Raw genomic sequence first — 112051 nt, 5'->3', positions numbered from 1 at the left:
AGGTCCTGTTTCCCCGAGCCTTCCTAGGGTGTCCCCCTCAGAGCTGGTATCTCCAACAACAGGCAGCCGCCTTCATTACCACCCTCAATGACCGTGATCCCTTTTGAACTTCCGGTGACAAAAGCAGAGATACACTTGGCTGTGACTAGATGCCGGCAGCACCCAGCTGGCTGAGCTTCACTTGGGAAATGTGGAGCCTTCTGGGGAGTTGGGTAGGGGATCAGAGTCACATGTGACTGACCTCCCTGGCACCCAGGGAGGAGAAGCCATGAGCCATCTGCACTTAGAGTTTCTGGTTGGAGGCCAATGCATTTACACTTGCTCTGAAGTTGTTTTCAGCTTGCTTCCCTGGTGGCAATGAAGAATTGCCTGATGAAGAATCTGTCTGCCAATGCAGGAGACATGGGTTTGATCCCTGGTCCAGGAAGATCCCCTGGAGAAGGAAATGGCAACCCACTCCAATATTCTTGCCTGGAGAATTCCAAGGACAGAGGAACCTGGCAGTCTACAGTCCATTGGGCTGCAAAGAGTCAGACACAACTTAGTGACTGAACAACAAGATGCGAGTGCTTCTCTGAGAGGCGTAGCAGAGATGCTGTGTCCCCGAGGTCACTCCTCAACTCACCAATCTGCCTCTCACTTGCAAAGGGGCTGGTTAAACCAGACTTGAGGACTCTTTTTAAGAGACACCTGTGTGGAACACTGGAGATGGACTAAAATTTTTCTTTTAAAATAATTTTAGTCAATTAGGAGTTTATATTTGTGACTTTTAAAAATTGTTTAATTTTTATTGGAATATAATTGCTCTGCAATGTTGTGTTCGTTTCTGCTGTACAAGAAAGTGAATTGGCTGTATGAATACATATATCCCCTCCTTCTGGAACTTCTCTCCCACCCTCCTCCAACCTACCCCTCTAGGTCATCACAGAGCACTGAGCTGAGCTCCCTGTGCTATACAGCAGCTTCCCACTGGCTGTCTATTTTATATGTGGTTGTGTTTTGAAGGGGGTTGTATCAGTTAGATTGCCAATCTGGAGTCAAGGAAGATACAGCTTTTGAATCCAAGGCCACTCGACTATAAAGCCCCAGTTATTTTCTCCATATCCCAATACCCACCTCACCATTAACTTTCTAACTGGGCATCATTCGAATCCTCCATTTTGCAGAGTAGAGAATTGAGGTTTGAGGGGTTCAGCGACAAATTTACATTTTAAGGCCAGAATTTGATTGCTGGTCTGGGGGCTCTGAAGGCCATACCCTTTACCCTGTGGCGTGTTGCCTTTAGCCTGGCTTAATATTAATATCTGAGCCAAATTTGATGGCTTTTTGAATCTGATGTTTTTTGGAGGTAACAATACAAGAATCTTTTTATTTTCCTGAATCTTTTAGGACAAGTTTTCAACCCGACATCCTATTACCCAGGAATACTATGACATATCTTTCTTATGCAGAAGGACCTTTTCCTATACAACTATAATGCAACCATTGAAATCAAGAAATTATCACCAAAGCATCACCAATATTGAATCTTCAGACCCCATTTAAACTTCACCCACTGTCCTCATAATGACATTTATAACAAAAGGATCCAGCTTAGAATCACAGCATACATTTAGTTGTCAAAATTTACTGGCTTATAAGTGACTTACAATATTGAGAATCTGTGGTTTTGTCAATCTAATTTTATATAAAACACATAATCATGACTCATGAACTCGTTGTGGAGAGATCACCCACTCGGCCAGGCTTCATCTATAATCTAGCCATTGCGTGAGGTTTGAAAGGACTGTTCTGCAGCAATGCTGAGGACCAGGAGACAGGTGTGGGGCTGGCAGGTGTGACAGCCGTCAAGTGTTCACGGTGGGTTTGAGTAATGAAGTGGGCTTCGTGCAGGATGTTCAGCCAGGAGGGGGTATGAGTCAGTGGTTAGTCCATTTCCCCCCAGAGGGAGCTTTTCACTTGGAATCTATTGACCTGGCCTGGCTCCACGTCCCTTCAGTTTGCTGAGTGCCAACTCTGCTTCAGCGAGTCTGAATGTCTGGCTCTTGCAGTGAGGTTCACAGCCTCCTCACTGGGACAAGTGGGCTTGGGGGCAGTTCCTGCCTGGGGCATGGGCACTGCAGAGAGTGAAAATTCCCCAAGTTTTGATAGCTCATGTGATCCAGGCACAACCTGATTTGAAACAAAGAAAAGCTGGAAAGGCAATCACGACAACGGCGCAAAACCAAAAACGTAAGCAAAGGCACAAACAAAAAATGCAAGACCTGCAGCTCAGGTTAGGGATGGAATAATAGTCATGTCAGGTCCCAGACCCTAAAGATTATCTGCCTGAAGTGCAGGAGACCCAGGTTTAATACTTGGGTCTGGAAGATGCCCTGGAGAAGGAAATGGCTACCCACTTCAGTATTGTTGATTGGAGAATTCCATGGACAGAGGAGCCTGGCAGACTACAGTCCATGGGGTCTCAAGAGTCAGACGTGACTGAGTGACTAATACCTTCACTTTTCTCAACACATCCAGAGGGGTGAACCGGGACAGGTGGATATAGCAGAGGGTAGCCATAGCAAGAGCCATGGGGAACAGCACTTTCTAGACACAGGTAATTCCGAGGTGGAGGAGAAGGCAGGATGGCTGCCTGAAACTGGAAGGGGTCTCCAAGCAGAAATGTCCATAGAGTCCAACTCCTAACTGTGAGATGGAAGGTGAAACCATGGGATCTGATAGTCAGAATCAATGTCTGCAAGAGATGGGCACCCACTGGATGATGTTTGAATCTGGTTTGCCATTAGCTTGCTGCCCCAAGACTGCAGGGCTGACAGTCTGCAATGGAAAATGTCTGATGCCGGCTGCCTGGTTCCGGCTGTCTGGTGCTGGCCCAGGTGAGTCAAGAATTGACAACATCCACTTAGAAACTATGTCCAGCCAGGCTCAAGGATCACGGTGATCACAGTTTCCTGAATATACTTCCTGATTTCTGCTTCATTCTTCAGCTGAGATTTAGGTTCATGCTCTTACATACCCTGTTTCCATTAAGTCTCCAAGCCACCCAGGTAGTAGCTCTGACCCCACAGCTCTGAGACGTTGTCTCTGAGTCCCTCAGGGTTGATTTGGACATCCCTGAAGTAACTATGGAGAATTCATGATTGATTGGTGGCTGAGGTGGCCCTAGACAGCATTTCTTAATTAATGATATGATTGAACTGGTGAACTAGAGTCTAATCCATGGTAGAAATGTTCCCATGTGCTTCTGCTACTAAGATTGCTTAAATACTGCCAACCCTTCAATTAACAATAAAAAGTATACTGCAGACTCAGTGGAAATTGTAGGCCAAAGGCCAGTATATTTTTGCTGTTTTGTCACAGGCAGAGACCAATTTGTAGAAAAGTCTGGATTTTTAGGCTCAAATTCCTCAGTGTTTAATAGCAAAGATATCTCTTCCTATTAGAAATGCCAGACCACAAAGAATTGTTCCCTGGGAATCTCATACATCTGGACTGGAAATAAAATCATCAATTGCTTCTACATAGTTGGAGGGATCACATAATACATGTATAAGTACCACCATTCCCCCTCCTGATACACCTGTAGAAAAATTTTTAAACACTACTACAAGGGGCTTCCCACGCAACTCAGAGGTAAAGAATCCATCTGCCAAAGTGGAAGATGTGGATTAGATCCCTGGGTGGGGAAGATCCCCTGGAGGAGGAAATGACAACCCACTCCAGTATTCTTGCCTAGAGAATCCCATGGGCAGAGGAGTACCGAGGGCTACAGTCCATGGTATTGCAAAGAGTTGGACATGACAGAGTGACTGAACATGAGCTCTACAAGGTAGAGACTCCACTGGTGAAGATGAACTCTGAGCACCTAAGCCTTTCAGACTCTATTTTCTCAGGGTCAATGGTGGGGAGTTTGAGTGGTAAAACAATGATTTTTAATCACATGGGGAGAATAAGAAAGATCCCATTGTGCAGGTGGTGTGCATGCTAAGTCGCTTCAGTGTCCGAGTCTTTGTGACCCTATGGACTGTAGCTCACCAGGCTCCTCTGTCCATAGGATTCTCCAGTCAAGAATACTGGAGTGGGTTGCTATACCCTTTTCCAGCGGATCTTCCCTACCCAGGGATCGAACCTGCATCTCTTATGTCTCTCGCATTGGCAGGCGGGTTCTTTACCACTAGTATCACCTGGGAAGACTGGAACCCAAGATTAATTAAATGGAGTCTGGGGGAGACTTTTGCCTCTGTAATTTTGTGAAACTTCTCTAGCGGATCCAAATATCCAACCAGGGCCGAGACCCACTGCTGTAGCAGAGATCATGCTCAGGCCAGGCCACTTTCTGAATCTAAACCACCTTGTTCGTATGATGGGTTATTGCTCTTCTCAGTTCTTAGTGTGACCAGGGCTCCTGGACAGGGCAGGCCACCTCTGGCCTTAAACCTCCCCCAACTAGGTTGCTGAGAAATAGAATCATTTTCTGTGTGAAACAGGCTGAGAGCACCTGGTGGTTTATAAATCAGTCCTTTCATTTACAGGAAGTTGGCATGAAGGTCATCACGCCGCAGCAGTGAATGTCGTCAGCCATTTGGGTCAACCCTGCAAACTGGCAGCTTCCAACAGGGCGCCTGCCATGTCTGTGCTGTTTCTCTCTCACCCAATTGGCTGTGTCTCTGTCTGCCTGCCTGCCTGTCATTCAACTTCCTTGTTTAAATTATTTTCCCAACAGTTTTAAAGGGGCGCCCTAAGAAAGTATTATCATACATCTTTGTAAATAGAAGACATGAAGGATAGGCTGCTTAGGTTCCTGTTCCTCTGGGTTCACTTACCTGATCCCTTATTCTGGAATTTCCTTACTTGTGCACTTTAATAATAATAATAAAGTAGATTTACAATGTTGTGTGTTTCAGGTGCATAGCAAAGTGAATCGGTTATATACACATACATATACATATTTGTCCCTAAATCGTGTGTGACTCTTTTGACCACATGGACCATAACCGGCTAGATTCCTCTGTCCATGGGATTTCCCAGGCAAGCATACTGGAGTAGATTGACATTTCCTTCTACAGGGGATCTTGCTGACCCAGGGATCAAACCTGTGTCTCCAGCTTGGCAGGTGGATTCTTTACCACTGAGCCACCTGAGAAGCCCATATTTACACATGCGCGTGCGCACACACACACACACACGGATAGATATAGATATTGTTTTTCAGATTCTTTTCTCTTACAGGTTATTACAAAATACTGAGTATGGGTCCCTGTGCTGTACGGTAGGTCCATGTTGGCTTTTGTACTTTCCTGTGTCTCAGGACTTACTGTTCTTTCACTGGAACCCCCTTGCCCACATCTTCCTATTTACCTACCATTCCCATTCTTCATGGTCCACTACTAGTGATGCTTATTTGGCACATCCTGCCATCAGAAATGTAGTCTTGTGCATTTGAACTGCTGTGGCGCTTGCCCGCTTTGTCTGAAATCACAATCCCTTTCACAGCAAGCAAGTGAATGTCCGAGGGTATGACAGATCTCCTGGTGGTGGCTGTAATTGGTGGCCTAGTTCCCATTCACTTTGTAGCTGACTGCATTCTCCAAAATAAGTCACAACAATCATTCCAGCCTCGTATAGTCTTCCAGAGTCTAGCCATGGAACCATCGAGATGTGGAATTTATGTTCCTTCCTCTTGAACCTGAGTGGGCCTTTGTGACTTCTTGTGCAAATAGAATGAGACAAAAGTGAGGTTAAGTTAGAAAGGGGGACACAGCATCTCCTTTCTTGGGACATGTATCTCTATCTTGGGACATGTGTCTTCAGAGCCTGGAGCTGCTCTGAAGAGATCCAGTGACTTGGAAGCTGCCCTGCCAGGGAGACCACACAGCGACTATATGGAGACAGAGAGAGGTGCTGAGGACCCTGTAGTGATCTGTAAGCAGCCCCCTCCCCTGGATGATGCCACAGGGAGCAGAGAAGTGTCCTCCCTGGCCCCAAGTCCTGCCCAAATTGCAGACTTGTAAGCTAAATAAGATTGCTAGTCAAGATTGTTTTAGACATAAGTTTTGGGTGGTTTGCTAGAGCCATAAGTAGCCAGAACATTGCTTTTCCTCTGTCCTAACCCAGTTTCAGCTTTGTTCGGCTCTCTCTCACCTGTTCCTGCACCCAGCCTGGAGGAAGCTTGGCACACCCCCAGTTCTGGGGGCAGGTGGCTCTATTTGGTCTAAGTGTATAGGAATCTTTGGCCAATTTCCAGGGATTGTTTTAGGATTCAGTTCAGGCCAAAGTACAAGAGGAGCCTTCCCTGGTGGCTCAGATGGTGAAGAATCTACCTGCAATGCAGAAGACCAGAGTTTGATCCCTGGGTAGGGAAGATCCCCTGGAGGAGGGCATGACAACCCACTCCAGTATTCTTGCCTGGAGAATCCATGAACAGGGGAGCCTGGTGGGATACAGTCCATGGGGTGGCAAGGAGTCAGACACTACTGAGTGACTAACACTTTAGCTTTCACAAGAGGAGAGGTCTGTTAGGGACTTCTTGGTATATTCTTTTTCTCTCTTTTGGGAAAACTTCTAGAAACTACTTTATCCCTCCCTAGATTTTCATCATGTGCCTATGTGAGGTCCAGAACCACTGCACCTATATCATTACCAGCTTGAGATGAATCTCCATCATGGAGGAGAGTAGAGGCCAAGGGTATTACAGAGGAACAGCGCTAGAACCACTAGATCACACCATTCCTGAAGCCTACCCTACTGCAAGACTTCCCATTATAGGAGTGTATCATTAGGGTCAAGTTTTACTGTGTCATGCAGATCTAAAGTAACAATAATTTAAACAGGATAGATATTTCTTTGTCACAGAAAAGTGTAGTAAAGCAGGTCAGGGCTGGTGTGGAAACCACCATTCTCTGAAGTCCTCAGTGGCTCAGGTCCTTCCAGGTCATCAGTCCTCTATCTCCAGGATATGGACCTTGCCCTTAAGGTCTAAGACAGAGGCATCCATTTTCCAGGAGGCTAGGAGAAGGAAGGCATAAGAAGGCTAAGTATCTGTCTCTTGGGGAAGATTCTTAGAGGCTGCCAAAAACACTTTGGCTTATATCTTGCTGGCTAAAACTTAGTGTGTGGGAAGCTGGGAAAGTAGTTTTTATTCTGGGTGGCCAGATGCTCAAGCAATCATGGGATTATATGGCTGTGAAATATTGGGAGACAGCTCAGTCTCTGACATAGTGAGGCAATGAACTTCTTTACTGTTTAAAATGAGTTTATGTCAGATGTTCTGTTAACTCATAGCCAAAAAGATCTTGACTAATACATCCTCTTTCTAGTGTATCAGTATAATCTAGAATACTCTTTTTTCATCAGTCTGTTTTACCCTGAAGTTCAAGTCCTGGGGACCTTGAGTCAACAGAGGAAGAATATTTGTGTCTGTTTCCCTTCTCTTATATCTTAAAAAACACACACACACAAGACTATTTATTTATTTGGCTGCACCGGGTCTTTGTTGTGGCATACAGGTTCTTTTAGTTGCAGCATCCAACTCTTACTTGTGGGATACAGGATCTTGTTCCCTGACCAGGGATTGAACCTGGGCCCCCTGCGTTGGGAGCACAGAGCCTTAGCCTCTGGACCGCCAGGGAAATTGTCTTATCTTTTCAAGGGAGAAGGTATAACAGTGTGTGGGTAGTCTAAGTCAAGAATGGAAAAATCTTTGGTATTGAATGCCAGCCTCATCACACTGGCCTTGCAGGAGGGCAGGGACCATATCCTGTATTGTTCACCGTTGTAGCCTAGCACCCATTACAATGTCTGGCACCTAGGAGGTACTTGACAAATATTTGTTGAATACATGAATGACTAGTTGAGTTCTGATAGATCAATATAAATTGGCCGTGTTGAAGAGGATTCCTGGGCTTCATCTTGGCTGAAAGTGAAAATGAAAGTGTTAGTCGCTCAGTCATGTCTGACTCTTTGCGACCCCACGGACTGTAGCCTGCCAGGCTCCTTTGTCCATGAGATTCTCCAGGCAAGGATACTGGAGTGGGTTGCCATTCCCTTCTCCAAGGGATCTTCCCAACCCAGGGATCCAACCTGAGTCTCCTGTGTCTCCTGCATTGGCAGGCAGGTTCTTTACAGTCTGAGCCACCAGGGAAGGCCCTCATCTTGGTTGAGCCATGATCAATTACTGATATCTGCTGTGAACTTATGATAGGGATGTTTGCCATTGTTGGTGATTGATGGAGAAATACCTCAGATGATTCTTTATAGCAAATATCTGTTATTATGCACCTTAAATATATTTATTTTCAATAAAAAAACATCTTTCCCTATACAATTACATTTCTTTTCCTCATAAGAAAACCTCCCCCCAGTAACTTGCCCATGGCAGGAATCAATCAATATTTGTTACGTATCAGTCGTGTTTTCCCACAACAGTGCTGTGCACTCAGCATGCAATCAATCACCTGCCACTGATGGATACATTCGAATTCAATATTTCTACATATGCCTTCATGCGTATTTACCCCAACAAACACCTTTTGAACCTAAAAAAAAGGATATAGCCAGTACCTCACAAATTTGAGGTTATGCTAAATTGAAGAAGTAACAAATACCAGCAAAGGACTTGAACCAATAAATAAAACCTATGTGAAGATGGTTTTTTTTTATTTTCATGGCAAATAATTCAAAATATAAATATCAGGTTCTAGGGACAATGACTAAATCACAAATGTCAAAGTAGTCACTGTGATAAGAAGCCAATGAGGGGCTTCCCTGGTGGTCCAGTGGTTAAGAATCTCCCTGCCAATGCAGGGCACGTTAGTTTGATGCCTGACCCAGGAAGATTTCACATGCCATGGTGCAACGAAGCGCCTCTGCCACAACTACTGAGCTGCGCTCTAGAGCCCGAGAGCCACAACTACTGAAGGCCATGTGCCTAGAGCCTGTGCTCATCAACAAGAAAATGATCACAATTACAAGCCTGTGCATTGCAACTAGAGAGCGGCCCCCGCTCACTGCAACTAGAAAAAGCCTGAGCACAGCAACAGAGACTCAGCACAACCAAAAAAAAAAAAAAAAAACAAAGCCAGTGAGACCCATGTGTGTCACATGACCTCCCCATGGGAAGGAGCAGGATTCTTTTGAATGCAGTGCCTCATGGAGGAGAAAGGGCCAGTCCTCCTCTCAGCATCATTTAGGTACCAGTGCATTTCGAATTTCAGGGTCAGATTTTACATCCATATTCCCCATCTTCAAAAGAGACTCATGTGAGTGGAATAAAAAGAGAAATGTCTGTGAATAATAATGTTCATAATAGCTGATATTGATCAAGGTCTTTGTATGTACTGGGCAGTACTATAGTGATACTATGCTTATGTTTAATTTAGTGGGGTTTTTTTTTGATGTGGATCATTTAAAAGTCTTTCTTGAATTTGTTGCAGCATTCTTCTGCTTTATGTTTGTTTGTTTGTTTGTTTTTTGGTTATGAGGCATGTGGGATCTTAGCTCCTAGACCAGGGATCAAACCCATACCTCCTGCATTGGGAAGCAAAGTCTTAACCACTGGACTACCAGGTAAGTCCTTTAACTTAGTTCTTATAAAAAGTCCATGAGGTGGCTACCAATACTTTAAGGAACTAGGGATTGTGTTATGAGTAGAAATATAAAGAGAGCATCATGCATAACTCAGTTGAGAAAGATCAAGAAAGAAGTCAGAGTTGTTGATTCAGGAATACAGTGCAATAATTTAAGACAAACCAGGGTCACTTGTACTTGCCTTAGAAGATGGGGAAGTGATGTGCTTCATAAAAGGAGCTCAGGCTGCAGCCTGAAGATCGCATTATACCACTAGTGGGAAAGTCCAAATGGGTCCTCGGGGTCATGCTGTTGTGAAATGTTGGACTGTATTAGCATGGATGGAATGGGCAGCATCTGAAAGTGTTGTTTCCCTTCAGTGGCATCACTCAGGGGCTTCCCAGGTGGTGCTAGTTGTAAAGAATCCATCTGCCAATGCAGGAGACAAGAGACTCAGTTTCGATCCCTGGGTTGGAAAAATCCCCTGGAGAAAGGCACGACAACCCACTCCACTATTCTTGCCTGGATAATCCCATGGACAGAGGAAACTGGTGAGCTATAGTCCATGGGATCACAAAGAGTCAGATACAACTGAAATGACTTAGCACGCAGCACTGCATCACACATAGGCTATGCCCCCCACACCCCCAGCCCTCTGCCAGAAAAATGGTAGGGGAGACATATGTGCAAGAGAAATTTCTTTGAGGTGATATTTTATGATCTTCCTAACCCTTAAAAGTTATACATTAGAATATCTCCAACTTCGGACATTTTACTTAAACATTTCCATTTCTTCCTCTTTCTCTCCCTTCCTTCTATGCTTTCTTCCTTAAAAAGAACTAGGTTACAGTGCTGAGAAGAGAACTGGGTGCATATTAGGCAAATGTACTCTTGCCATCTCTCCCATCTTTATAATTTTTGTGACTATGAGTTACTGGAAAGAGACAGAATTTGTGACTATGAGTTACTGGAAAGAGAAAGTTACAGAAAAGTTGACAGAATTATCTTAGTGATGGTGATAAAGGGGAGACAGCAAGTAACAGAAAGTCTCTTATAAACCCTCTTGCTACTAGCAACTCTTCCATCAGACCACATTCCCACGTGCCTAATCCTCCTTCTGCCTAGAAACTTCAGGAGGAACCCAGACGGTATTTTAAACAAAGCTCTGACACTGAACTCTGATGGAATATTTCTGCCCAACAGTCTGGGAAAACTCCCGGATGAGGGCAAGACTGGTGGAATTTGTGTCATCTGGTTTGATTAAAGGCAAGGCCAGGATGGTCCTTGAAGCCCAGTTCCCTTTCCTCGAGGGAGCTCTGGGTTACTCCAGGCCAGTGTCTGAAAGTCCTTGGAGAATGTCTAGGTCACTGCGGTCCATGAGATGTTAGGTTGTGGAGGAGACGCTAAAGAGTGATTTCAATGATGGACAAAAAGAAGACACACATGATCAGGAGCAGAGGAAGTCACTTAACCCTTATGAGGTAGAATGCGGGCTGAGTTTCAGTCTGGCTCTTACTCTTGAACAGTTCCTTTCCACTGTCCCAGCATCTGCTAATTAACTGACTAAATAAGGGCTGGGGTTCCTTCTCATGATTAGAACTCTCGATATTCTCTGGTGAAGATATAGAGAAACTAACATAAGGTGGTATTGGTACCACAGGTTCATGGGCCTTTGAACTCAAATTTCTATAAAATGAAAGAGTTTGAACAAATATATGAGATTCTTAAATGACTAAGGGGATAGATTTGATACTAACAGGAACTGAGAAACACAGAAGGGACAGTTGTGGAAGCAGAGACTTGCCTCCTGCCAAGTGACGTGAAATCAGGAATTCAGTATGAAGACAATGGGCTACTGAAATTATTTTGGAAACAGCTTACCAGCAGCCGAGCACGTACTGGGATCTCTTCTCTTTTGCTGTTTGGACCGCTAATCATTTGAGATCAGTATCTCCAAAGAAAGTTGTAAAATGTTGACTCACTTTTAGGACTCTGACTCTCTGACCCCTAGTGGAGAGAGGAAGGGGTGACCTTGGGCTATTTAGCAAGGCTTTGATGTCTTATATGCTCAAGTGGCAACTGCAAAGCTTGGTGCTCTGAATGAGAGCTTTCTGTAAGAAGAGTCAGAATAGCTAGGGGATTCAATTTTGGCACTAAAAGTGCTTCCATTCCTGCAGGTTTTCTACTGGAGATCTTGTGCATTTCAGGAGCGCTCTAAGGACTTGAACATTGGCAATAAAATCAGATCTTCTTGAGATCAGTGTTTCCCCCACTGATCTCAGTTCTACGCCTGAGTCTTTTGCTTTTTCCTTTCTTTTTCTACAGGCTTAATGTGACTTGGACATTTTCATTTTAGGAAAACTGAGCCTGTGTCAACCAGGGGATATGCACGTTTTCAGGGATCCTGGGGGCAGAGTGAAGTGCTGATTGATGGCCCATCTGTGGCCTGAGCCAGGACTGGCCCAGGGACAGTTGAATTTTAACAAAAGTTGTTTGAAGAGCTTGCTATGCTCATTTCCAGATTGTTCTTTAGGCCCAGCTCCGGTTTTTCAGGTTTCCCCTGGTGGTTCAGTGGTGAAGATTCCACCTGCCAATACAGGAGACTCAGGTTAGATCCCTGGATTGAGAAGATTCCCCTGGAGAAGGAAATGGCAACCCATTGCAGTATTCTTGCCTGGAGAATCCATGAACAGAGGAACCTGGTGGGCTACAGTCCATGGGGTTGCAAAGAGTCAGACATGACTTAGCAACTGAACAACACCAACACCAACATGGTTCTTCAAATTTTAAATGCAACGCCCCAGGGCAGCTCCTCATTTTCCCCAGCTCTGTTTTGTCTTTGACACTAGGAATGCCCCAAGGCCTCCATTCAACCAAGAATCTAGATTCACTGATTCTTTTTCTTCCCTCCTTCCTTCCCTGTCCCCTCTTTCCCTCTCTTCCTTCCTTCCCTCTCTTTCTCTCTTTCTTTCCTATAGTCAGCATGCCTCAAACTTTATTTATCTTAGAGATGAAAATCTGTAACCTTTTACCAATGTCTTCCTACTTTCCCCTGATGTAGTTTCTTATTTTTAATTAAGTGGGTAAGTTTCAAACTGGTTTAAGGACTCTTATAGCCTCTAACTTTGGTCAGGTTTCCAAGTTGAAACCTGACACTGAGTCTATAATATAGGTAGTTAAAGTGAAAGTGTTTGTCGCTCAGTCCTCAGACATGTCCAACTCTTTGGGATCCTCTGAAGTGTAGCCTGCCAGGTTCCTCAGTCCTTGGAATTCTCCAGGCAAGGATACTGGAGTGAGTTGTCATTCCCTTCTCCAGGGAATCTTCCTGACCCAGGGGTCGAACTTGGGTCTCTTGCATTGCAGGCAGATTCTTTACCACTGCTGCTGCTGCTGCTAAGTCACTTCAGTCGTGTCCGACTCTGTGTGACCCCATAGATGGCAGCCCACCAGGCTCCCCCGTCCCTGGGATTCTCCAGGCAAGAACACTGGAGTGGGTCACCATTTTCTTCTCCCATGCATGAAAGTGAAAAGCGAAAGGGAAGTTGCTCAGTCATGTCCGACTCTTTGCAACCCCATGGACTGCAGCCCACCAGGCTCCTCCGTCCATGGGATTTTCCAGGCAAGTGTACTGGAGTGGGGTGCCATCGAGCTACCACAAAAAGCCAATGATACGGGTAACTAAGAGGTAATGGGTAGGAGTGGGAAGCGACTTCTGTGGAGAATTCAGAGGTTGAGAAGAATAATTGTGAATCTGACACCTGGGGCTCCTCTGAACTGAGGAAGGAGCTTGTGATTCTTGTCCTGGCACGATGCATTTAGACTTTGAAACCATTGGTTCTGCCCCACCACCTCCCAAATCAGAGGGATGATCCAGTGATGTCATTTCTGCCGGGAATCTGTACAGTTGTTGTTTTTTTTTTTAAAGAATTTATTCAATTTTCAAAAAAGTGTAAAGATTTCTTTTTGTTTCTTTTCTTTTTTCTTTCATCTTCCTTTCTTCTTCTTTTTTCCCTCCCTCCCTTCTTTATTTTTTTTCTCTTGCCAATATTTCCCAGTGTAAAGAATCCAAGAAAGTTATTTCTTCATTGAAAAGTGGAGGATCTGCCCAAATTATCCATTACATTTTATGATGCCCCGGGTGCTCTAGTTAAACCATATTGCTGTGTTATGATGCCTACCAAAGATTATGGGTGCAGGCATTAAGAAAAATTGCCTTTTATGTTTATTCATTTCATAGTTCTGCCATCTACTGCCTCGGCTTCCAAATTTAATAGGCAAGAAATAGAACCTGGGAAGATGTGGTGGAACCAAGCATCTAAAACTCAATGTAACCATTCAGGGAGACTGTAAGTCTGTCTCTGGAAGCGGAGGCCTTGCCTTTGACACTCTTGCCCTGGGGAATCCAGGTTACTGTCTCACGTAAGTGACTTTCATTCAACTTTGTGGAAACTGGGGCTATTAGTCTCAACTGGCTGTCTCCCTCACTCTACTTGGACTTTTCAGAAGGAAGGAACTGTGCCTTAAAAAAATCTCCAAACCAAAACTTTAAGTCCCCCACACTAGATACGACATAATGCAATAATTAAACTATAGCATGGCTTATGCTCAGTAAGTGAGGAGAGAGCTGATCTGGGTGGGGTGGTGCTGTGCCGAGTCTTCATTGCAGTGCGGTCTTCTTCCTATTTGTGGTTTAGTTGCCCCGTGGCATGTGGGATCTTAGTTTCCCGACAGGAATCGAACCCGTGTACCCGACATTGGGAGGAGGATTCTTAACCATTGGACCACCAGGGAAGTCCCCAAGAATTGATTTTTAGCTGTATGAGGACCTCTGGGTGCTTTTGAGAACACACACACAGTGTTAGATAATCTGTTTATTTTGCTATAATTTTAGAAAAATGACAAAAGGACACCAAGATAGTTACAGGTTGGGCTGTAAGCGTCTAAATGGGTGTGACTAGTGTGGGTAATATTTTAGTTATAATCTTATGTTTTAGAATTCACTGATGGCTGCTTATTGGCATTTCCCTGTAGAATCTCCCAGAAATCTTCCAGCCATGGAAAGCTAGCGTGGAGCTTCAGCAATGAGCGAGCTCTGTGTGCAGCCCTGCTCGGATGCCGTGTGTGAAGGGTGACCAGGGCAGGAGGAAGAGCAGACACCAGATAGACCGTCACAAGACAGCTCTTTGGCTTCTAGAACTTACCATCTTGCTGGGTGAATATAAAATGCATGCAAATCCATCCCTGCTCACCACCTGCCTGTGCATATATGGCTGTTGACTCATTCTTAGCTCGTCAATAACCCCAAGAAGCTGTGTTGAGGGTTTTAGAACGTGTTTTCTCAAAGTAGTGAAAGGCAAACTCAGTTTTTCCAAGTGGAACTGGATTCCTATCTGTGTGGCTGAATTTTACACGTGCACACACACTCATGGTTTTCTTGGGTTAGGGTGGGTCCCCTTTGGCCTTGCCTGAGGTTTGTCGCATTCTTTCACACAAACAGTGACCACTAAAGATATCGGGTTTTCCTCACAGCTCCTGGCAGCCCTGCAGCTTTCAGCAGATGTGGTTTCAATTTATATTTAGTCCCTTAGACACACTTAGCAGGCTCATTCTCACCTTGAGGTGAGTGAGGGTGGAAGGCCATACTATAAATCTCCTTCCTGAGCGAGTTCTCTGGGAACCACTTCTAAGAAAGTGGGTAATGGTAACGCACGCAGTAATTCCTACCAACAAGTTCAAAGCAATTGCAGACAAAGCCCCATTGATCTCAGCATGCCTTTTCTTGGGAGGAGGGTGGGGTATCCTATTTAAAAGGAGGGAAACTGAGACACAGGAGTGAAGTTACTTTCTCAAGGTTGTGGAGAGCTTGTGACAAGAATAGACACTTCCAACAGGCTGCCTTCTTGGTTCTGGCCTCCTGTCTCCAGCTTGGGTCCAGCAAGACAGATTTTGATGTGGACTGGATTTCCCTCTTATTTTCCATCTGGCAAGGAGAGTAAGCTCTCCTTAGCCAGCCTACTTCCCTTGGAATCCAGGAAGAACCTTTAAATTTGGGGCTTTTGCTGAATAAAATAAAAGGATTTGATCCAGGAGATCTGATTGCCCAGCTAGTGGGGCCTCTTAATAGCTGTGTGATCCTGGAAAAGTCTCTTAGCTATCTGAGATTCAGCTCTTCTGTGTCAAATGGAGACGCAATATTTATGCAGGACAGGATTTCTGTGAATGCCAAATGGGATAATACACTAGAAAGTGCTTTCATTAAAAAAAAAAAAGACTGTTTATTTTTAAAATGGAAAACGTCATATGAACAGAAAGTGAAAGTGAAAGTGAAATTGCTCAGTCGTGTCCAACTCTTTGCAACCCCCATGGACTGTAGCTTATCAGGCTCCTTTTCTATGGGATTTTCCAGGCAAGAGTGCTGGAGTGGATTGCCATTTCCTTCTCCAGGGGATCTTCCCAACCCAGGAATCGAACCTGGGTCTCCCTCATTGCAGGCAGACGCTTTACCGTCTGAGCCACCAGAGAAGCCCGCAAACAGAAACATATACTTATTAGTCACTCCCTTGGGAGCATGAACATTCTGTAGGAATTTATTTATTTACTACTCACCTCCTTCGCATTTCTTGGAATCAGGATTCTTCCAGATTCTTCTGAGTCACCCACTGACCTTCACTCTCCTGAGTGAAGTGTTTTTGAAAAGAACTTGTCCAGTGGCTTTGTCTCCATGTTCAGTCTTCTAGAAGAATGTGGCTTCTGTTATTTTCAGGTCTTCATGGTTACAATTATTCATTTGTATTTTACAAAAAGAACAACCCCCAAACCCTTAAGATACATGTACATTGTAACAGATCAAACTCTACCCAGAAATCATATAAAGAAAAAGTTAATTAATTTCCCTTCCCTCTGCTCTCATCCCATTCCAGTAACCAAAAATTAACAAAGTTATTGTTTATGCTTCCCCTCCAATCACTGTGCATATGCAAATACATTCAACTGTATATGCATAAATATAGGTTTACCACCTTTATACAGAAAGGGGATCACACAATAAATATTGCTCTGCAACTTGCATTTTGCTTTAATATATAGCATATTCTTTTTAATGGAATATGGGATATACAATACTTCATGGTCTGAATATGCCATAATTTATTCAGTTATTTTCCTGTTTACCTGGATTCAATTTTTCAAGTCTCTCCCCTCACCAAAAATGATGCAAAAAAACACAATCAAATTCAAGGATCTTTAAATATATCAATGCTTTCACTTTTTTGTGATAGGTTTTCAAAAGGGGCGTCATGGGGTCAAAATGATAAATGACAAATTTTCAAATGCCTTTGAAAATTTATTAATGGCGTCAGATGTTTGTCAAAAAGATTGTATTAGTTCACACCTCCACCTGCAATAAGTGATAAAGCGTGACTCCATGGTGAACTCCTGGCCAGTATGGATGCCATCAACATTTCTTTTTTTTAATTTTTGATTTTGTTTTTTTTTGTTCACGCTTCGCAGCTTGTGGGCTCTTAGTTTGTTGACCAGCAATCAAACCTGCACCATCAGTGGTGAAAGCACGGAGTCCCAACCACTGGAGCATCAGGGAATTTCTACAATCAACATTTCTGATGGGCTTTCCTGTGCATTTTCTTGGTTATGAAGGAATCAGTTCAGTTCAGCCGCTCAGTTGTGTCTGCCTCTTTTCGACCCCATGGACTGTAACATGCCAGGTGTCCTTGTCCGGGCTGAATATATACTTCATCCATCCAGTATATTGATGAATATACTGTTTCATATGTAAACTGGACACTTTCAGTTACATTTCTGTGAAATTGCCATTCATGTATTTGCACTTTTTCTATGGAAGATTCCTTTTGTATTGAAGTTAACTCATCTGCCATATGTAGTTCAGATGTTTTCTCATAGTCTGTTGTTTTCCTTCTGCTCTTATTATGGTGTCTCTTACCACAGACAATTTTAAAGTAATCACTCTGTTTTCAGAAAACTTTCTCTTATCTGGGGTAAAGAATCTCCCTGGTGGCTCAGATGGTGAAGAATTTGCCTGCAATGCAGGAGACCCTGGTTCGATTCCTGGGTCAGGAAGGCCCCCTGGAGGAGGAAATGACAACCCACTCCAGTATTCTTGCCTGGAGAATCCCATAGACAGAGGAGCCTGGCTGACTCCAGTCCATGGGGTCGAAAAGAGTTGGACATGACAGTGACTAACACTTTCACTTTCTTTTATCTACTGTGGTTCTATGATCCTGCACTATCTCTGTTTTTCTCCCCTTTTTCTGGAATGATTCCTTTTCCACTTATTTCCTTCTTCTTTCTTCCTCTTCCTCCTCCTTCTTCATTTTGCCCCTAGCTATGAATTCTGCCCCCTTGGGTAGAATCTCAGGTCAGGAGATTCTGAAAGTCTCTTCTTCAGAATTTGGAACATCTATTAATTCTTTGTTTCTCACCTTCACACTGTTGACATCCTTCTCTCTATCTCTGGCCTTAGGCGTTCAGTTGCGCATCAAACATCCATACTTGGATTGCTCTCCCTCACCTCCCAGACAACTTGGGTAAGAACACATTCTTTGTTTTAACTCCCCAAACCAGTTCTTCACACCAACTTCCCTGAATGTCTCAGTACAATTAGTTCTCTGTCATCTGGACTTGAACCCTGGGGTTCAGCTTCAAGTCTTATAGCAAAGCACCGATCTTAGCCCTGTCGAGGCCAATCTTTCCCTCTGTATGCCCCAAATCCCCACTCCCCCCATCTAACACCTGTCACTTTGTGAGGAAGTACTGTTTTACAGCAGGTTATTCTTCCCATTTGGACACAATGTTTGGTGTCATGTGTCAGAAAATGATCTTGGAAGACTGAAGACAGACTTCAGGGTGAAGGTTGTGGGCACAGGGGTTGCGGGCAAGAAATCTTACTGGTTGAATGAAGTCTCATGTGATGTCAATTACCTGGGGAGCAAGTGGACCACATCAATCTGTGGAAATGAGGAAGGAGCTCCTCTAACAGAGAACTCTGAGTTAATGTCTTGGTAGTTGCTCTGTATCATGTGTTTTAAAGACGCTTTTACCACATCAGTTCAGTTCAGTTCAGTTTAGTCGCTCAGTCGTGTCCGACTCTTTGCGACCCCATAGAGCAAGTAAAAAGGTGCGGATCTCAGATGAGTGGTACGCAGAGCTATCAGCCCTTGGAGTGAGTGTGGTGTTCAGAGAAAATCATGAAGATGAGGGCAAGCTAGTTAGAAAAGGATTGGAGATTTGTGTTTCACAAGTGAGATTACTTTTCTGAGTACTTGTTCTGCATTTCCACTCTCGTTTCCCTTCTTATTTAGTTAAGACTTTTATAGGGGTCGGCTTGCGTGAGCACTGCAAGGGGATAGAGCCCAGCTCCCCTGGAATCAGCATGCCAGTTGTAGTGGGTGGGCTCAAGGCAAGGGCCTAAGTCAGATCACCTAGAATACTTGGGAGGTGATGTAGTGAAAAGGCTGTGTAGCCAGACCCCTGTTCCACCACTAGCTGGCTGTATGAACTTTATCAAATTACTAGAAACTTCTATGTCTGTTTCCTCATCCATAATATGACAATAATGATAAACACTCAATATGGTTGCTGGGAAGATGAAATATATTGATATATGTAATGTGCTTAGAACAGTGCCTAGCATATAGTAAGTATTATATCAACCTCTCTTTTCCACCAGGAAACTCTACTTTGGGTACTCAATTTTGGAGGTTCTACATTTTACTTTCTTAGGGTAAATGACATGCTCTCATATTCTTCATGCATTGAAAAATTTCCTAACCTGCCATTTGCCACTTTGATCCAGATTCTCTAAACCATGTATTGCACCTTATCACCAGGATACTCTTCCTCATGGCTCAATTTTAACATGACCTTGTTCCAGTACTCTTGCCTGGAAAATCCCATGGACGGAGGAGCCTGGAAGGCTGCAGTCCATGGGGTTGCTAAAGTCGGACACGACTGAGCGACTTCACTTTCACTTTTCACTTTCATGCATTGGAGAAGGAAATGGCAACCCACTCCAGTGTTCTTGCCTGGAGAATCCCAGGGACGGGGACCCTGGTAGGTAGGACCCCCATCTATGGGGTCACACAGAGTCGGACACGACTGAAGCGACTTAGCAGCAGTGGATTCTTTCTATCTGTGAAGCATCAGCTTTGTTCTCCCCTTTGCTTTGTTCAGGGTGGTCTCATATACTGTCTTGTTCCTACTGCTTTGTTCTCCTTAAGAATATTTCTTTGCCTGGAAGGTCTTTCATTCCCTTTCAACTCCTTCCCTCTTCCCTACCTCTCTTCCACAGAATCTACTGATTCTTTTGGATATAAATTAATCTAGTACGTTTCCCAGGACGTATCCTATGGCCACCTTAGCTTTCAATTTATGGGGCATCTCCACGAGCTGGTTCACATGTACCTTGAACTCAACATACTTAGACCTGAAATCTTTATCCTCCACTCCTCCCATTCATTTTCTTACAGTTTTTCTTTTATGGCTGCAAGCCATGATTTCTATTGTGTAAAACCAACTCTCCTTCCCTTCTGCCCCCTCTACCATTCTCACATCCCATCATTGCTCAGTTTTACCTTGATCTCAGTCCATTAAGTCTATTTCCTAAGTCTGTGCCTTTGTACACTTACTTCCTTCTACCTGGAAGACCCTTCATTCATGAGTCTATTTGGAAAACACTTTCAAGACTCTCCTGAGATGCCACCTTTTTGGTGATGTTTCTTCTAGTTCTCACACTTATCTTAAGCATTATTTATTTGTCTAATCTATCTACAATTTATCTTTTTATTTATCAATAATTATAGGTATGTGTAGATGCTTATCTATCTACAAGTAATTCAATCTTCAAAGTAATAACAAATACATTTATTACTGCTGCTGCTGCTAAGTCGCTTGTCGTGTCCGACTCTGTGCGACCCCATAGACGGCAGCCCACCAGGCTCCACTGTCCCTGGGATTCTCCAGGCAAAGAACACTGGAGTGGGTTGCCATTTCCTTCTCCAACATTTATTACTACACAGACACATACACTACACTGAAAGTAAACCATGCATTCCCAGGTCTACATCCCCAACCAGCCTGAGTTCCTCATGAGTGGGACTGTGGGTTATTCATATTCCTCTTGTTTAACACAATGCTTCATATGTTATAGGTGGTCCATTAATCTTCATTAAATAAATTAATAAACAGAGGGACTTCCCTGGTGGTCCAGTGGCTAAGACTCTACGCTCCCAATGCAGGGGGTCTAAGTTCAGTCACTGGTTAGGGAACTAGATCTCTCAAGCCGCAACTAAGACCTGGCACCACCAGATAAATAAATAAAAATATTTTTAAAAAGAATGGTGAATGGGACTCCTCACTCCCACTTTTTAAGAATCTGCATGCCATAACTAAAGATCCCACATGCTGCAATGAAGATTGAAGAGCTGGCACAGCCAAAAAAATATTTTTTAAATTAATAAATAGAATGAATCATACTCTTTACACCTAGAGTGAAAAGTCTGCAAGGGCAAGCACAGTGCCTTTTATATACACTCCTGTACCTCATTCATGTTTGGATCTTAGCTGGTGACCAATAAACATGTACTGACTATCTTCTTTGAACCTCACCATACAGAAATGGAATCCTTTATATTGTTATTAACAAATGTTTTTATGCATATGTGCCATGCTCTTATAATTAGATCAAGTTCCTTCAGGGTAAGGACCATATTTTACACATTGCTATCCCCACAGTGATCCATGCAGTGCTGTTTAATGTACATATATGCAAACGTGCTCAGTAGCTAAGTCGTGTCCAGCTCTTTGCAACCCTATGGACTGTAGCCCACCAGGCTCCTCTGTCCATGGGATTCTCCAGGCAAGACTACTGGCGTGGGTTGCCATTTCCTTCTCCAGGGGATCGTCCCAATTCAGGGATCAAACCAGGGTCTCCTACATTGCAGGTGGATTCTTTACTGCTGAGCCACCAGGGAAGCCCTGCTGTTTAATGGGTGTCCATTAATTGAATAACCAGGTAGCAAAGCCTGGATTATTTCTTTCCAACTCTTATGGCTTTTTATTTCCTGGAACGGTATGTGGTCTTTCCCATGAATGCTGTCTAGTGAAGAAGTTGCTAAGACTTCTGGGACAACCTTCACTGGGCCAAGCAGGGGCTGTAAGCTCTTTATAAGGGTTCTGATGTGCTCTGACAGGAAAAACATCTCTAGGTGTCTCAGACAACACACTCTTGAAAGCACCTGGCCATTGACTTCTGCCAGGAGATGGCAGGGCTCCAGGGCCTGTTCATTCTGGCTGGCAGTGAGTGGAGTGAATTCTGGGCAGCCTGTCAGACTTGGGTGGCCATTTTCTATTCTGCCTCAACCAGAAGAGCACTCCTCTGCGCCTCCTTATCTGCCAAGCAAAAATGATAATTGCTTCTCCTCTACCTCAATGAGTTATGATGAAGCTAAACCAGACTATTCAGTGTGAAGGACGCATGCCTTGGAAGTGCTTGAACAACATCAATGTGGAATAGAAACCGGAACATTCCTTCTCACCTGATATTAATACCTGCTGTGACCTAGTATGGAGTGATGAAAATTATAAATGATTAGGAAGTAGAGATTTGTTCCATTAGATAAGGATAATTATAGAATTATGAATATGAAATGCCTCTTTTTTTCCTTCTGTTTTAATGCATTTAATCCAATTACAATATTTGTCATCTTTGATGATTATATGTTTTATTAGTAATGTGAAAGGAATGAATAGCATTTTATGTCCACTCCCTCTATTTTTTGATACATGAGACAGCAGCAGGTCCCATACAAAATGAGTGTCTGGGTCAGAAGAGTTGTTGTCCCACGTGGTCACATACTGCCCTCTGGTGGTCTAAAATGATCTCACATTTTCTCCAGAAAGCGAAATATACACCCTGAAGGGAAACATGTAATACATCCTAGCCTGAGGGATCTGAGGGCCCCCCTCTGTCTCTCCTCCCCGTCACACACTTGCAACTTCTTTCTCTATTGTTCTCCCTACTACACCATGTTATCTACACCATCATAACTGCCATATTGTAGTTTTTATTTTTATATATAAACATTTATAACTTTTCTAATTCCAATGTAACTTTGCCAAACACAGGTTTAAAGGTTAAGGAAACATTTATTAAGTGTCTACTACATGTCAGGCATTTGTTATCCTCTGATAAGAATCTTTGGACAACTTTATCTTACGTATCCCTTTATTCTAACAGAATATGAATCTCATCCTTTTCATGGCCATTTCCCCAAGTTGTATGATTTTATATATGTACATTTTTACTTTTTTGTTGTCAGTTTCCCCTAACAATCATGTAAGATCAATGGAAACAAGAATCCCATCTGTTTTACTCAATATTGTGCAGTTAGCAGCTAGCCGAGTATCTGGCATCAATAGTCCATCAATAGTGAAGTGAATGGATAAAACTGGAACAAATAATTTTAGTTGCAATGTGTTGTTTTTATTTGTTTGTCTTTCTGGCTACATGGCGCAGAATGTGGGATCTTAGTTCCCCTACCAAGGATAGAACCAGGTCCCCTGCAGTGGAAATGCAGAGTTTTAACCACTGGACTGTCAAGGAAGTCCTGATAATTGTTGATAGAAGCAAACATAGGGAGTTACAGAAGCTGAGAGGAGAGCCAGCCAATGTGGGGAAGTGGGAAAGGATGAAGATGTGTTCAAGATAGGTTCCTAAGGAAACAGTGGACATGTGAGCTGCAGAGGGAGGAAGTTAAGCAAGCAGAAGACCTACCTAAGCAAAAGCCCAAGGCTGAAGAACCACAGCTCTATGAGCTGTGATTATCAGTTCAGTCATTTCAGAGGCACCATGGATAGGACCAACAGGGATGGGGGGCAACTGACAGCCATTGTCAGATCATGAGATAGCTACATCTGTTTTTACTTTTTAAAATAACTTTTATTATTATTATTTTGGCCAGATCACAAGGCGTGTGGAATCTTTGTTCCCCACAGGGATCAAACCTAGAGCCCCTGCAATGAAAATGTGGAGTCTTAACCACTGGATCACCAGGGAAGCCTCTACATTTGTTTTTTAGGCAGATTAGCATCTGGATGGCCTTACAGCTGAGGACCAGGTTCTATTCAATTATATACACAGGGCTTGGTGTGCAGGAATCACTCTCTAAATATTGAATGCAGACATGAATCAGTAAGAACAAGGAGTAAGAGAAGGACAATCCTGAGGATGATTAAAGCAAGTAGGAAATAACCGAAGAGAATGGGCACAGGTCCGTGCGTAGAAGAAAGAGCAAAAGCGGGAGAATGTAAGTGACAGTTTTCTCAGAATGTGTAAACTCCATGCTGGATCCTCAACGAACGTTTGCTGAATGAATCAGTGAACTGTCGTGCTCATTACCAGAGAAACAGTGAGCTGAATCTGTTACAGTGAAGTTCTACAGATTGTGCAGTTTCATTCCACGTTTATCATGTGCCAGGCACCAGGCCAGTTGAACTGATCACATTCTACCTTAGTTCTCAGTTTGGTGTTGTTCTGCTCATTCTGTAGTGCCTTTGTTGTATATGCCATTTAAAGACTGAGACTATTGATTTGCTTAAGGCAATCCACTCCAATATTCTTGCCTGGGAAATCCCATGGACAGAGGAGCCTGGCAGGCTACAGTCCTTGGGATCACAAGAATCGGACATGACTTAGTGACTAAAGCACCACCAACCTACATTTCGTAAGGTTTCAACTGTGAGATGACTGAGGAGAACCCTCTGAAATCTGGGTTTAACTTCTAGAAGTCGACCCCTACTTTAAAGTTTTGAAGCTTTGCTCTGGATGTGTCACCATGAAAATTGTGGTTTGGGTTATTCATAGTGTAGGATATTACCTTACACTTATAAACAGAACAAAATTCATTTTGTAGAAGTTTTCTTTCAATGTTTTTCCCTTTGCAGAAACTAACTGAAATTCATGGGTCTTCTAATAAATATATTACTTGAGAGTGAATTCCATTGCATGGCAAGACCTTTCTAGAATTTATTGCAGTTTCTGGAAGACCTGAAAATTTAAGAGTCAAGTGAAACAATTTATAAGAGTTTTAGATTTTGTAAAATTTTAAAGACTCATCTGTTCTTATTGAGGTTTCCTGTATTCTTAAACTTAGTGAATTCTTTAATGATATGGAAGGAGTCCTTTACGTGTGGAAGGAGTCTGATAAGAGGCTTGGAAAGAAGCTTGATTTGAACTCCAGAGAGTTTCTCTTTTTAAATAATACTTTTTTTTGGATAGCATTTTCTGAAAAGTTCCAAATGGTTATTACTTTTGAAAAGGGCATTTTTGGTAAAAATTCAATCAGAAACCATTTTAATTATGTCAAACAGAAAGAGATTTAAGGGAATTTGGTGTTTTCCAGAACTTTGGAAGTGCTGAAAGAGTGAAAGTCAGAGGCACTTTAGCTGTGTGGAGCAGAAAATTAGGAAGTAGTTGGCATCACCCAGGAGCCGGAAGATGGCTGGAACCGGAAAGGCCAGTGTCCATGGTCACGGTAGTTCTGAAGTAAGGCGTCGTCAGAGAAATGTGACTGCTGTTAGAAGTCACAGGTGTGACTGCTACAAAAACGCGATGACTACACACTTGCTTAAGCTCACATGTGCGTGCTTGCTAAGTCGCTCAGTCATGTCCAGCTCTTTGTGACCCCATGGACTGTAGCCTGCCAGTCTCCTCTGTCCGTGGGATTCTCCAGGCAAGAATACTGGGGTGGGTTGCCATTTCCTCCTCCAGGGGATCTTCTTGACCCAGGAAATGAACCCACGTGTCTTAAGTCTCCTTCATTGGCAGGCAAGTTCTTTATCACTGAGCTGCCAGGGAAGCGCACGCATCCACTGCCAATTCCAGGGGGAAAGGATGACTTCTACTTCCCTTTCACCTTCCAAATCTAATGCAAGGACTTATTGGCAGAGTCTATAGTGTACCAGGAATTCTGTGGGCAAAGAAGATAGGAAGTGTAGTTCACAGGCTTTCAGTTCCTGGGGAAAGCACAGGGGGTGAGAAGGATGCTAAACGATGTTAGACAATACCAAACATATTCATCAACAATAATCTAGAAGAGCTAAATCTTACGGGCTCCTTATATTGATTTTCTCAAAAATTGGGCAGTACCTTTTATGAGTTCTTATATGAATGAAAATATCTTTAGATTGCCTTTGCATTTGGTTGATCATTTGATAGATATAGAACCCTACATTATTTCCCCAAGACGTTATAGATATTTCTCTTTTATCTTTTAGCATTCAGAGTTGCCAACAGGGAGTCAGAGGCAATCTGATTTTCATTCCTCTGTAGGTAAGTTATTTTTAACTCTGTTGGCAATTTAAAAGAGTGGATGTTTACAAATATCAGCATTTGTGTGAGTGTGGTCTTTTTGCATTTACTGTTCAGCACTTAGTTCTTTCCATCTTTTGACTCATGTTGCTCTATGCTCAGTTGTTCAGTTGCATCCAACTCTTTTGCAACCCCATGGACTGTAGCCCGCCAGGCTCCTCTGCCCATGGAATTTCCCAGGTAAGAATATTGGAGTGGGTTGCCATTTTCTCCCTGAGGGGAATCTTCCTGACCTAGGGATAGAACCTATGTCTCTTACATCTCTTGCATCGGCAGGCAGATTCTTTACCACCAGTGCCGTGTGGGAAGCCCTGTAGTGCTGGGAAATTTTCTTCTATTTTTTCTTTTCTTATTTCCTATACAAACTGCTCATCACTCATCCAAGTAATCCAGAAGAGCTCTGAGATGAATTTTGGAGTCTTCAATCCATTTTCCAAGAATGGTTTGGAACAGACTGGCTCCAAATAGGAAAAGGAGTACGTCAAGGTTGTATATTGTCACCCTGCTTATTTAACTTATATGCAGAGTACATCATGAGAAATGCTGGGCTGGAAGAAGCACAAGCTGGAATCAAGATTGCTGGGAGAAACATCAATAACCTCAGATATGCAGATGACACCACCCTTATGGCAGAAAGTGAAGAGGAACTAAAGAGCCTCTTGATGAAAGTGAAAGTGGAGAGTGAAAAAGTTGGCTTAAAGCTCAACATTCAGAAAACGAAGATCATGGCATCTGGTCCCATCACTTCATGGGAAATAGATGGGGAAACAGTGGAAACAGTGTCAGACTTTATTTTTTGGGGCTCCAAAATCACTGCAGATGGTGATTGCAGCCATGAAATTAAAAGACACTTACTTCCTGGAAGGAAAGTTATGACCACCCTAGGTAGCATATTCAAAAGCAGAGACATTACTTTGCCAACAAAGGTCTGTCTAGTCAAGGCTATGGTTTTTCCAGTGGTCATGTATGGATGCGAGAGTTGGACTGTGAAGAAAGCTGAGCTCTGAAGAACTGATGCTTTTGAACTGTGATGTTGGAGAAGACTCTTGAGAGTCCCATGGACTGCCACGAGATCCAGTCAGTCCATTCTAAAGGAGATCAGCCCTGGGTGTTCTTTGGAGGGAATGATGCTAAAGCTGAAACTCCAGTACTTTGGGCACCTCATGTGAAGAGTTGACTCGTTGGAAAAGACTGATGCTGGGAGGAATTGGGGGCAGGAGGAGAAGGGGATGACAGAGGATGAGATGGCTGGATGGCATCACTGACTTGATGGACATGAGTTTGAGTAAACTCTGGGAGATGGTGATGGACAGGGAGGCCTGGTGTGCTGTGATTCACAGGATCGCAAAGAGTCGGACACGACTAAGCAACTGAACTGAACTGAATCTATTTTCCTTCTGTCCTTTCTTTTGTTGTCAAATTAAAAAAAAAAAACAAAACATTGCCAATGCTGATGCCAACGAGCTTACCTTCAATATTTTCTTCTAGTAGTTTTATGTTCAAGTCTTTAATCTATTTTGAGTTGATTTTTGGTGTAAGTTAGGGGTCCGTTTTCACCTTTTGAATGTGGTTGTCCAGTTTCCCCAGTATCTATTGTTGAAAAGACTGTGCTTTCCTCATTTTATGTTATTGACTCCTTTGTCATAAGTTAACTGACCATATGTACATGGGGTTGTTTCTGGACTCTTGTTCTGTTCTGCTGATTTGTTTTTATGCCAGTAGCATATTGTTTTGATTATTGTAGCTTTGTGATATAACTTGAAATCAGGAAATATGATGCCTCCAGCTTTGTTACTTTTTCCATGATTACTTTGGCTATTCAGGGTCTTTTGTGGTTCCATACAAATTTTAGGGGTATTTGTTCTCTTTCTGGGAAAATGTCATTGGAATATTGTCATTAGAATATTGAAAATGTCATTGGAACTGTATTGAATTGGTAAATTGCTTTAGATAGTAAGATGAGTGTGTTTCCTCCTCTTTAATTTTTTTGGGGGGAAGAGCTTGAGTAGAATTCTTATTAATTCTGCTTTAGATGTTTGGTAGAATTTGCTAGCGAAGCCATCTGCTCCCGGGCTTTTCTTTGTTGGAAGGTTTTGATTACTGAGTCTATCCTTACTTGTTATTGATCTGCTCAGATTTTCTTTTTCTTCATGATTCAGACTTGGTAGGTGGTATGTTTCTCAAAATTTATCCATTTTTTCTAGGTTGTCCAATTTGTTAGGATATAAATTATTCATAGTAGTCTCTTATGATCTGTCATGTTTATTGTGTATCAGTTGTAATGGTTTCTCTTTTGTTTATAATTTTATTTAGTTGAATCCTCCCCCCTTTTTTCTTGGTAAGTCTAGGTAAAGTTTTGTCAATTTTGTAAATTTCTTAGAAATGTTTTTGCTTCATTTGATAAGTTTTGGTATGCTGTATTTCCACTTTCACCTATATAAAAAATTTTTTTTGCCTCTATGTCCTTAGGGCTTACACTCATTGCTGTCATTTGAATACACAGTTGACTTGCTGCCTAAAGCTTACTAAAGCCTGGAAAGGAGAAAGAAATCAGCTGGTCTAGATGAAAGAGAAAGTGAAAGTGTTAGTCACTCAGTCATGTCCGACTCTTTGCAACTGTAGCCTGCCAGGCTCCTCTGTCCATGGAATTCTCCAGGCAAGAATACTGAGTGGGTAATCATTCATTCTCCACAGAATCTTCCCAACCCAGATATTGAACCTGGGTCCTCTGCATTGCAGGCAGATTCTTTACCATCTGAGCCACCTGGGAAGCTCCTCCCTACACTCTGAATTAAACACCCTGATGCCTGGTTGCCTGGCATCTGTTACCTCTTGACTTTGGACTTAGTGCTCCCCTCAGCTGCACCTATTTTTAAAATACATGCCTTCCTCTAGCTGGATTTCTGTACAGATCTGAGTCCAACTAACCACTGTTTTTCAAAGGTTGCTCAAAATTTCTGATCCATTTATAACACTTCTATTTTCCATATTGCAATGGAATTACTTTTATCTTAATTATCTTTTATGCCATTTCACAAATTTTGGGCAAAAACAATGAGAAATGAGTTCATGCAAGCCTCCATCTTTCTCTAACTGGAGACTTCTTAATTATGTTTTCTTAAAAAATATTATTCCTTAAACCATTTATGGTGTTGCTCAAATTAGAGGAAGCCACCCTTTGCTTTTAGAATTTTAATTAAAATATAATTTTTGAAATATATCTATTCAGAATTATTGCCCTCGATTTATAAGACAACAATCTATTCCTATACATTATGTGCAGATCTGCTCAATGTCTGAAAAATAAGTTTGTTAATCCCTTGAGATTACTTTGAGCTTCCCTGGTGGCTCAGATGGTAAAGCGTCTGCCTGCAATGCAGGAGACCCGGGTTCGATCCCTGGGTTGAGAAGATCTCCTGGAGAAGGAAACGGTGACCCACTCCAGTATTCTTGCCTGGAGAATCCCATGGATGGAGGAACACGGTGGGCTGCAGCCCATGGACATAACATCGACCAACAACAACAAGAACAGCAACAAATTTCCCACTCCTTTTGCGATAATATATAACTAGGCTTCATTTATAGCTCTGGACTAGAAATGATTTTTTTTCTCCTGTAACCATTAATTTCATATTGAATGCAGCAACATTAAAAGTTTCCCAGAGAGGTATTACTTAAAGGTTAAACTCTAGGGGAAATCTTTGAGGCGTTTGTTGCTCCTCATTATTTTTAATAGTGTATAATTTAGTAAGTAACTGTTCACCTCCCAGTATATAATAAAAAAGGTATATAGGCAAAATATTGTGGTGACATGAGTGCTTGTTAATGAATAAACAAATAAATTACAGATAGAAAATTGTTGACAACTGCTTAAATTTATAAGTGGTTCTTATTGTTGAGTTAAATGCTGTATTCCTTCAGCCGAATATCTATTTTTGCTAACATATTTGGGCTTTATGGTCACAATAATTGGGAGTGGAAATATATTTATTTATACCCTATTCTATACAATGGACTGGTTCAAAATTGGGAAAGGAGTACGTCAAGGCTGTATATTGTCATTCTGCTTATGTAACTTATATGCAGAGTACATCATGAGAAATGCTGGGCTGGATGAAATACAAGCTGGAATCAAAATTTCCAGGAGAAATATCGATAACCTCATATATGCAGTTGACATCACCCCTGTGGCAGAAATCGAAGAGAAACTAAAGAGCTTTTTGATGAAGGTGAAAGAGGAGAGTGAAAAAGCTGGTTTGAAACTCAACATTCAAAAAACTAAGATCATGGCATCTGGTTTCATTCAGTCAGTTCAGTTCAGTTCAGTCGCTCAGTCGTGTCCGACTCGTTGCGACCCCATGAATCGCAGCACACCAGGGCTCCCTGTCCATCACCAACTCCAGGAGTTCATCCAGACTCACATCCATAGAGCCAGTGATGCCATCCAGCCATCTCATCCTCTGTCATCCCCTTCTCCTCCTGCCCCCAATCCCTCCCAGCATCAGAGTCTTTTCCAGTGAGTCAACTCTTCGCATGAGGTGCCCAAAGTACTGGAGTTTCAGCTTTAGCATCATTCCTTCCAAAGAAATCCCAGGGCTGATCTCCTTCAGAATGGACTGGTTGGATCTCCTTGCAGTCCAAGGGACTCTCAAGAGTCTTCTCCAACTCCACAGTTCAAAAGCATCAAATCTTCGGTGCTCAGCTTTCTTCACAGTCCAACTCTCGCATCCATACATGACCACTGGAAAAACCATAGCCTTGACTAGATGGACCTTTGTTGGCAAAATAATGTCTCTGCTTTTGAATATGCTATCTAGGTTGGTCATAACTTTCCTTCCAAGGAGTAAGCGTCTTTTAATTTCATGGCTGCAGTCACCATCTGCAGTGATTTTGGAGCCCAGAAAAATAAAGTCTGACACTGTTTCCACTGTTTCCCCATCTATTTCCCATGAAATGATGGGACCGGATGCCATGATCTTCGTTACTTCATGGCAAATAGATGGGGAAACAGTGGCTGACTTTATTTTTCTGGGCTCCAAAATCACTGCAGATGGTGATTGTAGCCATGAAATTAAGACACTTGCTCCTTAGAAGGGAAGTTATGACCAACTTAGACGACATATTAAAAAGCAGAGACATTACTTTGTCAACAAAGGTCCGTCTAGTCAAGGCTATGGTTTTTCCAGTGATCATGTGTGGATGTGAGAGTTGGACTATAAAGAAAGCTGAGTGCTGAAGAATTGATGCTTTTGAACTGTGGTGTTGGAGAAGACTCTTGAGAGTCCCTTGGACTGCAAGGAGATCCAACCTGTCCATCCTAAAGGAGATCAGCCCTGGGTGTTCTTTGGAAGGACTGATGTTGAAGCTGAAACTCCAATACTTTGGCCACCCGATGCGAAAAGCTGACTCATTGGAAAAGACTCTGATGCTGGGAAAGATTGAGGGCAGGAGGAGAAGAGGATGACAGAGGATGAGATGGTTGGATGGCATCACCGACTCAATGGACATGGGTTTGGGTGGACTCTTGGAGTTGGTGATGGACAGGGAGGCCTGGTGTGCTTCAGTTCATGGGGTCACAAAGAGTCAGACACAGCTGAGTAACTGAACTGAACTGAACTGATACCTTTATGAGGTTGGTACTATTATCATTCTACAAATTTATCTGAATAAACAGAGGGAGAGGGGTTAAGCTACTTGCTGTAGGTTGTAGGTTTTGAGACTGGTACAGAACACCAAGGGAGTAAGAGTGAGAGTTGATCGGTCCAGGGACTGATCCCTGAGGGGCTCCAACACCTAGAGGTTGGGTAGAAGCAGAGGATTCTGCAAAGGAGATGGAGAAGCAGCAACACTGAGATGAAAGGAAAGCCAAAATAACTTAGGGTAGTGAGTGCCAAGTGAAGAAAGGTGTCATGGAGGAGAGAGTCATCAATTATGTCAAATAATAGATCAGATGAGGGTTGAGTATTTACCGTTTTGCATCTGGCACCTGGAAATCACTGATAACCTGAACAGAACAGTGTAGATGTAGAGAATGGCGGTAAAAGCCTTATTGGAGAGGGTTCATGAGAAAAGAGGAGACACAGGGTAGTGAGGGGACCCTTAGGAATTTTGCTGCAAGAGGGAAATGTCAATAGCTAGTGGGAAAAATCAATAAAAACTGTTTTATAGTGGGAGAAATAATAGGCCGTTTGAATGTTGAAACTGTAGAAAAGAAAAACATGATGAACTGGAAGGGAGAGGAGAGAATACCTGGAGCAATCTCTCTGAGCTGGTGAGAGGAGGTGGGATCTAGGGCACAGATGGAAGGGCTGCCTTTGAACAGCCCACCTGTAGTAATAGACAGGACGGCCTAGCGGAAGTGTGGAAGGTGGAGCGAGGTGTTAGTGGGAGTGTGTGGAAATGATCATACAATTATTTCATCTGCTGGATGAAAGAGACTCATAAGCTAAGTGTGAGGACAGGTAAGAGGAGGTATTTGAATTTTCAGGTAGTTTGAGAGAGTATAAGAATAATAAACTACTGTGCTTAAAACAGATAGTTAGTAGGAACTTGGTGTATAGCACAGGTTGCTCATCTTGGTGCTCTGTGTTGACCTAGATGGGTGGGATGGTGGGGGGATGGGTAGGAGGGAGGTCCAAGAGGGAGGGGATATATATATATATATATATATATATATATATATGCGTGTGTGCATGCAAAGTAGCTTCAAGTCATGTCTTACTCTTTGTGACCCCAACAACTGCAGCCTGGCAGGCCCCTCTGTCCATGGAATTCTCCAGGCAAGAATACTAGAGTGGGTTGCCATGTCCTTTTCCAGGGGATCTTCCCAACCCAGGGATTGAACCTGACTTTCCTGTGTCTCTTGTATTGGCAGGCAGATTCTTTACCACTAAATGAAGATCATGGCATCTGGTCCCATCACTTTATGGGAAATAGATGGGAAAACAGTGGAAACAGTGTCAGGCTTTATTTTTTGGGGCTCCAAAATCACTGCAGATGGTGATTGCAGCCATGAAATTAAAAGACGCTTACTCCTTGGAAGAAAAGTTATGACCAACCTAGATAGCATATTCAAAAGCAGAGACATTACTTTGCCCCAAAGGTCCGCCTAGTCAAGGCTATGGTTTTTCCAGTGATTATGTAAGAATGTGAGAGTTGGACTGTGAAGAAAGCTGAGCGCCGAAGAATTGATGCTTTTGAACTGTGGTGTTGGAGAAGACTCTTGAGAGTCCCTTGGACTGCAAGGAGATCCAACCAGTCCATTCTGAAGGAGATCAGCCCTGGGATTTCTTTGGAAGGAATGATGCTAAAGCTGAAACTCCAGTACTTTGGGCACCTCATGCGAAGAGTTGACTCACTGGAAAAGACTCTGATGCTGGGAGGGATTGGGGGCAGGAGGAGAAGGGGATGACAGAGGATGAGATGGCTGGATGGCATCACTGACTCGATGGACATGAGTCTCAATGAACTCCGGGAGTTGGTGATGGACAGGGAGGCCTGGCATACTGCAATTCATGGGGTTGCAAAAAGTTGGACACGACTGAGCAACTGAACTGAACTGAGGGCCACCTTGAAAGCCGAGATATATATATAGTTGATTCAGTTTGTTGTAAGGCAGAAACTAACACGACATTGTAAAGCAATTATATTTCAATTAAAAAAAAAAAGAATAAAGCAGGAGAAATAAAGTGTGATTTCTGGGGAAAATTAAGGGCTCACTTGGGGTTCGTGTTCATGAATTTAAAGAAAGACCAGTGAGAGTAGCTCTGTGGTATCTACAGCTGTGTTCATCTTCGTTGGTCCAAGCATGGACTAGATAGAATTAATTTAGCTGGCATGTGAGTCTGGCCAACTGAGAACAACATATTAAGGGAGGGAGTTGTAGGGAGGTATAAGGTAGAGATTGCAGTTGTCCATGGAAAATAAGCTGGTAAGGAGGGAAGGGATGACTGAGGAAAGTAAGGAACATGGAATGGTTCTATCAAGGAGCTGAAGTCTCAGAGTGAGTGAAAGATAGGAGTTCAGGTACCAAAGGGATTAGACTGGAAAGACAGGAGGTGGTGATCAAAGAGTAGTTTGGTAGAATGGAAATAATGGGGGGAATATTATTATTGATAACAACTGATAATAATATGATTATTGATGAGGTCTAGGAAATAACCTGTAGACTGAATGATTGAGGAGCAAGATCACTAGAGGAGGGGAGGTCAAGGAACTCAGCAGAATGTGGGAACTTCATCTGGAAGGATATTACCATTAACGCAGAAGTAGAGTTGAAGAGAGCAACAGTGATCCAGGAAATGAGGGAAACGCCCCTGGGGGGTTAGTAGTGAACCCTAGCAATGAAGATAAGAGGTTGAATAGTCTGGTGACATGAGATGCAAGGGGGCTGCCCAGGTGGCGCTAGTGGTAAAGAACCTGCCTGGCAGTGCAGGAGACATAAGAGACCAGGGTTTGATCCCTGGGTAGAGGGCATGGAAACCTTCTCCAATATTCTTGCCTGGAGAATTCCATGGACAAAGGAGTCTGGCAGGCCACAGTCCATGGGGTCTCAGAGAGTCGCACACGACTGAAGTGACTTAGTACGCATGTACATGAGGCGCAAGTGTGGGTGTTTAGGGAGGAGTGAGAATGATCTGAAAGTGGAAAATAAGAGTGCAGTCCTTGAGAAGCCTACAGGGGAAGCAGAATCCTCAGGGGAGAGAGGGAAAGACATTGTTTCTACTGGGACTTTCCACTAGGAAAGACATTGTTTACATGGGGAATTTAAGGCTTAAGAGAGACAATGCTTATACAGTATTCAGCACAGAAATGCCAGGGATTTTTTTTCTTTTTCTTTTTGTTACCAAACCCTGAGAACTGTGCCGGTGCTGGACTTTCCCATTTTGGAAGAGAGCTCAGTTCATTTAGACTCCATTTCCTCAGGAACAAATGATAGCTTCAGGCTTCAGAGCCCTGGATGAGCTGCTGACTGAAGTGGCATGACTAGCAAACAGAATCAACAGCCTACGTGGTGTGATCTGTTGGGACCAGTGTTGGTTTCATTGGTGCCAGTTGCTCAAAGTGTTACCATTAAACTCCTATCAAGGAGTTGCCTCAGAGTAATTTTATTCTGTTTTTCCTCTATGTGCGTGCTAAGTCTCTTCAGTGGAGTCCGACTCTTTGTGACCCTATGGACTACAGTCCACCAGGTTCCTCTGTCTATGGGGATTCTCCAGGCAAGAATACTGGAGTGGGTTGCCATGCCCTCCTTCAAGGGATCTTCCAGACCCAGGGATCAAACCCAAGTCTCTTATGCCTCCTGCATTGGCAGGTGGGTTCTTTACCTCTAGTGCCACCTGATGTTAAAAAGTTTTCCCTTGTCTGCAGAGGTTTAATTTTCTGATCACCTAAAATGGTCTTTTGTATAAGATGGCCACCCACTCCAGTACTCTTGCCTGGAAAATCCCATGGATGGAGGAGCCTGGTGGGCTGCAGTCCATGGGGTCACAAAGAGTCGGACACGACTGAGCGACTTCACTTTCACCTTTCAGTTTCATGCATTGGAGAAGGAAATGGCAACCCACTCCAGTGTTCTTGCCTGGAGAATCCCAGGGATGGCGGAGCCTGGTGGGCTGCTGTCTATGGGGTCGCACAGAGTCGGACACGACTGAAGTGACTTAGCAGCAGCAGCAGCAAAGATTAATTTCATGCTCAAATAATTTGAAATCAAGAAGAAACTGTTAGACCATGGAGGAAGGAAATAAGATGGAAACTCATATTAAGTGCTGACATATGCCAAGCATTGTGGTAAATATTTTCCTCATTTGAATGATTCATTTGTTCATTCATTCATTAACTTACCAAAAGTGTGAGTGTGTGTTTGTGTGTATGTGTATAGAATCCTTGCTAAATACTAGGGATTCAGCAATAAAATAGACAGAGATTTTCCTCCTTGGAGGAACTTATGGTTAAATGAGAGAAACAGCTAAGCAAATAGAAATTATAATATAATGGGACATATGTTAATAGTTTAAAATTCAAAAATATTTAGTAAGCACTAGGTACTCTGTAAAGATCCTTTACATTGGTTCATTTAATCTTGTCAGCAGTCTTCTCAGACACTATGTTAATTATCTCATAATAAAGCTGTGTTACAAACCATTTCAAACCTCAGTGGCTTGTGACCATAAATATTTACTTCTCTTGCATTTTTTTTTTTTTCTGCTTTAGACTATTGGTCATCTGGACTTGGCTCCAGGCTTCTGACTGGATTCAGGTCTGCTCATGTGTCCCCATGTTCTCCCTTATATAGCAGTTCTCCAGGACATATTAAAGCCCTCACTCATGGCAAGTCCATTAGTACTGCACTGGTCAAGGTCTGATGCATGGTCAAGCCCAACACCAGTGGGTGGGGGACGTCCTCTGCCTCCTCCAGTGAGAGTTCCTGCAGTCACAAGATGAGAGTGAAGAGTTGAGAACAGTGATTCAACCAAGCGTAGGTGCTGACTATTGTGTCATCTCCAGCTTGCCGGTGAGGACATTTAAAGTAAAGAAGGTCAGCAACTTGCCCAGGGTGAGAGAGCTAGGAACCTTAATCCCTGGATCCCATGCCCTTGACCACTACACTATTTTGCACAGGCTACTTGGGAAGGACATAGGGGAGGTGGCTTACCAGCCTATAAGGATATAAAGGGTTTAAGCAGGATCTGTAGGTAAGGAAGGGCCTGGAGTTGATCCTGAGTAAGATTTGGCCAGATTGGGAGTTTCTATCTAGTTTAGCAGCGAGGGGGGCATAGGTAGTGGTAAAAGCAGTTTCACTAGAGAGGTGAGAGCAGAAGGGAGGTGGGTGGGTTAAATGGTGCATGGGAGGTGTAGAAAGAGAAACAGGCTCTGGAAGCTTGACTAAGGTGGGTAGGGAAAAAATAAAACAACAGGATGGGAATAAGATAGAAGATTAGCACTGGGGATTTTTTCTTCAGAGACCTGAAAGTTAGTAGCGAGGTCCTGTTGCCTTAAGGTTTGATCTCTAGAATATCCATCACATCCTTGCCCTTCTGTACAAGATGGTCCTGCTGGATGGTGGGAAGTGAGGAGAGAGAAGAGTTGCTGCTGCTGCTGCTACTAAGTCACCTCAGTCGTGTCCAACTCTGTGTGACCCCATAGACGGCAGCCCACCAGGCTGCCCCGTCCCTGGGATTCTCCAGGCAAGAACACTGGAGTGGGCTGCCATTTCCTTCTTCAATGCATGAAAGTGAAAAGTGAAAGTGAAGTTGCTCAGTTGTGTCTGACCCTTAGTGGCCCCATGGACTGCAGCCTACCAGGCTCCTCCATCCATGGGATTTTCCAGGCAAGAGTACTGGAGTGGGGTGCCATTGCCTTCTCTAGAGAATAGTTGAATGTGACTCAAAAAAAGAGGGAGAGGGAATGAGTTCAATGAGTGTGTGTGCTTTTGCATATAACATGTAATCTCCCTCAGTGTCTGTCTTCTAGCCTACAGAACTGAATGGATACATTTATTTAATTGACATTAGATACAATAAATATGAGGTAACATATGTATTGCAAGCAGGTTTGAAAAGACTTTCTTGATGTCCCCATTGCTTGAAATGGAATCCTACGCAATATTCCAAGCTCATAGTAGGTTAGTAAAACTTACTCCATCCTTTCACATACAAAAGGGTCTGCTGAAGCCTCAGTCATGGAACTATGCGGGTTCAGTTGAGTTCTGTTGCTCAGTTGTGTTCGACTCTTTGCAACCCCATGGAGTGCAGCACGCCAGGCCTCCCTGTCCATCACCAACTCCTGGAGTTTTACTCAAACTCATGTCCATTGCATTGGTGATGCCATCCAACCATCTCATCCTCTGTCATCCCCTTCTCCTCTTGCTTTCAATCTTGCCCAGCATCAGGGTCTTTTCAAATGAGTCAGTTCTTCACATCAAGTGGTCAAAGTATTGAAGTTTCAGCTTCAGCATCAGTCCTTCCAATGAATATTCTGGACTGATTTCCTTTAGGATTGACTGGTTGAATCTCCTTGCAGTCCAAGGGACTCTCAAGAGTCTTCTCCAACACCATCTCAAAAGCGTCAATTCTTTGGTGCTCAGCTTTCTTTATAGTCGAAGTCTCACATCCACACATGACTACTGGAAAAATCACAGCTTTGACTAAATGGACCTTTGTTGGCAAAGTAATGTCTCTGCTTTTTAATAAACTGTCTAGGTTGGTCATAACTTTTCTTCTAAGGAGCAAGCATCTTTTGATTTTATGGCTGCAGTCACCAACTGCAATGATTTTGGAGCCCCCCAAATAAAGTCTGTCACTGTTTCCACTGTTTCCCCATCTATTTGCCATGAAGTGATGGGACCAGATGCCATGATCTTCGTTTTCTGAATGTTGAGCTTTAAGCCAACTTTTTCACTCTCCTCTTTCACTTTCATCAAGAAGCTTTTTAGTTCCTCTTCACTTTCTGCCATAAGGGTGGTGTCATCTGCATATCTGAGGTTATTGATATTTCTCCCGGCAATCTTGATTCCAGCTTGTGCTTCTTCCAGCCCAGCGTTTCTCATGATGTACTCTGCATATATGTTAAATAAGCAGGGTGACAACATACAGTCTTGACGTACTCCTTTCCCAATTTGGGAAAGTACAACAACAACAAAGTCTGTTGTTCCATGTGGGTTAGGAAAGTATAACTTTTAGAGGTAGTTGGTATAAGCATGCATGTGAAGCTTTTTGCATGCCAGAATTCATACAAGGATTTTTTTATTGGAGAATAATTGCTTTACAATGTTGTGTATCATACGAGGTTTTGAACTTTCACTTTATTATCTTTTAAAGCAATGCAGGTGACTACAGCTCAAAATAAACCAATGAAGAAATTCAATTTGCCTTTCAGTATTTGAGATAAATAGTCCAGTTGGTTAGGTCAGGTTTGCTTCCCAATATCACAGCTTTAATTGGTTTCTTTGACATTTAGGATTCAAATGAATTGAAAATATATGAGTGACTTGAAAGTGGTTGAAACATTCAATTCTGGACCAGGGATGATGTGGCTGACTAGGGGATGTGTTATGTGATAGTGAAAAGAATTTCAATTAATTAATATTTATTAGTGAATAACAAGTAATCTCAAAGTTAAAGGGTCATAAAATAAAAAGAGCTCATCCCATTCCTGATATGTGTCTGTCACAGATGGGAGCTGTGCTCTGCTTTTTCTTCTTCAAGGTCACCGTAGGAGGGGGAAACCATTCATGGTGAATTGTGAATTTACTTTTAAGGTTTCTGCCTGGAAAAGGCACAAGATACTCCAGCACATATAACACTGAGCAGAGAAAGTCACACAACCACACCTCACTAGAAGTGTCAGGGAAGTAGAATCAATCCCAGAAGGAAAGAAGCCAAAAATATTTAGTGAACAGCACTAATGAGGAACAAATAGAAGGTATCCTAGTTGTCATCAGCACTATTCTCTGATTCTGACTGTGGTCTGGACTGCAGGTGGCCATGGCCTCTGCTCACCCCTCCTGATTCTCTTTCCATCTTTATGTACTTTGCTCAGCTCCAGAGGCTGACTTTTATGTAATGCATCTCCTGGGCTCCCTTGCCCTCTGGTTTCTCATTGGATTTGACCACTGCAAGTCTTTGGCTATAGTTTGAAGAGTTAGGGAGGAAAGAAGCCAGGATATCTATTCTACGGATCCTTCCTTGCTGGGCTGCATTTGTTAGAGGCTGAATTCTTCTCTTCAAGGTCAAAGGCCCTAATCAGACAGGCTTCTTCTATAGCTACAACTGTCTCTAGGGTCTGTAGTCCTCGGATGGAAATGGCTTCTCTCTGGTGGTACACCCAAGGTCCTTCACCACCCTTTGCTGATTTCTTTTAATCTGTCCACATCCTCATAAAAAGAGAATCTTCATTAAATATATGTCATTTACCCTTTATAGTATGCTATCTGTTTCTTGCTAGGTGATATGATCAGTAAAAGTGTAATGACTCTTGGATCTACAGTTTTGGTGGGCAGTAGGCTAGCTAAGAGCTGCTCAGATTCCACAGAGGGTGTTTCCTCCAATGCCCTAAGGAGAATGAAGGAACAGGAAGATCTGCTTAGGTCACAGAGCAGAGCCATGGACTGGGAAGCTCCTCTCTGGGAGCAAGATAGAAGCAAGGAGTGTTCCCTATTCTCAAGGACAGAGGGGCCTGTCAATGACTGGTCAATAGCACACCAGAATTTCTATCATTAGTGAATGCCACGTGTTCCCTATTGCTTCGCCTTTGAACAAGCTTGTTTATTGTTGATTATCTGTCCCCATTTCACCATTGTATATTGACTGTGTTAGGGAAGATAAGCTGTCTTTTTAATTTATTTGTCTCTGGACAAGAGGACTCATGTCCACATCTGTTGGAGAGGGTACTGTGCATCACAATGGACATTGAGCTTGATGTCATGGTCAAATGGATTGGGTTTTTACATCTTAGGGACAGAGTGAATGTGTTTACATGAGGGGAGGAGAGTGAACCTGTTACTTGGTGACCAGTAGGGTGATAGTCATTGATGCTGGCTTTCCTTCTGAGCATATGATGGAATGACACTTTTCTGCTCATTTGGCATTAAATGTGGTTGTATCGCTTACTTGGTAGAGCCAGTGGTAAAGAGTCTACCTGCCAATGCAGGAGACACAAGAGATGAGGGCTTGATCCCTGGGTTGGAAAGATCCCCGGAGAAGGAAATGGCAGCCCATTTCAGTATTTCTTGCCAGGAAAATTCCATGAACAGAGGAGCCTGGTGGGCTACAGTCCATGGGTTCGCAGAGTCAGACACGACTGAGCACACACATGCCACGCCATCACTTACTTTGATCAAGAACCTGTTCTACTTCTGGGTGGAAGCTTTGAGAGAACCAGTGTGTGAGCTGACATGCTTAGGTAACATTCCAGATATGGGTCACCCCACAGGTCTTTGGCCCCAGAGTGAGGAATACAGCAGAGAAGCGTCCACCGTGACCCACGTTGAACTTGTACAGCTGGAGTAGGAAATGAATTTTTGTGGTTTTATTTCACTGAGATTTGAAGGATTTTTTTTTAATCACAGCTCAATCTAGCCTCTGCAGACTGATGTTGTAGGGAAGATGATTCTAGACAGAGTGCAGTCTATGCATGGAGGCCAGAAATTGCATGTCATTGGTGAATAATTTGGTGCCAGGATGAATAATTTGGTGTCTTAGGAGAGTAATGTTCTTGAGAAAAGAAAGGAATGGTGAGAACACTTTAATAACACTTATAGAAGTACAGATTTTATCCTGGTGATAAAGGGGAGGAGGTAGTGGATTATGGGAGAGATTTGATCAGAGTGTAGAGGACGCTATAGACTGGAGCAAAAGAGACTTATTAGTTGGTTGCTTTAAGAGTCTAATAGTGTCCAGGTTAGGGCAGTGGCCATGGAAGTCAAAGAGCAAGGAAAGAGGGGCAACCTGGAGGTCAGTCAGTGCTACATTATGATCATTTGGAGGTGTGTGGTGGGGACAGTGAGAAATCGAAGATGATCTGAGATAATCTGGGGGAGCTTGGGGTTGTTAGTTTTGCTTTAGGATCCATGTTTGCCTTAGTGGTTTTCAGCAAATTGCCTGATTAGAAATCAAGGACGATTGTTTCGTCTTATTCTGAGAATGATCCTTTAATTGCTAAAGTCAAGGGTGTCACGTCTCCCCCTTCTCATTCTCTCCTTCAGTGGGAAGAGTGGTGGCAGGGGTGGAGTATGGTGATCAGTACACGTTTACCTTTGCCTTCTCTGAAATGTTGTGAAGTCTGATGCCTGATCCAAGGAGGAAAATCACATTTATCAGTCCTCTACTGTTTCACACATTATTGAGACTAGAAGAGATGCAAGGAGGGTGAACCTTCAAATCAATGGGATTATGTGAGTTTTCTTTAAAGAACATTTCAAAGTCATATACACAATTTAAATGTAGTCCTGAGGAAATCAAGACTCCATGAAAAAAAAATCTGCAAGTGTAACCAGGCAAATAAACTGCATATTTCATAAAATTGCACCATCTCTACAAAGAGCTCCTAGTTCATCTCTTAAAGGGACAGGGGCATCTTCAGGTGTTTCAGTGTGTGTGTCGCTCAGTCATGTCCAACTCTTAGTGACCTCATGGACTGTAGCCTTCCAGGCTCCTCTGTCCACGGGGATTCTCCAGGCAAGACAGAGTGGCTTGCCATGCCCTCCTCCAGGGGATCTTCCTGATCCAGGGATCGAACCTGTGTCTCCTACATTACAGGCATGTTCTTTACTGTCTGAGCCACCAGGGAACTCTACTGAAACCATATGTCATATGAAAGACACAAGACCATTGGTTCCCTGACCTCACTTGTCTCTTAACCCTACTCCAGCCCCTAGGTGTTTTCTTTCTCGTTTTATTATTTTTTAAGTGTAGTTGTTCATTTTTTCTTCTTCTTGGATTCCGTTGTGTTCCACTCCCACTTTTTCAAATGGGATCGAATGTTTCATTTCATGGCCACCTCACTCCCCAATGGAACATACCCTGACCGAAATAGATGCTCTCGGTGTGGCTGCCGCCAAGAATCTCCACTACCCAGGTCCATTTCATTGTTTGTCTTGGGCTTCTCAAGTGGGTGTGCAGACAGGTAGCATGAGTGTCACCTGGGACCATGAGAGAGTGCACATCCCCAGGCTTATACAGATTCCGGGAATCAGAAGCTCACTTTTTTTTTTTTTTTTTTCCAACAAACCCTCCAGATAGGACTCTGAAGCATAAATGAAGCTCAAATAAGGACCACTGGTCTAGGGAAGTACACAGAAATAACCTGTCTGCTCCGCCGTGGTGAGATTTGGGGATGGTCTGCTGATGAGCTACTTACTAGTAAGGAGATTGTGAGAAGTGGGTGTTGGGACCTGGAGCAAAATCACTTATCCCTCTCAGGGCCTTAGTTTCTTCATCTTTTGAGACTAGGCATTAGGCTGGTTGGCAGCTCCAATTTAGGCACCACAGAGTAACACCAGGAGTTTGTTGATCATTTCTAATATTTCAGAAAGCTTCAGAGAACTGATGGGATTATGCTTTCCCTCAATATGTTTTGAGGACTGAGCCCTTCTGGGCTAAAACAAACTATGAGACTATGAGCTTCTCACAGTGATTTGTTTTCATATTCCCAGGGCTTAATCATAGGCTTTGGCCCAGTGGAAACCCTTCAAGTAATGTTTTCCAAACTGAAATAAAAATCAGTGTGAGAACTCATAGATACAGAGAACAAATGAGTGGTTGCTGGAGGGGAGGAAGTTGGGGGTGTGTGAAATAGGTAAACAGGATTAACAGGTAGAAACCTCCAGTTATAAAATAAATAAACCACAAGGATGTAATAAATAGCACAAAGAAAACAATCAATAATACTGTAATAACTTTGTATGGGGACAGATGGTTACTAGACATTCTGTGGTGATCATTTTATAATGTATGCAAATGTCAAGTCTTATGTAGTACACCTGAAACTAACATACTATTGTAGATCAAACTGGATTTAAATAAGGAAAAAGTATCACTGTGAAAAAATAGCTTATTTTCTGCTCATCAGAAGCTCTGATTGATTTCCCAAAGGAAGATCATGGAATTCATGTTTTTAAGGATGTGTTTCAATGCTTGCAGTATTAGATTCCCACAAATAAAGGATATTCAAGATAGGGACCAGGTGGCCTTCACCTTAAACTTGGCTTGTTAGCACGCCTATGGATGATAGCCCAGTTTGCTTATTCATAAGTCTGTGTGGTTTCAATTATTTATGATTTTCTGCTAGAACTGGATGTGGTTCCTTTGGTCCTGCAGGATCCATCTGGGTCACTGACAGGCCCCCTGTGGTGTCCATGTGTGCAGTGTGTTTATTGGCAGTGCAAAATTCAGCAGTATGGTGGGGAAATCGCATTTTAACAGGCTGCGGAAGGTGTCCAGTGGCCGCGTGGGAGAATGTGAGGCTGTGCCAGGAACCTTCCAAGCGCTTTGAGAGGGGGTCTCTTCCGTAGACTTACTGGTCTGAAGCCGTGGTGTCTCCTTCAATCTTGACTATTTTCAAGGGGAACAGATTGAAGACTTCTCCCGCTGCGTTGGGCTGTCAGAGGGAAGAGAAAAGTGACGCTTCCTGCTGCTCTAGAAGGGAAGTGAATCAGCAGGGGTCCTGGTTTCCTTCAAACTCTAATTATTGTCTGTTTCTGAGACCGTCTAATCCAACAGCCACACTAGTAAAATCTGAACTCCAGGGTCAGACACACAGAAGGGCAAGAGAACAGACCAAACCTGTATTAGTTCACAGAACTCCAATTCTTTATTAATCACAGCTTGCTCACAATGACATACAGGAAAATAGCACTAATGAAGAGTAAATATGCAGGCAGCAACCTTCAGGAGTTGGGAGTTGGGGGAGAAACGACTTCAAAACTGCGATAGGTACTCACGGTGGGTATTTGGTGATTCTCTTAGTTGGCACAAATGCCCTGCCTAGCCCCCTCGACTGCATCAGCCCTCACAGATGGAGAATTTTTTTTTTTAATTGGCAGGATTGCCTCACACTGGGGAAGAAAGACCAGCTTAAGTGAAAATCCGCAGTGTTTTTGATTGTGTTTGCGTGTGTGTTTGAATGCAACAACCAGCTCACAGTTTCCAAGTGGAAAAATATTCAGTAGCATCATGTACTTGTACTATAGGTAAGAGCTTAAAATGAACATCATCAACCATGGCATCCACAAATAAGCCACCTGACACATTAATTCATTCCATCAAAAGAACTTAAACTAGAGAATTAAGCCCACTTCATGAAAAGCGATTTCACGGCTGCTTGAACCATTTGGGTTGGGATCTGTGTTCAGCACTTTAAAAGGTTCAGCTTTTTGCTTCTACCCAGATTGATCTCAGATCTGTCTTTTTCATCCATCCCTTTCTAAAGCCAAAGCACATTTGTAGCACATAATCCAGTAGAAGCAGAAGTAAATGCTACGAGTAGTGGTGTTACTTAGCCTGGTTTTGTAGTTTCTAGGCAGTTATTAGATTATGAGCGAACAAATGTGGTGGTTTGTGTGGAGTTATAATACCAGTGATCGAAGTATGGTCTCAGTCAAGTCCAAAGATTACCAAGTTGTCTAGGTCATTAGGCAATGGTGGGTTTCTAGCACCAAAGACTGTCTACTGACCTCATTTTTCTGTTGGAATGTAAAGGGTAGGGAATGGAGTCAGACGTGGGGAGCTTCCAAAAGAACAGACCTAGCAAATTCATTTGAGTGGAAAGACACAACATCGAAAGCCTGTTACAGGGCATGTACGATTATGAAATAACTTGCATAATGCAATACTTGTATTTTTTAACAAAAATGTAAGTATTTACAAAATAAGATCCAAGGTATTTTTTAAACATCAAGCAAAACATTCTGCAAAGAGACCGCATTGATTTTTTTTTTTATTTTTGATTCTGTTTTTTGTTTTTTATAATGAGTTCTTTTTTAAACCATGTCATACATTTCCCATACTGATATCGCATGATCCATTATAATATAGGCAGGGGGATTTACTAATGGTGGGGCGTGCCATACCCTCCGTCGCTTCAGCCAGACAGTTCGACCTGCAGCTCCTTGTTCCTGCGCACCTCCGCCGCATGCCTCTCCTGAAAAACACCAGAGGGAGAGTAGACATCACGCGCCTCTTCCACAGAGGAGCAGGAGAGCCCGCCCCGCCCAGTAATTTACATACTACGCGCTTGACAGAAAGTAGCTCCTCCTCACCCCCCCCACCTCCTTCCCATTTAGTGTCTACCTTTGCTGCTGCTGCTAAGTCGTCGTGTTCGACTCTGTGCGACCCCATAGACGGCAGCCCATCAGGCTCCACCGTCCCTGGGATTCTCCAGGCAAGAACACTGGAGTGGGTTGCCATTTCCTTTAGGAGACAACTTTCTCATTTCACAAGAAAGTAAAACATGGCATCCAATAAGCGTCATGTCACAGAAGACCATGGAAAACTAATAGTGTCTATAAAAAAAAAACTATCCCTGTATTTGACTAAAATAGTGACCAAAAGATCACATGATTAAGACAATTTTCTTTTTCATTTTTTTTCTTTTTTGATTGAGAGAATTTTGACTCTCAGGACTACTGTCTGAATCTAGCGAACAGCAATGAAATACCATACAGTCTCGTCTGTCTTTTAAAAAATTTGTCCCTGTATTTGATTAAAATGATGACAAAACGATCATATAGATCATATAGTTAAGAGAATTTTGACTATTAGGACTACTGTATAAATCATCAGAATAGCAATAAAATAGCACACTGTTTTCTCTATGATTTTTGATGGTCTTTTTCCTTTTCTCTAACACTTTAAGGGATTTGTAACTGCCAATGGACACTTTGGGAGGATGGGATGTAGGAAGAAGACCCTATGTATGCTTCCTAAATTCTTAACTCCTTAATCAAAGTCTTTCAAAACTTGAGTCGTCCAAATGACCTCTCCAACCTTACCATCTACTCTTTTCCTACACCTACTTGATTTCTTGGTTTAATGGAATTGTCATGAGATATTCAATTGTTGCAATTCCTAGTCTCTCATCGCCATCTGTCAGGAGAAGACTCTTTATTTTTTTTTTTTCTTTATAATATATCACTCTTTCTTTTTTTTAATTTTTATTTTATTTTTTAAATTTTATTTTATTTTTAAACTTTACAAAATTGTATTAGGAGAAGACTCTTTAAACCCCTGTAGTGGTTGTCTCTTTCTTCATGAAGATTTTCATTAGACTGAAAACTGTCTCACTTTCCATTTGTAAATGTGCATAAATCTCTTTCACGGGGCAGCCATTTTATTCTAACCTGTACTTTGGGCATTGCTGCTCCTGTTTCATCTGCTGTCTTTGACAGGTGCTTATTTAGAAGTTCCCTGAGGGCCAGGGCTGTATTTTTTCACTTTTGTTCCATCTGCAGGGCCCAAAAGAGTGTTTTGCATATAGTATATGATCAATGAATGTTTGTTTACATGAGAAACTGAGGTGCTAAATTTGACTTGGGAACTAAACTTTCTGAGGAGGGAGTTGATAGGCAATGTGGAATGCTATTTTTAGTACATCGTTCTTCTAAGCACATGGTTTTGCCTATTATTGTCTATTTTCTAAGTTATGTCTGACTCTTTTGGGACCCTGTGGACTGTATCCTACCAGGCTCCTCTGTCCATGAGATTTTCCAGGCAAGAATACTGGAGTGCATTGCCATTTCCTTCTCCAGGGAATCTTCTTGAAACAGGGATTGAACCCACATCTCCTGCATTGGCAGGAGCCAATGAGCCACTTTACCACTGAGCCACTGGGGAAGCCCCTTGTCCATTATAGGGGCTAAATAAGTGTTGGTAGGTATAACTAATATTCTAAATAGAAAAATAAATGTTGATAATGATATTAGTATTTTTCAATTTTAATTTAGTCCCTTGCCTATTATAGGATCTAAATGTTTATTAAATTAAAATAGAAAATTATTATTATTATGAATTTTCTATTTAGAATATTATTTATATTGCTATTCCCCCCCTGTAGCTCCAGAAATTTCTTGTAGCTTTACAAATTCCTTTAGAGGCAATGACCTTGACCAGCCATAAAGTAAATCTTATCATTAAGCTCTATTGATCTCAAAAAATCTTTGCTTATAGGTTCTTTATAATACTAAGCATTTACTAGTCACTTAACATGTACCAGTTCTGCATAAGTACAGATTTTGCCTGTATTAATTCCTTTGATCATCACAACAATCCTGTGATGGAGACTCTATTATGGTTCCCATTTTACAGATGAAGAAATTGAGGCACAAAAAGATTAAGCCATTTGCCCAAGATCACATAACCAACAAGTAGCAGAGCTGAGACTTAAACTCAGAGAGCCTGGCTCTGCAGCCAACCCCACCCCTCAACCACTGCTATGTAGTTTTAGTGTGAGTGAGCAGAGAAAATTTTATAGTTGTGTGGAAAAAAATGTGTCTTTTCAAATGTAGGTCCTTGGAGAAAAAGGCATATATATAGCCATACATTTCCTTCAAAAATACAGGATTACAGTAAGCAGCAAGTTGATTCTAGAGAAAGAGTTTAAAAGCAATTTTATGTAATTGGTTTAAATGAGCTTTTTGTCTGCATTCAAAAGCCATGAAGAAAAGGGGAAAAAAGCATGTATAGAGAAATCATGTCCTGTTTGGAAATGTCACGGGGGAATTAGCATGGATGCAGCTGACTCTTCCTTCTTTTTGTTCTGCTCTGATGAGGAAAAAGATGCTGTAAAATCTTTTTCTCATGCAGGAAGAAACTAATTAGTAAGAGCTCAGTTCTGACAAAAATTGAGAAAAAGCTCAGACCATCACTATGCTAGGAAAAAAAAACCAGCCTCAAGTCTAAAGATTCATATAAACCCAAATTTACAATATAAAAGGAAAGATTATAATTAGTATTATTAGGCTACTTTGGAGCACACTTATTACTCAACTTAAAAAATTAGTTGTAAAGAAATAGATTTTGCCATAGGAGAGAACAAATATAATCTGTGAACTGAAGAAAAAAGAAAAACAGGAAATTTAAAGGCTGTGCTCCTAGGGAAAATATTGTTTATTTTCAGGTATTTTAGTAAATCTGTTATTTGAAAATTTTATATTCAAATCATCAAATATACTTAAAATTGTAATGCAATTCCATATAAAAATGTGGGAGAATCAAATGGAGATACGCAGTGGGCTTGTCATTTTCAGCACAGTCTGTTTTTTCAATCAGCAAAATGTTGGTAATTGTCTACAAGACCTTCTAGAACTAACATCCCCCAAAGATGTCCTTTTCATCATAGGGCACTGGAATGCAAAAGTAGGAAGTCAAGAGATACCTCGAGTAACAGGCAAATTTGGTCTTGGAGTACTGAATGAAGCAGGGCAAAGGCCAACAGAGTTTTGCCGAGAGAATGCACTGGTCGTAGCAAACACCCTCTTCCAACAGCACAAGAGATAACTCGACACATGAACAACACCAGATGTTCAATACCGAAATCAGATTGATTATATTCTTTGTAGCCAAATATGGAGAAGCTCTATACAGTCAGCAAAAACAAGACCAGGAGTTGACTGTGGCTCAGATCATGGACACCTTATTGCCAAATTCAATCCAGTCTGCTTACTGTGAAGAGTTGGCACAAGTTACATTTTTAACTTAGCATAAACGTTCGGAGTCAGAGAGACTTGTTCAGACTCCAAAGTCCTTAGCTTTGTGATCTTGACCAAATGGCTTGATTTCTCTAAGGACCGGGTTCCTTAGCTGTGAAATGGGGATGATTACAATATTTCCTTCTGGAATTAAATTCCATAGTATGTGCCAAATACCTGGCTTACAGTGAGAAATCAATGAAGGTTAGCTTTGATCCTCTTTTTCCTTTCATGATTCATTTATAAGACATATTCCGTAGGAAATAGTTACATAGATGTCACTCATGACTCAGAATGACAAAAAACGCCCCCCAAACCCAAATATCAGATGAGAAGGATGAAAGGTTACAATAAGTGGAAATTGATAATGGTTGAAATCTCTACCTAAATAGTTATATGTTATCAAAATTACTTCTGAGATAAAGACTCACAGAATCTTACTCTCTTAAAATCTTTGTATCTTTTTAAACTAAGTCATATTAGTAACACCATTATCACTAAAATAGTAACTATTATGCTTTCACTTGACCTTTCATCCATTGTTAGAGGTGAAAGTATCAGTTACATCGAAACAGTCTCATTTCTATACTTTGTGGTTGAATAAGGTATAGTAGTTGTCAAGGAAGTCTGTTTTCTTTTCTTTTTTTCTCTTTCACTCCTAAACACCTAAAACTCCTTCAGTATTTGTTACAAAGTTTCAGGCTGGGAGGTCTTTACATTGGCTAGTGAATGACTCAGTAAAATTTTGAAGCCAAGATGTCTTATAAATTGGATTAAGAGAATTCATCAAGATTCAGTAGAAATCTTCTTAAATGACTTGCTAGGTGAGTTAGTAGTCCCCATTCCCTCCATGTTCTTTATCCAATCTCCTAAATCTAGCTATCATCTATGTTGTGTTGTTTAGTTGCTAAATTGTGTCCGACTCTTTTGCAACCCCATGGACTGTAGCCTGCCAGGCTCCTCTGTCCATGGGATTTCCCAGGCAAGAATTCTGGAGTGGGTTGCTATTTCCTTTCCAGGGGATCTTCCAGACCCATGGATTGAACCCACATCTCCTGCATTACAGGCAGATTCTTTACCGCTGAGCCATAGGGGAAGTCTTAATGAATATATGCCTTAAATGATTAGATCTGCCTTAACTGATTTTTCATGATTAACTATTCACTCCAGTTCCTGGTTGGGTTTGATAACAAAGCTGCTACTACTCATGGGGCCTAATGTGTCAAACGGTGAGCTTTCTGAGGGATATATTCTAGCGCATGAGGGGAAGAAAGAGGTGTTGGGTGAGGGAGAAAGAGTCTCTTATCCTTTCTGCATGGTGTTCCCCCTCCCCCTCTTTTTGAGAAATAGAAATTCAAAGAATAAAAACATTTTCAATTTCACCTCAGTGTTTGTCATAATCCCCAGGTTACATTATTGTGACCTGGGCATGACTGTTTATATCAATTCGAGTGACAAAAACACATCAGCCTACTGTAGGTCTTTGTGGCCCAGGTATCTTTTTGTCCACACCCTTGTCACTTGATTCTTTTCTGTATAAGTGGGAGCGTTAAGAATGTAGTGCTAAGGAAAGAGAAATGGAAATTTTAGAAAGAGAGTAACATTCAAAACTGTACTGAGCACGAAGCTAATATGTGTCATAATATATGTTTGGGAAATGTAGCATCATTACAACTACATTTATTATCATTAATAATTCTTAAGCTAATGATTAATAATCATGAGGGTAAGTTCTCATACAGGAGATAGTAGAAATTGTGGGAGGCAGGAGGAATCCTTGGAAAAGAACAGAGAGAAAAGAAGAACCATGAGCTAAATTGTGTATGTATGCATTGATATGTATGTATGTATTCAAAAATATTTGTGGAGTTCTTCCTCTGTGTCAAGCAACATTCTAGGTGCTGCATTTTCAGTGGTGAACCACATAGACACAGTATTTCCCTACATATTACTTACATGTTGGTGCTTTTATATTTTTATAGTTGCTCATTTATTCAGTAAACAAATAGAAATATATGTAAAAAAGAGTGTAACATTATTCTTTGAAGAAAGAACACTTTCATGGAACAAAGATGAAAATATTTCGAGATAACGTATAACAAGAAAATAAAACATTTAAGAAGCCTTTAACTCAGAGTTTCTTAACTCGGGCTAAATACAAGTGTCTACTTTGTTGCTGTTTGTTGTTCAGACACCAAGTGATGTCTGACTCTTTGCAGCATGCCAGGCTTCCCTGTCTTTCACTATCTCCTGGAGTTTGCTCATGTCCATTGAGTTGTTCATGTCCAACCAGTGTCTCCTGGTAAGCTTTGAAAATAATGCTGATCTCTGGGTTCTGCCCCAGATGATTACATCAGAAGGTCTCATTTAAAAGAGCTTGTCAGGAAGTTCTAAAGTGCAACTGGAATTGTTTTTGTTTTAGGCTTTCAGCTAAAGGCTTTGAGGGGCTTCCCTCGTGGTAAAGGATCTTCCTGCTAATGCAGGAGATGCAAGAGACGTGAGTTGGATCCCTGGCTCAGGAAGATCACCTGGAGAAGGAAATGGAAACCCATTCCAGTATTCTTGCCTGGAAAATTCCATGGACAGAGGAACCTGGTGGGCTACAGTCCATGGAGCTGCAAAGAGTCGGACATGACTGAGTAACTGAACACGAGCATAAAGGCTTTGAGCTAACATGGCTGGGACTCCGAGAGGTTTGTGGGAATTCATGAGCGAATGACACGGAGGACACCATTGTAGTCACCACTGAGGGACAGGCTCTGTTCAAATACTCAGTTCAGTTCACTAAGGAGGAGGGGGGCTGAGCGCTGGGTGGTAGGCAGATTGTTGCAAAACCTCATGTGGAATTTTATCACATCTCTCGGCTAATTGGTAGGGCCAGGGAAGACTGTCAAAACGGTGGGCAATTAAAATGTATAAAAGGCACTTAGTGTGGTCACCTCATGACAACTTACTAAGTATCATTTCAGTAATGATCATCTTTTGTGGGAGATTACAGAAGAGCTTATGTTATATTGGCAGTTTCATACACTTTCAGTATTATTATTGACCCTTTCCTTAAAGTTCTAACTTCACTGTAGTAATTTCATTCAGACAAAAGGCTAGATATTGGCCATAATAAAAAATTTACTTTTCTTATGTTAGGAAAAAGGAAAGTAGTTTTAGTATATACAAACACATATACCGTATGCAAACAAAAAACAGTGTATTTAAAATACATCAAATGGAAGTAAAGTCGGTGTTCTCTAAGGAGTATTTCCACTTTACTGAAAAGATAACAGATCTTGGCAAGTGTCACTAGCCATGGAATAAGGGAAAATGTGGCCTTACATATGATGTGAGCTGCATAATTCAGCACAAGATAGAATGCTGTCAGCTGAGATTTATATCAGAACAGACTACAAACCACTAGTTTTCAGACCTGGCTGCATACTGGAATCATCTGGAGAGTTAAAAAAAAAATAGGGTTGCTTGAGTCCCACGCATGGAGATTCTGCAGCTTGATGTGAAAAATACTAATAATTCCATGGGCTGAATATTTATAGGACAAACTGTATGTATTCATGCATATACGTATGAATGTATGTTTGTCTGTATGGAGGAGCCTGATTCTGGATGACAGAAAAAGGAGCTGGTGGAAGGGGGTGGGTGGGTGAAGATAAATATGCAGAGAAAAAGAAATTGCCCATTAAAAACCAACACTTCTGGAACTACTAGTTAAATATGCAAATTTTATGACCTCTTTTACAATTGAAATCAAGAAGGATGTGCTGTGTGTTCGAGTGTGTGTAATTAAAAAAAAAACAGTAATGCTCCTGGATTGCCGTGGAGTGATATAAATCTTGTACTTGAGATTAGAGGTCTAATTGCCAATCCTGGATAAGATCAGCATGCCCCATTCCTAGCAACGCCATTTTATTTTATTTTTTTAGGGCCCAGGATGAGAGATGAAGGTTGATTCATAATTATCCTGAATAAAAGATATTATAGTTCTGAAAGAATAATTTCCAGAGCATCTCCAGTACTACTCATCCTGACTGATGGGAATGGCCATCATATATTCAGACTGATGAGAAGAAAAATACCAGGGTGCCAGATCTGGAGGTAATGAACTTCCTCTACTAGTTTTCCATGGTTTTTTTTTTGAAAGTTGCTCAGTCGTGTCTGACTCTTTGCGACCCCATGGACTATACATTTCGTGGAATTCTCCAGGCCAGAATTCTGGAGTGGGTAGCCTTTCCCTTCTTCAGGGGATCTTCCCAACCCAGGGATTGAACCCAGGTCTCCACATTGCAGGAAGATTCTTTACTGACTGAGCCACAAAGAAAGCCCAGTTTTCCATGTAGATTTTCCTACAAGGGCTTTCCACTGTTCATAAATATTCTGTCCTCTTTTGACAAATATATTTTTCCAAACCTATGGAAACATGTCCAAATATATTTTGACAATAAGTTACATATATAATATTATATATTAATTAAACATTAGACCAAATATTACATATATTATTTTATATTATTGTTTTATATTATTATTTTTAAAAATATTCATTATATTATTGATATGTATTACTGTTTATATAAAATAGTTAACATTTCCAATTTAATATTTTTCCAGTAGGTGAATTTCTAAGATTTGTACTGAAGCCTCATATACATTTGAAAAGCAAGAATCGGCCTCCCTCAGTCTATTCAGTACTGGAAAACCTGAGAGAATTCCAGCTGTAAGTCACACTTATATTCCTCAACCACATTGCAGAGCAGGAGACACTGCCCATGGGGTTAGGTGCCTTCTGCACCTGCAGCAGAGTTTAAGTCTCTGATGCCCGGTATTTGAGAATTCACTCGCTGTGTGTTGCATACGAATGTGCATCTGCTCGGTTCTATGTTACGATTACCTTTTCCTGCAGACGTTCAATAATAGCAGCTAGATTCGCCTCACGGTTCTCCTTGATTTGTTCCATCTTCAGGATCAGCTTCTCCTCTGCCATCTTGCTGAAGTTGTTGTTCTCCTCCAAAGCCTTCTGGAGGACCTCTCGCTCGTGTTCCCGCTTCTCCGCCAGTTGTTTCAGCACCTGAGCCTCCTGAGACTGGGGAAGAGAGACACAGCCATCTCAGAATCACCCAGACACAAACCTGGCCGAACACTGGTCCACTGATTCAAAAGAGCATTCTTTTTAAATGAATAGTGCTTCTAGCCTTGAGCATTATTGTCAATTCCCTTCTCATCTTCACACCTTTGAGTTTTCTATAGAATCAGTGAGTTGGGAAGAGTGGTGAGCTGAATTTTCAGCTGTGAGTCTTTTGCACAGACTTTTAAGGAAGCATTTAACCCTGCTGGAAGAGTTCTTGTTTTTGTTTTAATGAGTTGCTGCTAAGGGTTTATGCAACAGGGAATGCTGTAATCAATCAGTGAATGACAACATCCATGGAAGCCTGTGGAAACTAGGTGAGGACTGGGGCAAGTTCCCGTCTTTTCCCTGCCTCATTGTTTTGATTAGCTGTAGGCTCTGCCCTGCAATGAGCCTTTCAACTTTCCCTGGTAAAATTGTCAAATTCACTTTCTTGTTCTATTCCATGCCTACCTCCACCCTTTCTTCCCTTGCACCAAACTGTCTTTGGAGACTTGTGAATACTGCAAACTTCATGGCCATGTGGCCACAGACAACAGAAAGTCCTTTTATGGACCCGTCTTGAACATGCCAAAGCCACGTGGGTCATCTTTGAAACCCTGAGATTGCTCAGGGATTACAGAAGAATCATCAGAGCCCTGTGTACCCCGTTCCCACACAGCCCCCACATTCTGTGCACTGTAATTCTCCTGCAGCATCAGGAAGCTGGATGGTTCTGTATGTTAATCATCACAGGGGTGCTTGGTAAAATATGCAGAGGCCTAGTATCCACCTCGAGATTCTAACTCTGTGGTTCCTTCATGACACCCAGGAATCTATATTTTTGATAAGCATCCCCTGTGATTGTAATGCAGGCAGTTCAGACTACTTTCTGAAAAACACTCTGGCATGGGCTTTGGTGTCAAGCCTGTGTTTCAGTCCTGTGTTGGTTGCCCTGGATACATTAATATCTTTCCACATTCATCTTTTCCTCCACAATCAAGCAGCTAAGAGAAGCCTTACCCAAGACTGAACTATCCAGGTTTAAGACTAAATTATTACACATCCATCATTCTGGGATAATTCCTTGGGATCAGTTGGTCCTCTGAGGTGAACCTTCATAGGAGTAATTGTAAATGTGAATATCTAAACAATGGTAGATCAAAAAATAGTCCATGGGCTAAGTATTGATTACCATTAAAAACATTAATAGACATTTCAGTTGATGGGAGTGCTTGTGGGACCTTACTGGAGAGCTCTTGATGTATAAAAGATATGAAGTCTGAGAGGGGAAGAAACTTCTCTTCAGATAAAATTCTACAGGAATAGTAAAATCATATAACCTTAAGAGTCTTTGCGGATGTGTTTGACATTTACCAGGAATATGTCTAGTGACTCACTGGACATTAAACAGACAGTTTTGGGGACTAGCCCCCACTTTTTGCTTTAACCCCATAGTAGTTTCCTGACATCTTCAGTAGACCCAATTTCATTCTTGCTGTGTTACAGCTTGCAAAAATCTAATATGAAAAATGATAAATATTAATAGAAATTCAAGATCTAATGGAACCCTTCTGGAAGAAACAAAAAATATTTTCTAGTTTATTCATCCTCCTGCCTCTAGGTGGGACTATTGGTAAAAAATCCTGCATTGATTTTGCTTATCTCTTGCTACCAGGATTACAGAATTGCGACACGGGGCAAGGGAGACTGGCTAAACGTGTGTGTGTGTTTCAAGTTTCTCTCTGAGAAAAGTCTTCATGGGATTATTATTTTATTATATTATTTTATTTATTTATTATATTATTATATTATTTTATTATATTATTTTTTTTTGCATACTGGTAAAGATAGTAACTGTTTCATAGGACTCTTTGCCAGCATCAAATGAAATAATGTTTGCAAAGTATTCAGCACAGTGTCTCATATCGAGTAAGTTAGTGCTGAGCAAATGGCAGCCATTATTATTGAAAGTAAAACTCAAAACACACTGTGACTGGAGCTGATGGCAACTGAACTTCCTGCTACAACTAAACCCAGATGTAGAATCTTGGTTATCTCACATGTTCAGGATATTTGTTCCAATCCCTTTAGTTGTCACCAGTTAGTAGACTCAGGTGTCCTCGTGGTGCCAGCCAGCCCTTCCCTAACTCCTTTGTCTGCAGTACACTGAATGGGGCTGTGTTGATAGGAATTGTCACAGTTGAGGAAGTACCACAAAAAAGTAAGAGGAAATGACTTGGATTTTTCATTTCAGAAAGTTCATTCAATCTATATAACCTCCAGTCCAGAAAACCTTCAGAGAAGGCAATGGCACCCCACTCTAGTACTCTTGCCTGGAAAATCCATGGACGGAGGAGCCTGGTGGGCTGCAGTCCATGGGGTCGCGAAGAGTCGGACACGACTGAGCGACTTCACTTTCACTTTTTACTTTCATGCATTGGAGAAGGAAATGGCAACCCACTCCAGTGTTCCTGCCTGGAGAATCCCAGGGACGGGGGAGCCTGGTGGGCTGCCGTCTATGGGGTTGCACAGAGTCGGACACGACTGAAGTGACTTAGCCTTAGCCAGAAAACCTTGTAGAGGGAAAGAAGTCTGGGTTATCACAAAACTCGGATGCAATGTATCCAAGAATTAGAGATAAGTTTAGGGCCTTACATTTCTCTTGTATTGGGCAGAAAACCATGTGGCAGCTTCAGGATATCAAAGAAAACCAGATCAATCAAAATAAAGCAAAACAAAGCTTAACTTTTCAAAATCCACTATAGCGGTGGTTTTAGATTGTATTCCTCTGACATCATGGACATCATATATATATATATATACATGGACATCACCAGATATCTGGTCAACACCGAAATCAGATTGATTATATTCTTTGCAGCCAAAGATGGAGAAGCTCTCTACAGTCAGCAGAAACAAGACCAGGAGCTGACTGTGGCTCAGACCATTGTGAACTCCTTATTGCCAAATTCAGACTTAAATTGAAGAAAGTAGGGAAAACCACTAGACCATTCAGGTATGACCTAAATCAAATCCCTTATGATTATACAGTGGAAGTGAGAAATAGATTTAAGGGCCTAGATCTGATAGATAGAGTGCCTGATGAACTATGGAATGAGGTTCGTGACATTGTACAGGAGACAGGGATCAAGACCATCCCCATGGAAAAGAAATACAAAAAAGCAAAATGGCTGTCTGGGGAGGCCTTACAAATAGCTGTGAAAAGAAGAGAAGTAAAAACTAAAGATATAAACATCTGAATGCAGAGTTCCAAAGAATAGCAAGAAGAGATAAGAAAGCCTTCTTCAGCGATCAATGCAAAGAAATAGAGGAAAACAACAGAATGGGAAAGACTAGGGATCTCTTCAAGAAAATCAGATACCAAAGGAACATTTCATGCAAAGATGGCCTCGATAAAGGACAGAAATGGTATGGACCTAACAGAAGCACAAGATATTAAGAACAGATGGCAAGAATACACAGAAGAACTGGACAAAAAAGATCTTCACGACCGATAATCACGATGGTGTGATCACTGACCTAGAGCCAGACATCCTGGAATGTGAAGTCAAGTGGGCCTTAGAAAGCATCACTACGAACAAAGCTAGTGGAGGTGATGGAATTCCAGTTGAGCTATTCCAAATCCTGAAAGATGATGCTGTGAAAGTGCTGCACTCAATATGCCAGCAAATTTGGAAAACTCGGCAGTGGCCACAGGAGTGGAAAAGGTCAGTTTTCATTCCAATCCCAAAGAAAGGCAATGCCAAAGAATGCTCAAACTACCGCACAATTGCACTCATCTCACAGGCTAGTAAAGTAATGCTCAAAATTCTCCAAGCCAGGCTTCAGCAATATGTGAACCGTGAACTTCCGATGTTCAAGCTGGTTTTAGAAAAGGCAGAGGAACCAGAGATCAAATTGCCAACATCCGCTGGATCATGGAAAAAGCAAGAGAGTTCCAGAAAGGCATCTATTTCTGCTTTATTGACTATGCCAAAGCCTTTGACTGTGTGGATCACAATAAACTGTGGAAAATTCTTCAAGAGATGGGCATACCAGACCACCTGATCTGCCTCTTGAGAAATTTGTATGCAGGTCAGGAAGCAACAGTTAGAACTGGACATGGAACAACCAGACTGGTTCCAAATAGGAAAAGGAGTTCGTCAAGGCTGTATATTGTCACCCTGTTTATTTAAGTTCTATGCAGAGTACATCATGAGAAACGCTGGACTGGAAGAAGCACAAGCTGGAATCAAGATTGCCGGGAGAAATATCAATAACCTCAGATATGCAGATGACACCACCCTTATGGCAGAAAGTGAAGAGGAACTAAAGAGCCTCTTGATGAAAGTGAAAGTGGAGAGTGAAAAAGTTGGCTTAAAGCTCAACATTCAGAAAACGAAGATCATGGCATCTGGTCCCATCACTTCATGGGAAATAGATGGGGAAACAGTGGAAACAGTGTCAGACTTTATTTTTCTAGGCTCCAAAATCACTACAGACGGTGACTGCAGCCATGAAATTAAAAGATGCTTACTCCTTGGAAGGAAAGTTATGACCAACCTAGATAGCATATTCAAAAGCAGAGACATTACTTTGCCAACAAAGGTCTGTCTAGTCAAGGCTATGGTTTCTCCTGTGGTCATGTATGGATGTGAGAGTTGGACTGTGAAGAAGGCTGAGCACCGAAGAATTGATGCTTTTGAACTGTGGTGTTGGAGAAGACTCTTGAGAGTCCCTTGGACTGCAAGGAGATCCAACCAGTCCATTCTGAAGGAGATCAGCCCTGGGATTTCTTTGGAAGGAATGATGCTAATGCTGAAATTCCAGTAGTTTGGCCACCTCATGCAAAGAGTTGACTCATTGGAGAAGACTCTGATGCTGGGAGGGATTGGGGGCAGGAGGAGAAGGGGACAACAGAAGATGAGATGGCTGGATGGCATCACTGACTCGATGGATGTAAGTCTCAGTGAACTCCGGGAGCTGGTGATGGACAGGGAGGCCTGGCGTGCTACGATTCATGGGGTCGCAAAGAGTCGGACACAACTGAGCGACTGATCTGATCTGATCTGACAACAAAGTCCATCAGCCAAGGCTGCTGAAGGCAGCAGAAACGTGAACCTTCTCCTCAGTGAGTTAGTAAGTCCCTTTCCCCTCCACCTCCTCCCATAGATCAGAGCTTCCAGCGCTGCCCAGAGAGGATCTACCTGGACTTTTTTGTGTCCATTTCTCATGGAGAGAGTTACCACAGACATTTATCAAGAGGCAATTGTGTCATTTCTAGTTTTAATAGTTTTCAAGAGGCAATTGCATAGTTTTTAAATTTCAGATGCTTAAATTTGGAACTTTGTGAAATTGCATTGTAGGTTGAGGTTTATAATTGCACTTTTAATTTTCTTTTATGAAAGAGTCGAAAGCAGCCAGGAGACAGCAGGGGAAGAGGATGGAGAAGGGAAGCCTTTGGCATTAAAAGGGTAATAGAGCAACACATTCCTTTTCAACTCTGTTGCCGGAATGGGACACATTTGGTCTGTGTGAACACACTTTCCCACGGGGCCCATGAACAGTAATGGAGGCAGGCTTATTGCCCTGAGAGGAGTGTGGCATTTGGCTCAGTTTGAAATGCCTCAATTAACAGCGTTAGTACTTTTGCAGTCCTTGGGGCTAAATGAGATTACCCAGCCTAGGTGTCAAGTGCATTTCTTTAGTTCAATTAATGGGGTGAAACAGAAACAGAAGGCAGAATAGAGCATTCTCATGTGAGGCCACTGCTAAATGAAGCAGGCCTGCCAAGCTGGGCCAGGTGACCCTTCAGGGCCGCTCACCTGTTATAGCCACGAGTGCCTCCACTGAGGTGTTCGTAGGACCTCACAATTATATACGTTTCAAATATAGGATGAGATGACTATGGAGAGAATTCCTCACTGAGACAATGTCTTCCTCCCCATTTTGATCCTTCCTCATAAATACTCAACTCTTAAATTCTTCCATGGAGCTAACAGACCTGAGGGCCTCAAGCTCAGTTTCTAAGATTTCTGGAACTGCATTGCTGCAGAAAGTCATAATTCTTCCTTCTTACAAAGCCCAGCATTCAGAATAACTTCTCTAACTTTACTCCTGGGGATAAAGTGCTTCTCTCATGAATATAGCTTAATCTCTCAGTCACAGCCTTGCTGGTTCTGATTCTCATATTTCTATCAAGGAGCAAATAAGTATTTGGTCCAGAGAACTGCCCTAAAACATGACATGAAATGAGTGTGAGGATCGAGTACACAAAAGTGGAAGAAACACTTTCCTTAATTTCAGTAGAAGTGAAGATTTTGCTACATCGTTGAGTGTGTGTGTGTGTGCGTGCTCGGTCGCTTCAGTCAAGTCCGACTCTTTGCAACCCTATGGACTATAGCCTACCAGGCTCCTCTGGGATTCACTAGGCAAGAATACTGGAATGGGTTGCCATTCCCTCCTCCATGGGGAATGGCAAGCCACCTTCCCAACCCAGGGATCGAACCCACGTCTCATGTCTCCTGCATTGGCATGTGGGCTCTTTACCACTGGTGCCCCTGGGAAGCCCTGGTTGAGTGGGTATTCTTGTTTTATTTCTCACTTGAGCACATTAGCAGAAAGGAATCTTGATTGCCTGATGGGGAAGCTGGAGAAGCGGGATTTGTTGAAAGTTGTTAAAAATAAATTGCTTAAGGAAAAAAGATCTGACCCTGGAGAAACATTTCTGAATAGTATGTACCTAATGTTGAAGGTCACAGAAATTTAGAAATAGAAAATGAGGGCATGATAATGATCAGCTGGTATAATGCAAATGTCAAGGCAAAGTATTTATAGAACTAAGACATCCAGCATGACGGTCTGGGAGCTGAAGGGACGGATGGTCTCCATATTGCTATTGTAATAGTGGAGGTTCGTTAATGATGAACGGCCTATTCAAGGCATAAACTTCCTCACGCTGAACTCGGTACCACTGGAATAATTACAAGAGTGGTATGTGAAGGGAAAAATAATGAGATAGTGAGCAGAGTTATTGTGCATTTAGGAACACTTTAACTATATAATTTTCCAAAGAGGTTCATTACCATTTCTTATATTACTGAGTATAAGCATTTAATTACTATATAAATGAAATGGAAGATAAATTTGAGTTAAGTGGTATAATAAAACTCATTTTACTTTGTGTACACAGAGGAGATTTAAGACTATAGTTTAGAGAGTGCTAGTGTCTATCTCTATATGTTCTGAGGTAAGCATATTTCTAACTTGTTATGTTCCTGTCCCCTTGCATCATTTGGCTATATTACTATTCCTTGCCTTCTAGAACCATTTATCAGACATTAGATGTCCTAGTTCTTAAGTGCTTTTGTGGTAGTAGGTTAGAGGATGTATATCTCATTATTTGCTTTCCTATTAACAATGAAAAAACTGTATTAACCCAGCTAAAGTCACAAATAAAGCCTCGTTAAATATGATGATTGAATATAATTATGTAAAACAAGAGGGTTTACTATTCACTTTGTGTAGAAGAATCAGATGTATAAGATGAAATTTAAAATGATTAAAATCCAAAGACCTTTAGAATGAGCCCTTTGCCAGACTCTGTAATGCACTCACTGCGGTTAACTCCCAGGAAAAGAATCACAGAAGGTGAGGAGGGCGGCACTCTACACGGAGGGGATAACATGCATGAAGAGTCTGTAGGGCACGTGTTAGGTTCTCTAAGGAGCAGAATGCTTCCTGAGTGTTGAATTGTATAATCTAACACTTTGACTCACAATCCATTGTTATACAAAGCACCCCCTCTTTTTCTGACTTCGACTTGAATTGCTGTCTGCAATGTGAGATGCCCGCAGACAGAAGAGGCAAGCCTATCAGATTTGGTGGCAAATGATCCACTTTAAGGCCATATTATTAAGAATAAGCAACATGACTTTCTTTCAGAGGTTCAGTGACTTTGGAGTTGATAGTGCCGATATCGTCTGCGTGCCAGTTATAGCTTACTGGAGTGGGTGAGTAGTATTCTTTGTAATTTAATCTATGTTGTCATGAGATTTTATCAATGTCATCCAATTCCTTAAATTTTCATCATTTTTTCATAATATCAATCTTTTTCCAGCTACTTTTAGTTAGGCTGAACTATTTATATATGTTACCTATCAAACTGTTCTTATAGTTTGATAACTGGTATTTTATAATGTTTAAAAATAGTCACAAAATGTATGTAACATTTCAATATATGTGTTAATGAGAAAATTTATAAAATCATGAGTTTACTAGATCGTCATCTCTGTGAGGCTGGCAACTAGATACGTTTTTACACAAAAGTAGCTCACACTTTCACAGTGCTTGTGGTATGCCTTTATGTGGAGTAACTCGTCTAAATCACACAGTGACTCCAGGATGTAGGTCCTACTGTTAGTCTCATTTTACGGATGGACAAAATAAAACAGAGAGAGATTAGTGACCTGCCCGAGGTCACACAACCATTAGGTGGTGAAACCAGGCTTTGATCAAAGGTATTCTCTTAACCATGTGTTCTTAACCATGATGTTTTAAAAGATATTCTTAAACACTATGCTTGGCTTACAATAATCATATAATTTATTGTCTAATCTGAGATCCTTATGCAACTGAGACAATACTGATATCTACACAGCAGGAATAAGATGGAGTTGTCCTGGGCCAACTGGGACCTAGGGTTGACTTAGCTCTGTTGCCTCTTATTAAATAAATGTTTGCTGTGTAAATAAATAAACGGATGGACAGATGGATGACTGAAGTGTTCATATCATTTCATCCATGTGGGTAAGCTGCTGGATGGAATATTTAACTTCAGATAAAGAGCTTTATGTTGACTTCATGAGGTAATGTGGTTTGATGGAGATGAATACTGATTCTCAGAGATAATCAAAGAAGGAAGAAAAAATCAGGAAAAGGACTTCTTCCTTTTATAATACTCTTCTATCAGCTCACCAATGGGGCATTAATTCTGGTTCAGAGGAACCTGATAGGAGGAGCGTTTAATGTAGTGACCAGATGGTCAGTGCTGCCATATCAACAGATGGAGTGAGGAGGTGGGGAAACTGCCAAAGCATTGAACATGAAGCGAATTTGAGCCCACAGGGAGATGCCCCAGAGGCAGCCCTCCAGTTCTAAATCCAGCAGTCTACAGCAGCACAGCCTAGGTCACTGCTTCCCAGATGTGGTCCCTTGACTCAGGTCCCAGGAGCAAATCTTTCAAGAGTACCAATGGAGGGGGAGTACCAATGAGTACCAATGTTAATAGGTCAGTCATGTCCAACTCTTTGTGACCCCATGGACTATAACTTGCCAGGCTCCTTTGTCCATGGGATTCTCCAGGCAAGATTATTGGAGTGGGTAAAGGGCCTCGGTGGCTCAGACAGTAAAGAATCTGCCTGCAGTGCAGGAGACTCACCAAGGAAGCCCAATGCAGGGGGAGAGGTCTCATAGCCTTTTTGTTTTAAATGCCATATCAAAAATCATATTTCACCTTTGTGTCTCTATTTACTTTGAGGTAGAATTATGTCAGTGTAGTGAGTTAATGCTTATTTTATGATATTCAGTAATATTAATTTGTAGTTATAGATTGAAGGCAGGAGGAGAAGGGGACAACAGAGGATGAGATGGTTGGACGGCATCATCGACTCAATGGACATGAGTTTGAGCAAGCTCCGGGAACTGATGATAGACAGGGAAGCCTGGCGTGCTGCAGTTCATGGGGTCGCAAAGAGTTGGACATGACTGACTGAGTGACTGAACTGAACTGATAGATTGATTTGATCATAACCATGACAAAAGGAACTGTTTAATACCTATTTAAATGTCCTGTTCGGCTGGCGGAATCTTTACAAACTTTCAGCTTGTAGGAAAGGAAAGGAACTAGGGCAAAACAAATGTTGTTGGTCACTGGCTAGGTTGGACATCTGTGTGTTTTTGAAAGCTTTCAGTGACTCCTCATTTCTCAGATAAAATGGAGTTTGAACACCTAACTTGGCATTCAAGGCCCTCTACAATCTCACCTCACTACTCTCCAACTCCTTACCCAAATCCACTAGCTCAAACTACTATGTCTTCCCACTGCCCTGAAAACAGACTTTCTGTACTCTCACCTCTGGGAACCATTCTTTACTCTAGAATGCTTTCATGTCTTCTCTATTTATCTAAAACTATTTTTCTAGTCACTCAGGTTTTTAAAGTAGACATTTCTCTGTAAAGATGCTGTGATTCACAGGGAATTAACTGATTTTTATCTTTCTAATGACCTCCTTTTTCATTTGAAGTCGGTCTTTAAAAATGCTACTTTCTGACCTCAGTTCCTACCATCTCCCCCTGCTCCTTCTGCCCTGCCATTCTGTCCTCTGTGTTATTTCCAGAACAGTCCTAGCAGATTGCTACCTCAGGACCTTTGCACTTACTATTCTCTTTACTTCAAATTCTGCCCCCAGAGAAGAGTCATGTGGCTTACTCCTTACCTTCCTGCCTTTTTACAAATGTTCTCCCTCACTCCCTTCATGCTTCCTTTCCAATGTTCTTACATTCAAGAGGCCTTTTCTGACCACGTCATATGAAGAGCACTTTTCACCCCAGAACTACCATTTCCCTCTGTCCTCCTTTATTTAGTACCATCTTACTGGGCTGGGCATGTGACCCAGGACAGGTCACTGAGACTCAGTTCTGTAACTTTTGTTAGAACTATTAGGAAAGAGAAGCTCTCTTTCTGCTGGAGTTGCTGATTTGTGAGAAAAATAATTTGGGACTGACTGAAACAAAAATTCCTTGATATTGAAACCAATTAGTTGCAGAAAGAAAAGAAAAATGTAAAAAGAAATATCGATCTCCTGGATCAAGCTGGTTTTAGTCCCATAGTCTCTTCTGCTTTGAGTTGGTGTTTTGCTTATATGCTTGTCCTCAGTTACTGAGATATATGCACTTGCTAAAGGCTCTTTGAAGAGAATTAGAAGTTCTTCAAATGAGTGCTAATTAAGTCAGCACAACCCAATAGAAAAAAAAAAATCACTTAATGATTTCTTAAGTTGGCACTTTCTGTTAATTAGTTACATTTTCTTCTAATTTCCACTACCAGGATGTAATCTATATAATAGTTTTTTGCCTTGCAAATTTTAATAAGAGCAGAAATGTGAAGGAATGCTGATTTTTAAAGGGCTCCAAAGAACATTTTTCCTGGGTGTCACAATGTTGAAAGGTTACAGTTGTAGATGTCTTTTAGTTACTCAGCCAATTGCTAGTTCAATTCAATTGTTTAAATGTAAAAGTGTTGATAATTTATTGTCATCAGGGCACATGAATTTTACCATAATCAGTAATTAGTTAACTCAGGGAATTTTATGAGAATATCCAGTTAATTTTGGTCATCTCTGTGTTCTTTTTCTTTTAATATTTTCCTTCTAATTAAATATGTTAAATATGTTGAATTTTCATCTCTAATTTTCAATTTCAGCCTATTGAGTGACTTTGAATTCTAATCAAGTCATAACATCCCTATATTTCAACCTATGTCTTATAACTATACCTTTTACCTATAAGATGCCAATGCTTTGGAGAACTTTAAATTACCTTGACTGTAACATGTTCTCTACTACTATAGTTAAGTTATTAATATCTCTTGGAAACAGACTCAAAGGACTGTAATTACATTAATACAGTTTTACTATGAGAACAAAGTTATAAATGACAACAAAAAGTCTGATAAATTTTTCTAAAACAACTTCCTGTATATATATTTTAGGTTAGTAGCTTAGTTTCCTCCTTTTGAAATCCAACTGTATAACAACAGCAATTTGTCAAATACGATAAATAATATGTAAAGAAATACTCATTGGATGTTAAGAGAACTTCATGAGTAAAAACTGAAATTGTGATCAGGATTGACACAATATACGGAGACTTTCCAACTATAAAGGTTAAGACAAAAAGTAGTTTGGGGTTCAGAAAATTTAATCTAGGATTTACAATCTTTAAGTCTTGTTATTTGATGATATATGGCAACACACTCCAGTACTCCTGCCTGGAGAACTCCATGGACAGAGGAGCCTGGAGGGCTACAGTCCATAGAGTCTCAAAGGGTTGGATACAACTGAAGCGACTTAGCACACATACACAGGTAAGTGTGTGCATTTGTGAGATTGTGTGTATATGTAGGTATATGTAAGCACATAAACACACACACATTTGGGTTTGCTCTGCACTCCCTGTTAGAGAATTCAGTTTTTAGGAAAAGCGCTATCTTCATTTTCTTTGTAGGTATCCAACACAGAAGTGTTTAATTTATTGGCTGACTTTTTACAAGCATCTAAATGAAATTTAAAATTATTATAAATGACATTCCCAGTCACACCATAAGATCATGCATGCAGCATATTCTTAGTGACATGGTTCTAAAAATGTCCCATGATAAAGTCAGTGAAAAGTACAACACAGTAATTTCATTTGAATTAATCAAGAGCATCTTGATGGGATGGACTTGAATATGGACACCCATATTCAAGCATAATTTCTGTCTCTATGTACGTAGTCCTTGGGGTTTCTGAATGTCTTCCATTTTTAATACCCTTGGCTTTTTTTATTCAGCTGATTGTGGAAAATTAAAGATTTAGTTCTGTAAGAAAAAGCTCTTGGATACAAATAAAGACCAATGGAAAAAAGAGAAAAAATGCCATCAAGGCTTAGATATGAGTACAGGAAGATACTCATAGATTCCAGAGAGGGTACTGATCTTGGATGAACCAACTTCAAGGACAAAGACTGAAGCCTGGGGGACAGGGGCAAGCCCCGGGGGTGAACAGCATTTCTGGGCAGGAAACATCTCAGCGGGGTACCTGGTGCTTTTTTGTTCCGAGGAAAACCGTCCACGATGCAGACTCTGAGAGGGAGGACTCACCACTTTGGCCCCTCGCCTCATGCAACCCCTGGAGGCGCCTTATTTAAGGCTGTGCTTTCCTGACAGGATAGGCTAAGGCAGGCAGGCTTTTATCAAAAGGGACCCAAGATGGGGAAAGGGCACTAAAGCATTGAAATTCGGTGTCTGGGACCTTTGGTTTTAACTACCCTCAAAGCAGCAGATTTTACTTGAACTAGTCTGCATCTATGTCTAGAAGACCTACATGTGTTGGAATGCTGCAGGTTCAGGCATCATTGTCTCTTGGAATTTCTGCTACAAGTGTGTGTGTGTGTGTGTGTGTGTGTGTGTGAAAGAGGAGGGGGCAGGGAAGAGAGAGAGGAGTAGAGAGAGAAGGTAAGAAGGGAGAGCAGAATCTAAAAGCTATGGATATTGAAGCTCCAACTAAAATCTTAATTTATCTACTTAAAAAGTAACTGTAATAGATAACAGAACTATATGTAACTTTGTTCTGTATTTTCCAGTGTTAAATAAGTGTTAGTCCACTCAGTCGTGTCCAATACTTTGTGATCCAACAGCCTACAAACCTCCAGGCTCTTCTGTCCATGGAATTTCCCAGGCAAGAATACTGGAGTGGGTAGCCATGCCCTTCTCCAGGGGATCTTCTTGACCCAGGGATTGAACCTGGGTCTCCTGCATTGCAGGCAGATTCTTAACTGCATGAGCCACCCAGGAAGCCCTCTATTTCCCAAGTCTCCTATAAATGTGTTATTATGCTTTCATAATTTAAAAAACAAACAAAAAAACCTATGGAAAAGTTACCTTTCTTCTTTCCTCTGCAGCCTCCAGTTTTTTCTGGATCTCCTCCAGGGACAGGTCTTTCTTCTTGGGAGAAGCTAAAGTTCGTGGAGCTTCTGAGATGGGAGATGGTGGTTTTAAGATCAGCTCAAAAGCCTGGCCAGAGGCACGCTTGTTGATTTGCTTCACTTCCATATCTGAGAGATGAATATTTGAGAAGGTTAAGCAGACAGAACACAGGCACGCATTTACTTAAATAATTTGCACTCTGGCAGTTAAAAGTGGCCTTGTTATTCTGATGAAGACGAATAAAATGCTACATGTGATCATTTGCCCTACCTTGTTTTGAACATATAAGACCTCTTTCTTTAGTATATTTAAGGATCTATTTTAACTGAATAAATACTTATAGTGTTAGGAAATTCAACACTGTCCATAGGGAGTTAAAGCATGGTAGGCATGCCCAGAAAAAAGTTAGCCTGACTCAGTTTTAAACTAAACTTTATTTTCCTTTTGAATAAACACGAGCCTCATATGAAAATCAAGTAGCTCAGATTAAGGTTTATTTATTTTTTTGGAAATCACCTAAGTTGGAAACATTTGGAAACATAGTTGGAAACTAATTAATGAGGAAAGTAGCAAAGTCCTCCAGTTCTCACACCTAATCCTATGGTTGGGAATCACAGAAGCTGGGTTACAAGCAACATTACATTCAATATTAGCCTTGAATGGTTGGAAATACTGGGTTGGCAAAACAAACATTTTGGCCAACACAATATTCAACCCATTCAAGGCTAATGTGCAGGGTTTCCTACTGGTTCCTGTTTTGCCCTTCAGTGTGGCTGTTGATCTGAGTCTTCAAGCAGCATAACGTCAGCCCTAGCGAGGACACTGTCATGGGAGCCCCTGTCTTCAAGGTGCTTACAGTCTAATGAAGACAGTAAGGTAGAGTCCCATGGTAATGCCTTTGCTTGTACTTTGTTGCTACTTGGAATGCCTTCATCATTCTTCCGCTGTAGACAGGAGCCGGGGGGAAGAGGCATTGTGGTGGTTATCTAATTTATACACTCCGTACTTCTGAACAATATTTACATTCAATAACTGCATAATTGCATAATAAGTCAATGGGAAAAAACCTGAAAATAAATGCATAATATGATTCAAAATATAAAAATATTATTTATAAAATAAAATAGAGTGACAGCTAGCATCTGCTAGGACATTAGTGCAATTACACACCTTACAGCTTAGTGAAATATACTGATTTTAAAAAGCTCATTAGACAACTCTCTACCTCTTTTTTACCTGAGTGTTTTTGATTTTCATCCCCAGACTGCATCCCTCTCATTTCAGCCCCCCGTTTCTTGTTCTGTCCTCTGAACCCACCCAAATTTAGGCTAGTCTCTGTTGTGCATCACCATCTTTCAAGTATTTGAAAATAGTTATGATCTTCCATTTCAATTTTTTCCCCAGGTTAAAACACCCCCAGTGCCCCAAAATGACACTGTTTTTAGATCCTTACTGATACATCACTCCCTAACATCACAGGGCTTGCTAATTTATTAATGTCCCTTGAAAATTGTGGCAACCAAGCTGACCAGGTTTCTAGGCAAGTTCTAACTAGAGCAGAGCAAAGAAGAAATATCACTTCTCTTGATGTGACTATTAGCTTCCATTAAATTCTTTTAGCAATCTGATTAGCGTATTTTGAGGTTGTGGTCTAGAGCGACCCCAGGTGAACAGGAACTGAACTTATTTAGATCTATGAATGTTAACAGATCATATGTGTACGCTCGGTTGCTAATCATGTCTCTTTGTGACCCTGTGGACTGTAGCCCACCAGGCTCCTCTATCCAAGGGATTCTCCAGGCAAGAATACTGGAGTGGGTTTCCATTTCCTTCTCCAGGGGATCTACGCAATCCAGGGATTGAACATGCATCCCCTGCATTGGCAGGCATGTCTCTACCACAAATACCACCTGGGAAGTGTGCTCATACAAACAAAGTCAATTCATTAAGTATATTAAAAATGATGTGGGTTTTTTCACAATTATAAAAATATTCAAAATCTTTGTGAAGGCATCCAAATTTGTACTTATACCTTAAGTACAATTCTATAAAAAATATGTAAACTTATGGAAAAGGATTTCAAGAGAACAGCAGCAAACAAAAATCACTTGCTTGATAAAGTGATGGGATTTTAAATGGATAGAGTTAGAAACTCCAAAATCAGAACTGCCTGAATTTGCATTCATATAGTGATCCCTGGGTCAGGAAGATCCTCTGGAGAAGGGATTGGCAGTCCACTCCAGTACTCTTGCCTAGAGAATCCCATGGACAGAGGAGCCTGGCAGACTACAGTCCCTGGGGTCGCAAAGAGTCAGACATGACTGAGCGACTAACACTTTCATTTTCACTTTCAGCCAAGATGAAACCCAGGAATCCTCTTCAACATGGCCAATTTATATCCATCTATCAGAACTCAACTAGTCATTCTTACTAGGTGTGTGATACTGGGAAGATGAATTCACTTCTTTAAGTTTTCTTTTCCTCGTCTAAAAGATGCAGATGAAAAGCACCTTTCTCACAAGACCATGGTGAAATTAAAAGATAAAGCATACTTGTCCAAATCAATCAAATTACATACATTAAATATGTGCCGCCTTTTGTATGTTACTTCAATACAGCGGTTAAAAAAATTAAATTGTGAACATGTTCCAAAAAGATTTATAAAGGATACTAAATGTAAAGCACAGACTTTATAAATGTAAACAATTCTTCTTCTTCTCATTAATTCTTATTATAATGTTGGTCTACAGTAAATGCTTGTTGTAATGTTGTCTACAATAAATATTGCCCAGTACAGAAACACAAGGCAAGGTTAAAGACTTTGGGAATTTGAAATTCTCTACCAATTCTTTAAGGAAATAGTGCATGAGCTATGGTGAACTGTCTTTCCAACTTCTAAGACTCAGCTTATATACAGCTTCTGATTTTCATTCCCCCCTCTCCAATCCCTAAGAAGGCAGACACCATCACCGTCTTCTGTGTCCTACCAGTAAATGTGTATAACCTCTGTCTTAACCGCACCGTGCTCCACTCGCTGGCTATCTGCACGCTGTAGTTCTCCTCTCCAAGGCCATGAGTGCCTGGAAGAGGCCTTAGCCGTGCTTGTCATTGGCTTTCCTGAGCCACAGTCGTCACTGAAGCCCCAGCGACAACACACGGTGACACATCAGTGCCTCAGAAGAGCAGTCCAGTGTATTTGCTGACTGCATGGACTTACACAAAGTAAGCATGGGCCTGCCTGCTAATGAGAATTTTGGTTGGAAACTGAAACTTTTTTGCATGAAAGGCAATCCCTTGTGAAACAGTTAATTCTTATTCATGACAGAATCAGTTTGGAAGAAAAACTGCTTTGAGTCCTGCAGTATTTTAAAGGCATAGAAGCAGTTAACTGCCATAGATCCCTTTGCCTTACCTGTAATGTATTCCCTTACACACACGGAAAAGAAAAAATTGTCATGAGCCAAACAGGTAGCCAAACATCCCTCATTTTTACTACACATGTAACAGCACCCAACATTTAGATAAATGGACAGAATTAAGTGAAGATGGGCTTCCCGGCTGGTGCTAGTGGTAAAGTATTTGTCTACTAATGCAGGAGATGCAAGGGGCGTGGGTTTGATCCCTGGGTCAGGACGATCCCCTGGAGAAAGAAATAGCAGCCCAATCCAGTACTTTTGCTTGGGAAATCCCATGGACAGAGGAGCCTGATGGGCTATGGTCCATGGGGCCGCAAAGAGTGGGACATGACTGCACTGAGCACATATACATCACATCAAGTGAAGATGGTATTGTTGATAATGACAGCTACCATTCTGAATGCTTACAAGAGGACAGGCTCTGTGCTAAACGTGAAACCATTTAAATGCCACAAATTTGCGTTAAATCATTTAAACTCCACAAAAACACTGGTAGGAAGATACTAGAGTTAAATAAGGCTCAAAGAATCTGAGTTACCTGCCCAAGGTCAGGCAGATAGTGGCAGAACCAGAATGGTCATCAAACTAAGCAGAATGAACCAGGATAAATTAAACCAAAAGGTTTTCACTGCAAAATAAGGTTCATAGCTATGCCAGTCATTTACCCTCTTTATCTGGACTTCAGTCATAAGTCAGTTTTATTATTGGAACGTATTAGGTTGTTGAGATGCGTACAGAAAATATGGGGATTTTATAAAGACCATGTGTACTAAGTTGTTTCTGTTGTGTCTGACTCTTTGCAACACCATGGACTATAGACTACAAGGCTCCTCTGTCCACAGGATTTCCATGGACAGATGAGCAATAATACTCCAGGCAATAATACTGGAGTGAGTTGCCATGTCCTTCTCCAGGGGATCTTCTCAACCCAGGAATCAAACCCATGTCTTTTATGTCTCCTGCATTGGCCCTAGTGCCACCTGAGAAACCCTCATTAAGACTATGTTAAAGCATAAACTGTTGGTGGCCGATTTTCTTTCCTGAGTTTTCTAATTATAAAGCATTTTCTTGCAAACTGTGATCTTCTCTAATTATAGCTTAGTGAATTATGTTATTTGCAAAGAGAAGCTTCGAACATATTGTGGATATTGATATGCTGGATAAGATGGCTAATAACAGCTCAGCCATCTTTCTTACGAGACATTAATGTGCTGTTATTAGCATCAAACTCATATTGTTTTCAGCAAATAGCAATCAATAAGACCCATTAGCTAGATCCGGCAAGTCAATAGTAAGATCTACAAAATATTGATTTCATTATATGAGGAGCTGTGAGAGAGAAACAACCACATCCAAGCTTTTTAAGCTGGTCCAGCCAGCAGGGGCATTTTGTAGGCAACTCACCATCGTAAGTGTAGATGTTGATGTTGCGAGGTTCCGGGTAGAAGCAAGAGCAGATCAGGGACAGCATGGACAGTTCCTTCATTTTTTCCTTGTAGGCTGAAACAAACAGCTCAAGATTAGTATCTCTCATTTCCTGAATTTCCTCTGAATGCTTCGTTTCACCTGAATGATTGTTATAGCCTCCTGTAGAATGAATGTTGGTAGGGACTCTCTCTCACAAATTCGATGGAAACAGAACTCTGGGGTGCATATTTCTTATTACAGAGGACATAAAAGGCAAATTACTGCAGGTTAGATAAGAAGTGAGGGGAAGGGAGCTAAAGAAAGACAGGAAGGTAGAAGGAATTGAGATCCAGCAAGGTAGGAGGGAGAGACAGAAAAGATATGGAGGAAACGGAAACAGACAAAATGGACAGAGATAGGTTCATTCTGTGCATGTGTGCGCAGGTCTGTTGTATATAAGTCAGTTTCAGGAGATGTGCTTTGTTAAATCTGAATGGCCACATATTCATTTGGGAAGAGGCAGAGAATTCATCAGGACAATTATTAAGCAAATACATCCTCCAGGGACCAGTGTTGCTGCCTTCTCTTCATCCCCAAGTGCACTTTCATTTATCTCCCTCTTTTCACAAAACAACAAACCTGGACCGGAGATCTGATAAGGATCTCCCTTCCTCTCTGCACACTCAGTTCGGATGCCAAGCAGCTGCAGGGATTCGGACCTCCTTCCTCCTTCACCCCTCCCAACTCCCATTTCATTTTTCCCTTTTCCCCTCAAGAAGCCTCCTGCCTAGGTGACCGTGGGGCCTCTTATCACTGTTGGCCATCACTGAGACAACAGACGGGGATAAGGAGGTGGGATTCTCTAACCTTTGTTGATTCTTAATTCTCAAGAATAATAAATTAAGGAAAATGAAAGAAGAATCATAGAGAGACTTTGTTCACTAACTTATGAGAACATATAAACAGATGGTGAGGTCCTAACATATTGAACCTCACAGGGAGCTAGTGCCTCTTGGCAGGGTCTTCTGATGGTTATGCAACCCATGGGAGAGGAGTACCTTGGGAAGGTGAGAACTCGCAGAAGATTGTTTGGGCATTATTGCCAGGTGCATCTGCAGTTAGCCAGTAGAAAATAGATTTGATATCTGGATGCTTTAGAGATACACAAATTTAGGTTGGGAAGGTTCTAAGAGATCATTTAGTCAACTGTCCACCCACCTTACCATCAATTTTGCAAATGAAATGGACCACAGAGGCTGATGTCATATATAACTAGTGACAAAGTTGCGGTCTTGAGAAAATGTAGTAAATCAAGGTCTTAAGATTGCCAAGAGGTTTCTAGCTACTTGTAAAATTGTCTAGGCAAGAATACTGGAGTGGGTAGCCATTCCCTTCTCCAGGGGATCTCCCCAAACCAGGGATCAAACTTAGATCTCCTGCATTGTAGGCAGATTCTTTACCATCTGAGCCACCAGGGAAGCCCTGTGGACAGCATACAAAGGTCAAATATTGCCATATTGCATATGGTGCAACCTAACACATCCTGAGCTTCTCTCTAAAAGAATCTCCTTCCCTATTTAGTTTATTTCCTTAAAATAAGCAACACAATTTGCCTTGTACCAAAACAGTTCTGCTAATACCTATTCTCTGAGATTTTATTGATTGCCTCTGGAATTTTAGAAGGCTGAAACCATATGTCTTTGTCTTATGTGACTATTTAGTTAATAAAAGTATGTCCCTTATAAAGGTTCAAGCCAATCTTCACATGGATGTTCAGTGTGAATCACAATATCACATAAGAACATTCTGTGGTTCAATGTGTATAATTCCATGAACAGATTAAAACCAAACAGCAAGGCTTTGTATCTTGTAAGGTTTTTAGTAAGAGGATGCCATATGGTATCTGAAATGCTTTGCAAAATTAAACACATATTAGAAGCACATGTTAAAGATATCAACCTTATTAGGGAAGGAAAATCCAAATGCAAAATAAAAGATATTTTGTCTCATGGGAAAGGGAACCCTCCTACACTGTTGGTGGGGATAAGTGCAGCCACTATGGAAAACAGTATGGAGTTTCTTTAAAAAGTCTAGAAAATGAACTACCATATGATCCAGCAATCCCTCTCCTGGGCATATATTCAGAAAAGATGAAAACTCTAAATTGGAAAGATACATGCACCCCAAAGTTCATAGCAACAAATAGCCAAGACATAGAAACAACCCGAGTTCCCATCAACTATATTTATGTATTATATATTATTCCCATAATATATTATATATATATAATAGAAGAGAATGATATATTGCCGTTTGCAGCAACATAGATAGACCTACAGAATATCAAACTAAGTGAAGTCAGTCAGACAGAGAAACACAAATATTACATGATATCACTTTTATGTGGAACCTAAAAAATAATACAAATGAGTCTATATCCAAAACAGAGACAGAGTCATAGACAGAAAACAACCTTACAGTTACCAAAGTGGAGAGGAACTGGGGGCAGGGATAAATGATAAGTATGGAATTAACAGGTACAAACTACTACACATAAAATAGATAAGCAACAAGGCTTTACTGTATGGCACAGGGAACAATATTCAATATCTTGTAATAATCTATAATGGAAAGTAATCTGAAAAAAATATAACGGAATCACTTTGTTGTACAGCTGAAACTAACACAATATTGTAAATCAACTATACTTCAATTAAAAAAAAAAGACTTTCCTTCTTATGGCGGTAATAGATTAAAGGTGTAGAAGAAAAAGATTTTCTGCAAATGAAAACTCTTCACCATCAGTCCTTAGTTTCTTGGAAATGCAGCTCACTAATTTTCAGTAAGGTCACTCACTGCTCTAATTGTGCTTGATACGGGTGTATATGTTGAAAGGAACCTACACGTTTGGCGCCCATGTGTAATGTATAACTGTGACTGATAGAAACGCTGTTTTTCCTACTCTAAGGTGCTCTGGGGACAACCCCAGTTGATATCTGTGGATGATTTCTTTCTTGTGTGTGATTTCTTTAATAGCATCCTTCTTTTTCACTGGGGTATAGTAGCTTTACAATGTTGTTAGTTTCTGCTGTAAATTTAAGTGAGTCAGCTATGTCTGTTCAGATATCCCCGCCCTTTTGGACCTCCCTCCCACCCCCATCTAGATCATCACAGAGCACCGAACTGAGCTCCCTGCTGTATATAGTAGGTTCCCACTAGCTACCTGCTTTACACATGACAGTGCACTTTGATTATTTTTAAAAATCAGGACCTGTGACTCTACATGGCATGATTGACTCTGTCTAGCAGTAGATATGGAGAAGGCAATGGCACCCCACTCCAGTACTCTTGCCTGGGAAATCCCATGGATGGAGGAGCCTCGTAGGCTACAGTCCATGGGGTCGCTAAGAGTCAGACATGACTGAGCGACTTCACTTTCACTTTTCACTTTCATGCATTGGAGAAGGAAATGGCAACCCACTCCAGTGTTCTTGCCTGGAGAATCCCAGGGACAGAGGGGCCTGGTGGGCTTCCGTCTATGGGGTCGCACAGAGTCGGACACGACTGACGCGACTTAGCAGCAGCAGCAGCAGAAGATATGGTGTAGATTTTCACTCCTATAGTTGCTCTGAATCCTAGGCAACCCATTAAAGCCAGTTGAAACCACAGCCCAAGGAAATTCTGATTGTTGCCAGGTAGCAAAGTAAGTAAGTGTTAATTGCTCAGTCGTGCCCGACTCTTTGCGACCCCATGGACTGCAGCCCACCAGGCTCCTCTGTCCATGAGATTTTCCAGGCAAGGATACTGGAGTGGGTTGCCATTTCCTTCTCCGGGGGATCTTCCCAACCCAGGGATCGAACCCTGCTCTCCTGCACTGCAGGCAGATTCTTTACCGAGTTGCAAGGTAGCAAAGGCAGACTGTGAAGATGGGTCTCTTCCTCTCTTGCTGCACTACCCACACTTTCCCCTAGGTGGCACTGCCCTTTCTAATCCTCTCCTCTCATCTACATCCTTCCCAAGATCTGAATCTCCATTCAGATCCCGGCTCCTCACTGTTTCCCTCTTTTAGGGCTGCTATCCACATTGATCTCCTATTGTTCTTGCTGCTTCTGCTAAGTCACTTCAGTCGTGTCCGACTCTGTGCGACCCCATAGACGGCAGCCCACCAGGCTCCCCTGTCCCTGGGACTCTCCAGGCAAGAACACTGGAGTGGGTTGCCATTTCCTTCTCCAACACATGAAAGTGAAAAGTGAAAGTGAAATCGCTCAGTCGTGTCCGACTCTCAGCGACCCCATGGACTGCAGCCTACCAGGCTCCTCCATCCATGGGATTTTCCAGGCAAGAACACTGGAGTGGGTTGTCATTTCCTACTGTTCTTAGTGGGCTGTAATACCTAATCTTTATTATATTGCTCTACTTGATTATATACTGCTCCTTCACTGGAAGGACTGATGCTGAAGCTGAAGCCCCAGTACTTTGGCCACCTGATGCAAAGAACCAACTCATTGGAAAAGACCCTGATGCTGGGAAAGATTGAGGGCAGGAGGAAATTGGGATGGTATAGAATGAATGAGATGGTTAGATAGCATCTCTGACTCAATGGACATAATTAGAGCAGACTCTGGGCTTTCCAGGTGGTGCTAGTGGTAGATAACCTGCCTGCCAGTGCAGGAGACATAAAAGACACTGGGTTTGATCCCCAGGTCAGAGATATCCTGTCAAGGAGGAAATGGCAACCCACTCCAGTATCTTTGCCTGGAGAATCCCACAGACAGAGGAACCTGGTGGGCTATAGTCCATGGGGTTACAGAGTCGGAGATGACTTAGCAACTGAACAACAAGACTCCTTCATTACTAGTTTTTGATGTGTACTTTTTGTTTATTAAACTAAGCTCTTTAAAGGCAAATGTTGCATCTTTCTCATTTATAAACTAATTTACAACATAGTCCTGAATGGAACAGAAAGCAGTTGCTTTGTGAATCATTGTTGGCTATTTTGCTCATTGATTTTGAATATCTCTCAATTAAAAAGTATTTATGGTCACTATCCATGGTCAACAGTTTCTGTGAGGCATTATGGAATTACAAAGAGATATAATATATGTGTCCTCATTCTTAAGGAGCTTTCAAGTCAGGGAAGTGAAGTATACAGATGTAAAAAGCGATAGTGTGAAACTGAACCATGTTAGTTGCTCAGCTGTATCTGACTTTTTGTGACCCCATGGACTGTAGCCCACCAGGCTCCTCTGTCCATGGAATTCTCTAGGCAAGAATACTGGAGTGGGTTGCCATGCCCTTTTCCAGAGGATCTTCCCAACCCAGGGATCTAACCCTGGTCTCCTTCATTGCAGGTATATTCTTTACCATCTGAGCCACCGGGGAGCTAAAAAGCGACAGAAACACATGCAAAATAGGGTAAGTGTCAAATAGAGGTACAGATGAATCGTACTAGAAATTCAGAAGAACCTCCAAGTCCTGGGTTTGTGGAGAGGGTGGTCAGTTATAGTTAGAGCTGCCAGATGTAAAGCAAATAAAAATACCAACATCTAGTTAAGTTTAATCCAAATATTGCATGGGACATACCGAAAGCCATTCTGTGCTTTTCTGATATTCAACTTTAACTGATTATCTTGTATTTTATTGGGTTCCAAAAATCTTATTTGGGTTTTTCCATAACAAGTTCCCAAATGGACTTTTTGACCAACCCAAATTTATTATTGTTGACATGGAAATGGTCTTCTAAAGAGACCATATGGAAAACTTTTATGGGTGGAACAGTGAATTCACTTAAGGATGAATGACTCAGCTCATTCCAGGGAGCATCATTCACTTAATCTTTGTGAATGGTGTTCTCCATGTTTCAGTACACAGCCTTCTCAAAGACTATGCCACAGAGGGATGTTAGAAGTTATGCCCTGATAGTAAGTCTTCTTTGAGGTCAGTTGTATGCCAGGATTTTGGGTAAGATGTTTTGAACTTTTGCTCATGTAAAAGGATTGTTGTGACTTAAAACATTATGTTTATATTAAAACAAACATGAATATATACTACAATGTTAGTATTTTAAGAATTTTAAATGTGTAAATTTAAAAGAAATTTGAACTTGAGAGTTTTATCCCACCCTTAGGAATATTTGTGTGAGAAAGGTTGAGAAGCACAGAGTTGGCATTGGGTTGATTTTCTGTAAGTTCTGGTTTGCCTATGTCACCCTGGTTTAAGCCCATTAATGACATCCTCTTTCACGGTTGGAAAATTTGTCTGTTACAAGTCATCCTAGCAATAGCTAGTCGTTGAACATTTTGAAAGTGGAATTACCTGATAAAAGGCTCTTCTTAGATCTATTTGGCCATTTTATTCAGGAAAGACACCAGGAGACACACTGAATAAAGTTAAGAAACAACTGAATAAAGTTCAGTAGAGAAGGCAGCGTGACTTTGGGGAATGATAATGCAGAGGAAAAGGAAAGAGAAGATGCAAGAGATTTTATGAAAGGTGAATTGATAGAAATTTGGGGGCTCACAAAAGAGGAGCCCGCCAGAAAGGGAGGCAAGATAAACATCGAGATCCCGGCAAGACTGACGGGGCTGCTGCAGCGCGAACTCCAACCAGAAAATAATTCTACTTATTCTGTTTTGGCTTGTCTACCCTCTCCTTATGTTTTTCTCTTTACCACCGATTCTGGAAAACTTAATGTACATATGACTTTCACTGGTGGACCCAATGTAGTGACTTGTGAACAATGTATGCTCTCATCTTGTTTAAACCCTCAATATAATGTTTGCTCCTTTGTAGTGTTACAATGTCCACCTTATCTTATGATGTAACCACTTATTGATATGTTAATCATGGTCTTGCTGTGTTACAACTACAAGATTAAATGTGATCCTGAAAAAAAAAAAAAAAAAGAAATTTGGAGTCAAGGGTAGAGGGAAGAGAGTGAGAGAGCCTCATGGCTGGGTAGCCAAGGGAAGCTTTCCAGAGAAAGTGTTGCTAAAACTGAGTCCAGTAAGATAAGCTGGCTTTGCAGAAAACAGACCATGGGTTGAAGTACTGAAATATATATAATTTGGATAAACTTTTTATTACCAATAAAACAAATCCCAAGCAAGGGCAAAGGCTATTAGAAACATGTTATTAAGATTTCACTATTGAAATTTCACCCTTTGAATTGACAATCATTTCCTTCATTGGTTTTTGGAAGTCAGCATATATTAATCTTTTCACTACACTCAACACCAAACAGAATGTGCATGCTTGTAAGGATGTGGGCGGAGGTAGGTAATTCCATATAATAGTTTTCATTGTTGGCTGCATTTGCTATTAACTATTAATGTTTTCAAGTAAGTGTATTTCTCTAGTAAATTCATTTAAAATTCAACCCACATGATGTATAATGATTTTATAGCAATATCCACTTAACCTAATGGTGTATGAACACATAGTTTTTCCATTTTTTCCAAGTGGCTACAATGAACTCTGAATAATAGCAATGTGTATGCTAAGTCGCTTCAGTCATGTCTGATTCTTTCTGACCCCATGGACTGTAGCCTGCTGACTCTTCTGTCCATGGGATTTCCCAGGCAAGAATACTGGAATGGGTTGCCATTTCTTTCTCCAGGGGATCTTCCTGACCCAGGGATCGAACCTGGGTCTCACGCATTGCAGGGAGATTCTTTACTGTCTGAGCCACCAGGGAAGCAGGTGGTAAAGAATCTGCCTGCAGTGCAGGAGATCTGGGTTCAGTCCCTGGGTTGGAAACATATAACATATATATTATATATGTATAAAATTGTTTTTCCCATTCTTCTAAATATATATCAGACTCCAACCCTTTGCCTAAACTTTCAAACACATCTTAATTTTATATATATTGTGTTTCAACAAGAAAATAATGTATATTATTCATGGCAATATACCGCATTGTTTTTGAAAGGTCCAAATAATTAAAAATGAGTTTTTAAAAAATGTTCAGTTTTGTATTTCACCTGGCTTGTGTGGGAGTGGCCATCAATATGACTTCTCATACTCACTTTGTTATTTGACTTGGACAAAAATATCATTTGGTTACTCATTCTGAGAAAAATTTTGACTTCAGTTTTGGCTAATGCTGAGTGTAAAATAAAGTGATATGTATTAGACTTCCTATTAATATATGAATGACAGTTATGGAATGCTCTGGAAATATAATGTATATACTATTTTGGGAGGAAATACTTCACAATCGCTGAATGGGCTGCTTGTCTGTGTTATCACAGAACAGTGTTCTTAACATCTGTATGAACACAGTCATTCAGGCACTGATCACCTGACTATGGACTTGTGTTTCAGGGGCTCTGATGAAGGATGCTCAGGGTCTGTTAACACCTTTCTTTCTCCCTTTCCTTTCTCATGTTTTCCCTGTGATCATTTTAGTCCAGCAAAGTTTTTTTTTTTTTCAAGTCCTAAAATACACAACTTGGAGTCAATCTAAATTTCTTCTTTTGAAAGGTCTCTAGGCAGAAAGTAAAGGGCCAAGGTAGATGATATACAGAAGGCAGGATATAGTTCCCTAGCACTGGTTTCACAGCAAGTATATTTGCAGGTTTCTAAGAGATTTCATTGACAACATTTGAAGTTTTCCAATTTGTTACATATAAACAGTAAATTAAAAGCACCTCTTTCTTAAAAAGTCTAGCATTTTCAGGTAGGGGCATCTTTAGAATCTGGCAAATGGGGGTGACAGTTGTGGATATTCTTGGTAGTCCTTTGGGTGCTGGTGACACGGTTTCAATGATATAAGGGGAGAAACAGGGTCCTAGGCTAATCAGTTCTAAAAAGACTCAAGATTTATACCCACAATCATTAAACACCAAACCCACATTCTACCACCGATCTCTTAACTCTGTCTTCCTCTGTAGCCCTCCTATTTTCTAAGTCTTCAAATAGGTGAGAATCAGTTACCTATAAGCTCTTTTTTTGATGCTTTATTCATGTCATAAATTAAGCTCCTGCTGCTCACTTTAACTTGATTTTGACCATATTGTATATGTGTGTGTGTGTGTGTGTGTGTGTGTTGTGTTTGGTAGTCTGATTGTTTTGGGGTCCTAGAGCCTCAGGTCAGATTATTTTCTAAAAGTCAAATCTATCAACCCATTTAGAAATACTTTCAAGAGCCCCATCACTGATTTTCCTCTTGAAGGATGAAATGCATGAAAATGACTTTATTTAAAACATTTGCATACTATATTGGCTTCTATCTGGGCCCTAAAAAAACTTTGCTTGATGAATACGTAATTGAGAACTTAACATTTACATGAAAAAGAAATCTCAGATTTTTCATGATCTATTTTAACATCCTAGAAGATCTCTGATATGAGGTAATGTTCTAGATATTTCTGCCATGATGATGTAATGCTAATTGGCTTAGTATAAATATAGATTCAGCTGGTATTTATTCCATGCACATCTCCCCGTAAGAATTATGATCTCCTAAGCTATAACAGCCACGGAGGTTTTGAAAGGTTAATATTTTGATCAGCCAAAGCAGCATATTTTTTCTGTAGGAATAGGTATCAAATCAAATCAAGGGACATTTAAGAAGGTCAAAGCTGTACAACCCATCATTGGATTTTGCAGAAGCATATGAGACTCTTAAATTTCAATTCCATTGATAATTGGTCGAGCAGTTGTAACAAGGAAAAGAAACTGGGTGACCTGAATCAGTCCCTGTGGTCAAAACTGTAATAAAAGCAGTAAATTGTATCAACTTGGAACTTCACCTTACTCTTACTTCCAAGTCAAACATCCCTTGAGTTTAATGAGAATTTAATCATGCAGGGTGTTGTTCTTTTATCTTTCCCTGTGATGAAAGAAATTCTTGTAGTCTTACATGGAGACCAAACTACACTATGGTTTACACAGGAGTAATGGAAGCACTTTATTTTGTCTGCAAGTCAAGATTTTATTACCAAGCCTAATTCTAGGTATCAAAGGGTATATTTTTCTTAAGTCTCCAGCAGTAGTCACAAACCTAGAATGATAGCTAAATTGGTTGGGACTAAAATGAGAGAAAACCAGAGTGGAAGAACAGAGAGTTTGTTCATTTGGCTGAGTGAAGTTCTCATAGAGCAATGGCTTTTTTTCTCCTTTTTTTTCTCTTCTTCCCTGTGGTCTCCTGAAGTGGAAAGTGTTAGTTGCTCAGCTGTGTCTGACTGTTTGCAACCCCATGGACTGTAACCCACCAGGCTCCACTGTCCATGGAATTATCCAGGCAAGAATATTGGAGTGGGTTGCCATTCCCCTTCGTGGGGGATCTTCCTGACCCAGGGATCAAACCTGGGTCTCCTGCATCACAGGCAGATTTTGTACCATTTGAGACACCAGGAAAGGGCCCTTCAGGGGCTGCCATGATGTTTTTTGAATTGTGTCTCCAAAATGGCTAAATGTGACACCCAACTGATTTAAATCTTGTCCTATTACTTTTTAACTTTTGACTGAGAGTAGAAAGATACTTTGTACCCATTCTTAATTCAGCAAAACTCATACTTCCTATGCAGACTGACTATGGTATAAATTCTAGAATCAAAAATGTTGTGGTCATCAATGAGGAGGATATTGGTTTCTTTATTCTTTTTCTTGTAATATGTAGCCTTTCTCTAGAAAATAAGCCCTGGGTTCCCCTTCCCATGGATTTTAGAATTCAGTCTGACTGTGATTCATGTTTCTGAATTGCAAGATCAGATCAGTTGCTCAGTCGTGTCCGACTATTTGCGACCCCATGAATTGCAGCACACCAGGGCTCCCTGTCCATCACCAACTCCCGGAGTTCACTCAGACTCATGTCCATCGAGTCAGTGATGCCATCCAGCCATCTCATCCTCTGTCGTCCCCTTCTCCTCCTGCCCCCAATCCCTCCCAGCATCAGTCTTTTCCAATGAATCAACTCTTCGCATGAGGTGGCCAAAGTACTGGAGTTTCAGCTTTAGCATCATTCCTTCCAAAGATTGCAAAAGGAAGTATAAAACTGCATATATGGTGAATTTCCTATTATATTCTCAGTGCAAGCAAGAACTTTCAGAAATAAAAAATGCAAGACTTTTATGACAAGTGAGAAACAAAAAAATCTATAAGATTCACATAACTTTATCTCACTTAATGGGCCAGTTGACTTTTTCCTTGAATTGATCAATGGTTTAGATGCTGAAGATACAAGGAATTCAAAGGGAGTCCTCTCTGTCTTTACAAGATGGGGTTGCCTATCTTCAGATAATGGAATATGCTAATTTATACAGAACATTAAGAAGAAAACAATCTGACTAAGCAGGGCTTCTGCAATAATTTGTGGGACAATTTCTATTAGTTGTGTGTGTGTGTGTGTGTGTGTGTGTGTGTGTGTGTTTGTGTGCGTGTGCGCTTGGTCGCTTTAGTCATGTCTGACTCTTTGTGACCCTATGGACTATAGACCGCTAGGCTCCCCTTTCCATGGGATTCTCCAGGCAAGAATACTGGAATGGATTGCCATGAGCCACCTGGGAAGTCCCCTGTTAGTTATATCCTGATTTAATTCCTCTACCAATCTGAAAATTTGCTAGAAGTTGAAAGCACAGTTCTTGAAGTTTTCACACAAACCTCTACTGCCTTGGAATGGTGGAATGTTTCTATGCATTTGAAGAGTTCCATATTGTTGTTTTAGTTCTGAATGGGTCTTAAAAAACACTTACTACTTGTAATAGTTACTAGCTGCAACTGAGAATAAAAGAAGCATTTAACTTACTGGTATTGTTAAATAATACTTAATAAGTTTCCATTGACTAGAATTCCTATCTGGGTAGTATACATGCTGTATTTATAGCAGTCTTTCTGAAGTTTTTCTTAGGAAATGAATGGTATATAAATGATTAATAGACAATATTTCAGGAAAAGGCCACAAAAGCCTCATATAGGAGCTGGTATATTGTTTGTTCCTCAAAACCTGAGAAGAATGCTAGAGTCTGACTGTAACATTTACTCACTGGTGCTCTAAAGCTGGATTTTCAAAGCGTGTTGCTCAGAGTTCTAATCTAGTCATCCATTCAAAAACTGTGTATTAAATGCCTAGGTAACTGGAGTAGGGAACAAAAACTGAGCAGTCAGGTAAATTTCTCCCCCTGAATGAAAACAAATCTTGTGACCTTGTTAGTCACACTTAAGTAATATGTCCTGCAGTCATTTTGTGTCATAGAGAATAGAACGAACAAATATATATTTAAAGAAAAACAGAAAATAGACATTATCAAAATTTAGAATTCTTACCAATATTAAAAAACACTAATTGAGTGATACTCTTCTTGAATATCTCTGGGAATGGATGAAAGTACCAGAGCATTTGAAATGAATGTGAAGTCTGGTACAGCTTGCACTGGGTGATTACCTTCAGCATCCATTTTCGAGGCAGCTAAACAGTGTGGAAGGAATTTCGAGGTTAACCTAAATATGCCATGGAAATTGCTTTCTGTTTTGAAAATCAAATGCTACTTTCTCAAGCTTTATCATGTAAAGACTCGTTTTCTGAAATAGGATTCTTCCCATCATATATTTGAACTTACGTGAGTATAATTTTCTGCAAGGGATGAAAAGCAATATAAAAAGCAAGTAAGTAAAATGTCAGAAGGTTCTGAATTCCCCAGTCAATTTTGGGTCATGACTGTTACAAACAAGATTAAAATAGAAAAGGCAACTTGGTCCAAGAGAAGTTTTCCGAATTTTCTTTCACATCTTTTTGTTTCTTCTGGAAATAAAAGTTCTTCGAAGAAATTGTCACTTTCAGTGGCACAAAAGTTTTATATGCTTGTACTAAGATAAATGTAGTTTTGTTAAGTTATTGTTCTTTGTGTGACAAAATATCCTTTTGCCTTTTTTTTTGTAATAAAGCAAATGGCTACAGAAAGGCTAAAGATACTGAAATTTGGGTTTTGATTTATTTGAAATAAGCAATATATGTCACAAAAAGTCCAGAAATATCTAAAAAGTAACTGTATGTTCTCTTAAGGGTGGATTTCACAATACATTTAACCTTTAAGATACAAATAAAAATAACTGAGTGATCAGGAGAGTTTGTTCATACTTTGAGAAAATATATTATTACTGAGGAAATAATGTAACAAAACATTATGATGCTCTGGTTATGCACTGTTTTTCTGCTTCTACGAAATCTGGTTGACTTGAATTGGTGAGCACTATTTCTCAAAAACTTACTCTAAGATTATCAACATAAATATTATTAGGTCTGCATTTTGTTTAATGCAATTGGAATCACTAGCCATAGCATCTCAGAACTGGAAGGAAAAGCAGAATTTTGAAGGCATCTCAGAAAAGGTTTTTATGTTAAGACTTTGGACAAGCTATTTAATGTCTCTGGACTTTTTTTTTTCCTTCTCATTGATAGTTGGTATTCCCAAGCTCTGGAATTTTATGATTCTACAAATTTAGCAATTTTGTCTTTAAATGGATTAGCTTTCTCATTATGTGCTGATTCATTCTTTTGTGTTTTCTGCACTAAGGGTTTCCTTTATCTACCTTCTTTTAAACAAATTAAGCCATTACATTTTTAAAGAAAAGGAAAACTTTCTCTTCATATTTTTGCTTTGTAAATTTTCCTCTTACCAAAACTTTGTATTTCATAATAAATATTTACATGATAGACACAAAATGTTATATATAATGTGATTAATAAAGCTACTCATGGTTTGAATTTCAAATTGTCTAAGTATTCGAGCAAACAACTTTACCCCATACTACATGGAGGATCTATTTTTGGCTTTAAATATGTATCTATTTTCACAATTAGGCAGACTAGGTGATGCATAAAGTGTAAGGTTTTGGATGCCATCTGGAGTTCTTTTTGAGTTCTTAATACTCATTCCTAAGATATGAGAAAGATTACATATCATTATAACTGGTTGAGTGAGATCAGACTAACATGCATCTTATTTTATGTAGCAAGTGGCCTTTGACTTGCTCATAAACATTCCTAATTAAAAACCTGAAGGCAAAATGGTATCAAGTATTTGACCTGTATAGATAAATATTAATTAGAATTTGGCATAATAAATTGCTTATATTATTTTAAAATCACAGCTTGGTAATACATAATACTTATAGGCGCAATATGGGTTTTCCTTTATGTTCTGTTTTGCCTACATTTGTTCAGCCTAAACACATTCATAAAAAGGTGTGCTTGTGGTTTGGGATATTATTCACAAGTTCAAAGAAGTGTTCAAGTAATAATATATAGAGCAGGACAGAGGATCTGACTAGGTTAAGGTGAAAATTCAAAAATGTCTCTAATGGTTGTGACTTCCAAAACACAGAAGGGACTGAAACTTGATGGTTTCCATTGCAAGGGGCTTTGAGTCTCTTCTCCTTTCAAAGCCACAGTCATATTCCTAGCTTGTTTCACAAAGCTTAGGCCTTATTCCTCTACTGTTGTGTTTGCTGTTAATCATTTCTTCCCAACCATATTTAAGGTTCTGAGGGTGAGAGAATGTGTCTCATTTGATGTGTGCATATAGAGTTGTGTGAGGCAGTTGCGCTCAGTTGCTCAGTTGTGTCCGACTCTTTATGACTCTATGGACTGTAGCCTGCCAGGCTCCTCTGTCTGTGGGACTTTCCAGGCAAGAATACTGGAGTAGGTTGCCATTTCCTTCTCCAGGGATGTGGCAGTTAGTGTTCTATAACTGCTAATCTTTTGGTGGCTGAGCAGGGAGGAGGTGTCACCAGCTGCAAATGACACCAGCCCTCCACCCCACTGTTCCCCTGTCCCCACCCCCCACCCCCCATCTCTCTGTGGCCAGCTGGCTTCCCCACAGAGGATAGGTGAAGAGTGGGAGTGGTTAAGAGCCCAAATGTTGGACCTAGACTGAGCTCACTGATTCTCTCCAGTAAATTTATTAACTTCCTTTTATGCTACAGACAGGAATTTCTGTGCTTTGCAGTGGCCTGCTTCTGTCACTTAGCTCTTATCCCATAGCTGGAACTATGGCGATAGTTTCAAATGGTGCTAGTTAGTAACACAATAACTGCTCAGTTTCCAGGCAAAATTTAAGCAATCCTCTCACCCTGTCTTTCATAAGGTCAACTTCACAGCTGGTAATCACGTCCCTCTATGTAAGGAGAAAAAAAGAGGCAGGTAAATGTTTCCTCTGCATTCATTTATAGGTTCTGTTGCTTTTCTGGGCTTCCCTGGTAGCTCAGCTGGTAAAGAATCTGCCTGCAATGCAGGACACCCTGGTTTGATCCCCGGGTTGGGAAGATCCTCTGGAGAAGAGAATGGCAACCCACTCCAGTATTCTGGCCTGGAGAACTGATTGCCAGGATCCACTCCATGGGATTTTCCAGGCAAGAATACTGGAGTGGGTTGCCATTTCCTTCTCCAGGGAATCTTCCCAACCCAGGGATTGAACCTGGGCCTCCTGCATTACAGGCAGACTCTTTACCAGCTGAGCCACCAGGGAAGCCCATGATACTGACTAAAGGTGAGTAAATATTACCTTGGCATAATAGAAAAAATATGAATAAGAACTCAAGACTTACGCTCTAGTTTAGGATCTTACGCTCTAGTTTAGGACTTTAACAAATTTATTAAACCTTCTAAATATGAGTTAATCCAAAAAATGGGGGTAGGATACAATATCATTGTAGAGACCGAATTAAATGATGTTTTGCGAAACTGAAGTGCTAACTAGTATAAGATATTGTTATAAAGATTAATCCCCTCTAACTTGTTCTTTGTTTTTTGACTTTTGAAGTCCTGCAGAGTGTGGCTATAGTGAAATGCTGTGGCATTTTTCTTCTTGTAATTCTGAGACTTCGCTTCATCCTTATCTCATCAAATTACTGAACACAAATGGAGCCCCTGCTGTATCCAAGGGAGGCTGTAGGCACTGTTGCCCTTGCAGGTTCTGGGGTCAGACTGATTTATTTCAAATCCTAGCCCGAGCACCTACTAGCTGTGGGTGACTTGCCCTCCCTCCCTTGCTCACCTGTGAAATGGGGATGGGAATAATCTTAAGGTATTTGGCACAGTTTCACTACACTCAGCATACTAAACACTCAATGCACATTAGCCAACAGTATTATTACTGCCAGCCATGAGGGGAGATGAGGTACATGAAATGTGGTTCTGGCCTAAAAGAAACCCTTGGTATAGTTGCATATAAGACAAATAATGTCTGTAGCAACACACAAAAGTCAACAACCATTCTTGGCAAGGCAGTTGGAGCGAATAGAGAGAGCTTGAGACCTGAAACCCGCCTCTGCCCTGAACAATGTGTGTGACTTCGACAAAGTTACAGAACTTCCTGTGGCTTCTTCCTTCCTTCCTTATCAAGGGGGGATAATGAAACCTGTTTAAGAGTTGACATAACAATGAAATAGGAAAAAGGGCAGAGGGGTATACATGTCACTGGTTCATGCATAGTAGGGGAACAATAAATGACAGGGAATATGATGACCACAAAAAGGTGCCACAACTCAGTATGTGGCTAACTGCCCAGTGCATTGTTAGATGGTAAACCTGTAGAGTTCACAGGAAGAAAGATCAAGGAGAGCTAGATTTGAAGTTGATTTGCAAAGCCTGCTTACTCTTTGTTTCTAGGAGACCGAACTCTTTTTCAGAAGCAGTTCTGAGAAACCTTATTTGACTTCGCTGACTGGTCCTCACTCCATGTATTCACTTCTAAAATTTATCAAAAGTGATAAAATGTTGGCTATTTGTTGTCAGTAGCAGCAAAAGTGGGTAGGCATTTATTTTCAGCTATGTAAGCAAGTCATAAAATTCATTGCTGTCTCCCAATTTATATATTTTTCTGCAGTTCTTTTACTGACAATGAAGTGTGTGTGTGCGTTAGTCACTCAGTCACGTCCAACTCTTTGCAACCCTATGGATTGTAGCCTGCCAGGCTCATCTGTCCATGAACTCTCCAGGTAAGAATACTGGAATGTGCTGCCGTTTCCTTCTTCAGGGGATCTACATGAACCAGGGATTGAATCCACGCCTCTTGAATTGCAGGCAGATTCTTTACCACCTGAGCCACCAGGGAAACCCCAACACACACACAGCAGCAAAAGTGGGTATGCGTTTATTCTTTTCAGCTCTGGAAGCAGGTCATAAAATTCATTCTTCTCTCCCAAGTTACATTTTTCTGTGACTCTTCTCTTGCATATGTTGGAATATAGCTTCCTGAAACTCAAAACCAATACAGACTGCTACTGTGTATGCTTAAAAAATTCATTTTAAGAAAAATTTCAGCAGATGGAATTCAATTCTTTCAAAGCCGCTTAATTCAATATTTCTTCAATGTTAATGCTGAACGTATAAAAAACGTTCATCCTAGATACTGAATTGCATTTTCTTTTATATGTTCTACTACTAAGCTCTTTTTAAAACCAAGTGTTTTGTTAATGGAAGAGATGTAGGTCTTTTTTCTGTACTTTCGTGTTTTGGTTAGGCATTTGGAACCTTGTTTGACTTTTTAAGGTGAGAGAATGTCTACATTTTCTTTACAGCTGAACTTTTCTACTCAGTGTAATATATTATGACCTCATGAGTGTTTAAACTGTATTGATGCTTTCATATAAAGCTCCTCCTTTGTCATTATTTCCTGTTTATGAGAAAGGAGAAAGTATATTTTATCATCTGCATTTTATGGCCTATAAATGTGAACAATAGGGAGCATCTTTATATGTAGATGGTAGTCATCAACAGTATCTAATTTGTAAAAGGACTACACTACACTTGTAAATGTAAACATATTTCTATTAATATGCCTGCAATTATGTCATAAATATAATTCCAGGCTTATGTACCATATATTTATATGAATTGATGGATTGGAGGCAAAACAAAATAGTGATAATCCCCTTTAGGTCATTAGTAAATTATGCTCCGTTAAGTCTCTGTAACATCAGATGTCAGATGAATGCTAATCTTACTTATTTATTGTAATTATTTAAATAATAACATTCCACTAATATTTTACAGTGTTTTACTGATCAGTACTTGGAACACTACTGATTGAAAAGGTATTATTTTTACGAATGACTTGGAGAACAGTACTAAGCTGTACATTTCTGTATCCATTTCCCCACCAGAGTTATCTAAGGAGCATTCTGTTTTTACTGCTTGGCTCTAGTTATTTCTGTTGTGCTTATTTACTAACAGGTGGCGAGTAGGAAGGCTAAAATGGTCCAGGTAAGAAATATCTGAAGTTATTCCTGAAAGAAAAGATCTAGCTGAAGGATGGGTGTTGAAAATGGAGGAGAGCAGGAAGAGTTCTAGGTTGGGAGGAAATTGAAGAAACAGGAAAGAGAGATTATGAAATAGTCAAGTGATGTCAGATTTGGATAAAACTGATGGGCTAATAAGATTTTAAGAACAAGAGACTCTGTGTGTGTGTCTGAGTGTGGAATGTGATATAATTTCCCCCCAAACTGATAGGTTAATAACCTTTTTAAGAACAAGAGACTGCTCTCCAAGAAAATTCAGTGAAGACTTTTAGATTTTAATGCTTCTGGAATCAGTTTTTATTTCTATTAAATATGATATTTTATGATGATGAGCCTTACTAGGTAGGCAAGAGGGTTAGTTTTATTGATGCTATATATATATATATTTGAGGGAGGAGGAGATATGAAATACAACAGGGAAACATGAGATGAGAAATAAGTTCAGAAGAAATGGATTGGATTGGCCAAAAAGTTTGCTCAGGTTTTCTCTAACATCTTATGGAAAAACCTGAATGAACTTTTTGGCCAACCCAATACTTTTTATTCTGGCATTTCCTGGAATGGATTTATCTTAGAGATATATGATATTGGCAGCTGTTTCTTAAATATTGTTATCAGTTCTCCCCCACCACAAAGAATTATTGGGTAATGATCATTTCCTAAATTCCAAGTAATTCTAGTAGATTTGTTATTACATGTAAAATTTACAAAGTAAAATAATTTAGTCATTTAAGTTAATATTTTTGTTTACTGCTTTCATCATCCATTGAAGGTGTCAGGGAAGGTGATTACTATTTGGATTGTGAAGTGAAAGTCGCTTAGTCGTGTCTGATTCTTTGCAACCCCATGGACTGTAGCGTGCCAGGCTCCTCTGTCCATGGAATTCTCCAGGCAAGAATACTGGAGTGGGTAGCTGTTCTCTTCTCTAGGGGATCAAACCCAGGTCTCTCGCATTGCAGGCAGATTCTCTACTGTCTGAGCCACCAGGGGAGCCCGTGATGGATTTGGATTATGAAATGCTTAATATTGAATTGTTTACTTAATCCTCTCAACAACCATGTGATTTTCTAAAAAATCAAAGTATAGTTGATTTCCAACACTGCAATAGTTTCAGGTGTACAGTATAGGGATTTAGTATTTTTTCATATTATACTCCATTACAGGTTATAAGATAATGGCTGTAATTCCTTGTGCTATACAGTATATCCTTACCTGTTTTATATATAGTAGTCTGTATTTGTTCATCCCATACCCCTAATTTGTCCCTCCGCTCTCCCCTTTCTCCTTTGGTAATCGTGAACTTGCCTTCTATGTCTGTGAGTTTGTTTCTGTTTTGCATGTATGCAAAAATAATATCATTTGTACTTTTTTTAGATTCCACATGTAAGTGATATCGTATAGTATTTGCCTTTTTCTGTCAACAACCATGTAATTTAGGTGGTATTATTTTTCCTTGAGATATATTGTGAGATATAATTGAGAAAATGGCAGTATAGAGATGATAATTCACTCAAGGATTATCAGATAGTGAATAGATGGGGCAAGACTTAAAACTATGTCCATCTAACCCCATATCCACTTCCGATCTGCCAGAGGTGCCTTAACAGTCTTTGGGTGGATCTCTGTGCTTCCTAATCGATGGTCTTAGGGTATCATGTACTGTATTGTAATAATGTTGCAGGGTAGTATAGCAAAATTGTTAAAATTGCGGACACTTCTATTTATAGTTATAAGCTATTATTACTGATTATTATTTTTTTGTATATTCAGGGTCCTGTTTTCCACAAAAAACTAAATTCTCCAAGGGTGAGGACCATGATTATTTATATTTTCACAACACCTTGCATAGGCTTCAGAATGGAATGGGTGCTTGAATCTATTTTAATTAATGCCATTAACCATTAATAACTTTAGACTGAAGGCAAACCCACTCAATGCCTGCCTTTCTTCACTTGTGCATATATCATTACTGGACAGGAGAAAGTGCTAAGCTTTATTAGCTTACTTATATATTATCATAACATATCTAATACAGGTGTAATATATATGATATATATCATAGATATCATATCTAATCTAATTCTACCTAATCATATAATATTAAGATATACAATGTATATTAGATATCTACATCTTTTTATTGAAGTATAATTGACTTTAATATTAATGTCAGGTGAACAACCTTTTGATTCAATATTTTTACACATTATAAAATGATTCCCACAGTAAGTTTAGTTACCATCTGTCATCATGTATAACAAAGTTATTACAATATTATTGACTATATCACCTATGCTGTACATTATATCCTTGTGGCTTATTTTTTATAACTGAAAACTTATACTTAATGTTTCTCACCTATTTTGCCCAATCCTGCACCTCCTCACCTATCTATGAATTTCTATTTTGTTTTGTAGATTTCATATATCAATAAAATCATATACAGGTCTAATAAAGATGTGTATTTTTACTAGACCTGTGTTCTAATAAAGAAATATGTATATAAAGGTCTAATAAAGACATATACATATCTTTATTACACATATACATATGTATAATAAAAATATATATTATATATACCATATATATGTTATATATACTATTACATATATAATGCAATGTGCTCTGGCTCTAGTTCTAAAACTTATCATATGTAAACTTGCTTAAGTAAGTTTTTTGAGCATTTTTAAACAGAGTAACATGTATACTATGATCATTTCATAGGGACTATTTGAAAGTTAAAAAGGATGGAGCTTGTGAATATTTTCTGAGAACCACAAGGTCCCATGCTAATTCTTCTTTTGAACATTTTCAATCTCCTATGTTTATCTGCTTCTTTTTTTAATTCTAAAAGGAAAAAGTAGGTCAGAAGTAGAATGAACAGATGATTTTTAAAGTGACAGGAGTCTTGGATCATGTAACCGGGACATCAAAAGACTAGAATCAACTCGTGATACTTCATGTGTTTGAACAACTAGAGTGAGAAGCATGCTAACTGACACTGCTCAGATAAAGCTAAGACTTAAGTGACAATAGGCATTAGTGTGTTAGGAAAAAAAAGAAGCATGGAGTAGGAAAGACAAGTCTGCATGTTCTGAAGCAGGGTTCCAAGGCAGGCTGCACAGCCTCCCTCCAATTGCTTGACATGATTGGTGCTCCTCCCCATTAGAGTCTAGAACTGTTAAGAAGTAACATCTTGATACGATATTCTCGTCTTCTCGTCTCAGTTCTGAAATAGCATTTTATAGATTGAACTTTATCATGTGAGTTAGGCTTCTATTTACTAGAAAGCCCAAACTGAAAGACTGTTATTAGGCTTACTGTAATCAGTTTTGTTCAGTGGAACAAAACTGGCTCCATTATGGTTGCTTTTTTAAAAGGGGGAAAAAAAAATCTTCCAAGATAGGGAGTAGAAGGAAAATCTAAACTTTAAAATACTTTCTTGTACAAGTATTTGTGGAACTAAATCTAGATGAATGTCATCAATTTCTTTTTATACTGATATAGACATATAACCAAGAGATTGACAGACTCATATCACTGAGGATTTATTGTTATACTAAGTACTTGTGCTAATGAATGATAAACAATCTGACATCTAAAGTACAATTACTTCAGAAGAAAAACTGCTAAATAAGCATTCTAATAGCCACCACTTTATAATTTAAAAAATCAATTCCAGAAAGCATTACATTTAATGTGCTATACAAGAACTATAATTATCTATGTTTGGTCACAAAAACAAATTTTTGGAATCTTATAATTTTTCAAAGTATTAAATATTTTAATCTGGAGGTCAACAAAATTACAAATGAGAAAAACCTTAAAATTTTGGTTATGGTTTTATGGTAGAGTGTGTGGCTTCTTTTCTTAAGTACAATTCCTCTAGAAGCTATATTTCCAGATGACTAGCAAAATGATTGCTGAGATGCATTAATTAACCTTTACGTTCACATAAAAGTGTTTTGCAAGAACAAACGAACACAAATTGTTATCTTTAATCACGACTAATAAAAATGGGCTATATAAACAGATTTTACTACTGCAAATGTCTCCTTGACAAATGACAGGACCTGATTCCTTTATTAAAAGATAATTTAAAATGTTTCACAGGTGATTCAGAACCTTCTCAGAGATCAATCTTGCCTGCTTGCCTGCTTTTGAGATAATATGATGGAGAAATATTCAAGTAATGTCTAATGGTTATACTCAATGTGGATACCACTGCCGTATCTCTCTTTTAGCTCTAGATTTATTTTATAAAACAAAATATTAAAATTATACATCTAGGGCCTATGGAGACAGCTGAGAGTCCATTTGAAATGTGCCAACCAGGATGATACTGATTAGATTAAGATTTTTTTTTTTCCAGAAAGAAAATTATTGTGTCCACATGAGAAGTCCCTGCTGTGCTCTCAGCTGAACCTTCAGCAAGCCAGGTGGTGCCATGTATTACAGCCCCCAAGGTCTCATAGCTCTCTTACCCAGAAGCCTGAATCATGGCAATTACTGTAATAAGCCCCAGGTTAGCTATTATAACGAGTCATTAATTTGAAGGTGTTTCATCTTCAAGGTGCTTCTGTGCTCAGAAAGGATGAGCCCATTGGGCCTGTTAAACAAAATGGTGCTATCACTGGTTCAAACCCCATTGAGAAAACCTCTGACATGTAAGGTTACCCATTAAAGACGAAGATTCTGGAGCCAGGACACGTGGGTTCAAATTCTGGGTCTGAGGAACTATGTGACCTTGGGAAAGTCATCTTCTTCTCTGGGCCTCAGTTTCCTCATCTGTAATGGTACTGACTGTTGAGGAGGCCTGGATAATGAAATGTGTGAAGTGTTCAGTGCCTAGCATGTTATATATGCTATGTAAGGATGAAATCAATAAAGGAATTTCTTATACACACTCTGAAATTTACTTCTGTGCCAGAAAAATGACTCTTGAAAACAACGAACATCATAGGAAAACTATTGATTGAAGGACCAATCAGCAAGTTTTTTTTTTGCTCAGTCTTCAAGGACCACTAGTTTAGATTTTTTTGTTATGTCCTGATGAAGTACACGTCCAGCTATCAAGACTGCTAGGATTAAATGTTCAAAACATGTATTACTTTAATAATGCTGTCTTCTTCCTTTTGTAATGTACTAGGAGTTACAAAAATGGAAAGTTTCCTAGCTTTTGAGAGACCCTGAAATGGACAGGAGGAACAAAAGAATGGATAACCTTGAGGCTTACTCTAATTTCACGGAGAAAAACAGCGTATTGTACTATCTCTGGTCAGCTTTATTTTGGGACCATGTTGTTAATGCCCTATTTGGGAAATAGTAAATTTATAATTTGAGATATTTCATGCATAGTATCTTTTCTATGCATAGTATCAGGATAGCATTTCCAGAGATGTGGTAATGTTTGGATGGTCAGCAACCCACTGCATGGAAGGATTGACGTAGGATATCTTTGATGATATTCCTTGACGGCACATTTCTTTACCTCTAGGTCACCTTTTTAGAAAGTCAGCATTGAATAACAGAAGTCCCTTATTAGTTTACATAAGCAGATAACACACATATAATTTGTTTTCAAATATCCATCCATACTCAGTAGATTATTAATAATTTGCTAATATGGTATCCAGGAAGAAATGCTCTTAGATAATTTGGTAAGTGATAAATGCAGGATGTATTGAGAGAAAATTTTAGCGCTGCTAGATCCTCCTTGTTAATTTCTTTAGTGTGTGGAGTACTGGCAATGAATTAGTCAATGTGGTAAATGGGGTTACAGACTTTTGCACAACATTCCACAAGTAAAAGGTTCTGAATTGAACTTTTTGTTCTGCATATTGTTTTGCGAATGACAGGAACGAGCATTATTGATTTGTCATCCTTCTCAACTGTACCACAATTTACATTCTGTTCTTACATACACACAGGTACATACACATGCACAAATTCTTATTTCCACATTCTCCTGAAGGTCTTCTGCTGAGTCCTGCAATACGAATATATTTTAAAAGTCCAATCAAAAGAGAATGGATGGCACAGAACACATAACTCCCAGAGGAATAAAATCCCTAAGTGTATGAGATTGGAGGTGAAATATTTTGTAAAGATTGCCATAGACTTGAAAATGTTAAGACATAATGTCAGAGCTTTCTGTGGAAGGTACGTATATATCACAGTTTTATATTTCTTAAATCAATGTATTTGGTGGTTAGAATCAGCATCTTCTTGGAACTTGTTAGGAATGCAGCATATCTGGCTTCAACCAGACCTACAGTATTAAAATTTGCATTTTAATGAAAGTCGGGGGTAATTCACATGCATATTATATCTGGGGAGCATAGTAATATGAACTGATTAAATATTTTATGGTTGGATTATAGTTACATGAAATATAAGAGAAAAAGAATTCCCTACCAATGCAAATATTTAAAAAATCCAATTTTGATAATCCTAAAAATTGGCTTATGCTTATCTGTTTCTTCTTATTTCATTAAAATTAACATCAATTTTCTACTAAACTAATAAAACTACTACAAGGGGGTACTCAATAATTATTGAAAGCTGATAAAACATTAGATTTAAATATTCGAGCTGAAATCACACTGGATTTAATTTAAAAGAGATATCCTTTAAATGGAAAAAAGCTGAAAAAGTAGGAAACAGTAACAGCCAATTGGGGGGTGGGGGAGCCCTCTCAGTATCACATTGTATCTGTCTGCTTTAGCCACTAACTTGCAAGATCCCTGAAGGTGGAGAATGGCATTCAGATGCGTCCACAACAATGAGCACATTTTAAATAAATGAATAAGTAAACAATGTTTTTGTTTAATTAATTTATTTAAACGTTGAAACATTCTGTACCTATATAATCTTGATATTACTACTGACCACTGTCTACTATGTATCCACTCCCCAAATAATATAAATGACATTACAATAATAATGTAATGATACCAGAAAAGTAAAATCATCAGAGAATTAACCAGGACTTACACCTACTTCCTGAACTGAACACCTACTCTCAGATTGTTAAGATGGCTCATTTCATGTTTCCTTGAAAAAGTGCACAAACCCTTTTCATTCACTAGATTAAGCATGACATTAACTTATCCAATAAGCAAGTGAATGCTTCAGGCAAAAGAAGTTATTATAATAAATAGCAAGTATTTGAAACAGGGCTTAAATAAGCAAGTAAAATTTGCTTAAAAAGGCAAATCTACTTTTTTGAGAACATGATTGCCCTCTAGTGGTGTGAAAAGTTAATGCAGGCACCAAGCTTTCACAGTTCGAAGAACCAGCAAAGAGCCTTGGTTCTGGAAACATCTGGGTCGCTGGCTAATTCTGTATTTTTTTTTTTTTTTCGAAAATTTCTTTTTTTATACAAGGTCACAGATTGTGTGACAACAGAATAATGTGTATTTGTCTAAAACCACAGGGGAAACTAGAGTGAATTGGAGTTAAATATCAGCAGCCTGGGGTGACCACACCCAAAAAAGGTAGCCCTCGGCTCTGAGGCCAGCTTCCTCCAGCCTATGTGAGCAATGAGCTGGTGGGAGTGGGGCTGGGGTGGGGGTGGGTGTATAGTTGGCTGGAATAAAAAACACAGTTATTGATCAATGAGGCATTTTCTTAAAAATGGTTTGGCTTTATCAATGACAAAAATCCTCAATTAATTATGCAATTGATTTATCTTCCATTTCATTTTTAATTTTACAAATTTAGCTTAAAAATTCTGCTTGATAGCTACAACTAGATAATCACAGAAATGAGTAATTATTTTGATCCTAAGTTACAGGGAGGAAGACTATTTCATTGCATGAACCGGCTTTATGACACTGGGAGAGGACATTTCTTGAATCTGAGGAAAATGTAACCTCCTGCAGCATTTCACCACTGAGAACGAATTATTTGATGGAAGACACAATGTGTCAAATGCTTATTCCATGTTCTATCCATTAATAATGAAAAAATACGAAAGTAAGCAAATGCATTTTGAATGTAACTATACAACTCTGCTAAAAATGTTAATGATTAAGGGCAGAGACAATTCCTCTGACAATAAACACTCCTTTTCTCCTTAGAATAATTTAGTACAAATCTGTAAGTCACACCACAAAGGCATGATTAATTTTAATTAACTTTAATTTAAAAGTTGTAGATTTTAATGACAAACCATCCAATCTTAATTACCACTGAAAAAATTATTTTCTTTCAGGTAAGACAACCACCAGCAAATGTATTAATTTATATCATTAAAACAGTTACTTGCCTTTGGCTACACTGGGTCAGTAATGCTTACTGTAGGCTCAGCTTACTCACCTGGTATGAACTATACATATAAGATTAAATGATAAGCTACTGCTATTTCTCTTTCCATCTTATCCTGAAATTTTGACCAAATCCTCCTCTTTCAACTTCCAGTTATTTATGTATCCATTTAGACGGTGTCCACTTCATTAGAGACGATAACAGAGAGTATTATACGCATCTAGTACAATCATGCTGAACACAATAATTGTTTAATGAATCAGGAGAAAGCATCCGCCCTGGTGATTAATTGATTATGCGTTGCAACTGGAATGATTTCAAAATCCATTATTTTAATAATGCAGAGGTTGTACTTCTTTTCCTGATTTGCTTACTCATGGCAGAAAGGGCCCTTGCATTTACCGTATTTGGGGTGGAATTTTTATTAATGGAACGATGGCTACCGTTTCACGACCCACGTTTCTGTGCAAAATTGAGTTTCGAAAATAAAAAAGAAACAATTAAAATTTTGTGCATAACGTACGTTGATATGTTTATAGATATGGCCTATGGAATACAAGTGCTAAGATCATAATATTTCAATTATATATGCATATTGCAGCCACAAACAATTCTCTGCGGAGAATATTCCAGCAATCTTTGGCACACAAGCCCTGCCCTTAGCAAGCACCTTCACTTATGAACATACAAAATCCCTACAACAACCAAACATATACTTGTTTTATAAAGTATAATTAAAGAAGAAATGCATTCTTTTCTGGGAGAGGGGAGTTGGGAATAGGAGGAAGAAAAGCTAGCGCAGCAAGGGTTAATCCTCATTGAAATGCCGTTTCATTCAAACCGTTTGAACAAATATGGCACCTGAGTCATCAAACAATAATAATTTGAAATAACAGCAGTAATACTGATGATGGTGATGAGTTTGCAGAAGTCCTCCTGCAGCAGAAACCTCTCGGTGGGGCTGCAGAGCGCAGAGCCAGATCGCCCCCATCCCCCATTCTCAGACCCTTTCCCGACTTGAGGGTGAACCACGACTGTGGGAGTTGGGGTAGTTCAGGACACTGCGTAGAAACCGGTCTCCTGGGCTGCACCCGCGGGGGGCGAGCGCCCAGCTCCGGGGAGGGGCGCGCAGGGCGCGGCGCGGGGCTCTGCAGGGCTGGCTGCGATCCACGCGCCTGCTCGCCAAGTGCGCCCCCATCCGGCCAGCCGCTGTCGGGTCTGCGCCCCAGCTGGGAAGGGTGGGGCCGAGCCCTCGCTCGAGGAGCGAGGGTCTCTCGCACCAAGACCACCCAAGGGGTCTCCACCTGAACAGGGCGTGAGTCGTGTGCTTCGGCTGGGGGAAGCAATCCCAGGCTCCCTGGACTGTGGGAGGGCAAGAGAAGCGCCGCTCGCACTCCTGGGAAGGGGTCACCTCTGCGGCCCAGCGGCCGGCAGGGGTGGGGCCGCGCCTTTGTGTGGCCGGGCAGGGCTCGGGCCGGCCTCTCTGCAGAGCCACTCGGTGGGCTGGGAGCGGCTCCGAGCCTGTATTCGAGCAACGTCCGGGGTCTGCGAACATCGAGGGGCGTCCTGTCTGTTCTAGACCGCGGGGCTGGAAAAGAGGGCACTAGGACTGCAGATCGCTCTAGGGCCCCCCTCCCCAGCTCCCTTCCCTTTGGCCAAGAATCTAGCCGGTGGTCTCCCCGGCTCCGCCTGGGAGGGTGGGGCAGGGCGGAGTGGTCCAGAGCAAACCTCTTTGGCCTCTGTTCCCTTCTCCGCATCCCGCTCCGGGGGAGGGGTGCTTCCAGCCGCCGCCCGAGCTCCAGCCCCTCCCTGCCTGTCCCCGGGGGCCGCCGAGGGGCCCTGGAGGCGCAAGACCCAGGGGTTGGGGTTGGAGGCCTTGGATCCGGAACCTCGTTTGGTATCTGTCTCTTGATACCGGCTGAGCCTATGAAAACTGCGGATATTTGGCACTGTTTGACCTACAAAACTGTTATATCACTTGGCTCAGTTAAAGACCTTGACCTCTTTTGTATCTGAATTATTATGTGTACTCGTATCTAGCTTCTAAAAGCTTTTCCCCCCACGGATCAAATGAGTGAAGGAAGAATTTATCGCATTTAAGTCTAATCACCCTAGGTGATGTGGTTTTGAAAAGAAGAATGTTTAACCCACTTTTATCCTCTTCTCTCTATAGACAGAACAATGAGGCCAGGGTGGGGAAGGCGGGGGTAATGGTCAGGTCTCACTTGGAAGCCGAGGCTGGGAGTCTGGAGCGCGAGGCGCGGGGCGTGGCGTCGCTGTCTACCCAGGGCCGGGCTCCAGGCTTCGCGCTGCGCTCCGCACCCGTGCCCCCCTTTACGCGGGAGATGCTGCACCGGGTTCGGGGGGGGGGCGGGGGGAGGGCGCCGGCGCGGCTCGCACAGGGTGGGGCAGTCCGCATTGTGTGCCCCGCGCTGCAGGTGCCTTTCCCCCGCCCCCCCACCCCCACCCCGGGACGGCTCGTCTTCACACAAAGAAACCCCACCCCAGCGCCTGCGAAACCGCTGTCCCTCCCTAACCGCGCGCTTCCCCGCCCCTGCAGCTGCCCACCCGCGCCCTCTGTGCCCTCCCGACTTCCTTTCTCCATCCCCTCCCTCTCCCTAAAACAAAGGAGTATAGGTCTCCCCGCAACCCCGCCCCGCGCCCTTACCTCCCCACACCGCGCCCCAGGACTAGCGGTTTTTGCCACCAGACAATACCATAAAATTTGCCCGGTTCTTCACCCGCCTCTCCTCGTCTCCACCCATCTTCCAAACAGCCTAGATGGGACCACTTTGACTTTACATTTTTCTTTTTCCTTTCTCCCATCCTCTTTCCTCTTCCCTATTTTCTTACTTTCTTAATCTTTAACTAGAGAAGAAATAAAGGACGTTACAAAGCACTTTCCAAAATGTCCCTTAAACCCATTCAAGGCATATAGTTAAGGTAACCCCCTCCCCCCACGGCTAAGCCTTAATTTTAAATATGGAAACAATAAATTCGCTCCCCATGGGACGGCAACTTACCTGCTTCCACCTTAAAAAAAAAAAATCCTTAGCTTTAGATTTTCAAAGATCCCCTCTTTGCCCTCCCTCAGACCCCGGAGCTGCCTCCATCCTTCCCGATTCCTATGTTACCAATAATGTCTTTTCTTCTAGAAAATATCTCCGAATGCCTTCCAAGCTCTAAGAGAAAAGGTAAGAGGTGGGCTTCAGGTGGAGCCGAGAAAGAACGAGGCGCGATGCCTTACCCATTGCTGTTTTAGCCATTGTAGGGATGTGCAGATGCTGAGCGGTGGCGAAGGCGGAGGGTCCGGCTACAGCAGCGCAGAGAGCGAGAGAGAAGACTGAATAAGGCACTGAGTCTGCAGAGTGGGACCGTGCGAGAGAAAGAGCAAGAGGCAGGAGCCCATGAATAATTATCACTCAGAAGCTCAAGCAGATTGGCTCCCAAGGTCCCCTGACATGACTCCCGCAGAGTCAGAATCTCCAAGCATTAAATATTGATCGGCCAATGGTGCTGGAGTACAAAGTACCAGAATGCAGTTTGAAATGGAAATCAGTCCTTCCCAGGCAGCTCCCCCCGTTTTGGGGGCCTGATAGTACAGTCCAAGTAGAGTGGAGCCTTAGCCCAGAATCCTTCTAGGAGCTAAGAACTGGGCTGTACCTACCTAGGAGCCAGGAGGCTTGACGTGATTCACACTTGTTTCATTGCACAAATAGACGTAGGAAAAAGGAAAGGGTTTCAGAGGCCTGAGAAGTCTTCACAACCTGCTGACTGTTGGAAACGTCTATTTAAAAGTTGTTTTTACTTGTTTGTGTTTTCTCTTTCACCTTTGGTCATATCCTTGGTAGATTCTAGTCTCTCAGGGTGACCCCATGTCTGGCTGTGGTGACAACTCAAAGCAGAAAGGCACGATTGTCATTTGTCTCCTAGCACAGCTGAACTTAAATGTCTCTGGACTCCTGGGGATCTCGCAGCAGAGCAAGATCTGCTGCTTTCTACTTTTGGCACACAAGGAAGGGGCTGCTGGGTTGCTAGGGAATAGGGACAAGTAGTTATCGTCTCTCTGGGGACTTTGGGAAGATGAGAGTTAACGTCCTGTCCAACGGGTAACAGGGCAGACCCAGATTGACTGGCTGACTTGAGCATTGGAGGAGCCACAGGTGGGTGGATGCTATCGTGCCCTGGAGATATAGGATCACACCGATTGAAACCTCAGTGACCTTTCCAGGGCTCTAAGGACAACCCTTTACACTGAAAGCTTAGTGGAGTTGAAAAGTGTGATCTGGAGCAAGATTTTTGGCCTGAGATCCGGAGTCACTGTTGATACAGGGCAGAGAAAGGTGGGTCCATGTTTCAGGCTGAGCAGTGTGAGGACCTCTGAGACCGGTTGCAGAAAGTGATTTTTCATTATGAGCCAGCTGTTCATTAATTCCTTCCTACTCACTAAATGAATGCCATTCATTAATTCATTCTTTCTCACTTGACTCCCATGAATATTTATTGAGCATTTACCATGTACCAAGCTCTAAGGACACAGCAGTGAGCAAGATTTTAGGACTTGTTCATATGGACCTCATGGACTTTTTTTTTTAATTTATTGAAGTATATTTGAATTGCAATATTGGGCTTATTACTGTTGTGCAACAAAGAAACTCAGTTATATATGTGTATATATATATATACAGTTATATATGCACACACACACACATATACATTCTTTTTCATATGATTTCCATTATGGTTTATCACAGCATACTGAATATAGTTCCCTGTGCTATATAGTAGGACCTTGTTTATCCACCTTATATACACCATTTTGCATCTGCTAATCCAAAGCCCTCTCTCCTACCCTCTCCCACCCATCTCCCCATCAGCAACCACCAGTCTTATTCTTTATGTCCCTGATTTTGTTTCTGTTTCATAGACAGTTTCATTGGATTCCTATCATGGTTTTTACTTTGTTTTTCTGACTGACTTCACTTAGGATGATAATCTCTCATTGCATCATGGAGTTTTTAATTATGGTTAATTTAACTCTTCTGTGACTTCACTGAAACTTCCTTAAACCTAAGTCCATCCAGAGTCTGTGGTTTTGACATTTGAAAAATAGACAAATAATCTCTAATCCTGTTGTATTTTAAAGCTAAAAGATTAGTGTGTTGTTGAAATCAGATACATGTACAAAACTTTGGCAAGTTTTTAATTTTATAGAAATGGTTAGAATTTTTCTCATAAGCTATCTTATGAGATAAGTTTTTAGCAGCTTTCTGTCAAACCGCCTTTCAATTTCTTTCTAGCCTCATGAATAATATGCAGTTTTGAATGCATAACACCATTTGAAATGAACAGGGTACTCTCCTTGGTGCTGAAATAAATATCATCCTCTCCTATTGTAAGACATTTTTAACTCAATGGATATCTTGCTGAATGATAGAAAGCTACAGGAGCACGTGCAGTTCTGACCTGCTGAATCATAAGAAAAATAAAAGATAGAGTTGAGATCAATAAAATCATTTCTTGAACAGGAAGATTAGAAGTTATTTTTCCTGTCATTGTACAGGTCTGTGACTATGACCCAGCAAGAGAACAATATGGAAGTTGGCAGTGTCTGGAAATAAATAACCTTTTTCTCCTTCCTTATAGTCATCTCCCATTTTAAATATGAGAGCTAATTCCTTCTCAGTGAAGTAGTTACTAGTCATGAGATAAGGGATTACAGTAGGTCTGTATGATTAATATCTTTAAAGTGTTCCTCTTCTTCCCACCACACCCTTTCCCCTTAGACTGTGTGTCCTCTCTACCCATTATTAGCATCCTTGGAGAGAAGGTCCCTAAGTCATGGTGTTAATGCCTTTAACAACCACCACTGGCAGCTGAACAAGATCTATTGCACTTTTGATCACTATCAATAACACAGAATAAAACACACATTTTACGGTCTAATCTCTCAATCTCTGGTGAACTTTACCTACTGATGGATAGGAATGTGAGATGAGGTCAGTATACACAGGGACATGTATCAAATGTGTAAATCTTTTCTATTTCTGACTTTCCAGATGCTACCTAGCATCTACTTACCTAGCTACCTAGCTACCTACTTAACCTAAAGTTATGTATTATTTTCAAATAATGTCAAGCAGGGGAGGTAGTAGGTTAATATGACTTACTATAGAATATGGGCTTTCCAGGTGGCACTAGTGGTAAAGAATCTACCTGCTAATGCAGGAGATGTGCGTTAGATCCCTGCATTGGGAAGATCCCCTGGAGAAGGAAATGGCAACTACTCCAGTATTCTTGCCTAGAGAATCCTATGGACAGAGGAGCCTGGAAGACTATAGTCCATAGGGTTGAAAAGAGTCGGACACAACTGAAGTGACTTGGCATTGTACAGCACACAGCACTGTGGAATATAAAGATAGGAGACCATCATCAACTGGCTAATAAAAACTAAGTTAAAAGAGCTGAGTTGCATCACTTATTGTTTTGTATTTTCTTTTAGCATAACAATGTCATAACAATGTTTTAACACAACACATTATAGCCTGAGAGGATAGGGGCAAAATAGGAACAGAGAAATTATTCCATAATCACTAGCTCAGTCATTACTCATTCTTTTGTTCTGCTAATTCATTCAGCAAATATTTAATGAAATTTCAGGCTTTTATATTGTGAAATCAGCTAATTTTTTCCTTATTGTCTAAAAATTATAAAATATAAAAATTATAAAATCAATTAACTGCCACCTCTTTAAGAAAATGTTACTAATTTTGGAGGATGATTGTTATTATCCTGTGTATCAGTTAGAATGCTTTTGGTTGCAAAGAATAGAAAAAAAATGCAAACTGACTTTGATAATAAAAGGGGATTGGTTGGCTCATCTAACTACAGAGATTGAGTGGGTCCCAGAGGTCAGAAGATGAGAATCAGCTTTCCTTGAAGCAAATGGTTTTGATGGGGATGTTTTTATCGTTTAGTTGCTGAGTCATGGCCAACTCTTTTGTGACCCCATGAACTGTAGCCCACCAGGCTACTCTGTCCATGGGATTTCCCAGGCAAGAATACTGGAGTGGGTTGCCATTTCCTTCTCCAGGGAATCCTCCTGACCCAGGGACTGAACATGCATCTCCTGCATCGGCAGGCAGGTTCTTTACTACTGAGCCACCAGGGAAGCCCTTGATGGAAATGGAGGGATACCAAATGAAACAATAGGTACAAGATCTGTGCCATGCAGATAAGGACAACAATTCTTATGTTACAGCATTTGGAGTAAATTGAAGGGCTGCCATGTGTAAGCTGCCTGAACCACCATGGATATTTAATAAGTTATAGCTATTATGTTTTCGTTTTCAACACATTTAAACTTTTAAAGTTAGATACTGGGTAGTGTGTATCTTTAGATCCCTTTTAGTGCTTGGTTTCATGATTCACATGGTCAGTTCAGTTTGGTCACTCAATCATGTCCGACTCTTTGTGACCCCATGGACTGCAGCATGGGTGGATAGTCAATAAATGTTTGTGAAATAACAACAGTTTTCAAAGCTGTTGAAAATAAATCAAAATGATTAAACCCAGTGAAGCCGTAGCAATACTTTCAACCACCTTTCTTTTCCTAGCTCATCTAGGGAGCAGGTACTAAGCTGTTTACTATTGTATCTTGATTCATATCCTGCCCCACTCCCAAAAGGACATAGAGGGATAAAGCTCATGTTAATAGAAGATCCTTGGTAATTTTTAAAATCTTTAGCAGTAGTCAGAGGAAGTTGTGAAAATCAAAGGCGTGCTAACAGAGATTTAATTACTGTGAGTTTTGGTGTATTGTGTATTCTCTCTTCAAGGAGGCCTGAGGTGTTGATATCTTTCCAAACTGAAGAGAACAGTTTCTTTGGAGTATTTAACTGATGTCATCTAATATACTCAGGTGATTTTCTGCTAAGAATAAGCTGTCTGGGAAAGAATCTTAAAGTAATTATTAAAAGTGAGTGAGATAGGAAAAATATTGTGAGAATTGAATTAATTGTTTTGACTGAAATTCAGTTGATCACAAAGAAAACTTATAAAAAATTCATAGAATTTTTTTAGGTGGTTGGAAATTCAGTTAAAGCTGAAAATATCTAGAGATGTACCTAAAATAGTAACACATGAAAAAAGTTAATTGACTAACATTTTGATGATTTTGCCATATTCTTGTAGATTAATTAAAAATGAAAAGGATTTGACATCCTTTATTATTTTTTTAATTTATTTAAAAAAATGTTTTTATTTATTTATTTGGTCATACTGGGTCCTATTTATGGCTTATGGACTCCTTAGTTGAGGCATTCTAACGCTTAGTTGCAGCATGTGGGATCCAGTTCCCTGGCCATGAATTGAACCTGTGTCCCTTATAGTGAAAGCCCAGCATCTTAACCAGTGGACCACCAAGGAAAGTCCCTTATTTTTTATTTTGTATTGGAGTATAGTTGGTTTATAATGTTTTATTAGTTTCAGGGGCACTGCAAAGTGATTCAATTATATGTATACATGTATCTATTCTTTTTCAGGCTTCCCTGATGGCTCAGTTGGTAAAGAACTTGCCTACAATGTAGGAGACCAGGGTTCATTCTCTGGGTCGGGAAGATACCCTGGAAAAGAAAATGGCAACCCACTCCAGTATTCTTGCCTGAGAAATCCCATGGACAGAGGAGCCTGGAGGGCTACAGTCCATGGGGTCACAAGAGTCGGACACGACTTAGCAACTAAACCACCACCATATTCCTTTTCAAGTTCTTTTCCCATTTGGTTATTACAGAATATTAAGCAAAGTTCCCTGTGCTATACAGTAAGTCCTTATTGATTTTCTGTTTAAATATTGCAGTGTGCGTATGTCATTTCCAACTTCCAGTCTGTCCCTCCCTCCATCCTTACCCCCTGGTTACCATAAATTTGTTCTCTAAGTCTGTGAGTCTGTTTTGTAAATAACTTCATTTATATCAATTTTTTAAAGATTCTGCATATAAGTGATATCATATGATGTTTGTGTTTCTCTAACACATTTTTATGATCATCTCTAGGTCCATCCATGTTGCAGCAAATGGCATTATTCCATTCCTTTCAGTGGATGAGTAATATTCCATTGTACACATGTACCACATCTTCTTTATCCATTTATCTGTCAGTGGACATTTAGGTTGCTTCTGTGTCTTCGCTATTGTAAACAGTACACCACAATGAACGTTGGGGTACTTGTATCCTTTCAAATGATGTTCTTCTCCAGATATATGCCAAGGAAGGGGATTGCTGGGTCATATGGGAGCTCTATTTCTAATTTTTTAAGGGGCCTCCATAACTATTCTCAATAGAGGCTATACCAACTTACATCCCCACCAACACGGTAAGAGGGTTCCCTTTTCTCTACATCCTCTCCAGCATTTATTGTTTGTAGTGATGTCCTTTAAAAGAACCACTGATATGGTTTATTTAAAGGGAAAGTCATTCCAAGGAGGGAGTTTATGTTCCTTATTAATGAAAATATATATTTTTTCATTAATGGAAATGTATATTTAATGAATGAAAATATAATGAAAAAATATATTTTCATTCAATGAAATCTATATTGTTTGGTGAGTTATAGTTGATTCTGCAGTGGTGAATTAACATACCTTATTATTTTCCTCTTAGGTTGATTATTAATAATGGAGAATGCTGGGACTTGCCTGGCAGTCCAGTGGTGAAAACTCTGTGCTTCCAGTGCAGGGGGCATGGGCTTGACCCCTGGTTAGGGAACTAGGATCCTACATGCTGCACAGTGTGGCCAAAACAGGCAAAAAGAAGAATGCTTAGTTAATTATTATATCCTTTTTTGTACCTATGATTTTTTTTTAATGTCCAAATGGGACTTAATACATATTAGTAATTAGAATAATTTACTCAGAAGCAAAGTGACTTATTGAAATTAGTAAGTCTTATTGATAATTTTATAATTGAACTTTTTTGGACATGAATTTACTTTGATCGTAAGAAGGACTTAATATTAATTTAATAAGTTGAATTTTTACATTAAATTGATAATGTTGAAAATTATTTGCTATCTTGACAGCAGCTACTGTACTGTTTTCCTTCTTTCTGTGAGCTGATTTGCAGTTTGAGTCCAAGGAGAACATTAGTAGGATACCACTGAAGCTGGGAAATTGATTCCTCTTGGGATTCCACTCAGCATTTTAGCTTACAATACTCTAGTGAGAACACCGTGGACACAAAATATTGAAGTGCCTGGAAGAGAAATCTAGGAGAAATATGACTCACTCCATTTATCCCACAGGCCTTATTTTTATTTTGCTTTTTAAATAGAAACCTCATCATAAGCATTGCACTATACATACAGGTAACATTGGTTGCCTAAGATCTTGGTCTTATTCAAATCACATCTGGAAGGAGGAGGAGGGGAAATTAGGAACGAGAAAAGAAAAAGCAATTTATTGTACTGCCTTCTGAAGATACTTTTCCAGAAGGGATATTTAGGGAGTTTGGAATTGACATGTACACACTGCTATATTTAAAAGGGATAACTGCAAGGGCCTACTGTATAGCACAGGGAACTCTGCTTAATACTATATGGCAGCCTGAATGGGAAGGGAGTTTGTTCATGGCTGAGTTCCTTTGCTGTCCACCTGAAACTATCACAACATTGTTAATTGGCTATACGCCAATATAAAATGAAAAATTCAATTAAAAAAAACAAAACAAACAAAAACACAAAGATACTTTCCCACTAATCACTTATTAACTCATTCTCTTATCCTCTGAACTTCCCCCACACCATCCTACTTTATTATCAGATGGAATTGAATTAATAGATATAGGTAGAATTTTTAAAAAGTGATTTCATTAAGAATTCAATTTGACCATAACATTAACCTTGAGTTCTCATATAGACAGTAGAATTTCATTCTGTATTTTCTCATCTTTTTACATCTTGATGGATTTGTCCTTTTTTCCCCCTGCAACTGCTTCCTCAATCATAATGTAAGTAATTACATCTAACTTTTCAGGAATTCAGGTCAGTGACAAGGGATAAATGTGCAGATTTAGGTAGCAAATGGTGCCTACTGTGGCAGAAAAAACATTTTCCACAGTTTTGCTCTTTGAGTTTATTTAGGAAATGCAGGAAATGTCCTCTTTTGGAAAAAAGGGTTTCAAAAAGAATTTCAAAGTTAAGAATATTTTTGTGATGAACAATTTCAAATGGACACAAAGGAAGAGAAAGCAAATAGTGAACTCATATCAATCAGGTTAAAAAATAATCAGAATTTCCTTGCTTCTATTTTTATTTTTCTTTATTTTTTCCCACCTTTGTTGGAATCTTTAAGAGAAAATAGACATTATTTAAAATTTCTCTTGCATATCTAAGTATCTCTCTTAAACATATGACCCTTTTCTTACATAAATGCAATTCTAATACCACACTTAATTATAATGATTCATTGGTAACATGTAATACCTGGCTCAGAATTACATTTTCATGATTGCTTTGAAAATGCCTTTTTATAATTTATTTGCTTGAAATGGGACCTAACTATGGTGCATACATTCTATTCAGTTTTAAGTTTCTCAAATCTCTTTTAATCTGGAGCAACCCTGCCTTCATTTAAAAAAGCCTTGCATTGAGTTATTATAGAAACTGGGTTAATTGTCCTATGAACTATTTTCCATTCTGGATATACCTCTTTGCTTCTATGTAGTCACTTAAGTTTTTCCTGAGCTTCCTGTAAATGGAAGTCAACTTTTGGATCTTGATTAGATTGAGGATCATCTTGCTAAAGAATAACTCAGATGTATTCAGTTTGATTAAAAACATAGCTGATATTTACTCGGATGTGATAGAGGTCAACCATGGAAACAAAGCAAGGGATGGTTTTATTATTTATTTATTTGGCTGAGCCAGGTCTTAGTTGCAACATGTGGGATCTTTGATCTTCTAGTTTATGCCTGTGAGTTGTTAGCTGTGGCATGTGGGAGTCAACTCCCTGATTAAGGACTGAACCAAGGCCCCCTACATTGGGAGCATGGAGTCTTCGCCAGTGGATCACCAGGGAAGTCCCAGGAATGGTTTATAAAAAACACACACACAGCATCTGAGAATAAAATATAATTTTTGGCCCTTAGGCAAAGTTATTAGTTAACATTTATTAGGGGGAACATTTTTCTTGAAGCAAGGTGGCCTTCATCAGCGACTGGCAGTTACCAGGGAAGGCCACTTTAGTTATTTATGAGTTTTCTGAGAAATTCTGTGACTGCAAGTGGTATGTCTTATTTCTGAATATGGCTACTGCTGAACTCTTAGCTGGACTTCTGCTGAACTCTCCTGTATCGTTAAGGTAAGACTGCACCATTTCTCTGTTAGAATAACTTGGTCCTCCATTTGGTCAAAGTTAACCTGAGTGAGCCATAATGGGTTCAGTCTTTTTGATACAGTAGCATCAGCTGAGTGTCAGCCTGGCATAGCGACACTTTGGTAATTTTTAGGCACCTGCGTATCATTCACTTGAAAAAGCGAGATAAATCCTAACTATCAAAAGAAATATTTGGAATCCCACTATTTGTACCTAGATTTTAATTGGCCTAGAACCAACCAGGAGTGTAAGGCTCATAGATCAGTTTGCTGCTGCTAAGTTGCTTCAGTCGTGTCCGACTCTGTGCGACCCCATAGACGGCAGCCCACCAA

The 112051-nt window shown here is 40.7% G+C and overlaps 1 protein-coding gene and 1 non-coding gene across 2 annotated transcripts; both read right to left on the bottom strand.

Moving 5' to 3' along the window:
- Window positions 1-45385: 45385 nt before the first annotated feature.
- Window positions 45386-102844, bottom strand: STMN2 (stathmin 2). The gene is made up of 5 exons (XM_055546338.1): window positions 102596-102844; window positions 72832-72927; window positions 67967-68139; window positions 54049-54240; window positions 45386-45607 (listed from the first exon to the last, which is right to left on the bottom strand). The coding sequence occupies exons 1-5, from the start codon at window positions 102612-102614 to the stop codon at window positions 45548-45550; spliced, it is 540 nt and encodes a 179-aa protein (XP_055402313.1). The 5' UTR covers window positions 102615-102844; the 3' UTR covers window positions 45386-45547.
- On the bottom strand, window positions 88233-88304 carry TRNAY-GUA (transfer RNA tyrosine (anticodon GUA)). Its single transcript has one exon. It is a non-coding gene; the product is annotated as a tRNA-Tyr (tRNA).
- Window positions 102845-112051: the final 9207 nt, after the last annotated feature.

The sequence above is a fragment of the Bubalus kerabau genome, chromosome 14, assembly GCF_029407905.1.
Source record: "Bubalus kerabau isolate K-KA32 ecotype Philippines breed swamp buffalo chromosome 14, PCC_UOA_SB_1v2, whole genome shotgun sequence".
Lineage (NCBI taxonomy): Eukaryota > Metazoa > Chordata > Mammalia > Artiodactyla > Bovidae > Bubalus > Bubalus kerabau.
This window is presented reverse-complemented; position numbering and strand designations above follow the sequence as displayed.

What these genes read in the sequence shown, in the direction of transcription:
- STMN2 (XM_055546338.1), bottom strand. An exon ending in CAACATCTACACTTACGATG is followed by an intron (nt 68,140 to 72,831) that starts GTGAGTTGCCTA and finishes TTCATCTCTCAG; the next exon opens with ATATGGAAGTGAAGCAAATC. An exon ending in CTGCAGAGGAAAGAAGAAAG is followed by an intron (nt 54,241 to 67,966) that starts GTAACTTTTCCA and finishes TCTCTTCCCCAG; the next exon opens with TCTCAGGAGGCTCAGGTGCT.